General features: G+C 34.2%; 2 protein-coding genes and 4 long non-coding RNA genes across 10 annotated transcripts; 4 read left to right on the forward strand and 2 right to left on the reverse strand.

Moving 5' to 3' along the window:
- Nucleotides 1–7216: 7216 nt before the first annotated feature.
- TM9SF4 (transmembrane 9 superfamily protein member 4) lies at nt 7217–11442 on the reverse strand. Its single transcript, XM_075295180.1, has 10 exons — nt 11289–11442; nt 11091–11127; nt 10525–11035; nt 10190–10467; nt 9921–10124; nt 8151–8340; nt 7869–8096; nt 7632–7815; nt 7436–7574; nt 7217–7380 (listed from the first exon to the last, which is right to left on the reverse strand). The coding sequence occupies exons 1-10, from the start codon at nt 11298–11300 to the stop codon at nt 7280–7282; spliced, it is 1884 nt and encodes a 627-aa protein (XP_075151295.1). The 5' UTR covers nt 11301–11442; the 3' UTR covers nt 7217–7279.
- An 873-nt stretch (nt 11443–12315) lies between these two features.
- LOC142223080 (uncharacterized) lies at nt 12316–13264 on the forward strand. Its single transcript, XR_012718548.1, has 3 exons — nt 12316–12648; nt 12713–12818; nt 12884–13264. It is a non-coding gene; the product is annotated as an uncharacterized LOC142223080 (long non-coding RNA).
- A 5275-nt stretch (nt 13265–18539) lies between these two features.
- LOC142227649 (uncharacterized) lies at nt 18540–19124 on the forward strand. Its single transcript, XR_012719946.1, has 2 exons — nt 18540–18844; nt 18909–19124. It is a non-coding gene; the product is annotated as an uncharacterized LOC142227649 (long non-coding RNA).
- A 1230-nt stretch (nt 19125–20354) lies between these two features.
- Nucleotides 20355–73368, forward strand: cyst (rho guanine nucleotide exchange factor 18 cysts). Of its 3 annotated transcripts, none has more exons than XM_075295184.1 (4): nt 20355–20641; nt 20733–20887; nt 20964–21875; nt 67842–73368. In XM_075295184.1, exons 3-4 carry the CDS (start codon nt 21017–21019, stop codon nt 71378–71380), a joined length of 4398 nt encoding a protein of 1465 aa, XP_075151299.1. In that variant the 5' UTR covers nt 20355–20641; nt 20733–20887; nt 20964–21016; the 3' UTR covers nt 71381–73368. The 3 variants fall into 3 exon arrangements, with proteins under 3 accessions (XP_075151299.1, XP_075151297.1, XP_075151298.1); XM_075295182.1 differs by having other exon boundaries at nt 20356–20641; nt 20961–21875; XM_075295183.1 differs by lacking the exon at nt 20355–20641 and having other exon boundaries at nt 20658–20887; nt 20961–21875.
- Nucleotides 73369–81869: 8501 nt separating this feature from the next.
- Nucleotides 81870–83511, forward strand: LOC142225433 (uncharacterized). 2 transcript variants are annotated; one of them, XR_012719281.1, is made up of 4 exons: nt 81870–81964; nt 82084–82424; nt 82490–82923; nt 82988–83511. It is a non-coding gene; the product is annotated as an uncharacterized LOC142225433 (long non-coding RNA). The 2 variants fall into 2 exon arrangements; XR_012719280.1 differs by having other exon boundaries at nt 81906–82424.
- Nucleotides 83512–92578: 9067 nt separating this feature from the next.
- On the reverse strand, nt 92579–94220 carry LOC142225434 (uncharacterized). Of its 2 annotated transcripts, XR_012719283.1 has the most exons (4): nt 94126–94220; nt 93666–94006; nt 93167–93600; nt 92579–93102 (listed from the first exon to the last, which is right to left on the reverse strand). It is a non-coding gene; the product is annotated as an uncharacterized LOC142225434 (long non-coding RNA). The 2 variants fall into 2 exon arrangements; XR_012719282.1 differs by having other exon boundaries at nt 93666–94183.
- Nucleotides 94221–108941: the final 14721 nt, after the last annotated feature.

Genomic DNA, 108941 nt, shown 5'->3' on the forward strand with positions numbered 1-108941 from the left:
TCAAACATATAAATGTTTGGGCAATACCCAAAAATGTATATGCTTGAAGCAAAATATGTTTGGGAGTATATGTTACAGAAGCGATTTTTTGTGAGGGTGTATAATTTTTATTCACAAAAACCATTGTGTTAAGAACTTTCTTTATAAGTTTTTTAATAAATTACTTTTGCTAAAAGAAAGTTTGCTTTTAATGTATGAAGATTTTCATAATCGTATAGCGGTTTGTTTTTCCATTAATTATTTAATTTCTCTGTATTTTGGAAAGATTTATTTATAAATAGTTAATTCGTCGACATTTTAAAGAGAATTTTAATCAAATTTTATTATCGGGTAATACAGGTATTTTAACCAGGTAGGGGTATACATATATATCTTATGATGGTGTAAAATTGAACTAAAATACAATGCCATAGATGAACTAAAATTTAAGAGAATTTTAAACTAGACAAGCAAAAAAATCTTAAGAGCTAAATCATGGTCATTTTTACTACAGTTTAGTTCATTTTGCAATGAAAAATGGTTCACTGTTTTTTCAGTGCGGTTACAACAGTGTACAATGGTGTTTGTGATTGAGTGTGCTAATTAAGATTTTCCCGGACTTTTTCCATTCCCGGGAAAGCGGGATTTTTTCGAGTTTCCGAGGATCCCGGTCAAAGGAAAACTTACTTCGATGTGGCATATATTTAGATATTTAAATAAATTATAAATAGCCTAAAACTACTGTTATAAGGCGCCATTTTAATATTTAATAAAAACATCCTTGCAATAATTATGAAAATATTTTGAAATTATGCAATTGCAAAATTGGATATATCCCTGCCAACATTTTTTGAATTTGACGGCGCTTCTGAGAATCCCCACCACGTCGAAAACAATCGTATACGACATCGAAAACTCGTCGGATATGCGCCGTCACTATTGAGAAGTTGTACCACGCCAAGTTACTACACCCAAAGAAATTTGTGAGTAGGAACAGCAGAAAGTCTGCAGAAAAAGTGAATGCTGTCCACTGTTTGCTGAAATAGCAAACATTTCCTGCTATTTTTTAGCTCGATTACACTAAAACATGTTTTATTTTGGCTAAAACAACTTGGGAGCTATCCTAACACAATTAACAGAATATTTTATGAATATCTATAGTATTTGACCAAAAATCTGCATATTTATCGAATTGAGGCATAACAGCAAACAAAATGTTTGCTGATCGTATTTAGGAGCTGTAAGTATATTACAGTGCAAAAATATACCAAAAACTACTTTTGGTTCTTAAATATTGTTTAGCTGGGGCACTAATTTTTATTTATTTATGTTACCTCAAGCGCAAGGCCACAATGCCGGGGCGATGTATGTATTTTGTCTCCGGTAAATAACACACTGCACTTCTGGTAAATAATACTTCAATTTGTTTATTTACTATCGTTTCTTTCTTAGCGCCGAAATACAAAAAAACGGTAAATAACTATTCACTTTTATTATTGTCTATACTTTAATTTAATCTTTCACTATTCACTGCCGTCTGCCTCTTGGTGTATTAAAAGAACAACTGTAAGAAGGAAAACTTGGATTAATTGAATGTCCCTTTTGACACTTCAATGTAAAACTTAACGAAATTAGAGTGAGAGGGGCAAACGGCAGAGAGCGAAGCCGATCTGTTCACGTAATACCACTCAATACAATGGGTCCAATGCTTACGTGAACAAATATGCTATGGGGAAAATTTTATAACCTAAAAATGTTATAAATTGTTGTTCATTAGGTCCTAAAGTACAAAAATATAACAGCAGACATCGACTGCTGTTTTTAGCAGACAAAAAAGTATCGCATGAGTGCAATTATTAGGTGCCTTTTTTAATAAATTTAGAACGACGCCAATAAGAGCCCCTTCAAACAATCAGAAAAAGTAAATTTTAAGATAGTTGTATAAGAATCATTGTGGTCAAGTAAAACACGATTGTTGAGATGTTTATTAATTTGATAAAACATTTATAAATTCTTATAAATATAACATTTATACCACTATCACAACTCATTTAACATAATTTTTTCATTAATAATAGAATGATGTTGATTTAAAGTGGCAAGTTACATCCCTGCCAACATTTTTTGAATTTGAAAACAATCATATACGATATCAAAAACTCGTCGGAAAAGCGCCGTCACTATTGAGAAGTTGTACCACGCCAAGTTACTACAAAAAGGTTTCGCATGAGTGCAATTATTAGGTGCCTTTATAGATCAATTTAGAACGACGCCAATAAGAGACCCTCCAAACAATCAGAAAAAGCACATTTTAAGATAGTGGTAAAAGAATCATTGTGGTCGAGTAAAACACGTTTGTTTAGATATTTAATAATTTGATTAATTATTTACAAATTCTTAAAAATATAACATTTATACCACTATCACATCACATTTAACATAATTTTTTGCATTAATGATGAGGTAGTGTTACAAGTAGCGAGTTACATGTTGCAGCGTCTATCAGTCAGTGTTTTTATTCGATGGAGGCAGCGTGTCTGTAAAATATTTGAAAAACAATCACTTTATTCCATTTGGAAAATCAAAAATTGTTCACCAATATACCTTTCACAATTTTAAGCGTAAAATCTATGTTTTCAGAACTTTATTTTCGTTTTTATTTAAATAAAATATAACAAGCTGGTTGCGCTTGGCGTTTCACAAAAAATAAAATGGCTTTTGTAAAAGTAGTGATGGCAAAATACATGTATGAAGTACATTTTGTACTTTATGATATGCTGCCCCCCTTCACAGTAGGATGGTTGTAGTGACATTTACGAGTCTGTGGTAGCGATGAAGATGAAATGGAACTTTGAAATGCTGGCAGGGATGTTGCAGCGTCTATCAGCCGGTGGTTTTATTCTCGATGGAGGTAGCGTGTCTGTAAAATATATGAAAAACAATCACTTTATTCCATTTGGAAAGTCAAAAATTGTTCGCCAACATACCTTTTACAATTTTAAGCGAAATAACTATAATTTCAGCAGCTAGTTGCGCTTGGTGTTTCCAAAGTATAAAATAGCTCTTGTAATAGTGATGGCAAAATACTTTCATGTACATTTCATACTTTTTCATACGCTTCCCCATCACAGTTGACGATTGTTGCAGTGTCACTTACGAGTCGGTGGTAGCGAAGAGGATGAAATGGAACTTTGAAATGCTGGCAGGGATGTTGCAGCGTGTATCAGCCAGTGGTTTTATTCTCGATGGAGGCAGCATTTCTGTAAAATATCTGAAAAACAATCAGCACTTCATTATCGATTTTATTTAAATAAATTATAGGAAGCTAGTTGCGCTTGGTGTTTCACAAAATATAAAATGACTCTTGTAACAATAGTGATGGCAAAATACTTTCATGTATATTTCATACTTTTTCATACGCTTCCCCCATCACAGTTGGCGATTGTTGCAGTGTCGCTTACGAGTCTGTGGTAGCGATGAAGATGAAATGGAACTTTGAAATGCTGACAGGGATATAAGGTAAAATGTCCCATTGTTTATAAATTTTTACTTATCTACCAGCCTATTGGAATGCGGTTTACAGAAATATGACGATAAAAAATTAGAAAGTGCAACCTTCTTTTAACCAATTGGTGGGCCGTTATACCATGGGCTAGAACCCACGACTATATATGTCGGACAAGGCAATTATTACCACTTGGTACCATATTCAAATAGGAGAATGCAATTTCCAAAGTAATTGAAAATTTCATAGTTTATTTTTTAAAATTTCATAGTTTATTTTATCTAAACAAAAATACCAAAAACAATTAAATTATATTATACAATACAATCTTCTCTACTTAGGCTAAATTATACCCCATTCACATGAGACTTACAATTTACTCAAAATGGATTTGAAGTCCCTTATTTACAAAGAGAATGACAGTTGAAAATAGTTAAAGTAGAGTTTGGAAGTGTAATGAGAATTATGATTTACACAATGGTACTAAAATTTTTTTTGTAGTATTTATCCCTCCATTTTATATAAAATGCTGCAAAAAAAACTTCCCAGGAATTCCTGCACTTAATTCCCGGGAAAGCGGGATCCCGAGAACGGGATCCCGGGGAAAAAACCCTAGTGCTAATGCGTTTTGTTATGGTACTAACAAACCCATGTCCAATCCCCGGTCGAAGAGAAATAGTTTTTCAATATTGTAAGAATTATATAACTAAAATATAAAAGTGCAATAGAAAATATTGGTAAGAATAAAAATGAATTTGGTATAATTTTTTTTTTATTTTTTCATTCAAAAGAACTTCTAAAATAAAGCTAAGGATCCGAAAACGAAGTACTTCCGTTCTATGACAAGTCCCAAGTCACAAGTATTGTGCATTTAGAGCATATGATCACCTAATATGGAATCATTTATTTGTAGATAAAGTTTGTAAAATAACCACTTATTGACTCTGGTAACTAAATCTCGAAAATAATGTCTTCACTCGCCGATTACAATGGATCAAAATATGGCGAGTAATGCTGTAAGATGAACAATACTTGACAATAAGATGAACAATATTATAGAAATAGAACATCACAAAAATTGTATAGTTGTCTTTAATGAGATGTTCAAAATAAAATTGGATTAAAAGACCGAGGGTATCTCGTTATTTTCTTATAAGAAACGTAATTTCTTTCGACTTCCGATTCCGAATATCAGCGTGAACTAAACAATTGGTTGTTTAAGGGAGTTGGATTCGTGAAATACTTCATAATATACCTAATAAAGTATTTATTTAATATATACGTGTATGTTCTGGGTTTCACATGAAAGATTTGCGGGGAATAGTTCCCGTAGGGGATGTTCTGCAGGCAACTTTTCATCTCACAGATGGGAGAACTTTGCACGGAAATTTTTTTGGTCGAATCTTTCATATTTGCAAAACGAAGGATTTAAAACCAAAGTTAATCATTTATTTTAATGTCTTCACTCGCCGATTACAATGGATCAAAATATGGCGAGTAATGCTGTAAGATGAACAATACTTGACAATAAGATGAACAATATTATAGAAATAGAACATCACAAAAATTGTATAGTTGTCTTTAATGAGATGTTCAAAATAAAATTGGATTAAAAGACCGAGGGTATCTCGTTATTTTCTTATAAGAAACGTAATTTCTTTCGACTTCCGATCCCGAATATCAGCGTGAACTAAACAATTGGTTGTTTAAGGGAGTTGGATTCGTGAAATACTTCATAATATACCTAATAAAGTATTTATTTAATATATACGTGTATGTTCTGGGTTTCACATGAAAGACTTGCGGGGAATAGTTCCCGTAGGGGATGTTCTGCAGGCAACTTTTCACCTCACAGATGGGAGAACTTTGCACGGAAATTTTTTTGGTCGAATCTTTCATATTTGCAAAACGAAGGATTTAAAACCAAAGTAAATCATTTATTTTTAATCTGTTGCTGCTGATTTTATGGAAGTTCGAATGGCGGTGTAGTAAGATTTTGAAAAAGCGTATTGAAACTTTTGTAATTGCGAAAAATTATGTTATTGTTTGGTAATTATCAACGAATTTTGTATGAATACGATTAGTCTTACATTTTAAATAAAAACAAACTACTTTTTGAAGCAAATAAAATAAATGAAAACAATATTTTTGATCCCAGAATTGCTATAAACGAGTGAGCAACATTACTTACTTCTGCAAAGCGTCGCACGCAAGAGTCAGTCAAGTATAATAAACTGCGTTAAGAGTTCTCGCCGTCGGTAGAAAAATATTTTACTTCACAAAATTATTTGTTTTATTTAGTAAAAAAAGCATAAAATACAAAATATTCGGCAATTTTGAATCTGTAATTCGATGAAAATTAATTAATTAAATTTGTTTAGTGCGAACATAAAGATTATTTCTAACGACGTTAAACGTGTTTGCGCATCGTCTTAAATCTTCAAATTAGTAGCTCGGCTCTGAACTCTTACAAAAGTAAACAAAAGATAATTGGCTTTGAATCCGTGTTTCAGAAAATGAATTTCTTCGTATACCATTAACAAAAAAGAAGCAGGCATTTTGTACTTTTTCCAAAAAAAAAATACTTAGTTTATGAAAGCAATGTAAACAATTTGTTTACTTTTTCTTCTGCAAACCATATGATTTGCAGATTTTCATTTTTCGGCAGGCGAATTCGAAAAATCTTGTTTCACGGGAAACACAAATTTTTGGGGGGAAATCAAAGTGAAAGGTGAAATCTATGTGAAGGGAAATCCAGAACATATCCGAATTATTATGAAATATTATGAAGAACACTCCTAAATGAAAAATCTTCAGAATTACTGTTACATTGCATATTTTTTTCATATATTTTGTATATTTTATTCAGTTGTTAACAGCCAACTGAATTACATTTTGAGAATTATCAAGTATTAATGGGAAGTATTTATTATTGTCATTATATGTTAGTCATTATAACTCACCGCAATGTAATGCAACGTGTAATGACACTTTTAGTACTGGTAATGCAAATTGTAATGAGATGTGGTTACCTAGTTTTTGCTGGGAATATATTAAGGAATGTCTTTGTTTGCCCCAAAGACTGTTCGGTTTTCGAGTTGAAAATCACTATATTTTTGCGATTACTTTTTCTAAAATAATCAAGATTATATATGAAAAATATATTCGTATTAAATCTTGATGATACCACGAGAATTTAAACGCGAAAATCGAACATAGTACCGGCCTTAACTCGGAGTATGTTTGTTAAAAAATAAGAAATCGACATTTCATAAGACACCACCAGCCAATTCTTCCTCTTCATTATTTTTACTTACCATGTTTACTAGAAAATTCTATACGGTGTTTACTAATTCCATGGACTTGTTATTACAAATAAATATATTATTCGGTACATAATAAGAATTATGCTTCATTTTTTCAAGTTTATATCTTAAAATAAAGATTAGAATTTAATATTTTCCTCACATTTGATGAGGTTTGATAAAATTATTCGGTAAATTATACTTAATATAAAAGGTATGTGGAGAGTAGATCTTAATTAAATTAGAATTAATTGGGTAAATTTAATCGATGGACAAGTATAACATGTATTATATTCCAAATATTATGTATGCTTGCTCAGAGGGAAAAAAATAGCGATTGAGTTGTATACTCTAATTATAAATAAACAATAAATTTTGTTAGGATACTTTCCATTTCTAAACAAAAATTAACACAGAAGATGAAAGCTTTTTGGTCGAACAGAGTACATATTATTACGTTGGCGGGTTTAGTAATACATTATGACGTAAATCAATCAATTTTTACAGCACTGTATATTTTACGTATAAAACTATATGCAGCAAAGAAGCCGATTGTTCCTGTTAAAAGCCAAAATGTTAAAACCATTAGACCTAAAAAAAAAAGACAAATTATTTACATGTTTTTTCAGTGATAGATAGGAATTACTTGTATATCCAAAGTACAGAAGTGTTGGAATAAATTCTGTTATCTCAAGTTTCGTAAAAAAATAAAAAATACTGTAGAAAAGGACGTATACGGCAGAACCACCAGAAACTATAAAACTGCGCCACCACCAACGATAATCCTGTAAAGGAACTCACATTATTTCGATAAGAAATCTTATATAAATAAGTGTTCTCACTTCTCCACAGAGTTGGAAATAGGTCATTACAATCGATATTTGGCCACAACTAACCACTAGTATACAGAACACAAGAAAGAGAAAACCAAAGAGATAGTAGAATTGGTTCTGCCATATTGCAGTGAAAACGAAAAACAATTCAATGAAAACTGCGCCAAACGGTAAAATTCCAGCCATTAACGTACTAAAAGTAAAACATATGTCATTATTGTTTCTTAATATAATTCTTTGTCTTACCTAAGGACTGCGTTCATATACCATTGCTGTGTGGGCACTTGTCGTGGTATCATATTCGTTCGTACAGGATGTTGATATGGCTGTTTGCGATAACCAAAGTAATAGCCCAAGTATACCAAAGGGACTGAAATACCAAACCACAAAAGGAGCAATGATATCATTGTTTTAAATGGTACTGCACCACTGGACTCTTTATCCCAAATAAAGAAATTTAAAAAGAAACCAGTTCTGAAAGAATGTGTATTTGATGAATATGAAAAGTATTTTTCAGAAGCTACTTACCCAAAAACCACGCTAGGATAGAGAGTTGCTGTAAGGAAAGCCGACTTCTTCCATTCACGTCCTTTCATGGTTTTATACAAGCGTGCAGCGAAATATCCGGCAATAATACCCATAAAAACGTACATAAAAATGCCGGAAGTCATAAGAGCGCCTCGTGATGATGGCGACAACATTCCAAGCATAGCAAAAACTGAAATAAATGGATCGTAAAAAACTTGAAGTAACCGAAATCCAAGACACTGGTTTGACATTGTATATGTTATCTTGAACCTGCACCATTCGCCTTATTGCACGCTTTAACTTCTTTTTTCCATCGTACCCTTCTTTTATTCCAGTAACTTTGACGAATTGCCTAACTTTTTTTTAAAGCTGTCCCATTAATATTAACTTAGGCTAGATCGAAAAGAGGATTCAAATTGTCCTTTACGTTCTCAAAGTCCACATCCTTATGTGTCCTTTCAGTTATCTAATTGCATTGCCCTCCGGCAATCTCATAAAATGTTAAAGTTTTAATTACTAGATAATTTATTTTAAAAATATTTGAACATTTTATGAATGAGTATCAAAACATCGTTAATATTTTATTTCTACAATATTCGTTCCTATCCAAGGTACACCTGGATTGAAGGACTTTCCTCCTAGGACATGCGTATGTCAATAAAATGTGTAACGATGTCAATTTGTAGGTGATTGTTACTTTGTTAGTAGGTTCACCTACAAGAATACCAGTAATGACAGTTTTCTGGGAGACAAAAATAGATGTTAAGGGTAATTGAAGCATTTCTCCGTTGGTAAATATTTTGAAAAACCAAGAATACTACCAAACGAAACCAACAGTAAAAATATGCCATATTTGGAAATATTCAACCAACTGGGGCAACTGCTGAGAATCAAATAGGTTATGAATGATTACTTTTGGCTCAAGTTACTTTGGCTCAACTGCAGTTTATGGGCCCCTCACCGAATTGCTTAAAATTAATATATGTTGTGTCATTCGGTGAGCTGATTCCAACAAAGTGACCCATACCCAGGGGAAGTCCCCGGGTCTTGAGATATAGCCCTCCAAAGGGTCAATAAAAACTTGATATATCTCTTTTGTTTTTTGTCCAATCTAGAGAAAGTCTTAAAGTAGTAGGGAAAGTGGCCGGCCTTCGGCCGGGGTTTAAGACTTTCTCCTATGGACAGAGTCCAAAGTGGGCTAACGCAAACAAAAGGGGAGAAAATATTTCAGTAATAATACATTTTTTTTTCTACTCAGAATAAAAACTCCATAACTTTGCTAAAAGTGGACTTATAAAGACATGTTGTACATCAATCGAAAGTCCAGAATATAGGCTTTCAATCTATGTGTAAAAAATCGAAGAGTTTTTGGGATAGAACGAAAATAACAAAAAATTAGGGTAAACATTTTCTTTTTTTTATTTATATCTCCGAAACTAAATTAAATATTAAAAAAAGAGATATATCAAGTTTTTATTGACCCTTTGGAGGGCTATATCTCAAGTCCTGGGTACTTCCCCCGGGTATGGGTCACTTTGTTGGAATCAGCTCACCGAATGACACAACATATATTAATTTTAAGTAATACGGTGAGGGGCCCATAAACTGCAGTTGCTCCCTTTTTTTTATTCTGTACAGAAAATTTCGATTCTCATAAGAAATGCATGGTAAAATACCGAATATTTCACAGCGTTTAAAACTACGCTATGAAATTCAAATTAATAAAACTGGACACTGTATTTAATTCAGATATCTGAGCACCATACTTACATATTGTTATTAGTGCCATGAAAAATATTTGTATACCACTGCCAATAACTGCAGAGAACAAACGTGTATTTTTGGGCGGTCGAAACACGTCCCCGTGAACTAGTTTCCATCCAGTTTCCTCCAAAGTATCTTCGATATTGTCATCAGTGTTGTAACGAGCTATGTCTCTTCTTAAAGTACGGATCATTATCATTGTTAAAATGCCTGCAATAGAGAAAATGTATTAGAATGATCAGCGAAACTATACAAAACCCTGGGAAAAGTCTCACCGGAAAGGAAAAATACAACAACTAACGAATTTATAATGCTAAACCAATGTATTTGAACATCTTTCATGCCTAAATATATGTCCCATCTAGAGGCCCAGCTAACTTTAGACTCTTTCCATTCTACTGAATATGTGAAATACAATTGCGTATTTGAGTTCGGGTGCACCAATTGTGGTCGAGCATTATCGGGAAAATTGCAATTATCTCCCTCGAATTTTATATCTTTATAATTAACAGACGCCGTTTCTACTTCAAATCCAACGACTCGATATTTATCTCTGGAAATAGATTAGAACCTTTATAGTTCGAAAGGAAAAAACAACATTTTGACTCACTTCGTATGCATGTGATAGGACAATATGAACTTTAAATGATTATTTATGTATACATTATCTCCATCGACTTGACCCAAACGATAGCCATGTTCATAACTGATTTCATTAGGATTATTGAGGTTTACAATACGTGTAGCTACCGGTAAATTATCAACCAGAAGGTGAACAAAGTACTCGTGCTTTATTCGCTCGACCACCATTGCTGATTGGGGTTGTTCCCAGTTAAGGGGATAATCCTTTTTGTTGCACAATAATTTGCAGTTAACATTTACAGCCATCTGCACATCATAGGGAGTGTTAACAATGCGATCACCCCTAAGAACTTCACCGAGATTCTCCGATTTGTAAATTAGTGTCCCATTTTTAGGCAAACAAAATTGTAGCGAATAGTATTGATAAGGCAGTTGAGTTCTACTACTTGTCATTTTTACAGCTTTCACGTCAATTTTCTGTCCCTTGACGAATTCAACCGGCGCAACTCCGGGAACATAAAAGCAATGAACTTCACACACTAGAAATAAACGTCAATTATGTAAAGATCGAAGGATACAAATTGATTAACTTACCCAACGCCAGCAAGATGCTAAACGTAAGCGTGCAGTACTAGAAACGCAAAATATATCATTATTAGTCATAAGAAACATATAAGAAAAGCACTTTTCAATCCTTTTCCATACCACCACCCACTTCATGCGTGGCACAGTAATATATTTCGATGTCCCACACATACGTATATGTAAAGAGGCGCGCAAAAAATATCTTACCTGCATTTGCATTGTACGCAAATTCTAATAGTAATAGTAGTTCTAATTATTTAAACTAACTGTAATTTAAAAATGCTACAAGCAATTTTCACTTTACGTCCGTCCACAGTTTTTCATAGCTGTCAATTGAAATATTTCAAGCGCTAGTTAGTGGCATGAAAATTGTATCGTAACGGTGAGTACAATATAAGCTATCCCAATAAACACAGGATGAGCGTTTTTCAAATGCAACAACTTTTCAGTTTGAAGGCCGGTATGCACCTCTAGCGAAATTTTCGGTAGCAAATATTTATTTAAGTCTACAACAAAAAAAACAGGGCTGTGTACACAAATTTTAAACCAGATAATCGCTTTTAAAAATTGTTAGGGCCAGTTTCTCAATGTCTTGTTATTATTTATGGTGTCGATAAAACAGCTGATCCCATACAAAAATTTTACTAACCGGAGGTCTATCCACCGGTTAAAATTAATCGGAGGATGAGAAACTGGCCATTAATATATGTTCCAAATATTCCTCAAATAAATTGTTTATTATTTACAGACCTTTTAAAACTTTTACGCACACAATGATTGTAATAAATTAGATGTTTGCTGCCAAAATATGCTTTTGACAACCCTGCTATTTTCATTAGAGGTGCGTACCAGCTTACGAAATTGAACGCTACCGAAAATTTCGTTAGCATAAATAGCAATGCATTTCCGGCCTTAAGGAAATGCATTGCTAGCGAAAGATTTCATTCCCATAAGAAATGCATTGCTATTTATGCTAACGAAATTTTCGGTAGCGTTCAATTTCGTAAGTTGGTACGCACCTCTAATGAAAATAACAGGGTTGTCAAAAGCATATTTTGGCAGCAAACATTTAATTTATTACAATCATTGTGTGCGTAAAAGTTTTAAAAGGTCTGTAAATAATAAACAATTTATTTGAAGGATATTTGGAACATATATTAAAAATTTTTAAAAGCGATTAGCTGGTTTAAAATTTGTGTACACAGCCCTGTTTTTTGGTTGTAGACTTAAATAAATTTTTGCTACCGAAAATTTCGCTAGAGGTGCATACCGGCCTTTAAGGGTAAATATAATTTTCAACATAAATTCAACTTGACTTGAAATAGCTCATCTTCAATACATCTTCAAATTGTTTGCGAATTACTTCCAATTTGCCAAAATGTTGACGAAATCTTTGAAAAGGTGTTGAAAATAATATGAGAAAACTTTGACAAAACACTACCCTAAAATGCAACGAAAAAACCATGTGGTTTTCAATACTTATTTGTGCAACGAAGTTCGTGGTCAATTGCAAGAAATTAAAAAATGGAAAATTTTAGACAAATAACCAAATAGTTTATAAAAATAGGTAAGTGAAAATAATAAATGAAATAAAACTTTAAGGAAGTCACTAAATGTATATCTCTTTGCAGAAAACTAAAATTATGGATTCTACGTTCTTGAAAACATTAAAAAGCTGACCGATGAAAAAATGGTGGACAATTAACTGGAACTGCTTCAAATAGTTTATAATAATTGGTACGTCAATACGAAAACTTAAATCAACACTTTAGAGAAGTCACTAAATTTAAATCTCTTTGCAGAAAACTAAAATCTTTGGATGCTACATTCTTGCAAACATTAAGAAGCTGACCAATGAAAAATGAGTGGCTTATCGACAAGAAAAAGTTTCCAGAAACATTACAAGTACAACCAATTAAAATTGTTAAAAACAACAAATTGTTGAAATCAACAACTTCTGGATGCATCACATTGTCAGTTTAATTCATATGCTATTATCAGTTTAAAATGGATATTTTGTGAATTTCTTCTGGTGGGAATCAATTCTAACACGCGGTCCAGTACGTTCCTAATTTCAAATTGCCCGCATGTTAATAAATTTTAATGCTGTTTTATGACACCAACAGGAAGGAAATCGAATTATCAATGCAAAAGTCTTTACTACTAATGTTTAAGATATTTAAAGTTTTGTTTTTTTTTTTTTTTTGTTCTTATTTGTTGATATGTTTAATAAGATTATTATATATCAATTGGTATTGTAGTGTATTATGTAGTGTAGTGTATTTTTATATAAAGGGTGATTCTTTTGAGGTTAGGATTTTCATGCATTAGTATTTGACAGATCACGTGGGATTTCAGACATGGTGTCAAAGAGAAAGATGCTCAGTATGCTTTGACATTTCATCATGAATAGACTTACGATCTGCCACAACGTCGAATTTTCAGTGAATGGGCCCTAGAAAAGTTGGCAGAAAATCCGCTTTTTTATCGACAAATTTTGTTCAGCGATGAGGCTCATTTCTGGTTGAATGGCTACGTAAATAAGCAAAATTGCCGCATTTGGAGTGAAGAGCAACCAGAAGCCGTTCAAGAACTGCCCATGCATCCCGAAAAATGCACTGTTTGGTGTGGTTTGTACGCTGGTGGAATCATTGGACCGTATTTTTTCAAAGATGCTGTTGGACGCAACGTTACGGTGAATAGCGATCGCTATCGTTCGATGCTAACAAACTTTTTGTTGCCAAAAATGGAAGAACTGAACTTGGTTGACATGTGGTTTCAACAAGATGGCGCTACATGCCACACAGCTCGCGATTTTATGGCCATTTTGAGGGAAAACTTCGGAGAACAATTCATCTCAAGAAATGGACCGGTAAGTTGGCCACCAAGATCATGCGATTTGACGCCTTTAGACTATTTTTTGTGGGGCTACGTCAAGTCTAAAGTCTACAGAAATAAGCCAGCAACTATTCCAGCTTTGGAAGACAACATTTCCGAAGAAATTCGGGCTATTCCGGCCGAAATGCTCGAAAAAGTTGCCCAAAATTGGACTTTCCGAATGGACCACCTAAGACGCAGCCGCGGTCAACATTTAAATGAAATTATCTTCAAAAAGTAAATGTCATGGACCAATCTAACGTTTCAAATAAAGAACCGATGAGATTTTGCAAATTTTAGGCGTTTTTTAAAAAAAAAAAGTTATCAAGCTCTTAACAAATCACCCTTTATTTTATTTTGAAGAAAATGAATAAATTATACAAAATTCATAGAATTTTCGCTTTGACTTTCAATTTGAAGTGGGGATATCATTCATACAAATTTAGGTTGAAAAGTATTTGCAACGATGTTAAATTTGAATTTGACTCGCATCGAAAATTGTTTAACAAATTATTGAGTAGCGATGCATTTCAATTTGAGGATAACACTTGAGATATTATTGCTAATGTGTTGAATTTCACTGTTGAGGGTAATGTCTGTTTTTTGTTGAAGGCCGGTATGCACCTCTAGCGAAATTTTCGGTAGCAAAAATTTATTTAAGTCTACAACAAAAAAACAGGGCTGTGTACACAAAGTTTAAACCAGCTAATAGCTTTTAAAAATTGTTAATATATGTTCCAAATATTCCTCAAATAAATTGTTTATTATTTACAGACCTTTTAAAACTTTTACGCACACAATGATTGTAATAAATTAAATGTTTGCTGCCAAAATATGCTTTTGACAACCCTGTTATTTTCATTAGAGGTGCGTACCAGCTTACGAAATTGAACGCTACCGAAAATTTCGTTAGCATAAATAGCAATGCATTTCTTATGGGAATGAAATTTTTCGCTAGAGGTGCATACCGGCCTTGAGAACGCGATTTTCTCAACAATTTCTCAACTTGAATATTACCCTAATACTTTGAAAAAATGTTTGAAAAATTGTTGAAATTTAGCATTTTTCAAACGTTTGTGTTTATTGGGATTGTTCCTTCCAGACAATAAGATTATCCGTACGACAGTGCTCTACAAAAAAAACTCTGATCTTGGCCACACTATAAGTAGTTTTCGAAGGTATAATCGATAATGCTGCTTGTTAATGGGATCGATAACATATTCATCGATATTTTACTTAAGTGCACCTTATAAGGGCGGATAAATCTTGCGACACAACACGTTGTGGCGACAAATTGGTATAAATTCATGTTAGCCTGTTGCAGGGACGTGTTGGCATAAAATCAAAACAACTTTAGGGATGTTTTCTTTTTGCACTGATATCAACTTTTGTATGAAAATCGTTACACTGGTGTTCTATCCAGAACAACTATCAGTGCAAGTCGCACCAGAGTCACCATTATATGCGATTTTTTAGTTGTCAAAATATGAGTTGGCAACTAAAGTAATACTCGGAAAGAAACACATCTCAAGTGAATGTCACATACAGAGAAGAAGAAGAAACGAACATGGAAAAATGGTAAAAAGTAAATAAACAAATACTAATTTGTTTGGATTTTGAGTTAAGGTGAGTATTAAGTTCGAGTTTAGCCGCTAAATTCGTCGTTTTTCACGATTACTTTCCTCTAATAATCCATTTTAAGGAATACAAACTTTGTGAAAATTTGCTTTGGGCTATTCTATGTATAATTTTATGCCTTTTTTTGCTTACGAAATCTGTATTTCTATAGAAATTTTTTTAATTTTTTATTTCTTAGAAAATTTTATCAAACCAAAACTAACTTGTTGAATGCGCCATTTTTGGTGGGTTAGAAACTTGGATGCCTACATAACACTACCGCCAACATCACACCAAAGGATAATTATAAATTAAAACCAAAATATTCCTGTAAAGTCTTGCGAAATCTAGTGGAACAAGAAACTGCGCATCAATTTAATTAATTTATCTGCTTCATATTGAACTGTTTTATTAAAGTAACCGCGAAAATTTCAACTCGAAAAGCGAACATAGTAATTACCTTAAGGCCGGTACTCTGTTCGGTTTTCGCGTTGAAACTCCATACAAAACCAAAAAATGCGAAAAATTTGCGAAATTTTTTCCATTTGTGATACTTTGTTTTATTCGAGTTGAAAAACTGACGTAAATCGATCAGTCAGTATTTTCATAACATGGCGCCATTTGCAATGTGAATTAAGAAATAATTTATTTATTAAACTGATTTTTGTGAATTTATAATGCAAAAGTGGATCGGATTATTGTTTAAAAATGTAATCTGATCGATTGATAAAACAAAGTATAACATGGAGTTGTATTTCCGTAATAAACTAGCAACCAACATCTAGCCGCTCGCTACTATATTGTAGAACATAAATAATGTAAAAAACATGAAATTTAAACACAAATATTAACAAAATAAAAGCTTTATTTGGTGAATTATATTTTATAATCGTTTCATTTGTACTGGGCATCGGGATAATAAACACAAAACAAAATGTTAACAAAAGGAGCACAGCAATTGATGTTGCAAAACAAGCATTAGCACTTCAACCAACATGTATAGTACCGGGGAAGCAATGAATGGAATCACAAGAATTAATTGCTGTGTTCCAAAAAATAAAATGCAGCATTGTAAAATTAGATTTTTTAAATCCAAAGTATTTGTAAAATTACTTCTGCTTCCGCTTCTTCTTTTTCAATTTAATTATTATGTATGCGTGTGTGTAAATCGAGCCACTAGTTGCCTATGTATATGTAATCATTTCGTGACATTTTACGATGTTGTCAATACATTTCGACGTAATAAACGCGAAAAAGTTCTAAAATTGCTGTTTTTTTCCTTTAAAATATATTGTCAACACTATCATTTTCAACGCGAAACAATGATTGAGGGTAACTTTTTCGCACCAACAAACAGAGTACCGGCTTTAAAATGAGTTTCACGATATATATTAATTACTCATCGCCCATTTTAATCGAAAACAACAAAATACTACATATTTAATGGATATATTTTCACGCTAATCGCATGTTCTTCTTTCAATCGATGACGCTTGTTTTTTGATCAGCTGATACGACAACGACACGTAATTTTTTTTTCTGAATGTTACGACATGTTTACGTTGGGTAATGCGCTTTACAGATTATCAGTTATTCCGGACGGAATGTCGGTGTTTGTAAAGAATTTTACAGTGTGTCGTGCAGTGTGAGGGTAAAACTTGAACGAACACACAACAAATAGGCGAACCCCTGTCGTAGTGATTATCCGACCGTCTAAGGTCCGCTTTACAGTGTGTCGCAAAATCCTTGTTTACGACGATTTCGTGTCTAGTGCGAACGTAGTATAAGTTAAGTCCGAAGGCATACTCGATACTGCTGCATGTTTATGGGATCGATAACACATTTACCGATTATTTAGTCATCGCCGACAAGTCGTATCGATCCGACACATTATAAGATTCTTTACAAACACCGACATTCCGTCCGGAATAACTGATAGTCTGTGATGCGCTTTACAGACTATCAGTTATTCCGGACGACAGTGCTCGTGTCTAAAGGTTGAATTACACACCATGCGTCAATCCGTGCGTTGATGGCAGGGTTGATTTTTTCTGTTGGCGGCATACTATTCGAGCTTTAGATTTCAAAGAGATATTTCAACTCTTCAATCATCGGGCGTATTTAACGCATTGAACGCATGGTATGTAATTTTACCTTAACATATCCCATCCCAATAAACACAGGATGAGCGTTTTTCAAATGGAACACCTCTTCAGTTTGAAGGCCGGTATGCACCTCTAGCGAAATTTTCGGTAGCAAAAATTTATTTAAGTCTACAACAAAAAAACAGGGCTGTGTACACAAATTTTAAACCAGCTAATCGCTTTTAAAAATTTTTAATATATGTTCCAAATATTCCAAAAATAAATTGTTTATTATTTACAGACCTTTTAAAACTTTTACGCACACAATGATTGTAATAAATTAGATGTTTGCTGCCAAAATATGCTTTTGACAACCCTGCTATTTTCATTAGAGGTGCGTACCAGCTTACGAAATTGAACGCTACCGAAAATTTCGTTAGCATAAATAGCAATGCATTTCTTATGGGAATGAAATTTTTCGCTAGAGGTGCATACCGGCCTTGAGGGTAAATATAATTTTCAACATAAATTCAACTTGACTTGAAAAAGCTCATCTTCAATAAATCTTCAAGTTGTTTGCGAATTACAACCAATTTGGCAAAATGTTGACGAAAACTTTGAAAATGTGTTGAAGATGATTGGAGAAAACTTTGACAAAACACTACCCTGAAATGCAACGAAAAAAACCACATGGTTTTCAATACTACTTTGGACAACAAAGTTCGTGGAAGAAATACAAAAATGTGGAAATTTTTTAATAATCAATTGAAATTGCTTATAATAATTGGTAAGTAAAACTAAAACACGAAATGAAAACTTTAAGGAAGTCAAATATTTGGATGCTGATTCTTGGACACATAAGAAGCTGGCCGATGAACAATGGTAGTGGCTTATCGAGAAGAGAAAGTCTACATAAATCAAAGTGCAACCAAAAAAACTTGGTATTTATGCTTTTCCATATCAACAACTACTGGATGATAATTCGCATCACATCGATAGTTTAATTTACATCGCATCATCGGTTTAATTTGCTATTTTGTGAATTGAAATTGCTGGAAATTTATTCCAATTATCTGGTCATCAAGTTCCTGAAAATTGCCAGTATTTTAATAGCAACAATTTTGTTACACCAACGTTCTTGAGGAAATCACGAAGTACGTGGTCAGTTGGAAGAAATACAAATTGGTAAGTCAAAATAAAAAGTGAAATGAAAACATAATGGAAATCACAAAACTCGATTTTTTTGCAGAAAACTAAAATCATTGGATGGTATATTCTTGGAAGATGTTGGCCGATGAAAAACCAATGAAGGAAACAACAAAGAAAAGTTTTCAGAAAACTTACAAAGTGCAACCAATTAAAACAAAGTGCAACAATTCCTATATCAAGAACTTCTGGATGAAAATGTGCATTACATCAATTTACATCCCGTCATCAGGTTGATATTTTGTGATTTCCTCTTGCTGGAATCTATTCTAACACACAAGCCAGCAAGTTCCTCGATAGTAATTATTTCAAATTGCCAGCATATTAATTAAAAGTTATTTGACACCAACATTATGGAGGAAATGGAATTATACATGTAAAAATGTTTAAGATATTTTAAGTTGTATTCATAGTTTTATTTATTAATACGTTTAATAATATAATTACATTTTGATTGGTATTATATTATTATTTTTATATATTATTAATGTTATTTTTCAGATTATTATATTTGTTAACGAAAAAAATCATAAAATTTACAAAATCCCTAGAAATTTAGTATTGACTTTCAGTTAGAACTAGGATTGACTTTCATACAAATTGTGGTGTGAAAGTATTCGCAACAATGCTAATTTTTTATTTTTCTCACGTTGAAAACTGTTTGAGAAATTATTGAGTAGCGATGCATCTCAATTTGAGGATTCCAATTGAGAAATTATTGCTATTGTGTTGAATTTTACTGTTGAGGGTAATGTCTGTTTTTTGTTGAGAACGCGATTTTCTCAACAATTTCTCAACTTGAATATGACCCTAATCCTTTGAAAAAATGTTTGAAAAATTATTGAATTTTAGTATTTTTCAAACGTTTGTGTTTATTGGGATATATTGTGCACATTATCAGTTAAGTCCGAAGTCATAATCGATACTGCTGCATGTTTATGGGATCGATAACATATTTACCGATTATTTAGTCATCGCCGACAAGTCGTATCGATCCGACACACTGTAAGATTCTTTACAAACACCGACATTCCGTCCGGAATAACTGATAATCTGTAAAGCGCATAAAGAGCAATGCTGCTCAAAATTAAATTTCGTATTTTCGGTGTTTTGGTCACAATTTTTGTTCAAATATGAACTTTTAATATATTAATTTATTTATAAATCCTCTGGTGCATCATAAACATTCTAATTTTGTGTAAAAAACTACAAAAAAAGGAAAACGAAATAATATGTAAGCGTGCTCTTATTTTCTTCGTTTATTCTTAATCTTCTGAACTGTCAAACATAGTTTAACACCCATGGCTCATCTATATGTAATCTATTGTCTATGGTTTATTCTTAATCTTCGGAACTGTCATACATCGTTTGACACCGATGGATCATCTATCTATGTTCTATAATCTACTACCTGGCACTACCTGTTATTTATATTGAGGCTTAACAATTTAATCATCCTTGATATACTGTCAAAAAATGTGTGAATGTCACAGTAAAACAACTAACAAAAGAAAACAAAACAAGGAAAAAATATTTTGTTTCAAACCTCGAACATCTTCAGATGTATATTAATTTGTCAGTCCAGCAAACTGAGAAAAATACATAATATACTATTAAAAAATTGTGGTTTCAAGTTAAGTTAGAAATACAAAGTGGAAAATTAGAGCGTCTATGAATTGGCACAGCAATTGATTTTGTCCGTTTTGCTGCATCAGAAAAGAGAATCGCAATGTATACAGAAATTTCTTCAAATTAAAGAAAAAAAATTACGAGGAGGTAAATGCTGGTCATAGATTTTACTGAGTTTGCAAAAATTTTTACCAAATTAATTTTTCTGAACTGCTCTTCTTAACTCATTGATGGAAAGTTGTGGGTGAATGTTGTGCGTGTATACATATCATATACGTGGGTCATTGTTCGTGGTGTTTAATAGTAGTTGTGTTGCTGGATGGAAGCAACAATTGAGACAATTAACGCTATCATAAACTAATTGCAAATACTTTCCATTTTTCTTGCGATTTGGTAAGTTTATCATGTGTGAAGATGTATAATTATCGAACATATTGAAAAAGTAATCAAATATTTCTCATTCTAGCAGATCAATTGGAAAAGAGAAAAGGTATACCAGAAGTTCTTCTTAGCGAGCTTAATATGGACAATAATGTCGAAGAAATTATTAATACAAATGCTGATGATAGTGATAACGACGAAGTTACCGATTTTTTGAATTCTAACTGTCTTCACAATACTGAGATTTTAGCCAACTATAAAAATACAACTCCACTACCCTGTGCTCTTGACACTAGCACTACACTTTCGGGAAATGAAGCTGGCTCTGAAAACGGCCGATCGGAAGTAATTGCAAACAACGTAGTAAGAGCAATCACAGAAGAAAGTGAAAACTACTGTATACCAGTTATAAACACTCCAAATCCTGTAGCTGTTCCTACCTCGAAACCTATTTCTAATATAAATAGCTCTAACAATAATAACGTCAATCCAATAAATTTTTCAAGTTTACGGCAAAACGACAATAACATGATTCCGACTATAAATGTAACACCCCATAGCCCTGCCAATGTATCCAAATACAATAACATTTTTGAAGACACATTGAGTCAATTACAAAATATACGAGAAAGTGTTGTTCAAATGAAAAACTCCTCTTCATCCCATATGAGTGACAATCTTACCAATTATGGGCTTGTTAATTCTACTATTTTAAGTGCGTCTTTGCCTGATCTGTCGGGAGCAAACAATGGTGTGTCAGGAGCAGCGGGCACAGTTCCTTATGGACATATATCATCGCACTTTGTCATATGGTCGCCCCAACAAAATCAATATTTACTGAATGCAGACCGACGTAAATCCTGGACAGGTATTGATGATTTAACAGCTGGTGGCGATTGTACAAACAAAAGTGTCAGTTTGTCAAGCTTGGATAGTGAAGAGCAAGAAACAATAAGAGTTACCGAGCAGAGAAGAAGATCTGCTAGAAATAGTACAGGTGGTAAGTACTGCATTCTAATGCATTTTAGATATATATATTTTTTAATTTTGTGTAGTAAAAGTCCTAAAATTTTCATACGGATAAATTGCCACTCCGTAAACTTCGAGTGCTAGTACAAATTTTCCATTTAGCAAAAAATAACAAGCACTGAAAGATGGCATTTTTTTAATTTTGTGTAGTAAAAGTCCTAAAGTTTTCAAACGGAAAAATTGCCGATTCACCGTATGATGCTAAATGACATACTTCTTTTTTGGGTTACGTATACCACTCCAGACTGAAGTATTTATTCGTGAGATACCGCCCCAAATGCTGGAAAGAGTATACCAGAATTAGAAAATTAGACTAAGCGGTCATTTGCATGAAATAATCTTTAAAAATTAATTTATATGGATTCAATTATAGTTTTCATACATTTGATTTCCTATAGCACTTAAACAATTTTCCTTTAGAAAATGCAATGTATAGTGCCGAATTTAGTCCATTAGTTAAACTATATAACTATATATCCACCAGAATTGCATATGCTTGCGAAAATCACAGAGAAATTTAATAAATTCATCTAAAAGGTTAAACGCAGATTAATTTCATGATTAAAATGGAAGCAAATAAGAGCTGTTTTGTTAAGTTAGATTCTCCAATTACATTACAATATATAAACAGCTTTTATTTAAAAGATAGTATGGTAATTAGAGTGATAAAAAAACCGGGTTTTTTAATGTCGGTTTTTCTTGGTTCTAAAAAACCGCACTATTGGGGGGCGATGTTTTAAAAATGATATAACCAGCATAACCGGTCCAACGGGTTTTTCCCAAAATGAGCAAAAACGTTAAATTTAATATAAATGAAGGGAAAATACTGGGAAATGTACGGGGAAAATGTTTTAATGTAAAAAAAACCTTGGCTGTAGTTGCGGTAACAATACCGTAGATAAACATTCAAATGTTGGATTTTTATTTTTATTTTTTGGTTCCACTTGCATTTTTTAACATTTCTGAAATGTTATATTAAAGACGGTGTTGAAGAGTCTCGGAGTCTCTTGTTGTTTTTCAAAATATTCGCAAACAGACCTCATTTTTATTTTTATTTCAAACATCAATACATAGGAAGCCTAATAAGGCCTATAATACATTTTCATTTTCTACAGAAAGGTACACCAAATTAAGTCGAATAAAAATAACGTAAGAAATGTCATGTTGAACGATTTGCTTATATTTCATGAAACATCTCTGGGTTTTCTTTAGAAAACCAACGTATTTTATTTGACATTTGGACGAATACTATGTTGGAAGTGTTCAGAAACGAGTGGGAACAGCTCAGAAAATACATTTGTGATGTTTTCTTATTTCAGTTTACATTGAATATTAAAAACACCGTTTGTACCGGTCCACCGAAAATGGGATTTTATACAAAACCGACGATCGGTGCAAAACGAAAAACCGGTCTACCGGTATTCACCGACCGGTTTGATCACTCTACGTTCCTATTTATTAGACTTGGATTTCATTGTATCCATATTGAAAGCACCTTTACACTGTTAGAGTAGTTCATTGTAATTTGTTAAATCGGCTTCTTAAGGCTTTGAAAAAATACATTGTTTAAATTCAAAGAAAATGTTCTACTCTTCTGTCGTCAGAAGGCTATTCAACATTCGTGTTTAGAACCATAAAGAATTTAATTTTTGTAAATTGAAATATACAATATCGGACAAAACATTGCAACTATCATACACATCTCAATATTATGTCATAAAAGGAGTGCTACAAACCTATTTATCGTCTGAGGAATAAAAATTCTGGTAATTCTGTGGACACAACCATAATTGTCCAACTTTTTACACCATTTCCGAAAATTTTCATTCTGAAGACTTTGGCACAATATAGAAATGCAAATAATGCCCCTCTAAGGCTTCATAATATAGGATTCAATATGTTTGACGAAAAACTGACATGGATGAATATATATATATATATATATATATATATATATATATATATATATATATATATATATATATATATATATATATATATATATATATATATATATATATATATATATATATATATATATATATATATATATATATATATATATATATATATATATATATATATATATATATATACTGCTGCTTTTATATATATATATATATATATATATATATATATATATATATATATATATATATATATATATATATATATATATATATATATATATATATATATATATATATATATATATATATATATATATATATATATATATATATATATATATATATATATATATATATATATATATATATATATATATATATATATATATATATATATATATATATATATATATATATATATATATATATATATATATATATATATATATATATATATATATATATATATATATATATATATATATATATATATATATATATATATATATATATATATATATATATATATATATATACATATATATATATATATATATATATATATATATATATATATATATATATATATATATATATATAATCCTGGTGATCTCAATTCCAATATCCTTAGGGAATCGACACTAACTGCAAATAAACGTTTACCCCCGCACTTTAGAGCAGAGCTTCCCAACCTAATTTGCTTCGCGCCCCCTCAAAAAAATATATCAATTTCGTTCGCTGGGTATAAGAATTTACTACTGAACAAGAAAAATTTATTCACTGATAACAAAGCATTCGTAAAAATAAACAAAAATCGAACTACAACCAAGTTTCCTCAAATTTAGTAAAATTTCTCATAAAAAACGATAATTCTGGTTTCCTTTATTATAGAAAGCTTATCATACATACGAATAACACTTAGCAAGAAAAGTATTTTAGTTCATTCCAACTAAGAAGTATTCAATCCTTTCAAAACTTAAGGAAACACTTGTTAGAATATAGGAAATTTTCCTATATTTCTTTTATCTACCTGTAATTGATACCTGTCATCGATGTAATCGATATGTTTGCGCGTGGGTTGTTTTTTAGGTGGAATCGCGTTGTTATGGTATACGGAGAGATTGTTAAAAATAATATAATAAATAACAAATAAAATATTTGTTATTTTCAATTAGTGAGAAAATTTGTTTTTTCAAAATTATTGAACATAAATAACAAACAATAAGTCTATCAATGTTCGTGATGGTGTATAAAAAAGAAAATACCAACAGAATAACCACCCCTTCATTCGTTTTCAGTTTGGAATCTTCAATTAACAGGTAACTTTCATACAGTGACGCTAACCTTTGGTGAAAAAATTGGTTTATGATTTGTTATATTTGTAGGTATTGAAATTGTAAAAGGACAAAATCGTTACGCAGCATCTTATTAAAAGTGAAAGGAACAAGAAGAAGAAAAGCAGTTGGTAACATTACATGGAAATTGGAAATAGTGGAATAATAAACTAATATTTCAAGGCCACTCGTTGATTCTTAATAAATATATCTAATATATTAATAAAACATGTATTTTATTGAGGAAAAATTGCCTATATAAATAAATAAAACTGTATTTAAAAACGAAAGTAAGCAGTTCTAATTTTGAAGTAAAAGGTTTACCACACATATGTAAGATTTGTCCAAATGAATGAAAAAAGCTCAATAAAATCATTCCATACATGAATTCAATTCAATTAAATTTTTTCTTTCTGTCCTATAGTGGTACATAAATATAGGAAAATGTTAACTAATATATGGAATGCATTCTACCTAATTTCTACGAAAATCACACTGTTCCAACAAATAAAAATGTCTTTGGCGCTATACGAAGTTCAACTTTCTTCACAATGAGTTCATTTTAACTTAAAGAAGTGGTTACTTTTTTACAGTTTATGCATAAACTGTCTTCTGAATACTTCCGTGCCACAACACACTGCCAAACCCCAATGGTTAGAAAACGAGTGGTTCACTGAATCTATAGAAAAATGGATAGCTCAAAGGGATCAAGCATATAAACGCTGGAAAAGATTTAAGTCTCCTGATGAGTTGAACGACTATTTTTTAAATTTGCCCACTGGTAATAACAGAAATCTCTTGAACACTTCCACGATTCAGTTAAATGCACCAAATTTTCCTGCCGGATCTGATTTCGAATTCTCTTGTATACAACCAAACGATGTCAAATGCAATTGGAATTGACTGCATTCACCCTAAATTTATTAAAATATGTTTACCTGCACTTCTGCCTTACATAACGCATGTCTTCAACAAAATTATAATTACTAGTAACTTTCCAACTTGCTGGAAGCATGCTAAAATTGTACTAATTCCCAAGTCAAAAGGGGTACTGAATATCGTCCGATTTCTATCTATTTGTCAAAAGCGTTTGAACGCATTCTGTATGAACATATGTCACAACACATCGATAGCATAAACTCTTGTTCCAAAACCAAATGGGATTTAGGTCTAAATACAGCTGCACGACTGCATTGATTGATGTTGCAGATAATATTCGATCATCAATTGACGACAGATTGGTCACATGTCGAACTTTATTGGACCACTCTAAAGCATTCGACTGTGTGAACCATGGCTTACTATTTTCCAAGTTGAGATACAATTTCAATTTTTCTATTACTGCGGCCAACTTAATCTTGACATACTTACGGAACCGAATACAGTATGTACTGGTTAACAACATAACATCCAAACCCCTAGAAGCCCAAAGTGGTGTAACTCAAGGTTCAATCTTAGGCCCATTACTGTTTTGTATATATATTAATGATTTTCTGAACTGCCTAAAGTTTTCAAACATTCACCTAACCTATCCTAACCATGGACAAGAGATAATAGACTTCACATTAACCCTAGTAAATCGGAATTCATGATTGTGTCTAAAAGAACAATATAACCATCTATTGAATATTCTGTGAAAATTGGTAGTGAAAACATCAAACACGTTACGAAGTCTAAAAATATGGGTATAATTTTTAATGAAAATTTGACATGGAATGATCATATTTGCTCCACATCTGGGAAAGTTTTTGGGATGTTACGTACATTATATCAAACTCAATACTGCACAACTCAACATATAAGATAACTACTGTCAAAATTATACTTGATGTCGATCCTCTTATATGGTTGTGAAGTTTTTTCCTCCTGGGCCGCTAGAAGCAGATCCCGCCTTGAGTCTGTCTACAATGAGGTTAAGCGATATGTTTATGGCCTTAAACGCTATGAAAGTTGCTCGTCCTTTTCAAGAAAGCTATATGGAGTCGAATTTAAATAACTGATGTACATACGAATTCTCATACTCTTGCATAAAATTATCTATACCAAAACATCTACATACCTTTATGAGAAATTAAGATTCGGAAGGACTAACCGGAGAATCCTCCTAATACCTCAACTTCTAATTTCAGAATAGCCCACATCAAATCACACACTGCAATCAAAAGATTATTATATCATATTGTGTGTGGAACTTCGAACAAATAAAATTGAAAATTGAAATTTTACCTTTTTGCTTTAAACCAGAACCAAACTGGTTCTTGCTAAAACATGTCCCATCTAGAAACTAGTGGTGGAGCAACAACCTTATTCATTCCCATTTTAAATGTATCACAATAGGTAATAATTTTAAATGAAATGAAATAAATGTGCTACTTCTTAAGAGCTTCCGCGATTGCAAGTACCTCCAACTCGTAGGAGAGGTACCTCTCTTCATACGGCTTGGTTCTTCGACTCAATAATTTTATCATTTGAGTCCTTTTTCAGAAGTATAGCACCATATCCAAATTTACTATCATCAGAGTGTACCTCATTAATTTATTTATTTATTAGTATATTATTATACTCTTAAGTACATAACTTTTACAGATTTAATAAAATCATATATCTTTTCTCAAAAGTTGTTTCTTACATACATTGTAATTTGTTTATAGAAAAAAATCATATTTGTCTCATTCTTCACTTCATTAGGCAGTGAATTGAATATTTGTAATCCTTTGTAGAATAATGATTTCTGCATTGCTGCTAATGTTACTTTTGGCAGTCTAAAATTTCCGCCATTGCATAGGTTGTACATTCCCAACGTATCGAACTTGTTCGCTAAGATAATCCGGCGCATATCCATTTTTTATTTTATTTATTAATTTCAGAGTATTTAGGGCCAATCGTTGTTTAATTGATAACCATTGCAATGTATTCAGCATGTCTTGTATCGGTGTTAATCTATGGCATTTTAGAATAGTTCTCATAGCTTTGTTTTGTAATTTCTGAAGTCTTTCTATGCGACTTGTTACAATATGTAAAAATAATTGTAGAACCAAATTCAAAGTGCGGTTTCACCATAGTATTGTATATATTCAAAGGTGTTATAATATTTATATTTTTTCTGATTCTCTTAAAGAATCCAATTTTTTTTGCTAGCATATTCTATGTGCTCATTAAAGTTATAAACAGAAAAAAGTTAAGTGTTTTGGAAACTTCCATCTCTGTTATGAACACATGTTAAATTTTGTTTTGATCTGGCAACTCCTTCATATAGAAACAGGTGTTCAATCCGCAATTTTGTTACAATGGAAAAATTAGAAATGTGTGCTATCATTAAATATTTACATAAAATTTCGTTTTAAGCGAAATAAAATGGATTTTAAGCGTCGTTTCATAACTGTTGATGAGACATGAATCCACCACTATACTCCAGAGACAAAAGAACAAGGAGGAAGTGTCACAAAGAAGGCAAAAACAATTCAATCGGCTGGTAAGGTTATGGCAACGGGTTTTTGGGACTTCAAAGGTATTTTATTGATTGACTATCTGCAAAAGTGTAAAACTATAAATTCAGAGCACTATTGCAACCTTTTGGATCAATTGAATGTACAAATTCGAGAAAAACGGCCTGGGTTACAACACAAAAATATAATTTTTCATCAAGACAACGCACCAGCACACAAGAGTGTTTTAACAATGGCTAAAATCAACGAATTAAAGTATGAGTTGCTTGACTACCCACCTTATTCTCCTGATTTAGCTCCCAGTGACTTTTACTTGTTCCCAAATCCAAAAAATTCCTTGCTGGCAAGGGTTTTACCTCAAAAGAAGATGCAATTACAGTTGTAAACCACTATTTTGAAGACCTTGAGGAAAACTATTTTAATCAAGGGATAGAATTGCTAGGAAAGCGTTGGACTAAGTGTATTGAAGTTTCAGGAGATTATATTTATTTTATTTTTATTGTGTATTTTAATAACCTGCACAACAAGAATTAATTCTTATAATTACAGTACAGGCATTTAGTGTCCAACAATAACATCCTTATATTATTAATTTAAAATTATTAAATTAAAATAAAATAAATTGAACATAAAAAAACAGAAATGAACTTAACTACAACAATTGTTTGTTTGAGTAAAAAAGAAAATAAAAATGACAAATAAAGTGTATAAATAAATTTAAGAAAAACAAATTAAAATATAAATTAAAGTAATAAATTAAATGAGTGAAAAATTAATGAATGAATTAATATAAAAAAAAATAATATATAAAATGAAGATAAATAACAATTATTAAAAAAAAATATAAATGAAACTGATTTTAATTTACTATGTTTATTGTACATTTGAATAATGATCAAATAAACGTTTTTTAAATTGCATTGTGTTGCTTGTCAGTTGAATGTCATGAGGTAATATATTCCAGAGGCGTACTGCATTTATGTATAAATGCCAATCTGAAACATGACTTTGACACCGAATTGGAACAATAATTTTTCCTCTGTTAGACCTAGCAAACCGTATCCTATCATATAAATAAAATGGTTCGAGTGAGTAAATTATCCGATGGAGAAACAACATAAGCCTAAAATCAAACAAACCGTCAATATCCAAACCATAAACATACCTAATTATGTTATTGAATGCCAAATTAAGCTTACGTTTGCATGCAGCATCACAGCTAGCAAAAAGCTCACAACCATACAATAAAACAGGCATCAAGTAACTTTTTGCCAATAGTACCCTTATAGGCAAAGGCGTCAACATCTGTGTAGACCAAAGACTCCTGAGTCTTGCATAAATCTGACCACTAATATAGTTAACGTGATCAGTCCAACTTATTTTTACTTATTTTATTATCATTTATCTTAATCTGGGGATCAATGTTAACCGTTATACTACGCCTATGTATCATCAGAAATTTGGACTTTTCAGGGTTAAGACATAGTCCATTCGCCTTTGCCCAATTGTGGACAATGTCAAGATCATCATTGAGCCTATCAATACATTCATACAAAGTGTCTATAATGCCACTACGATATATCTGCACGTTATCAGCATACATATGTATCTTACTGTCCCTAATAAATCTTGGCAGATCGTTTGTATAAATAGAAAAAAGAATAGGGCCAAGTGTGGATCCCTGAGGAACTCCTTTTCGTCAACGTACAGGCTCAGATATCCCATTACGTGTGTATACAGACTGCGTTCTTTCACTCAGATAGGAATGTAAAAGTCTAACAGAGCTAGGAGAAAAATTAAAAAGGTTGCGTAACTTGAAGCACAGCAATGAATGATCGACAGTGTCAAATGCCTTCGAATGATCCAATAGAACAAGAAAGCTAATCTTACCAAGATCAGTTTCTATTCTATGATCTTCACAGACATCAGCTAGCGCACTAATACAACTATAACCAGGACGAAACCGCGATTGACTTGATGAAAGAAGTGATTTAACCTTCAAGAAATCAGATATCTGTACATGTACTATCTTTTCAAATACCTTCGAAAGAAATGAAAGTAGTGATATGGGACGATATTCAGAGTTGTTCTTTGGGATGGGGATGGCTTTAGCATGTCTCCAAGGCCTCGGGAAGGAACTAGTAGTCAAAATTGTATTAAAAATAAAAGTGACAAATGGTAATAATAGAGGAAGAATAATTCTGACAAACTTAGGATCTAGGCCATCATATCCAATTGAGTTCGACTTAACCTTTGCAAAGGCGAGTAAAACATCAGATTGAGTAATGCATCGAAACTCAAAGCCATCCCCGCTATCAAAGCATGGCAAAGCGTTAGCACCGGTGTAAAAATCAGAGTCCACTGTAGCCAGTGGCAGATCCGTAAAAATTTGACTCAATGAATTGGCATCCAAGTGACCATCCCTCCCGCTAGTTCTGCCAACACCAATATCACGTATTGTCTTCCACTTCTCCTTAGTTCCTAAAGCCGTGTTAAAACAATTAGAGTAATACTCTATCTTAGCACTACTAATCAACGAATTCACGTCTCTCCTAGCCGCTCGAAACTCGTCCCTTAGCGTCTCCATTTTAAAACGCTTCCACCTCGAATAAAGAAGATCCCGTTCAAGAATAGCTTCCTTAATCGCAGTACTAAACCAAGGTCTTGTTCTTGTCGTGGTTCTCCTGACCCTCACCGGAATACATAAATCGTACAAATCCCTTATATTGTCCTGCAAAAATGACACTTGATCGTCTACCCCTTCCAATCGATATATGTTACCCCAGTCGATTTGATCGAAATGACTTTGTAGAACATCATAATTCAACCTACTGTAATCCCTGTATGAAGTTATAAGTTCACTATGCAACATTGGTACATTATAAGTGAGGAAGATTAAGTCATGTTTGGAAAAAGAGGCGATAGGAAGCTGTTCATATAGAAGAACATCTGATATGTCATTGATAAAAAACAAATCCAATAATATTGAAAAATAAAAATATTTTTTGAAAAACTAACTATTCTATTTCATTGATAGGCTAAGAAGTTTCCGAACCGCCCTCGTAGAGTTTCATTAACATTATTTTACGATCTGTATTTTGAAATTCTCTTTTAAAATCTAAAAATATTGCTATTAGTTTTTTGCCTTTTATATTCTTCCATCTATTTACAACGTAATTTACTGTTGTCTCACAAGAAAAATGTTTCCTAAATCCCGATTGAAATTTCGTCAAAATTTGTGTCTCTTCAATATATTTTTTTATTTGTCGTTTCACAACCGTTTCGATTATTTTTTTTTTCAAAAGTCAACATAGTATTTATTGGGCGAAATTCCTCTGATTTCTTTGTGTTTGCAATCTTCTCAATTGGAGTTATCATTGCGACCTTCCAGGTTTCGGGGAATCTTCCACTCATTAGTGATTCGTTAATTATGCTAAGCAATATATGACCAACCGGATTCCAATTATCAATTATCATAACAGGAGTTATGTCTTCAAAGCCAGATTAATTTTTTAGGCTTTTGACGACATTTTCAAGTTTTAGGATGTTTATTGCACGTAATTTGAAAGTATTTTCAGATTGTTGTATATGGTTAAGATATGGAACTTCTTGTATTGATCTTCTTATCTCGCATACACTATCTATAAAATATTTATTAAAATTACTAGCTATTTGATATTGATCACTAATTTCTACGTTATTAAATATCACAGATTGAATCACATTTCGATTTTTTTTTCATTACGAGCAATTTGATTTTTGACCACATGTCTTTTTAGTTTCTGGCTTTGGTTATTTTGCCCCTCTGTGCGTCGAACGAAACGGACGTGTTTTTTTAATAGCGGATAAAATCATCGTAATAAGTACCTACTACGAATTTCAAGTGTGGTGGGATATTAGGCCACCATGCAGAGAAATTCAAAGACATCCACTGGGTTGCTAACTTCAGGGCCCAGTGGACGGGTATTGACTGGAGTTATAAATTTGGGCAATGACCAAGAGTTAGGCCCAATTAGTCGACCTGTAGACGGGTCGACTGGTGGCAACAATTTGACAAGTCGAACCTTTTCCAAGGTAGCGGCATCAAAAGGAGGTAATCCCTCACGAAAGAGATTCAAGGAACGCAGAAATGCCTTGTTTATCCTAAAGAAATTAGGATCAGTCGACCCAAGCACGTTGTCGGCTAAACAAAGCGATTCCTTAAAATGGGCTCAAGGAATTCTTGAGGCTGGAAAAAGGGAACGATCACCGGATGAGCTGCCATCCTCCAAAAGGGATCAACGATCGTTTGCCTCAGTTGCTAAAGACAGCCTTGTGATGGCTATCATAAATAAAGGAGCATTGGACGGTGCTGGTGTTAGCTAAAGTTTATACAGTACACATCGTACAGCAAATAAGTGAAACCAATCAGTTAAACAAATAAATTGGAGATTGTCGTTATTTGGGATGTTTCAGAAAACTTTCGCTGCGTTAAGACGTATTTCTTGATTGCTCCCGCAAATATTTAATATTTCGATCAATATCCAGAATCATTTATATAAAATACAAAAGTATCTTAAAAATTCATCCATCTGTTCGTGTCAGTGTAAAAAAAGCAGTTGGTTACACTGTTAATAAACATTTTAACAAATAAATAAACAATTTACTTTGGGTATAAAGTGTCAAAGAATACAAAAATAAAAGAAAATAAAACAACATGAATACCGAGCAAACAACAACAACATTGAATGTGTTCCCAACGAATGAAATGCGAGAAAGTGATATACAAGGCACACCAACGAAGCCAACATTAACTAAACCTACTCTCTTAGCTGCGCCACAGAGAACAAGAATTATGTTTGAAGAATATGTTAGCGTGCCAAATTCCCCGCGAACATCTCTTTACGACTCACCAACACGTTTGATAAATGTTATTGAAAAAAGATTTGAAAACAACAACAAGAAATACAAAAAAATATGCAGCAGCTTATGTATGAGAGTGAATGCCGTTTTATGTGTGAAATGGATAAGAGACTATGTGGAATGAGAGAACTTATTATTGGTGATGTTAAGAAAGAATTGACAGAATTAAAAAACAGTGTTGCCATCGCTTATAACGAAATTGCCGTTTTGAAAGATAAAATAACAAAACTTGAAATGGAAAATGAAAAGTACTCACAACAAAACTCCCAAATACACTTAATGCACCAAAAGATCTTACAGCAAGAAAATGCCAATGTTGCTTGTGATCTTCGCATTACGGGCATTCCTTCCTATCCTGAAGAGAATTTAGTTTCCATTTTCAACAATATTTGCGGCGTTCTAAACGTTTCAAATATGAATTTAATATCCATTTATAGAGTGAAAAATATAAGAGATAAACGCAATATTTCAGATGCCTCTATCGTTGCTAAGCTTGGTACTCCTTATGAGAACTTTTTTCTTCGTGCAACGGCGAACTGTAAACGGACACAAAAATCTGAATTATGCTTAAACCAGATTGGATTTGACAGCAATAATCCTTTCTATATTAATGAAAATTTGACACCACACAACCACAAAATCCTTCTATCTGCACTGAGGCTGAAAAGATAGAAAAAACTGCACAGTGCTTTTACTATAAGAGGAATTGCTCACATCAAAATATCTGATTCTGATGACCCTAAATCTATATTCACTTTGGAACAACTGAATGACCTCTTTCGTTTTCTTTAGACTCTTTAAAATTTCCAAATTTATAATTTTTAATTTTTCAATTTTTATCTCCATTAAATCACAATTATTTCATCATTATATATCACATTCATACATACAAATATCATTAAATTTACATTTAAATATTTATCAATGCCAAATCAGTCCGAAACAAAGTAAAGTTTTAAGCCAGTATTTTTGTTCAGTATGTAGTCATGATAGATACAAATGATAATAACGTTAATTCCACAATCAGTACGTATAGCATGGTAAGAATTCTATCTAAAACTCATGCGGGATTAAAAATTATACATTTAAATGCCCAGAGCCTATTGAGAAAAATTGATGAATTCCGCTATGTTTTTGTGAATTGTTCTATTGATGTCATTTGTATATCTGAAACATGGTTCACCACGAACTTATCTGACTCTCTCGTTGGTCTGGATGGGTACAAACTATACCGAGCGGATAGGCAAGAACATGCGGGGGGTGTAACAATGTATGTGAGAAGAGGTTTGCGTGTCAAACGTCTTTGCTCATCTAGCTCTGGTAGTACAATGGAATATTTATTTCTGAGTATAGCTAGTGAAAACCACCACATCCTGCTTGGAACAGTATATAGACCGAATAAACGAATTGATATTGACCCACTTTTGGATGACCTAAGACCAATTCCCTTAACCTATGAGGATATTATTATTGCGGGAGATTTTAACTCGAACCTTTTCAGAGAAAGTAGTATGATAAATGAATTCATTTCATTAGGTTTGTTCTCAGTCAATGAAGAAATCCCAACACACTATGGCAATACCTGCGATACATTACTTGATTTATTTCTTGTAACATCCCTTCAAAAATGTAAGCATTATGACCAGCTATCTTGTTCTTCGTTTTCGAGGCATGATTTTATATTCTTAGCGTATGAATTCTCAGCGGCCCACTGCCCACAATCATTCAGTTTTAGGGATTTCAAAAACATCAGTCAAGATGAGCTCCTTATTGATTTTAATAACATGTCATGGGATGTTTTTATACCCTCCACCATAGGATGGGGGGTATATTAACCTTGTCATTCCGTTTGTAACACATCGACAACGACAACACATTCTGGGTCGTGGTGAAATTCTGAGTCGATATGAGCATGTCCGTCCGTCCGCCCGTCTGTTGAAATCACGCTAACTTCCGAACGAAAAAAGCTATCGACTTAAAACTTGGCACCAGTAGTTGTTATTGATGTAGGTCGGATGGTATTGCAAATGGGCCATATCGGTCCACTTTTACGTATAGCCCCCATATAAACGGAACCCCAAATTTGGCTTGCGAGGTCTCTAAGAGAAGCAAATTTCATCCGATCCGGCTGAAATTTGGTACATGGTGTTAGTATATGGTCTCTAACAACCATGCAAAAATTGGTCCACATCGGTCCATAATTATATATAGCCCCCATATAAACCGATCCCCCGATTTGGCTTGCAGAGCCCCTAAGAGAAGCAAATTTCATCCGATTCGGCTGAAATTTGGTACATGGTGTTAGTATATGGTCTCTAACAACCATGCAAAAATTGGTCCATGTCGGTCCTTAATTATATATAGCCCCCATATAAACCGATCACCAGATTTGACCTCCGGAGCACCGTGGAAGAACAAAATTCTTCCCATTCGGTTGAAATTTGGTACTTGATGTTAGTATAGGGTATCCAACAACCATGCAGGAATTGGTTCCTATCAGTCCATAATAATATATAGCTCCCATATAAACCGATACCCAGATTTGACCTCCGGTGCCTTTTGGAGAAGCAAAATTCATCCGATCTGGTTGAAATTTGGTACGTGATGGTAGTATATGATATTTAACAACCATGTGAGTTGAAATTTGTGGATGACAGTCTTTCGTAGAAGTTTCTACGCAATCCATGGTGGAGGGTACATAAGATTCGGCCTGGCCGAACTTACGGCCGTATATACTTGTTTATGCATTGGATAGTGTTGATGAGAAAACAAATCTCCTTGAATACAATCTTGGTATGCTCTTCGATAAACATGTACCTCTAAGGACTCGATATTTGGGACATAGTGAACAACCTTGGTTCAATAATACTATACGGGTTTTGATAGATAAGAGAGACGAGCTGCATAGACGATGGAAACGGTTTAAAACTTCCAGACTGCGAGAGGAGTTTAAATCAGTAAGAAGGGAAGTTGTTAGAGTTATCAGAGAGGCAAAGACTAGGTTTTTTGGGGAGAAGTTCAGAAACGCCCTTAATAGCAAACAGAAATGGCAAGAGATAAGGAAAATTGGTATTGGTAGGACTTATGAGAACGATAAATGTAATCTTGACCCTAATGAGCTTAATTTGCAATTCACTAATAATGATATCATTCTTAACGAAGAGCAATCTGATGAAAATAGTTCTTCATTTAATTGCGAAAGCATGTTTAATTTCACGTGTATCGCCCAATGTGACACACTCCAATCTAATCTTGATGTCAAGTCGAATGTCAAAGGTCTTGATAATGTTGATCCACGATTTGCAAAGTTGTTATTGCCTTCTCTTCTGCCCATTGTGACACATTTTTTTAACCATATACTGACAACATCTACATTTCCTTCCAGCTGGAAGAGGGCTAAGATAATTCTGACACCCAAATCCAATGGCGAGTACAGACCCATATCTATCTTACCGTTTTTCTCAAAAGCTTTTGAGAACATTATGTATAAACAAATTAATGACTATATTTCTATGAACCATTTGTTGACAGATAATCAATCAGGATTTCGATCGGGCCATAGCTGCACTACAGTATTAGTTGACGTTGTTGAGGAACTGAGGCAGAATATTGATAATAATAAGTTTTCTTTCTTAGTGCTTTTGGATCACTCAAAAGCATTTGATTTAGTTTGTCATAGGATTTTACTGAATAAGCTGAAGAAACTTTTTGATAAAACCTCTAGTACCCTTTTATCTTCTTACCTCTTCGGAAGAAGACAAGTTGTACTTTCCGGGGGATCCTACTCGCAGCCACTAGACTTAGCAAGAGGAGTACCACAGGGATCGGTTTTAGGCCCCTTACTCTTCTCTCTATATATTAATGATATAGTTCGGGTACCTAGTGGGTGTGTAATTCATATATATGCTGATGATGTTCAGTTATGTTTCTCGTGTGATGACTCGAACTTTGCATCCTGTATTGAAAACATAAATATGAACCTGCAACGAATACATAGATGGGATGCGTGCAATGGTCTCAAATTAAATCCTTTGAAAACTAAGTGCTTAGTAGTCTCCAGAAACGGGTGCGACATAAACGCTCTACCTCCGATAAAACTAAATGGCTGCATATTGAGTATACTCAACATGTTAGGAATCTAGGTGTTATTTTTGACAATGATCTTTCATGGAATAGACATATAGACAATACTATAGGTACTGTGTATGGAATGCTTCGTTCTTTGTGGCCTGTTCAATTTTTTATTCCTGTGAATGTTCGTCGTGATATTGCCAATGCCTACTTGTTGTCCAGACTGTTGTATTGCTGTGAAGTTGATGTGAAATGTGACTCAAATCATGTGAGGAAATTGCGCACAGTTACCAATGATATTGCAAGATTTGTGTATGGTGTTAACAGGTTTCAGAGTATATCATGTTATGCGAAAGATTTATATGGTATGTCGTTCAATAAGCTACTGGAGTTTAGATGTTTAATCTTTTTACATAAACTTATTCATTACTCTGAGCCAAAATATTTGTTTTTGAACGATTGATCTTTACCCAATCTCCGAGACTACGACGTTTGAAACCTTTTAGATCCCGATATTTGGTTTCAGATCGAAAATTTTTCATAATTGCTATACGATTGTGGAATAATTTACCTTGAAGTCTGCGAACGCAGCACTTATTCCCTCAATTCAAGAGGGAATTACGACGTCACTTTACTTTGATGGATTGATTTAATTATTTATTTTTTTCCTTCTATTTGATTAAATTTTAATTTTGCAACAAATCGTATTTGTGTGTATGTCTGTTTTTATGTTCAACTTTTTTATTCTTTTTTTATTATTTTTACTATTTTTTATTATTTATTTATTATATATTTTTTTAATTTGTTAGCTGTTTAATAGTTTTTAGTGACACACTTTAATAATATTTTATATACAAAAATAATTATAATATATGCATACTTGTGTTTTCTATTAAATTCTTTGTCAACTTTAAAACAAATTAATATTTTCTATCTTTTAAGTATTTTTATATTTTATCAAATAATTATGAAAATTTCAATCATATTGTAGTACAGTCTATATGTTCATACTTGTTGTACTATTATGCCAATAAATAAATAAATGAAATGAAAATGGAATGAAAAGTTTCCCGGCCCAGATCCTCGACACCAAGAGGCTGGTTGGTACCAAGGACGATTTAAGCTAGTCGCATTTGTTTTAAAGCTGCTCTGATACTAATTGGCGAAGTTTGGGAAGGAGCTGCTCTAGAGTTAGTCGAGAAGAAAGACATACCGGCTAGACCTAGAGCACCTGCAAACCCTCCTGACCCTGAATCTATTTTAAATAGGCTGAAACAATGCAATCCAGATCTTCCAACAGCTGATTGGAAGGTTGGCCGTTTGGATGAAGTGGATGGACCAAGACGGCATGCAGTGTTACTATTGAACACTCAGTCTTTGCCACATCTAGCAAAGTCTCAGGGCCGTGTATGTTATGGCTTTCATTATATCCAAATGAAGGTGTATAAAAACGATCAGCTAAAGGATTCAGAAATGGACAGGCCTCTGTCTTAATCAGAAGTAAGCGGATCCTCTTGCGAAGTCGAGGGAGATACCAAAGTTGAAGACATGGATAGATACCGTATGCGTGAGGAGGCTTCTACTGCCTCAGAACTCACCAAAGTTGAACCTATGGTTATTGCGAGAGTCACCGAGATCTCTGAAGAGGACATTCTTGATGACTCGATTGAAGCGGCTGATGGGACGGTTGTTGAAAATCTCGATGGTCCTACGGACCCTCCAGATAAATCTTCATCATTGTAAGGCTGCATGTGCTGCCTTAAAAGTTCTCCTGATGAAAGGGGACATAGACATAGTTCTTATTCAAGAACCATATGTTTATAGAAACAAAATATGTGAATTAAGTACTCCGGGGTTCAAACTATTGCAGTATACTGGTAATGATGTAATTCGAGCCTGTATAATTGCTAAAAACGAGCTTAACTTGTTTCTGCTTCCTTCAATGTGCAATGCAGACACTGTCGTTGCCAGTTTAGAAATGGCCAAATGCAAATATTGGGTATCTTCGGTCTATATGGGACATGATAGGGAGATGCCTCCATGTGCCGTTAAGACCTTAGTTGAGGAGTCACTGAAAACAAAGACGAAACTCATTATGGTATGCGATGCGAATGCGCATCATATTATATTAGGAAGTAGTGATACTAATGCAAGGGGAGAGTCGCTAATAGAGTTTATTTTGCGTACTAATCTGATAGTTTGCAACAAGGGAGATGCCCCAACCTTTGTCAATAAAAACAGGCAAGAGGTTTTGGACATCACCTTGGCCTCGCAAGAACTGAATGAAATGATATCTGAGTGGCAGGTTTTATGTGAACACAGCTTCTCAGATCATCGCTACATCAGTTTCAAATTTGATGTTCATACCACCAAGACCATATTTCCGCCAAATGTTAGGAAAACTGACTGGAATAGGTATAGGGAATCATTCAATATGATGATACCGGAAATACCAGAGACAAATATGAGCACTGTGCAAGTTATCGAACACGCAGTGGAGAGGATTACTAAGGCCTTCAACATTTCTCTGAAAGCTGCATGCCCTAAAGGGAAGCCAAGGGGGAAAAATCGACCACCATGGTGGTCTACGGAGTTAGGTAATTGAGGAAATCGTGCAGGAAGCTCTTTAACAAAGCAAAGTCCACCAGAGCTCCTGTGGATTGGGACGCTTACAAGAAGAATCTGAGAGGATAGAAGCGAGAACTGAGAAAGGCTCAGCATAACTCTTGTAATGATTACTGCAGCAGCATTGAGAATACGTCCGAGGCTTCCAGACTACGGAAGGTGCTAGCATCCACGAGCTCCGCTCCAGGTTTCATTAAAACATCGGAGGGCAATTGGACAACGTCCAGTGAGGAGACGCTGGAGGTACTATTGGACACACATTTTCCCGGAAATCAGACGGTTGAACCATGCACTGGCGATGCCACAGTGGCTCAGCGGTCGTTTCCTATCGAGAAAATTGTATCAGAATCTAGAATAAAATGGGCGTTAAATAGCTTTGGATCATTCAAATCCCCCGGACCTGATGGAATTACTCCGGCGGAGTTACAAGCGGTGGCTGACAGAATTATCCCCTGGTTGTCGGCGATATATATAGGATGTATCAACTTAGCATATGTTCCACTAAAGTGGAGGGAATCAAAAGTCGTTTTCATACCTAATGCTTAGTACTAAGTTCGTTTCTGCGAAAAATTAATATCTTCATCTATCTCCGTAAATAGGGTCTCAAACGCAGGGATGTTAACTTATTTATGCGAAATAATATGCCTGCCTATTTTTTCGTGCGAAAAATCCAGGGTTGTTTAAATATGTGTTTAAAAATGCGCAAAACAAAGATTTCGCATTTATTCCGCGCTAACGTTTTTTATATGGAGTATAACAGTTTTTCGTGCGAAAACGTGATCTTAGTACTAGGCTTAAAGCGGGAAAAGCCTCTCACTCGAATGCGAAGGATTTCCGACCAATCAGCTTATCATCATTCCTACTTAAGACTCTGGAGAGGATGATAGATATTTATCTTAGAACTAGCGTCGATTCAAGTTTGCTCTCGAAACGACAACATGCATACTCGAAGGGCAGGTATACTGAGACCGCATTACATGAACTAGTCAGCTTTATTGAAAGCTCACTATCTGTCAAAGAATACACAATCGTGGCGTTTCTAGACATCGAAGGGGCGTTCAATAACGTCCATCCGAGCTCGATATTAAATGGACTGACAACTCTGAATGTTGATCCAGGTATACTTAGGCTGTTAGACGAACTTCTAAGGAAGAGACGCATTTCAGCCACACTAGGACGAGCAAACATACAAAGGTATGTGAACAGAGGCACTCCTCAAGGAGGAGTTCTATCACCTCTTCTTTGGAATGTTGCTATAAATGACCTTCTGGTTTCCCTAGAAAAAGAAAGGATACAAGTGGTGGCATACGCAGATGATGTGGCGCTAGCAGTCAGGGGAAAATTCCCATCAACAGTTAGAGATATTATACAGAGAGCCCTCCGGATGACTGAGAAATGGGCGAAAGATAATGGTCTTGGAGTAACTCCTGCAAAGACAGAACTAGTCATGTACTGCAAAGATCGCAAAACTCCCACGGTTAGACCCATTTCCTTAGGGGGTATTGAAATTCCCTTTAGGGAGTGTGCAAAATACCTTGGCGTTATTTTGGACAGGAAGCTGAACTTTAAGCTTAGTATTGAAGAAAGGGCGAGGAAAGCAACTGTAGCTTTATACTCGTGCAAAAAGGCAATAGGGAAAAAGTGGGGACTAAAACCAAAAATTGTGCATTGGCTATACACGGCAGTGGTTAGATCTATAATGCTATATGGTGTTGTAGTCTGGTGGTCGGCACTTCACCAGCCGACAAGTTTAGACAAAGTTCAGCGTATGACGTGCTTGTGTATCTCAGGTGCATTCAGCTAGACAGGAACAAACTCCCTTAATGTCATACTGCATCTATTGCCTTTAGACATTTTTGCCAATCAGTCAGCTGCAACAACGGCTGTGCGGTTGCGTGAGCTATCGCTGTGGTCGGAAAAAAGTTACGGTCACAGTTCGGTCCTCAAAATAATGCCAGATGTGCCTAACGTAGTGAATTACACTTTGGTGAGTCCACTTTTCGACAAAAAGTTTGAGACTCTAATTCCCAACAGTGAGGCGTGGTGTACACGGACCCCGGGGAATAAAAGATATATAGATTTCTACACTGATGGCTCCAAATTGGATGGCCAAGTGGGTTTCGGAGTATATTCTAAATATCTGGAACTTCGAATAGCGAAAAGATTACCTGATCACTGTAGTGTTTTTCAGGCTGAAATATTAGCAATAAGAGAAGTGGTGAATTGGCTGAGAAGTAATGCCCCAAGCAATATTGGCATTAATATATACTCAGACAGTCAACCTGCAATAAAATCCTTGGGCTCTGTGTTCCTCAACTCGAAAACGGCCATCGACTGCCGCAAATCTCTCAATGAGATGGCTGAGCAGCACAATATTCACCTAATATGGGTGCCTGGCCATAGGAACATACCGGGGAACTGTGAAGCAGATGAGCTAGCAAGGCTAGGAACTACCTTACATATTCCAGGGGAACTAGAATCTGTTGGTATGCCTCTGGCTACCTGCAAGCTCTTACTGCGTGAGAAGGCTGTCATGATGGCAAATGTTCGATGGGAGAATTGTAAGGGTTGTAATGACACCAAGCAAATATGGCCCCATTTAAACTTAAACCGCACACTAGATATGCTAGTGTTCTCGAGACGCCAGATATCACTCCTGATATCTGCTATAACGGGTCGCTGCCTGATAGGCGATTTTGCAAAAACTATTGGTGCGAAGTATAATGACTATTGTATGAACTGTTATGATGCGGAGGAAAAGGAATCAATAAAACACCTCTTGTGTGAGTGTCCTGCATTTTGTGTAAGGCGTAAGCAAATTTTAGGGGCATATAGCTTCAGATTACTGGCGGACCTGGAAAACGTTATCTTAAGCAGTCTGCTAATGTTTGTGGAGCAATCTGGTTGGTTCAACAGAAGAAAATAATCGAGAAGGTTCAACGGTTAAAACTAGAAGTGCCCATATGTAATAGGTACTTTTAGTTAGTGTGGTATCACAATGGACTGAATAGTCTAAGTGAGCCTGAATCTTAATCGGGCTGCCACTTTAACCTAACCTAACCTAACCTTTGGTTATTTGATCATTTGTGTATTTGAATTTGGCGTTTTTTATGGCTAGAACATAACTATTTCTTATTTCGTGATCTGATATTTTTTCTTTTTGATCAATATTTACTTTTATACGTTTAGAATTTGTTATTACATAATCGATAATATTTTTAGTTGTCCTTGTGATTCTTGTATATTTCTTTACTATTTGCTTCAGACCATTATCTTGTATTGCACTCTGGAGTTTGTTCCTATAAAGCTATAGTTATCTAACATAATTTCATTATTTTCAATGTCTTCAGTCAAATGGGTTTCAGATAATATTAAAAAATCTGGGTATTTATTAATTAATCCTTGAGCGTTGGTATATTTGGTTGTTAATCGTTTAAACCAATTCTCTTTTTCTTAATATTAAGTTTGTTCAGGTACACAGGACAGTTTCTACGGTTATCATCTAGACCAAGATTCAATTTTTTATTCACTCGAATACAGTTGATGCATTTTAGTATATGTTCGTTATTGCATTTAATACATTTAATACAAGTTTCTTGATTCTTGCATTCGTTAGATTTGTGATTAAATCCTTTACATTTAAAACAACGTTTCACATCAGTCCCATCAAACACTCTGCACCTTTTCCATCCAATGTTGACTCTTTGCTCTTTTAGAATTTTCTCATATGTATCACAATCTGTTTTTATTTTAACGTTGTATGTAATTTTATTATTTCTCTTAGTTTAAAAAATATGCAAAATTTCAATTTCCTTCTCAGTTAACATTGTATTTTGTTTTAGCAATTTTGTTTTTATTTCTTCCTTAGTATGTTTAAAAGTTATGTTAGTAATAATCATATGCAATCCTATTGGGTTGACAACCCTAACATCCTATTTTTCTCCCATTTTATTCGCGATCACTGTTTTTATTTTGTTTCGTTCTTCTTCACTTTCACTACTGATTATCACCGTTCCATTGCTTCTATTTTCGACGCTTCTTATTCTTAACTCTACCGGATCAACCATCTTATTTAGAGCTTCTTTTGTTTGGATAACATTTTGTTTTTCTTTTGGTCTTACTATTACTGGCACTTGTTTTGTAATTTCTGGCAACACTGTTTTCAACTTATCAGAATACAGCTGTTTGTTTTGTTTGACGTTTGCTTCTTTTATTGTTTTTCTTATATCTACACCCATTTTCTCATTGTCTTCCCGCACTCTCTCACAAAGCTCTTTGTTGGTATTCTTAACTTCATTTAAACTTTCACGCAGCTTATTTATTTCTATAATGTTATTATCTGGACTTCTTTGCACATTTTCTAACACTCTCATTCTCTCTTCATATCTACTCTCAATTGCTCCTAATAACAGTTTCATTTCCATTTCATTATGTTGAAGTGCCCTCTCAAATTCGTCTTTGTATTCCATCAAATTTTGTTTGTTTTTCTTTACATCAGAATATACTTTTTCTGGCGCCATATCAAGGTTATGCACATAATTGAGACAATCATCACACGTATATCTTATAAAGTTATTTGCATCTAAATGCCGGTACTCCGTTTGTTGGTGCGAAAAAAGTTCCCCTCAATCATTGTTTCGCGTTGAAAAATGATAGTGTTGACAATATATTTTGAAGGAAAAAAATTGCCATTTTGGAACTTTTTCGCGTTTATTTCATCGAAATGTATTGACAACATCGCAAAATGTCACGAAATGATTACATATACATAGGCAACTAGTGGCTCGATTTACACACACACGCATACATAATAATTAAATTGAAAAAGAAGAAGCAGAAGTAATTTTACAAATAACTTTGGATCTAACAAAAATTAATTTTACAATGCTGCATTTTATTTTTTGGAACATAGCAATTAATTCTTGTGATTCCATTCATTGCTACCCCGGTACTATACATGTTCGTTGAAGTGCTCCTTTTGTTAACATTTTGTTTTATGTTTATTATCCCGATGTTCAGTACAAATGAAACGATTGTAAAACATAATTCACCAAATAAAGCTTTTATTTTGTTAACATTTGTGTTTAAATTCCATGTTTTATACATTATTTATGTTCTACAATATAGTAGCGAGCGGCTAGATGTTGGTTGCTAGTTTATTACGGAAATACAACTCCATGGTATACTTTGTTTTATCAATCGATCAGATTACATTTTTAAATAATAATCCGATCCACTTTTGCATTATAAATTCACAAAAATCAGTTTAATAAATAAATTATTTCTTAATTCACATTGCAAATAGCGCCATGTTATGAAAATACTGACTGATCGATTTACGTCAGTTTTTCAAGTCGAAAAAAAACAAAGTATCACATATGTAAAAAATTTCGCTAGTTTTTCGCATTTTTTGGTTTTGTATGGTGTTTCAACGCGAAAACCGAACAGAGTACCGGCCTTAATATTCTCAAATTGGATTGATCCAATCCACAACATTTCAATGTTGGATGAAATCCCTTTTTACAAATTCCTGCACATTTAACACTGGTTTCGCTTACATCTGCTGCATTCGAACATTGCAATCCTTTACAAAATATTGTTTTTAGAAACGAAAATTAATTCTTTTGAATGAAAACTTCACTTTTATCTAAAAGATATAATTCTTAGAATTATGCTTAGTATAGTCCTGTCTATTTTAAGCACTTGGTTATTCGTTTCATTAATTGTTTGTTTAGCACGGTAAGAAAATATGTCTACTACGTTTGACGTTTTCTCACTATAATTAACAGCATTTCAATACCGGTGCACTCACAAGAGCATCTTTCAATTGTTGACACGCAGACAAATCTTCATCAATTATCTTAAATGTTGTATTCTTCGTCAACGGTCTCGCAATAATCGCATAGCCAAGGGATTAACAATAATCGTACAGTCACCAATAAATCTTCGGAAATATGTCGTTAGTCCAAGAAATCGATCTACGGCTTCCGATAAGTCGGTACTGGAAAATTTTTAACAGAAATAATCTTATCCTCATCAGGCCTTATAAAACTATTCTCTATGACATATCCCAAAAAATGCATTGTCGTTATCAATTCTAACTTCTGAACACCTTCTAATTCTGCAAATCTTCTTGCCTTGGCTGGAATAATATCGTTCATGTACACTATAATCGTACCATATTCAACTAAATCTTTTTAACACAGCAGGAGAATTTGTAATGCCAAATGGGACATACAGAAATTAGTATTGCCGATTATGCGTTATAAACGATGTGTACATTCGAGACGATTCCTCCATAGGTACGTGGAAAAACTCCATTCACTAATCCAACGTCTTGGTACTTTGTAACTTGTGAAGTACATCGTGAGTTAAAGGCATTGAGAATAGATCTCGTATTATCTTCTCTTTCAATTTTCGATAGTTGCAGTCGATTTGAAACAAATACCACTGAGGAAGCATATTCTGATCTGCTCGGTACTATGATCCCTTCATCGAACCATTGCCTTACTTGTTTGTCAACGATTTCCTGATCGGCAATCGACATTCTTCTTGCGGGTTGGTAAATTGGTGCATAGTGTTGTAAAATCAATTTCGTCTTCATGAAAAATTATTTTTTTTTGTGTTGTAATCCAGGATGTTTTTCTCGAATTTGTACATTTAATTGATCCAAAAGGTTGCAATAGTACTCTCAATTTATTGTTTTACTTTTTTGCTGATAGTCAATCAATAAAATACCTTTGAAGTCCCAAAAAACTGTTGCCCTAACCTTACCAGCCGATTGAATTGTTTTTGCTTTCTTTGGGCACTTTCTCCAACTTCAGTCCATTGTTTGGATTGTTCTTTTGTCTCTGGAGTATAGTGGTGGATCCATGTCTCATCAACAGTTATGAAACGACGCTTAAAATCCATTTTAATTCGCTTAAAACGATCCAAACAAGCTTCAGAAATGTTCATTCTTATGCGTTTTTGATCGACTGTTAACAAATGCGGCACTCATCTTGCAGAAAGCTTTTTCATCTGTAGTTCTTCATGCAAAATTATATGGACTCGATCATTTGAGATGCCCATGATATTAGCAATATCACGCACTTTTATTCCTCGATCATTTAATACCATATCATGCACTTTGGCTACAATTTATGTTGTTGTTGCTGTTTTTGGACGTCCACTACGTGGTTCATCTGCAATGCTTGTACGACCACGTTTGAATTCAGCAACCCAATTTTTTACTGTTGCATATGAAGGAGCACTTTCACCTAACACATTTCTTGTCCCGATAAATCTTTTTTATGTAAATATTTAATGACAGCACGCATTTCTATGAAGGAGTTGCCAGATCGAAACAAAATTGAACATTGTTATGTGAAAGAGTTGTGTTTTAATTTAAGTCAAATTCACATGTTTTTATACTATGTATGGTAGATTTGTAGGGTTACACATATTAGAATTAAATGTATTTACATAAATAAGGTATGAACGTAATGTGAATGCTTATAAGTATACACTTAACATATACAACATCTCCCTTTGCAACATAAAATTAATACATCTATATTTAATAAATACAGTGTTATGTATATCAAAATTACAAATTGAGTCTATCAGGTTCTTTAACAATTCTGCCACTTCGAGTAATATAATTTTCAACATTTTGTTCCTCAGATAAATTATTTTGTATAGACCTTTCTGTTTCCTGTATATTCGTTGTGTTTTCGTAATTATCAGAATTTATATCATTCTCAATATTAGCATAATTTAAACTACTCTGAGTTGATTTTCTTATATGATCATGACTTCTTCTAAATTTAGAGCCATTTTGATATAATATAATATATGACCTTGGTTCCTTGCAAATTTCTGCAACTTTTCCCGGATACCAATGACTTTGAGGATTCTTTTTGAACATTACCTTGTCACCCTCATGCATTGGTTTTAAGGATTTTGATTTAGCATTATACCTTTCTGTCACTTTCCTCATATTTGACTGTATCTTATCAGTATATTCAGTTTTATTTATCAATTTAGAATCAAAATTGTTGGCAACAGAAGGAATTTTAGTACGCAAAGTTCTAGACATTAACAGTTCAGATGGACTTGGTAAATCACCCTTCGGAGTTGTTCTATAATGCAACAATGCCACATATGGATCAGATTTGCTCTCTACCGATTTCATTGGAAGTTTTTTCATAGTCTGCACCATACGTTCCGCTAGACCATTGGATCTGGGTAAATATGGACTAGATGTCCGAAGATCAATTCCCCAGTCTTGACAAAATGTCCCAAATTCCTTAGAATTAAATGGCGGACCATTATCTGAAATAAAAATTGTAGGAATACCGTGTCTCGCAAATATCGACTTTAATTTAATAATTAAATTGGCACTACTGTAACCAGATGAAAGAATATCTATTTCAACAAATTTCGAAAAGTAATCAACCACAAGTAAATATGTTTTGCTTTGAAACTCAAAAAGATCACACCCTACTTTGTACCAAGGAATATGGATTACATCATGAGGCATTAACTCAGGTCTACTATTAGAGTTTTGATACTTAGCACAAATCTCACAATTCAATGCCAAATCCTCAATATCTTTATAGATGTTAAGCCAGTAAACAAATTGACGAGCAAGATTCTGACATCTTAATATCCCCATGTGACCCTCGTGAATTTTATCTAAAACACCCCGTCTCAAAGTTTTCGGTATCAATATTTGACTATTTTTCAGCAATACATCATCCAAAATCGTTATATCATCCCTAATCTTAAAATAAGGCTTTACATCATCCTCAAGTTTACTACGACAATCAGGCCAACCATTACGTGTGTATCCTGCAATCTTCATAAAAGTGTCATCCTTCTTACTATGCTCCCCAATGGAATAAACATCAACAAAAGGAATTTCCAAATGCGAAGAAATAAAATTGCAGTGAATATTGACCTCGCTATCAATTTCAGATAATGCTTTATCCTCCAAGGGAGCTCTCGACAGTGTATATTGCACGGATAAACTATAACTCTGCAAACACAACATAAAACGCTGTAGTCGTGGTGGAATTCTATATAAAGGCTTATCGAATAGAGTTACCAAAGGCTTGTGATCTGTTTCCACAGTCACATTGGAACCATAAATATACTGATGAAATTTTCTGCATCCAAATAATATAGCAAAAAGCTCCTTCTCAATCTGAGCATAATTTTTTTGAGATTCCGTTAACGAACCTGACGCATACGCTATAGGCTGACCCTCATGCAAAATTGTGGCACCAACAGCAAATCTAGAGGCATCTACCGATAAAATCAATCTTTTACTCTTATCGAAATATGTAAGCACAGGAGCCTCTGTTATTTCCCTTTTCAAATTTCTGAACTCATTCTCATGTACAGCCGACCAATGCCACTGAACATCATTCTTTAACAATTCCCTTAAGTTATGATTCTTCTCCGACAAATTTTTGATAAATGGACCCAAATAATTAACCATGCCTAAAAATCTCTGCATCTCCTTTACATTATGTGGTCTTGGTATATCCAGAACTGCCCTCACTTTCTCATTATCCGGACTCACTCCCGTCCTATCAAAAATATGACCTAAAAATTTTATTTCAGTCCTTAAAAATTTGCACTTAGATTCGTTAAACTTCAAACCTACTTCTCTAGCCCTTTGAAAAACCGCCTCTAATGTTCTGTCATGCTCCTCTATAGTCGATGAATAGATCAAAAAATCATCTATGTATATTATCAAATTGGGAATATCCCCAAATAGTTTCATCATTTCAGCATGAAATATCTCCGGCGCAGCATTAATGCCAAGTGGCAATCTTAAAAACCGATAACGTCCAAAAGGTGTATTGAATGTGCACAATTTAGATGACCCATCATCCAACGGAATCATCCAAAAACCATTTTTAGCATCCAGAGCTGTAAAATACCTAGAACCTACCAACTTTGCCTTACAGTCTTCAATATTTGGAAAAGGATAATGGGGCCTCAAAATGGCCTTATTCAAATGCCTTGGGTCCAAGCAAATCCTCATACTACCATTTGGTTTCGCAACCAACACAATGGAATTCACCCATTCTGTTGGTTCACTCACTGGCATGATGACATTAATTTTCATCATTCTCCCTAATTCTTTTCGTAAACTTTCATATAGCTTAAATGGAATTTTACGAGGTGGTTCAATCACCGGTTCAATATTGTCTCTTATCTTAAAACTGCATTTATTTTGCAAAAGACCAAGGCCATGTAAAACATCAGAATATTTTTCAATAGTTTTATTAATTGAAATGCTATTAATTTCTTTAACTAAATTCATTTTGACTGCCATTTCAATACCTATAATATTTTTACATTCCATATTCACAATAAACAAGTATATACAGCAGTAAATTCGGCCGGGCCGAATTTTAAATACCCACCACCATGAAATAAATATGATAGTTTACTTTGAAAACTCTTCGTCGTAGTGGGTTACTTGATACTATATAGAACTGTAGGGGGTTTGATGACAAATCTTCTCCCAAGGCAGTCAGCTCCCGAAGAAAAACTTAAAGATTCTACCAATTTTGTTTGAGTTTTAGAGAAATTATAAACATATCGTGTATATGATTAAATTACGCCTTGATTTGAAATCTTAAATCTGTAGATTTTTTCCGCCATTATTTAAATAAATACGATGAGTAAAATCTGGAAATTTTACTTTCAGTTTGAAGCAATTTTCACGATCAGTGCGCCTGCTATTTTAGAGAATTTTAGAGTTGAATAAACGAAAATACTTTATAAGAAAAGGAAATTTCGTTTGTCTAAAATTTCATTATAGATTACTAATTTCCAGCAAATCGGATAAAAACTACGGATTTTAGAAGCCCAAGAAATAAAGCCGGGAGATCGGTGTATATGGGGGCTATACCAAAACATGGACCGATAGGTACCATTTGCTACTCACATATTTTTGATCTTAAAATACCTCCAGAATTTCAAACAAATCGGCTAGAAAACATAGTCTCTAGACACCCAAGAAGTAAAAATCGAGAGATCAGTCTATATGGGGGTTATACCAAAAAATTGACCGATATACCTCAATTTCGGCACATTTATTTGTGGTCTAAAAATACCTCTACATTTCGAATTTCAGGCAAATCGGGTAATAAATACAGTTTATAGAAGCTCAAGAATTTCAGGCAAAGCGGATGGTAAATATAGTTTCTAGAAGCCCAAGAAGCAAAATCGGGCGATCGGTCTATATGGGGGCTATACCAAAAAATGGACCGATGGGCACCATTTTCGGCACACCTTTCTATGGTCCCAAAAGAACTCTAGATTTTCAATTTCAGGAAAATCTGATAGAAAATATAGTTTCTAGAAGCCCAAGAAGCAAAATCGGGAGATCAGTCTCTATGGGGCCTATATCAAAACATGGACCGATGAGCACGATTTTCGGCACACCTTTTTATGGTCCTCAAATACCTCTAGATTTCCAATTTCAGGCAAATCGTATTGTAAATATAGTTTCTAGAAGCCCTAGAAGCAAAATCGGGTGATCGGTATATATAGGGGCTATACCAAAACATGGACCGATACGGACCATTTTCGACACACCTCTTTATAGTCCTACAATACCTTTAGATTTCCAATTTCAGGCAAATCGGATGGTAAATATAGTTTCTAGACGCCCAAGAAGCAAAATCGGGAGATCGGTCTATATGGGGGCTATATCAAAACATGAACCGATACGGACCATTTTCGACACACTTCCTTATGGTCCTAAAATACCCCTAGATTTTCAATTTCAGACAAATCGGATAGAAAATACTGTTTCTAGACGCCTAAGAAGCAAAATCGGGAGATCGGTCTATATAGGGGCTATATCAAAACATGGACCGATACGGACCATTTTCGACACACCTCTTTATGGTCCCAAAATACCTCTGGATATAGGCCCAAGACCCCAAATCGGGAGGTCGGTTTATATGGGGACTATATCAAAACGGGGACCGATATAGCCCATCTTCGAACTTGACCTGCCTGCAAACAAAAAACTAATCTGTGCCAAATTTGGGGACGATAGCGCCGTTATTGAAGGCTGTAGCGTGATTACAACAGACAGACAGACAGACAGACAGACGGACAGACGGACATCGTTATATCGTCTTAGAATTTCTCCCTGATCAAGAATATATATACTTTATATAGTCGGAAATCGATATTTCGATGTGTTACAAACGGAATGACAAACTTATTATACCCCCGTCACCATTTTATGGTGGTGGGTATAAAAATGTCGCATTAAAAAGTTCATCTTTATATATAAAATCTAGATCAACTGTTCCCAACACAGGAATCCTCTCACCACTGAACGTAAAAATTCGAACTGATGTTTTCAAAAATGATTTAATTTTCAACAAATCTGCTGTTTTAGCTGACATTATGTTTGCCTGTGCCCCTGTATCAATTTGGCAAATAATTTTTTTATGTTTTATTGTTACCTCCACATTCCATTCAGTTACATTCTTCTTTTTGTCCACCACTCCAATAAACAAATCATCTTCATCATCTTCTTCTTCCTTCGTTTTGATCGGCATACATTTGCTTCACAAATCTTTCTAAAAGTACACATTCTGGCAAAATGATTAACTTTTCCACATTCATAGCACTTCGCACCATCTGATGGACATTTATTTATCCCGATGTATTTGACCACATCTATTGCAGTTACCACTGTTAGACTTTTTGTTGATGTTGGTCTTATAATGATTGTTGCTGTTGTATTTGTTGTTGAATCTGTTGCTTGTATTTGTTTTAATAACAGTTACAACTCCTTCCATTCCGCCATCTTGTTGGAAAATAGATGCATTTTCCTTCGCCATTACCATATTTTTACTGATACTGACAGCTCTTTCCAAACTTATGTTGTCTTCAGTGAGTAATCTCTCCCTGACATGACCCATTTTTGCCGACAATCCACAAATGTAAATGTCCCGAACCAAATCATTTCTCAAGCCCCCAAATTCACAGCTTAAACTTACATTTTTCAATGCTGTCACATATTCATCCACGGACTGTTCTTCTTGTTGCTTGTAGGTGAAAAATTTATACCGCTCCATTACTATATTAATCCGTGGAGTAAAGTACGGACAAAGTTTCATCACCAAATCTGCATACTTGACTGTATCAATATCCATATCAAAGGAATTGAAAACATCTAAGGACTGTGTCCCAAGGTGATGTAACAGTAACGCCACCTTCCTCTGATTGGTTTCGCTTTCCAAGTTTGACGCTCTCAAAAATATTTTAAATTTTGTGTGCCAAGTTTTCCACTCCTTGGCAATATCTGGGGCTTTAAAATTCAATGGCTGAAGTGAAACACTTGACCACTTGCTTCATCACTTTTCGCGTCCGGCATCTTAATCAAAATGTCCTGAATTCCTCTCAACTTTTCAACTTATTATATTTTGCACTTCGGACATCATGTTATGTGAAAGAGTTGTGTTTTAATTTAAGTCAAATTCACGAATGACTCTTTATTCTATTTCATAATATAGTTACAAGTTTTTATACGATGTATGGTAGATTTGTAGGGTTACACATATTAGAATTAAACGTATTTACATAAATAAAGTATGAACGTAATGTGAATGCTTATAAGTATACACTTAACATATACAACAAACATGTGTTCATAACAGAGATGGAAGTTTCCAAAACACTTAGCTTTTTTCTGTTTATACCGCGCTTTTTGTGCTAGGCTAAGAAGTTTCCGAACTGCCCTCGTACAGCAAAATTCTTCTTCTCAATTCCGCAGAAAAATTTTTCTTGTCAACCACGTCAAAATTCTTCTCAATACCACGGCAAAATTCTTCCTTTCAACTAAATGGCTCTTCACAAACACAACAACAGCCCTTCACAATACAGTTCTCAAGCTCTTCACAATTACGGCAACAAAGCCCTTCCCAATAAAGCTATCCTCTTCCAATCATGGCAAACAACTTTTTCAACCTTTAGCAATTTTTCGTTTGTTGATTTTTCTTTATTTTCGGTGCAGCCGTTTCGTCGACACGATTGAAGCAAATAAAAGGATTTAATACAGTTTATTTTATCTCTCACTTTTTTTTTCCTGTGCTCTTCTTTCTTTTTTTTGGTTTCTCTATACACGCAGAGAAGGAATATGATCACCCCATACACGTTGCAAGTGCAACGTGTTTTTTATACGGTGAATATGCTATCTTTTGGATTTACTTGAATTAGGTGGCCACTTTTCTATTTTATATTGAGTATGAATATTTTATTGAAATAAAAGTAAAATCAATAGACATACAATATTTGACAAAAAATTATGCTAAACTGAAAACATACAAAATATTTGTTGTTATAATTCATTAAACACATATTTCAACACTTTTCCTTGTTTAATTAATTAAGGGTAACGGCTTAGTCATCATATCTGCGAGTTGATTTTCAGATGAAATTTGGGATGTGGATAGAAGACCTTCTGAAACCTTTTCTCGTATGAAAACGTGTTTCAATGCAATATGCTTTGTATGAAGTTCTGGGTTCTTTGAGTTGAAACTGGAGGGCATTCTGAGAACTTAAATCTTCAATATTTTCGTTGCATATGACTTCTGCGAAATTTGTATATAATCTTCATTATTTTTAATTCCCATACCAAGAAAATACGTTGCTTCACTAGAAACAATTTTGAACTCTGATTGTAGATTATTGAGGAAAGAGCATGGGTATTCCTTATCAGAAGCGGCAACTAAGTCATCATCAAAATAGAGAGCAAGTATTAGCTTTTTACAATTCTTCTCTCTTATGTAGAGACAACTGTCAGCCGTACTAGTTTTGAATCCCAACTTGATTAGGAAGTTTCCCATTCTTTTATTCCAACACCTCAGGGCTTGCTTTGATCCATAAAGACTTCGTATAAGAAGGCAAACTCTGTTTGTACCATTACTAAAGCCTTCGGGTTGTTGCATATAAGTAGTTTCACTCAACTCTCCGTACAAAAAGGCTGTGGATACATAAAATTGCGACAAATACATACCTGCCGTTGCAGCAATACTTAGAAACGATCGTATGGAAGACATTCTCGCTACAGGACTAAATGTCACCTCATAGTCCTTCTTTTTGCTTGAATCCTTTTATTACAAGCCTTGCTTTGTACTTGCCAACACTTCCATTAGCCTTTGCACCTTTTGGTAGTTTTGTGAGTAGTCATGTCTTGTTTTCCATCAGAGAGTTCATTTAATTTTTCATGGCTAATCCACTCACTTCGATGTTTACTTTCAAGAGCCTGTGCAAATGTTGATGATGTTTCTGCGTTAAAGGGTGATACGGTCAAAATTTGGTCAAGGGAAAACGCGTGTAAATCGGTGAAAGCGTTTATTTAAAAATCAAATTAAATTTCCTTTTTAAATTCAATTAGTATAAAATTCAGGAAAAATATTCAGTTAGGCTTTCGCTTTTCCAAATCCGAATTGCCGGGCCTCACGCTTGACACCTGCCATCAGATTTTGTACAGCCACCTTGTCCACCTTCTTCGCCGCAGAAAGCCAGTTTGCCTTGAACTGCTGCTCGTCCTTAGCAGTTTTTTGGTCTTCTTTAGGTTCCTCTTGACAATAGCCCAGTATTTCTCAATTGGGCGGAGCTCTGGCGTGTTGGGAGAGTTCTTGCTCTTGGGAACCACCTGCACGTTGTTGGCGGCGTACCACTCCATGGCCTTTTTACCGTATAGTAAAAATCGAAAGTTAATTTAAAACTTGGCAACCCTGTTCAGGAGAAAAAGGCTGCCAATGTTTACCAAAATTTATGCCAGTTGCGTTTAATCAAGGCGAACAAAACTTGACAAATTTCGTGCTTAATTTTTTCCGCAATAAAAGTGAATAAAGAAAACTTTAAATGTAGATTCAAGGTGGAGGTTTAGTAGTTTAAAATGTTGTAAAGACTTTACAAAATATTTTTGTTTTGAACTTGAATTTATGGATTCAAAAGTGCGGTTTATATGTGAAAATTGTAACACATACGTATATTTGGCAGGAATAGAACTAGAAATGTTAACGATTGTTAATGAAAATTTTTGCTTATTATTGTTCGTGAGGATGTATACTTTTACGTGCTGTAAAGTTTGTCTGCCCAAACTTGCCCATACTAAAATAAATGTAAGGGTTTTATAGTCAAATGTGGGAAAATCGGGCGATACATATATATGGTAGCTATATCTAAATCTGAACCGAATTTGATGAAATTTTGCACACTTTAAGGGTACTTTAATTCAACCGTCGAACGGAACGGACGTGTTTTTCAATAGCGGATAAACTCATCGTAATAGGTACCTCCTAAGAATTTCAAGTGTGGTGGGATATTAAGCCACCATGCAGCGAAATTCCACGTCATCCACTGGGTTGCTAACTTCAGGGCCCAGTGGACGGGTATCGACTGGAGTTATAAATCTGGGCAATGACCAAGAGTTAGGCCCAATTAGTCGACCTGTAGACGGGTCGACAGGTGGCGACACTTTGACAAGTCGAACTTTTTCTAAGGTAACGACATCAAAAGGAGGTAATCCCTCACGAAAGAGATTCAAGGAACGCAGAAATGCTTTGTTTATCCTAAAGAAGTTAGGATCAGTCGACCCAAGCACGCTGTCGGCTAAACAAAGCGATTCCTTAAAATGGGCTCAAGGAATTCTTGAGACTGGAAAAAGGCAACGATCGCCGGATGAGCTGCCATCCTCCAAAAGGGATCAAAGATCGTTTGCCTCAGTTGCTAAAGACAGCCTTGTGATGGCTATCATTAATAAAGGAGCATTGGACGGTATGGTTCCAAAGCAAAAATGGGGGAAATTGAGAATGCTCTGTCTGTCGTCTACTCACAGGTGCTGGAAAAGTTTCCCGGCCCAGATCCTCGACACCAAGAGGCTGGTTGGTATCAAGGACGATTTAAGCTAGTCGCTTTTGAGGACCAGAGGTCTATAGAATGTTTTAAAACTGCTCTGATACTAATTGGTGAAATTTGGGAAGGAGCTGCTCTAGAGTTAGTCGAGAAGAAAGACATACCGGCTAGACCTAGAGCACATGCGTGGATACCTGCAAACCCTTCTGACCCTGAATCTATTTTAAATAGACTGAAACGATGCAATCCACATCTTCCAACAGCTGATTGGAAGGTTGGCCGTTTGGATGAAGTGGATGGACCAAGACGGCATGCAGTGTTTATATTGAACACTCAGTCTTTGCCACATTTAGCAAAGTCCCAGGGCCGTGTATGTTATGGCTTTCATTATATCCAAATGAAGGTATATAAAAACGATCAGCTAAAGGATTCAGAAATGGACAATCCTCTGTCTGAATCAGAAGTAAGCGGATCCTCTTGCGAAGTCGAGGGAGATACCAAAGTTGAAGACATGGATAGACACCGTATGCGAGAGGAGGTTTCTATTGCCTCACTCACCAAAGTTGAACCTATGGTTATTGCGAGAGTCACCGAGATCTCTGAAGAGAACATTCTTGATGACTCGATTGAAGCGGCTGATGTGACGGTTGTTGAAAATCTCGATGGTCCTACGGATCCTCCAGATAAATCTTCATCATTGTAAGGCTGCATGTGCTGCCTTAAAAGTTCTCCTGATGAAAGGGGACATAGATATAGTTCTTATTCAAGAACCATATGTTTATAGAAACAAAATATGTGGATTAAGTACTCCGGGGTTCAAACTATTGCAGTATCCTGGTAATGATGTAAATCGAGCCTGTATAATTGCTAAAAACGAGCTCAACTTGTTTCTGCTTCCTTCGATGTGCAATACAGACACTGTCGTTGCCAGTTTAGAAATAGCCAAATGCAAATATTGGGTATCTTCGGTCTACATGGGACATGACAGGGAGATGCCTCCATATGCCGTTAAGACCTTAGTGGAGGAGTCACTGAAAACAAAGACGAAACTCATTATGGGATGCGATGCGAATGCACATCATAGTATATGGGGAAGTAGTGATACTAATGCAAGGTGAGTGTCGCTAATAGAGTTTATTTTGCGTACTAATCTGGTAGTTTGCAACAAGGGAGATGCCTCAACCTTTGTCACTAAAAACAGGCAAGAGGTTTTGGACATCACCTTGGCCTCGCAAGAACTGAATGAAATGATATCTGAGCGGCAGGTTTTAAGTGAACACAGCTTCTCAGATCATCGCTACATCAGTTTCAAATTTGATGTTCATATCACCAAGACCATATTTCCGCCAAATGTTAGGAAAGCTGACTGGAATAGGTATAGGGAATCGTTCAATATGATGATACCGGAAATAACAGAGACAAATATGAGAAATGTGCAAGATATCGAACACGCAGTGGAGCGGATTACCAAGGCCTTCAACATCTCTCTGAAAGCTGCATGCCCTAGAGGAAAGCCAAGGGGGAAACATCGACCACCATGGTGGTCTACGGAATTAAGTAATATGAGGAAATCCTGCAGGAAGATCTTTAACAAGGCAAAGTCCACCAGAGCCCCTGAGGACTGGGACGCTTACAAGAAGATTCTGAGAGGATACAAGCGAGAACTGAGAAAGGCTCAGCATAACTCTTGGAATGATTACTGCAGCAGTATTGAGGTTCTAGCATCCACCAACTCCGCTCCAGGTTTCATTAAAACATCGGAGGGCAATTGGACAACGTCCAGTGAGGAGACGCTGGAGGTACTATTGGACACACATTTTCCTGGAAATCAGACGGTTGAACCATGTACTGGCGGTGCCACAGTTGCTCAGCGGTCGTTTCCTGTCGAGGAAATTGTATCGGAAACTCGAATAAGATGGGCGCTAAATAGCTTTGGACCATTCAAATCCCCCGGACCTGATGGAATTACTCCGGCGGAGTTACTAGCTGTAACTGACAAAATTATCCCCTGGTTGTCGGTGATATATAACGGATGTATCAACTTATCATATATCCCAGGAAAGTGGAGGGAAACAAAAGTCGTTTTCATACCTAAAGCGGGAAAAGCCTCTCACTCGAGGGGGAAGGATTTCCGACCAATCAACTTATCCTCATTCCTACTTAAGACTCTGGAGAGGATGATAGGTATCTATCTTAGAAATAGCATCGATTCAAGTTTGTTCTCGAAACGACAGCATGCATACTCGAAGGGCAGGTCTACTGAGACCGCACTACATGAACTAGTCAGCTTTATTGAAAGCTCACTATCTGTCAAAGAATACACAATCGTGGCGTTTCTAGACATCGAAGGGGCGTTCAATAATGTCCATCCGAGCTCGATATTAAATGGACTGACAACTCTGAATGTTGATCCATGTATACTCAGGCTGTTAGACGAACTGGTAATGAAGAGGCGTATTTCAGCCACACTAGGACAAGCAAACATACAAAGGTATGTGAACAGAGGCACTCCCCAAGGAGGAGTTCTATCACCTCTTCTTTGGAATGTTGCTATAAATAGCCTTCTGGTTACTCTAGAAAAAGAAAGGATAAAAGTTGTGGCATACGCAGATGATGTGGCTCTGGCGGTCAGGGGAAATTCCCATCCACAATCAGAGATATTATTCAGCGGGCCCTCCGGATGACTGAGAAATGGGCGAAAGACAATGGTCTTGGGGTAAATCCTGCAAAGACAGAATTAGTCATGTACTGCAAAGATCGCAAAACTCCCACGGTTAGGCCTATTTCCTTAGGGGGTATTGAAATTCCCTTTGGTGATTGTGCAAAATACCTTGGCGTTATTTTGGACAGGAAGCTGAACTTTAAGCTTAATATTGAAGAAAGGGCGAGAAAGGCAACTGTAGCTTTGTACTCGTGCAAAACGGCAATAGGAAAAAAGTGGGGACTAAAACCAAAAATTGTGCATTGGCTATACACGGCAGTGGTTAGACCTATAATGCTATATGGTGTTGTAGTCTGGTGGCCGGCACTTCAGAAACCGACTTGTTTAGATAAAGTTCAGCGTATGGCGTGTTTGTGTATTTCAGGCGCATTCAGCAAGACAGGAACAAATTCCCTTAATGTCATGCTGCATCTATTGCCTTTAGACATTTTGGCCAAACAGTCAGCTGCAACAACGGCTGTGCGGTTGCGCGAGCTATCGCTGTGGTCGGAAAAAGGTTACGGTCACAGTTCTGTCCTCAAAATAATGCCAGATGTGCCTAACGTAGTGGATTACACTTTGGCGAGTCCACTTTTCGACAAAAAGTTTGAGACTCTAATCCCCAACAGTGAGGCGTGGTGCACACAGACCCCGGGGAATAAAGAATATATAGATTTCTACACTGATGGATCCAAATTGGATGGACAAGTGGGGTTCGGAGTATATTCTAATGATCTGGAACTTCGAATAGCGAAAAGATTACCTAATCACTGTAGTGTTTTTCAGGCTGAAATATTAGCAATAAGAGAGGTGGCGAATTGGCTGAGAAGTAATGTTCCAAAAAATGTGGGCATTAATATATACTCAGACAGTCAACCTGCAATAAAATCCTTGGATTCTGTGTTCCTCAACTCGAAAACGGCCATCGACTGCCGCAAATCTCTCAATGAGATGGCTGAGCAGTACAATATTCACCTAATATGGGTGCCTGGCCATAGGAACATACCGGGGAACTGCGAAGCGGATAAGTTGGCAAGGCTAGGGACTACCTTACATATTCCAGGGGAACTAGAATTTGTTGGTATGCTCCTAGCTACCTGCAAGCTCATGCTGCGTGAGAAGGCTGTTATGATGGCAAATGTTCGATGGGAGAATTGTAAGGGTTGTAACGACACCAAGCAAATATGGCCCCATTTCAACTTAAACCGCACACTAGATATGCTAATGTTCTCGAGACGTCAGATATCACTCCTGATATCTGCTATAACGGGTCGCTGCCTGATAGGCGATTTTGCAAAAACTATTGGCGCGAAGTATAATGACTATTGTATGAGCTGTCATGATGCGGAGGAAAAAGAATCAATTAAACACCTCTTGTGTGAGTGTCCTGTATTTTGTGTAAAGCGCAAGCAACTTTTAGGAACATATAGCTTCAGATTACTGGCGGATCTGGAAAACGTTAACTTAAGCAGTCTGCTAATGTTTTTGGAACAATCTGGTTGGTTCAACAAAGAAAAATAATCAAGAAGGTTCAGCGGTTAAAACTAGAAGTGCCCATATGTAATAGGTACTTTTAGTTAATGTGGTATCACAATGGACTGAATAGTCTAAGTGAGCCCGAATCTTAATTGGGCTGCCACTTTAACCTAACCTAACCTAAGGGTACTATAAAAAGTTACTTTGTGTTAAATTTGAAGACAATCGGGTGGTAAATAAGCGCAGTATGGTCTAATTTGTCGAAATCGGGCGATACATATATATGGGTGCTATATGTAACTTTGATCAATTTTTTTCCAAATTCAACCGTGTTTGTCCTTCGACCAAGAAAACATGTTGTACCAAATTTTGTCAAAATCGGTTAATAATTGCCACCGGAATCCTGCGAACAACAAACACAGAGGGACGGAATTAGAGTTAGATACCGAAGAATGTGATTTTGATGGTTAATATTTGTTTAATTTTAATTAATAAAATTAATTTAATAAAATGACAATTGGTTTATACTATTTACATCAAGTTCTGGGGATAAGGCGCTTTCTTAATAAGGAAAATAAGCAAATATAAATTAAACTCCATCTAAGAGTATATTCTATAGTATTCCAAGTGGAATTACAATTTCGACCCCTCTATAGTAACGCACCTGGAATAAGGGGGATTGACTCCCTTTTTGTTGGTAACATTTGATTTTGATAAGATATATCGATATACCATGTTTGGCGATACTAAATTGATTGTAAATAATTTTTGCCGCAAATTTTCAACTTCCGCCCATAGTGCAATCTTACAATCAAATTATCATTTCATTCAAATTTTGTGAGCAAAATGTTTGCAAAATTACTATAGCAACTTGATACTGATTGTGGGTGGAAAGTTCAAGATTTTGGCAAAAATAGAACAATTATTTACACATTTTCTTATTTAAATCAATTATTTAATTAATAGGCGGATAATTTTGAGTCTAGATGAGTCGAGGTATTCGGCGGCATCGTCGACAGGCGGTGGCTTCATTCTCTGTTCCCAAACATATGAACTTGGCAATGGGATTCCACAGGAGTTTCCCCTATCCGTTGTGATTTACAATATGTACGCCAATAACCTTAGCGATGCCATGGTAACTCACTCAACTGTCGACTATGTTGGAATTTATGCGGGTAACAAATTCACTATATTTTCTGGAAACCACACGCTCAAAAAAATCGCTTCTGTAACATATACTCCCAAATACATTTTGCTTCTAGCATATAAATTTTTGGGTATTGGCCAAACATTTATATATTTGATTTCTTCCAGTATAATATGTTTGAAAGCATATTGGTCTAAACAATATAATATGTTTGGATAGTCTAAGTTCCAAACATTATGTATTTTTCCATCCAAATTCAATAATGTTGTCTTCCAAAAAAACTATATGTTATTATGTGAACATATAATATGTTTGGAAACATTTTGAACCCAAAAATATTATATGCTTAGACGAATTTTCTCCCAAAAAAGATTGTGCTCAAAATTTGTTTTCTGCCTAATTGTATATTCCCTTACATTTTTCTCACTTCCACGAGTTTTTTTAGTTCTTAGCACCTTTTTCTGTAATACAGACATTGTAGAAGAAATTATTCAATTTTATATTTTTTTTAAATTTTACCTTTTGTCGGACGGGGATTCGAACAGCGAACCACACAGTTTGTAAGCCAGCACACTATCCACTGGGCTACGTAGCTGTTATGGTCATCAAGAGATAATTATCGTTATAAGTTATATTTAGCATAGTTTGCGGCGCCCACGAGCCGATGCAAACATAACATCCCAGCAAAAAAAGCGTCGCCAAAAAAGTAATGAAAATGTTCTTTTTGGATCTGGAAGTGGTGCAAAATTGACGCAGAAGCGATGAATTTAACATGGGCTTGTCATAGGACGGAAGTCCTCCATTTCAACAGCCGTTGCACTGAATTTGCATTACTTCTTTAGGTGTGATTCGAATTCAATGTTTTGGATGTAAATTAAAAAATTCTGTGATATTTTTTCAAATAAATAATTTTTATAATTTTTAATGGATTCTAACGTTTGTCGGAAACGTTTGAACTCAAATATTTTCAAAAATTCACAATTTTTTCAGATTGGATTTAGCATTTTTTTCGACAAAATTTAAATGATATGTACCATTTTATGAATTCTTACTCTCTTTTTACGATATTTGAAGCAAAAAAAGTTAAAATTACCCATTAAAAGTATGAAAAAACCAAGTTATAAAAAATTGAATTAAAAGAAGTTCCTGGGGAGTTAAAATAAAGGACATCATTGGGAGTGTATCTTCCGGAAGTGCTTTTAAAGTTGTGCCCTTGGAAGAACTTCCAAATTTTTTTGCTGGGATTGTTTAACAACATAACATTGTTAAACATACATTTGTTGGCGACGTGGATCAGTGGTTGGTAGGACCAAGGGTCCTGGGTTCGATCCCTGCTTCGACCGACACCAATTTTTTATTATTTTTTTTTTACATATATTCCAGATACGTTCGGAATATCCCGAAAAGGTGTTCAACATACTACTATATTAAATTTTTACTACGAAACTGTAAAGTGTGTCTTATAAAAGACTTAAAGTCAGAAAAGAACAGTGCTTGATATAAACGAAATGGACTGAGTTCAAATCATATATTATTTTTTATTGCAAAAATAAAAATTTTGTAACAAAAAAAAGTTTTTGTATACAAGTTTGAAATTTTAGAAGAAATTCAAAAACTCTTACAAAAGAAGAACGTGAAGTCGAGTATATATATATAAATATTTTTCCATCGAATCCTAAGGTTAACGATAACCATTCAAAAGCACGTTATATTTATATTCTAAACAGTAATTTTACAACCAGCACATAAATTTATTTTGGTGTGAACAATTGTTTGCTGGCATGTAGCACCATTAATTTAGAAATACAAATAAATATGAATTTGTATTAACGAATAATTTTGTACTTAATTTAATTCTTAAGGCCGGTCATGTTTACCCTTTTACTTTTCTTTAATAATTTATTTTAAAGAAAATAAACTTATTCAATTGTTGCTTTGGATCATTCCCCACCATTTTATTATACAATTTACCGAAAAAAGTTATAATGTTATTCTGGTTTTACCGATTCGAGTTTTGCCGCTACATGTTTTTCAACACTTTATTTTAAAGACGTTTTTACTTGAAACATAACATAATTTCTACTGGAAGTCTTGTTTTTAACGGACCTTTTATAGCATATGAAAAAAGCTAGAAAAGCGAAAAATTAAAATTTGCTTCATAGAGTCAAATACACAAAACCCACATTTAAAAGAGAATTGTGTCTTAAAAGTATCCTTACTTGAATTCTCCGCTTCATTGGCTCGGAATCAATACCAAAATTGTTAAAGTAGAAACACAATCTTTGGAACCCGGCATGCTTTTTTTCAGTGTATAGTGCCCTTTCGTTAGTTTTTATGAAGATCCCTTTAATTACCTTTGTTTGAATATTTTGACTTACTCGTCCTATGTTCCGATTTGTTTGACGAAACAAAAAAAAAATTGTGCCCGTAACGCGAAAATGATAAACAAAACTCATGCTCTTTTTTCAAATGTCTTTTCTCTTGGTTCCGAATGAATTTTCTCTCCGAATACTCATTTTAATATTTATACTTAAGCATATACAATTTTTGGCGAAGTCTTATATCACAACATATATATATGTTTACTCCAAATTTGTAAATTTATACTTGTTTATATCCACACATAGTATTTTTCAAATCTTTAATGAAATTTTCTTTGTGTACACTTTATGTCTCTCTTTCTAAACACATATATGTTTGTAGTCTATTTCTAAATTAATATATGTTTGTATCCAAGCATATTATATTTACAAACATTTTATGTCCCAAACATAATATGTTCTAACATATTAACATATATGTCCCAAACATGTTATGCTAGTTTATGAACATTATATACTTGCACTTAAAAATATTGTGTTTAAAAATTTGAGTTCCAAACATATACGTACTAGTTTTTCAGTCATAGGGAGATCTGGCCAAGACTTCTGTATTATAAAATAATGCCGATTACCGGGCACAGTGCTGAGTTAGCCGCCATTGCATCTGCTGTAACATATGCTCCGGGGCAACTTGGTAGGACACTTATCTATACCGACAGCCTTAGTGCGATAAAGGCCAGTCAATCCAACAAGTCCAAAATTTCGACCACTTAATTTTCCACGCCTCTCAAGCTAACATAACAATGTAGATATCTTCCCACGTCGATATAAGCGGCAAAGAGTACGCGGACGAGATTGCAAAGAGATCCTGAATTTGGATCAAACATCCACTCCACCTTGTTTCCACAAAGTTATAACAACACATTTTTTGTCCAAAAAGGCTTACATTATTTAACACCCGCAATTGGTGCGATTCCAATTTATTTATTAGGTTGATCGATCCTAACTACAACTCCCACCTTAGTAGATCGGAATGCATATATCTCGCTCGTTTTAGGATGAATAAAGCGCTATTCAATACACAACACTATTATGATCGATCATCCTTGATTGATCTTTAAAAGTAATGATCCCGAAAATACGAGAATCCATTAGAATTCATGGAATCTCAAACATCGAAACTTGTTTTTCTTTTTATATACCCAAAAACCGTAATAATTCGTCATTATTTAAAACTTTTTCATGATATTTAACATTTAAACCAATATTGCAAAAATCTGGTGCATTTTAATTATATTTTATAAATTTATTTTATGAAATATAACGTAAGTTAAAATTTCCCTGTGGGTCATGTATTACAAAAGAAGATTTGTATACAAATATTATTGCTTTATCAAAAACTTCTAATTGTTTTTTAAGGTTTGATGCATACTGTAACAGTAATTTCCTTACCAGTAGTGTGATTCTGTATTCAAGGGTTGACAAGAGCAACACAGCATAAACAACAGTAGTCAAAGATTACTTGTAGAATGACCCAATCGTCAATGTTGCCTTCCGCTGAAATCACTCAAAAAGCTCCATTCGAATAAAGCATTTACGTCTAATTTCTTTGCCACTAACAACATCATTTATTGTATCCTTGATCTTATCAAACAAACTAGGTTCTTTAATTTTAATAGAAAATTCTCGAAAAAAACGTCCTTCTGCGAGTCATTTAAGAAAGTAATTGAAACTAGTTATGTTTTCAATTAAAAAATTAATTGAGTTTTACCCCAAACATCAATGAAATTTTTAATTGAATCAATTAAAAAATTAATTCAATTAATTTCGTGATTAAATCAGAAAAAAATGTTGTGTTTAACCCGCCAACACATTAGCTCAGAGTTGCATGTAGGTGTATCGGCAGATTTCCTTAAAAAATGAAGCCGAATTTTGTCGGCAGAGGCGATTACTAAGTTTGTTTACTCGCCAGCGGCTTAACGGTTGAAACTATAGAAATTCCTACACTAAGTAGTGTAGTTTGCGGTGGAAATTTGTCAATGGGCAATACTAGTCATTACATTATCGTTTTTATTCGAGCTTTTTTGGAGAAAGAAAATTAGGGTACTCGAGTGATTGAAAAGAAAACTCCATATACAAATCTATACAAGGTTAACTATACATGTTTCAGGACGGGCTAGTGGATATTTCTGTAGTCTTCAGTATACAGTCGACTCCGCTTTAGCGCAATGCGCTTTACTGAAAAACCTCGGATAACTGAAATCGATCGCATTCCCCAGTTGTTTTTTCTGTCCATTTCATTTAAATTACTCCGCTTTAGTGAAACTCCGCTTAACTGAAAAAATCGGATTACTGAAAAGTTTTTTGTGTTCAAATGAGTTTCGTCACATTAGTATGACTTCGCTTTACTGAAAATGCCACATTCTCGCTATTGAGAGAGAGTACATTTTCTTCTCCGTATTGAGAACGCTTTATTTCAAGTGAAGATGGCACTTTCAAAACAGTTTAAATCACTCTAAATCACAAATAAATGAATTCCAATTTTCCTACACAAACCTGTGACGGAATCAAACACCTTGTTTTTATTATTTTATGTACATAGCATTGGTCATAAGTTCGGTTAACTGAAATTGAGTGGATTTTTTTCCAGTTATACGGAGTCCGCTTTACTGAAACTTTTTCAGTTATCCGAAGTTCGCATTACTGGAAGTTTTTTTCAGTTATCCGTAGTCCGCTTTAGCAAAAACTTCGGATAACTGAAATTAAATGGCTGCATTTTTAACGTTTCAGTAAAGCGGAGTCGACTGTAGATATGGATTGGTGAGCTGACTCAATTTGGGTCTTATCTGCTAACTTCTAATGGAGAAAGCATGCAATAATGATCTTGTTGCAAATGGGATGTGCATCTTCTCCTCATATAACTTTAAACTAATCTTTAATCTTTATATTCAATTTGTTATTGAACTAATGTACCAAGTAATCGAAATGTATTTTTAGAAGTTATTGCTATATTCACCTTCATTGGTGAAGAGTGGCTTTACCGATTCCAAAATATAGCATAAAAATACCATTAAAATGTAAAATTTTTTTTATTATGTATACTTTTAGGTATTTCAACGCATTCTTTAAATGAAGCCGAGTTGGCTAGAGACTTTGAGAGAATCGCTGCTAAAAGAAATTTAGCGACAGAGATAATAAGCCGAATACCATTACAGAAAAGTATATCTACGTCTTCTATTGTAGCTAAAGAAGATATTAAGGCTATTGCTAGGCATTTAACCGACAGCGAAGATGAGAACCAAAGCCTTTTAAGGGCCCATACAAAAATTGAGGTGTATGACAATGTAGAGAAACGGCGCAAGCGCGGTTCGTTATTCTTTCGCAAAAAGAAAGACAAGGCTAAGATGAAATCAATTGGAGGACAGGTGAGCAATTGTGATGTATGCGGCACAGGTATAACCTTAGGTACGCTAAAGGAACATTCGATGGAATGCAAGGGGAAAAAATTTAGTAACACCCTTTCTGGAAAAAAATCAATCGCTGGTAGTGAGAAAGGGGACCAGGGCCAAGATTTCTATGACGGCCCTGATCAAAATACAAATTTTAATGATGACAATGCACCACTAATAAGATCTGAGTTTCTAAATGACGCACCAATAGAAGCTCACGATTTAAAAGCAGATCCTTCGCTAGGAATAGAATTAAAGGAACACGATTCTTGGTCTCCTGGAATACCAAAAGACATTTTGAAATCATTAAAAGATCAACAAATAAAAAGGCAGGAGCATATATATGAATTTATAATGACTGAGAAGCATCATTGTCAAACTCTGTTGGTAATGCAAAAGGTCTTTGTCGAGAGTATGGAGCGCCACTTTTCGTCTGTAAATTGCAATAAAATGTTTCCAAGATTGCAAGAGCTTACCGAGCTGCATTGTGGTTTTTTGAAAAAACTACGACAAAAACAAAAAGAACATTTCGTTGTTGATTCAATATCGGACATCTTACTAGAATTTTTCTCTTTGGATAAAGCTCAACATCTGCGCCTTGCATATGGTGAATTCTGCGCGAATCATCGGTCGGCCCTGGAGCAATTTAAATCATGCATGACTGGAAGAGATCCCACATTTTCTGAATGGTATAAGCATTGCCTAACAAATCCATTGCTTAAAAAGAAAGGCATTCCAGAATGCATTCTATTTGTGACGCAGCGCTTAACAAAGTATCCGTTACTAATTGAACCTTTATTAAAAAGTGCTCGTGATGACAAATTGGAATGTGAAAAATTACAACACGCTTTGGGTTTGGTCAAAGAGCTGTTGGTTGATGTAGATGCTTGCGTTGCAGAAAAAGAATTAAGAGAACGTCAAATTGATATATACAACCGAATTGATACTAAGTCATTTGCTATCTATAAAAACAAACCATTTCGAAAACAAGACGTAGGTGTAGAGTCAAAGCGGCGTTTGAAATTCGAAGGTTTAGCAACATTAATGCAGGGTCGCTCCAAAATGCAACTGGTATTAGTAGTGGTTTTAACAGACTGCTTGTGTTTTCTGAATGAAAACTCTGCTCACAACAAATATATGTTTTTTACACCTGAGCACAAGGCAGGAGTCGTTCCACTCCAAAAGTTATTGATTCGGGAAAAAGCTGGCACCGAATCCCGCGGTATTTACATTATTTCGTCAAATCCTTTATTTCCAGAAATGTATGAGTTAAAAGTTCAAACACCAAAGGACAAAAATGTGTGGATTCAATCCATTAGACAAGCAGTACTAGATTGTCCCTCAACGGATGTTATTGAATCGGACGACTTGACCCATGAGGAGAAGCTTCGAATTGGCGTAAACAAAAGGGAAATAATTGAGAAAATACGACAAAAAGATATAGAGCAAGCTATATTACTTGAAGAGAAAATTCTATTGCAACTAAATTTAATGCAAAAAGATCAAAAATCATTTAACACTGACCAAGATGCCCATAATGCTTGTATTTCTTCCTCTAACATATCGGCTGCTCAGTTTTTGTCCACATACGGTACTTACAAAGACATTTCCATAGGAAATGATTGCGATACTGCAGAATTGTGGAAAAAAGTTTTAAATACGGTACAAGACATTACACATCTTGCCTCCAATGTCTACACAGCTGCCACTGGCCAGCCAGTGTCCAGATCTGTTAGCTCAGTGGGAGAGAAACAGAGCGACACCTACAATTCCCCAATTCTTCCCAAAAGAGCAGAAACATTTGCAGGCTTTGACGAAAAACGAACTAAGAACGCTTACTCAAGTAGGGATATAGCTAAAATGGGAACTTTGAATGCATTAACTCCCCGACTTCAAGAGCTCGAAGAAAAAAAAGATACCAAAAACATTTCTGTAATAAGCGCACTCATGCCCTCTTCCAATACAGAGCCACTTAATGTAGTCCAATGTGAACACGCATCGGTTGCTACCAAAGATAATAACTTAGCGTTTTTGCAAGTCAGACATAACCTCCATACTTTGCTTTGCATTATATCTCAACAAATGACTACTATACATTCACTACAATTACAATTGGCATTGTATCGTGAAAGCCCTCGAGCATCATATACACATAACGATCAGTTAGAAGAATTAAGGAATTTGCAAGATAAGTTACAAGAAGAGAAAACACTTTGGATGCGCCAAAAAGAGCAGCAAGAACAGGACTTGAATGAGAAGAAGAAGGCAATGGACAAGCTGCAAGAACAACTAAATCTACAGCAGGATGACATAAAACAGCAACGTGAACAATTGTATAGAAAAATGGAAGTACTTTCTAGCCAAGGTCTATTGATCTCACCCAACACTCCATTAAATATTTCGAGTCCGCTACTACCTACATCTACTATAAATAACTATGATTTGGACCATGATACACATGATTCGCAAATCTTTGATCTTGCTACTTCCACGAACTCTACCACACACAGTACATCTTCCAGTACCGTAGACAGGCGTAAGGACAAGTGGCGCACTGCATCGACCATATCAAAAAATCCGCCTGTTCACCTTATAAGCGCTACCAACGCCCCCAAAGTCCAGCAAAGTGTGGTTAAACAGAAGCTTCCAATGAAACTTTCTTCCCTTTCATCTAGTTCTTCAACGTCCAGTACTAATTATGGTACATCTACCACAAAAATTGATAAATCTAATAGTTTTACCACACAAAACAATTCATCAACTTCGGGTGGAATAACACAAATCTTTCCGCTAAAATTAGCCGACAAACGTAGCACTACATCACCTTCCACCAATACATCTTCCACAACCACCCCAATTGTACCACAGCATTCCCGCACCGGTAGTTCGCCAGCTATCATACAGCACCCTCAAACTACCTTTAATAATGGTACTTCCCTAACTTCTCCTACTTTAGCAGGCGTCAACCGTGCTGATTCTTCTTCAACATTCACTTACGGCCAGCGTTATTCTATTGGTTCTGCGCCGAATTGCAATACCCCCACATCCAGCAAAACCAGCACTCAGGCAAACCAAACTAAAATTCCTCTTATGTCTTCTTTAACCTCTTCTTCCAATCCCACTGCAACTCCACCTAATGCAACCACACGCAATGCAACTCCGCAAGCAAAACCTGAAGAAGAAGAGATTTATTTTTGACGTAGGTTTTCTAAAGAAGTTGAGATTTAGACTTTAGTATTCAGTTTTACAATTAAATTTACCATTTTATATTAAATAAGTGAATTGTCCTAAATGGATTTTAATTACAATTTTCGGATTACTAGTATTTAACACTTGAAACAGAGGTACCTATGTTATATTTTTTTCTATAGCGAAATTATCCAAACTAATCCATTGCGAGATTAAACTATTATTAGAATATTAGCTTCTCACCTCCCGAAAATACATTTACTGGAAAAACGTCATTGCGTAAATAAGGTTGGTGTAATTGTTAGATTAAAAAATCTAGCATATATTAAAAGACAATGACATAAATTAAAATTTCTTGTATTGCATTCAAAAACTATTTCTGATAGTTGAAGCAATGAGAGCAATACAAGTATCCGTTTGGATTGCATACTTAAATTTAAATGTAATATGCAATGAAAATGCATAATGCTAATCTGCACCAAATGGCTACTCTATATAATATAAAATACAACGGAAGAAAACATTTGCGCTTCTCATAAAACTATTAATTTTTATTTACCCTTTTCAAACGATTGTGATATCACATGTGGTCAACTTCTCTCCTATCAAGAAGTCCTGCACGATTCTATGTTTAGCTCAACACTCTTTTTATAGTCGAGTCTGAACGGCTTCTCACATCGCGTGGTAAACCTTTTAAAGAAGCTTTGAAATAACAAGCATTTCTGAAATGATTTAGCCCAGCGCTTGATAATTTTTAGGTGTTAGGCCGAAACTAGGATTGTCTTCAAATTAGGCTCTAGATAATACTATATAAACCCTCCTAACTGGAAAAATACGACTCACGTCAATGGAGATTGAGACAACGATATGTCTACCATATAATATTGCCTCTGCAAAAGTCAAAAACAATTCATGCGATGAATTGATCCCTTGACGTTCAAGTTAGTATATTAAAGCAGTGAAATAGATCTAATAATATCAGTCAGACAGCATTCTTCGATAGGGGAGCAATTCTCAACTATGGTGTTCGAGATTTTAGCCTTTCGAAGGTGATTTAAAAAAAGAACCATTTAATAGCATTATTAGTATTAATTTCTATATTCCAACATGTGATATTCTTTTTTAATACATATATCACAGTAATTACTACATTTAATAAAAATTATCTATATTTTAAAGAGGGCAAGAGATGTTGAACAACCCTCCTCGACAATAACAATGCCGCCGTAAGTTATTCGCAATCTTCTTCGCAATGCTCTTGTTTCCTTGACGACCATTATTAAAAATCTGGTTTGTATCCTTCTGTGCGGCACATCCGCGCCTGACTGTCTCCAGAATTTGTCAATTTTGTAGATACAATGTTTAAATAGTTTTTAGGCACACAGTTGAGTATTTGCAATCTACTATATACTCAGAGCTCCTCAGTCTCATAACCACACATCACTTGGAGAAGTATAGTAAATGTTAAAACATGAATTTGAGGCTATACAATAAACATGTCATATCAATTCTGTCATGCCATGGCTTGGTATTCACTTATTTAAAACATAAATGGTAATTATAACAATATTATTTGTGGAAAACTGAGTTTATTATTTAAAAAAAGCTCACAAGTACTATAGTATGTATTAAATACATTAAAAGAATTCAATGATTTTTAATTCTAATCTAAGAAATTAAAGCACCAAAACTTTTTAACAGCTGCAATTATGACATATAAAGTTTATTTGAATTTATTTAATTTAGTAATATGAATATCTTTTTAATATTTTATCTTCTTTGAGCATGCAAAGCGCATAGTGTTTTAGAAATAATGTAATCATATACTAACTGATGATGAAATTAAGCAATGATTCAATATCTAGTACTAACATTACATTTGGTTTTGTAGTACATACCACAATATAAGAAGAATGTACCTTGATTTTACATCAATTATCAAATAAATGTATGTGTAACATGTTAAAAATGTATGTGATTGTATATTTAACATTCCATTATATAAAAAACAAGCCTATTAAAACCCTACTAAAAAATTATAATTAACATATATATCTGCATTCCAAATTACATGTTTATGTATGTATTGTGTAAATTATGCATTACACACTAATTTATGTGTCTTTTGAACCTTAATTATTTCAAATAAAATCACAAATATATTCATCTTGCTGAAAATTTTCAAATACAAGCATTTTATTTACTGTTACTCCCATTAGCGTAGCTAGACAATACTCCTAGACAACCCCCCTAGCTGAAAATTAATGGACTGAAGTTACAGACTTCAGCTTAACTAGACAACTAGACAATATACAATAAAGCAATATAAATAAACCAAAAAAATTGGAGTTGTTATAAAGGCACAACTTTAAAAGCACTTCCAGAAATTTCTTCACAAAGAAGTATGAGTTATTAATTATTTTAACTACACAGGAAGTTTTTAACAGAATTTTTATAACTCGTTTTTTATTTTTATTGGGTATTTTTTGTTTCAAATATGATAAAGAAGTAAGAATTAATAAAATAATAAAATACAAATTCCATTCTAAAAAAAATTGCGAATTTTTGAAAATATTTTCGGTCAAACGTTTCCATTTACCATTATTTATTTGGGAAAAGGTTAGGTTAGGTAAGGTGGCAGCCCGATGTATCAGGCTCACTTAGACTATTCAGCACATTGTGATACCACATTGGTGAACTTCTCTCTTATCACTGAGTGCTGCCCGATTCCATGTTAAGCTCAATGACAAGGGACCTCCTTTTTATAGCCGAGTCCGAACGGCGTTCCACATTCCAGTGAAACCACTTAGAGAAGCTTTGAAACCCTCAGAAATGTCACCAGCATTACTGAGGTGGGATAATCCACCGCTGAAAAACTTTTTGGTGTTCGGTCGTAGCAGGAATCGAACCCACGACCTTGTGTATGCAAGGCGGGCATTCTAACCATTGCACCACGGTGGCTCCCTATTTGGGAAAATATCACAAAATTTTTTAATTCACACTAAATTCGGATCACAACTTAAGAAGTGATGCACATCAGTGCAACAGTTGTTGAAATAGTGGGCATCCGTCCTATGACCACTTCCGAACACAAAAAGAACAGTTTCTCTACTTTTTTGGCGATTCTTTTTTTGCAGCGTTATTAAGATATTCATTTACGAAAGAATAGTTTTAATATCAATTACTATTTTTTTAATTAAATCGACTAAAACTCTGACTAAACAAAATAATAAAGGTGCTTTAGTTATTAAACTAAACATACATTTAGGAACTTAAATCATAAGTTCAACCACAGTTTTATAATATCAGACTTCAAACAGTCACTTATGATAACTGCTACCATGAAAATCTTTAGCGGAAGTTTGTGCGGTTGTATTTACTTGTTTAATATTATATAAAAGTAATTGAAAATCGTAAATAGGTTTTCAAATTCTGGGGGGCTAAAATTTTTCTGGGGGGTCTCAGCCCCCTCCCCAGAGGCCTTCCTACGCTTGTGGTTACTCCTCCCAATTATCGCGGAGTATGTAATGGTTTATATTTTTATGAAATTCACAAATTTTTAAGGAAGTATGTTGAGAAAATTCCCATTTATTTCCCAAATATTACAAAAAGAGCAAAATCGACATTTTTTTAATACTCGTAAATGTGTTGAAAGGTTTAATTTATTTTATGGAAGAATAAACGATGATAGAAAAGATTAAGATAGTTTTTGACTGCTGCTATCAAAAACAATGGAAGATGAAGATGGGAAAATGGCAGCAGAGGGTATCAAACCATTGACGGCGTTCGATGCAAACGTGTCGTTTATGATTTTTTGTTCCACAAATTAAACTAAGAATAAAAAGAAATTTATATCAGGGAATGACGTAGAACAATCGGTCAAAAGTTTCTCATTATTATTTACACAAAATTTAACATCATTTGTGAGTTTTTAACAAAAAATATTGCAAATTAAAAATGAACGAACGTGTATGTATCGAACACCGTAAATACAACTTTTGGTATGACGTCGCCCATTTTCCAATCTTCCTTTTCTATTGTTTTTGGCTGCTATTGTCTTTGGTTTGCATCAAAAACAATAGAAAAGGAAGATTGGAAAATGGGCGACGTCATACCAAAAGTTGTATTTACGGTGTTCGATACATACACGTTCGTTCATTTTTAATTTGCAATATTTTTTGTTAAAAACTCACAAATGATGTTAAATTTTGTGTAAATAATAATGAGAAACTTTTGACCGATTGTTCTACGTCATTCCCTGATATAAATTTCTTTTTATTCTTAGTTTAATTTGTGGAACAAAAAATCATAAACGACACGTTTGCATCGAACGCCGTCAATGGTTTGATACCCTCTGCTGCCATTTTCCCATCTTCATCTTCCATTGTTTTTGGTTTGCATATTCATATTGCATCAAACATGTAGAAGATCGATGTCATTGAACAAAAATTCAAAAATGGTTGCAACAGCAAGGCATATGAAAAAAGCGATACTAATTAGAGGTCTACATCGAATAACTTTTCACTACATGTATGCAATTCGCTATCGAATATAGTACATACACAGTCTTTCTCTCAGAGCGCAAGTAGTGAAGTGAAGAGAACACTTGCTTGTCAAATACCACCAAGTACTTATCCGAAACAATATGTGTTCCGAAAAAAAGGAACAATAAAAAATCAGGTACTTGAGAAAAAGTACAACATGGATTCTCTTCACTTCACATGGTACCACAAATATTTCTCAGTTATGTGCGAAGCAAAACTTTCCATTATTATTAATCATAGATATGTATGTACGTCACATATTTCATATATTTATGTATGTCACACACCTTAACGTTTGCCGTTCTTTATAACAAACCGTAAACATATATTGTGGAGAGTAACTGTTCTTTTGTATTTCTGAAACTGCACGTGGTACATGGAGTACTCTATGAAGTTTTGTTCTCGCAACATACTCGACGTGATCACTCTGAGTACACTTCAATAAGAGAGAAAGAGGAATATATGTTTTTTTTTTTTTTTTTCCTTTTGTGTAGTTCCGTCATGAGACGGTTTCTTCTTGGCCCATCATATGATGTAGAACGCCATGGCCAGGAATATATGTTTGTTGGCATAGTGTTTAAATATAACCATAGCGATAGGCGGTAGGCGAAACATTTTTGCCGCAACGGCAAATACAATAAGCTTGACGGCGAATAATTCCCTTTTTCACGTTTCCTAGCGTTTTTGTTGTCAATACAGCATGCTTTGACAATATTACACTATGAAGTTGAATAAAAACATACAATGGCTTGTTATTTGTTGAGTTATATCAAGAAAAAATAATCTACACGTGGCCAGGCAACAGCAATTCCTAGTGGTGAGTTAAAAAAATTGATAAGCGATGGCAACACTATACCAGTTTTCGCCAAGGAGTTAGAATAAGTTTTAATTTAGCGACACGCCGCGTCATGGTATTCCGTCGCGGATTTTGGGCTTCCCATAAGAAATACACGTAAATAAGTGTTCGTCTACCGCCTATCGCTATGGTTATATTTACACACATAGACAATAGATGTTATATAGATAGGCCATGGGTGTCAAACTAAGTTTGACAGTTCCGAACAAAGATAATAAAAGAGGAAGATGGGAGATTGGCTTGCGTCATACCAAATGTTGCATTTACCAGATTAGTTTAATACATGTTTGTAATCTTTTAGTTGTTTTTCGTTTTTATTTTTTAAATGAAAAATGTAATTTTCTTAATGAAACAATGTTAAATTTTAGGCAACAACAACAAAAATTACATTTTCCCCTTTATGGAAATTTATTTCGTGCTCTTAATTTCTTTTTATTTGCATTTTAATGCTATGTCAATACTTGTCGTATATGCGTTTGGTTCGAGTATTAAACTAATGTGGTAAATGGTTTGATGTGCTCAGTAGCCAATCTCCCATCTTCCTCTTTTATTATCTTTGGTTCCGAAGATTAAGAATAAACGAGAAAAATAAGAGCACGCTTACAAACTCTTTCGTTTTCCATTTTGTAGTTTGCCAATTTTACACAAAATTAGAAGGTTTATGATGCACCAGAGGATTTATAAATAAATTAATATATTAAAAGTTCATATTTGAACAAAAAATTGTGACCAAAACCACGAAAATACGAAATTTAATTTTGAGCAGCATTGCTCTTTACGAACAACACAAAAGCAAATACACGAAAATTAATATTTGGGACTGACTCTTTACGAAAAAATCAAAACGAAATGTCAGCAAATTAATTGTTGGAACTGACACATTTTTTTTAAAGAGACACATGGCCTATCTATCTGATCGTTACAATTTGACATTTTAAATTAACGTAAACTAATTTAAATAAACTTAAATCTAGAAATATCAAATTCGTAACACTACCTCCCACTTAAGCCTGTTCGTCTCGAACAGGCACAGAACCCGTTCCGTAAGGAGCCAAACGTTCCAGGTGAACAACTTTCATCGTTGAACTTGGGCTGTCATCCTTCTGAATGCGATATACCACATCATTGATCTTCTTGATGACTTTAAATAGGCCTTCACATAATCCTTTCTATCGTTGCGGGTTGAATAGCAGAACCAGTTGTTCTTCTTTGAAGCCCTCAGTGTTTGCTGCACGATAATATCTCACCTCCATCCTGTTGCTGACCATTTTTATTTTGTTGCGCACTGATTCGTGAACTTCACCAAATGTGTTTGGTATACTGTTTTCTTCCATTGCGAGCTTATTAGGTCGCCGAATATCAAATCTCCAGGTAACTTCAATTCCGTTCCGAATAGAATCTTGACCGGTGTTCGTGAATTAGAATCATGTATAGCAAATCTATAGGACAGCAAAAACTTTGGTATATGCTCATCCCAGTCCCCTTGGCGTGGATAACGACCTTTCGAAGATATTCTTCCAGAATGTGATTAAACCTTTCTACCATGCCATCAGACTGTGGATGTAATGACGTAGTCCTTGTTTTCTTGATACCAAGGGAGTCACACATCTCTTTGAATATGGCCGATTCAAAATTTCTTATTTGGTCTGAGTGTATCCCGGATGGCACACCGTAGCGAGATATCCAGGGGCCAAGTCACTGCAGTCGAAATCGAGTACTTCGTCATCGTAATGTAGTTTACGCTGATCACCGCAGTCGTTATCGAATTGTTTCTACTCGAAGTTGAACACGATAGGTAGCATGCTATCGAAAACGAAGTATGTAGTGATTTTTGAGCGGAAAAAAGAAACAAGAAGTTGGTGAAAATGCAACTTTTATTCTATTTTGGCAAAATACATTTAAGAAAATATAATTTTAGTTGCATTTAGGGAAACTGATCATAGAAAGGAATGCTCAGCAGCCGCTTCAAAAAAAACTTAGTTTTTCAAAAACATATTTAAAAGCTTCTTTTGACAGACGAAAACCTCTTTTAAATCTACGGATGTTAAAATAGAATCACTTACTCTACTTCAGGCAATGCTAAAGGACTGCTTTTATCACGAATATTTTTCCTGATCAAGAACAATATAAATTTCTCAGAAATAACATATTTTGATCGCAAAAATTTATTTTGAAATTCTCTTTCGCTTCCAATTTCTCATTACCATATGTTTACAGCAATGTAAAAAAAAGTAGTAGACAAAATAAATTACGATCGAATGCGGTGATCAAAAAATCTACAGCGAGCTAAATGTTTCTCTATACGAAACAGAACTCGATGACGAATGCGGTGATTGGCCCCAAAGATTATAGATTTGAGGAAGATGGGAGATTGGCTTGCGTCATACCAAATGTTGCATTTACCAGATTAGTTTAATACATGTTTGTAATCTTTTAGTTGTTTTTCGTTTTTATTTTTTAAATGAAAAATGTAATTTTCTTAATGAAACAATGTTAAATTTTGGTCAACAAAAAAAATACATTTTCCTCTTTATGGAAATTTATTTCGTGCTCTTAATTTCTTTTTATTTGCATTTTAATGCTATGTCAATACTTGTCGTATACGCGTTTGGTTCGAGTATTAAACTAATGTGGTAAATGGTTTGATGTGCTCAGTAGCCAATCTCCCATCTTCCTCTTCTATAATCTTTGATTGGCCCCAGTTCTTGTCGACTACATCCACTATCGCCTTCGCCTCTCGGTTTGAAATGGCATAAACTTCAGGCCACTTGCTGAAGTAGTCCATGGCCACAAGGACATATGGGTTTCCAGAATCACTTACGGGGAAAGGGACAACAACGTCCAATGTTATTCTCTCAAATTGTCACGATTCAGTTCTCTGTACCCAAGAAACGTCTCCTCTACCCCGCGACACTTGATGTTTGCTACGTGCAGATGAGAAACATCGGACGTATGAATTATTTGTGCCAGTGTATCCAAAACCACAGAAAATACAGCGGACACTGGGATTTATCCGAGCAAGGGTGATCATGTTATGTGAGAATTGATGGTAAATACTCACTGGTCCCCCCTGGTTTATTAAACTAACATGTATTAATAAATACCGGGTTTTTATTAAACCCAATACCGTTTTGGTATTGTTTCGTAATACCGCACTGTTTATACATCAATACCTTTATGGTATAAATATTAATACCGCATAGGTATTATTTTCAATACCATATTGGTATTTTCATAATACCATATGGTACTTTCATGCTTTGCGTATCGCTTGTACCGTTCGGTATTGATATTGTTCCGAATGTGATATTTCTAGATTTAAGTTTATTTAAATTAGTTTCCATTAATTTAAATTTCAAATTGAAACGATAAAATTACCTCATAACTTGTTAGAGTCATTTTCCAATACTTTCCTAAACATCTTTTGTGTTCTTAGATTTCCAATCGTTCATTGTAAAAGTAACGCCTTTTGTTTTACTTAATTGTAGTAATATGACCATAATCACTTATGTTATGCCTGCACGACATATACCAGATAGTACACTGAAAAAAGCATACTCGGTTCCAAAGATTTTGTCTTTACTTTAAAAAATTTGGTATTGATTCCGAGCCAAAGAAGCGGAGAATACAAGTAAGGATACTTTTAAGACACAATTCTCTTTTAAATTTAGGTTTTGTGTACTTGCTTCTAGGAAGCAAATTTTAATTTTTCGCTTTCTCAGCTTTTTTTCTTCATATGCTATCAAAGTCCTTTAAAAACGAGTTAAAGGCAACTTTATTTTCCAAATTAGGACTCGACTTCCAGTAGAAATTATGCTATGTTTGAAGTAAAAAACTTCTTTAAAATAAAGTTTTGAAAAACATGTCCTATATTTGAACGATTTTTTGCTTTGTAGTCAAGATGCAAAAAGGCAACAAATTTAAAGACAATTTCATTAAATTTAAAGAATTTTTCTAAATTATTAAAGTCAAGTTGACCTTAGCCTATAAATTTTTTCTTTCATGTTAAGATACCCATTTTTAAGTCAAATCACTTAATTATAAGGACAATACGACTTCATTGAAAAGTTTATCGACTTTTGGACAAGGAAAATAACTTTGTTTTAGAGAAATGCGTCTTCTATGCTAAGCAAAATTTGTATTCGTATTTTAAAGACATGAAATCTTTGACATCACGACAATATTTTTTTCAGTGTAGAATGCACTAGATTATCAGCCAAGATAATGAGCATAAACCTAAAAGTATGTAGCCAAGACAATGAACATAAGCCGATAAATATGTGCGTACCAGATAGTAGTAGATTAATCTAGAAGGTTGTAGGCCAATTAGCGAGAACATCGTCATATATCGGTATATAAACCATAGACCTTATAATACATAGATGAGCCATGGGTGTCAAACTATGTTTGACAGTTCCGAAGATTAAGAATAAACGAGAAAAATAAGAGCACGCTTACAATCTCTTTCGTTTTCCTTTTTGTAGTTTGCGAATTGTACACAAAATTAGAACGTTTATGATGCAACAGAGGATTTATAAATAAATTAATATATTAAAAGTTCATATTTGAACAAAAAATTGTGACCAAAATCGCGAAAATACGAAATTTAACTTTGAGCAGCATTGCTCTTTACGAACAACACAAAAGCAAATGCACGAAAATTAATGTTTGGGACTGACTCTTTACGAAAAAATCAAAACGAAATGGCAGAAAATTAATTTTTGAAACTGACACATTTTTTTAAAGAGAATAGTGGATCATCTATGTATTAAAAGGTCTATGATATAAACCATAGACAATAGATTCATATAGATGTCCCACTCTTCTCTTTAAAAAAAATGTGTCAGTTCCAAAAATTAATTTTCTGACATTTCGTTTTGTTTTTTTTCGTTAAGAGAGATTCTTTTGTATTCGTTGTCCATTCACAATTAATTTTTTATGAGGAGTTTTTTATTACAGAACACCCTGTTGTGTTGAAAAGAGTACCAAAAATCTCTCAATTCTCTTGATTTTCTTCGTTTATTCTTAATCTTCGGAACTGTCAAACTTAGTTTGACACCCATGGGACATCTATATGAATCTATTGTCTATGATATAAACCACTAGCGGAGAGAGCTGTCAAATCAGTGGTAAGCTAAACCCAATAAACACAGGATGAGCGTTTTTCAAATGCAACAACTTTTCAGTTTGAGGGTAACTATAATTATCAACATAAATTCAACTTGACTTGAAACAGCTCATATTCAATACATCTTCAAATTGTTTGCGAATTACTTCCAATTTGCCAAAATGTTGACGAAATCTTTGAAAAGGGGTTGAAGATAATATGAGAAAACTTTGACAAAACACTACCCTAAAATGCAACGAAAAAACCATGTGGTTTTCAATACTTGTTTGTGCAACGAAGTTCGTGGTCAATTGAAAGAAATAAAAAACATTTTAGACAAAAAACTGAATTTACTCCAAATAGTTTCTAATAATACGTAAGTGAAAATAAAAAAATGATATGAAACTTTAAGGAAGACACTAAATTATATCTCTTTGCCGAAAACTAAAATTATGGATTCTACGTTCTTTAAAACATTAAAAAGCTGACCGATGAAAAAATGTTGGACAAGTAACTGGAACTGCTTCAAATAGTTTATAATAATTGGTAAGTCAATATGAAAAATTAAATCAACACTTTAGAGAAGTCACTAAATTTAAATCTCATTGCAGAAAACTAAAATATTTGGATGCTGCATTCTTGGAAACATTAAGAGGTTGACCAATGAAAAATGAAAAATGATGGTGGCTAATCGAAAAGAGAAAGTTTCCATAAATCAAAGTACAATGAATTAAACTTGGTATTTATGCTTTTCCATATCAACTACTGGGTGATAATTCGCATCACGCCTATAGTTTAATTTACATCGCATCATCGGTTTAATTTGATATTTTGTGAATTGAAATTGCTGGAAATTTATTCTAACTCTCTAGTCATCAAGTTCCTTGCTAATTTCCCGAATTTTAATGAGTTTTACAAGAATTTTGTGACACCAACGTTCTTGAGGAATTTTGTGGGTTTCAATACATTTTGTGCCACGAAGTACGTGGTCAGTTATTTTTATTGACATAAAACTGAAATTAATCCAAAACGGTAATTATAATTGGTAAGTCAAAATAAAAAGTGCAATGAAAACGTAATGGAAATCACAAAACTCGATTGTTTTGCAGAAAACTAAAATCATTGGATATTATATTCTTGGAAGATGTTGACCGGTGAAAAAATGATGAAGGAAACAACAAAGAAAAGATTCCAGAAAACTTGCAAAGTGCAACCAATTAAAACAAAGTGCAACAGTTCCTAAATCAAGAACTTCTGGATGAAAATGTGCATTACATCAATTTACATTCCGTCATCAGTTTGATATTTTGTGAATTCCTCTTGATGAAATCTATTCTAACACGCAGGCCAGCAAGTTCCTCGATAGTAATTATTTGAAATTGTCAGCATATTAATTAATAATTAATTAATTAATAGTTATGTGACACCAACATTATGGGGGAAATTATACATGAAAAATGTTTAAGTTATTTAAAGTTGTATTGATAGTTTTAGTTATTAATACCTTTAATAAGATAATTATGTTTTGATTGGTATTATAACATATTATTATTTTTTATATTGTTAATGTTATTTTTAATATTATTATATTTTTAACGAAAAAAATTAATAAAATGTACAAAATCACTAGAAATTTAGTGTTGACTTTCAGTAAGAACTGGGATTGACTTTCATGCAAATTGTGGTTAGAAAATATTCGCAGCAATATTAGTTTTTAATTTGTCTCACATTGAAAACTGTTTGAGAAATTATTGAGTAGCAATGCATTTCAATTTGAGGATTACAATTGAGAGATTATTGCTATTGTGTTGAATTTTACTGTTGAGGGTAATGTCTGTTTTTTGTTGAGAACGCGATTTTCTCAACAATTTCTCAACTTGAATATTACCCTAATCCTTTGAAAAAATGTTTGAAAAATTATTGCATTTTAGTATTTTTCAAACGTTTGTGTTTATTGGGAAGTTTATACAGTACACACCGTAGAGCAAATAAGTGAAACCTATCAGTTAAGCAAATAAATTGTAGATTGTCGTTATTGGAAAAGAACTGGGTTTTATTAACAGGTTATTAAGCACGCCTCAATATAAAAACGTAACAATTGGTGTCAATGAAGTTTAATCAGCTTCGAGTGGAATACTTGAAGAAGGAATTGTGCAAAATGAAGCAGCCGACTACAGGAAATAAGGCTCAATTACAAAAGCGACTACTGATATTGATATCGAAACACATGAGTTTGATTATAAGGAAGATCTTGATGAATCAGTTGTAGCCAGCGCCTCGGAAATTCCATTTGCAGCTTCTAATGTTGTTGATTATACATCGATGGTCAATATTTTGAGCAAAATGATGGAAGAAAACTCTCTAAAAATGCAAGAGAATTCTAGAAAAATGATGGAAGAAAACTCTAGAAAAATTATGGAAGAAAATTCTTTAAAAATTGAAGCGAATTCTAGAAAATTGGAAGAAAAATTTGACGAAAATTCAAAAAAAATGGATGTAAATTCTAGAATTCTCAATGAGAAACTTCAAGAAATTTCTGAAAGCATGGAGAAACGTGTGGACCAGATTGAAAACCAAATTGGCGAATTGGATAAGAAAATTCTTTCTGTGTACGAGAAAATTATGGTTCACGATGATAAGTTTCTACACATCGAGAAAAAAATGTCAGAGCTGGAAATTAAAGGTTGTCCAGTGCGCGTTATCGAGGGCTCAAAAACAAACCTCCTGTTTTCGATGGCTCAATTTCATTTGATGTATTCAAATTCCAATTGGAAATGGTTGCTTCTAAAAATTTGTGGAACGACATGTTTTTAATCTTTTAGTTATTTTTCGTTCTTATTTTTTAAATGAAAAATTTAATTTTCTTAATGAAACAATGTTAAATTTTGGACAACAACAAAAAAAATACATTTACCCCTTTATGGAAATTTATTTCGTGCACTTAATTTATTTTTATTTGCATTTTAATGCTATGTCAATACTTGTCGTATACGCGTTTGGTTCGAGTATTAAACTAATCTGGTAATTGATTCGATCTCCTCAGTAGCTAATTTCCTATCTTCCTACAATCTATAATCTTTGGTAAATGCAACATTTGGTATGACGCAAGCCAATTTCCTATCTTCCTCAAGTTTATAATCTTTGATCAAACCAACATACCTGCGTGAAGATAGCGACGTCGCTAACTTTCGATAACAGGGTTATCGAAAAAATAACAGGGTGACACAGAGACGACAAAAACTGAATTAATATGAGACGGACAGACAGACATTTAATGAAATTTATGTACTTCCGTGCTTAAAAACAACGATTTTTACACAGAATATGGTAGATAACATCTTTACCTACAATTTAATGTGCCACATGTGCCTGTTCAATGTTATTTAGCTTGGTTATTACTGGGTACTGGTGGTCAGGACACTATTTCCCATGTGGAGTCCAGGAATGGACTTCGTACACAAAAATGACAACGGAACTTGGTAGAGGGCATCAATACCTATAATTTGGTATACCACATGTATCTGGGAAACGCCGAGTGTAGAACAAAATTTTCCAGAAACTGTTGGACGCACTGGTGGTCAGGACAGTATTTCCAGCGCTGAGGCCAGGAATGGACTTCGTACACAAAACTGACAACGGAACTTGGTAGAGGACATCAATACCTACAATTTGGTATACCACATGTATCTGGGAAACGCCGAGTGTAGAACAAAATTTTCCAGAAACTGTTGGACGCACTGGTGGTCAGGACAGTATTTCCAGCGCTGAGGCCAGGAATGGACTTCGTCCACAAAACTGACCAAGGAACTTGGTAGAGGACATCAATACCTACAATTTGGTATACCACATGTATCTGGGAAACGCCGAGTGTAGAACAAAATTTTCCAGAAACTGTTGGACGCACTGGTGGTCAGGACAGTATTTCCAGCGCTGAGGCCAGGAATGGACTTCGTACACAAAACTGACCAAGGAACTTGGTAGAGGACATCAATACCTACAATTTGGTATACCACATGTATCTGGGAAACGCCGAGTGTAGAACAAAATTTTCCAGAAACTGTTGGACGCACTGGTGGTCAGGACAGTATTTCCAGCGCTGAGGCCAGGAATGGACTTCGTACACAAAACTGACCAAGGAACTTGATAGAGGACATCAATACCTATAATTTGGTATACCACATGTATCTGGGAAACGCCGAGTGTAGAACAAAATTTTCCAGAAACTGTTGGACGCACTGGTGGTCAGGACAGTATTTCCAGCGCTGAGGCCAGGAATGGACTTCGTACACAAAACTGACCAAGGAACTTGATAGAGGACATCAATACCTACAATTTGGTATACCACATGTATCTGGGAAACGCCGAGTGTAGAACAAAATTTTCCAGAAACTGTTGGACGCACTGGTGGTCAGGACAGTATTTCCAGCGCTGAGGCCAGGAATGGACTTCGTACACAAAAGTGGCAACGGATATTGATAGAGGGCATCAATACCTACAATTTGGTATACCACATGTATCTGGGAAACGCCGAGTGTGGAACAAAATTTTCCAGAAACTGTTGGACGCACTGGTGGTCAGGACAGTATTTCCAGCGCTGAGGCCAGGAATGGACTTCGTACACAAAAGTGACAACGGATATTGATAGAGGGCATCAATACCTACAATTTGGTATACCACATGTATCTGGGAAACGCCGAGTGTAGAACAAAATTTTCCAGAAACTGTTGGACGCACTGGTGGTCATGACAGTATTTCCAGCACTGAGGCCAGGAATGGACTTCGTACACAAAAGTGACAACGGAGCTGGATAGAGGACATTATTCCCCACAATTTGGTGTACCACATGTATCTGGGAAACGCCGAGTGTAGAATAAAATTTTCCAGAAACTGTTGGACGCACTGGTGGTCAGGACACTATTTCAAACGTTAAAGCCAAAAATAAACATTAAACACGAAAAGAAAAACATAACTTAAAATGGGATTTAATAACTTAAATTCTTTCATATGTACAAAGATCATTTATTACATATTTACAATTAATATCATGTTTTTTCTTTTCAATAATTATTGTTATGACATGTCGATCGTGCAAAGGGTGCATATTTAAAGCACGTGTTTCGTAAGTTATCTTGGTAACTCTGCTAAAAGTGTTATAACACATAACAAAATGGCGGACTGGTGTATAACAGATTCCATGGCATATGTGTGTAAGGTAGTTGCACTTAAAGAGCTCATTACACATATTTTTGTTTTCATTAAAAATGTAGATTATTAATTGCACATAAAATAATAAATTGATTTATGGGTAGAATAAACTACATTCATTAAAAATGTAGATTATTAATCACACATAAAATAAATAAATTGATTTATAGGAAGAATAAAATACTTCCTGCGAAAATTGAACAAAATTGTACTTCACATTTTGAGATTTGGACAAAGCGTTGTTAAAACTAGGAAAATTTATTGCCTTGGTGTACTTTATAACTACAACTCAAGAAATTGTACTCTCTCATAGAAGAAAAACTGAACCAAATGTAAAGGAAAAACTATTAGCGCCAAATCATTACCATTTTTACCATACAGTAATTCTTTTTGACAACTTTTGGGAACCGTACTAAAAAATTCTTTTGCTTTAGTTCATATTGAACTTATATGTACGGTCATTGAACTTTATATCCACGTTTGGTTCATAAAATGTTTGATACATACTTAAAACAAGTAAAAAATCATTGGGCTGTTTAAAATTTCCAAAACACAATAAAATTAACTACAAACAAATAATTTCTTTGCACTACAAATAAGTTAAAAATAAGTTGTTTTGCTGAGACAACTTAAATTTACAAATAAAAAAATTATTAACAATGTGAACGTAGTATGATTCTACGTTCACATTGTGATTGAAATCTTTCGTTTTCGAGAATTTTGCCTTTCAATACAAAAGTGAGATATCAAATTATATAAACATTTATATCTAGTGTGAACATAGTACAGTAGTACGTCCTCATTGCAATTTTACTTTTTCGAGATTTGCAAATAGCATTTTCATATTAATACTATGTTCACATTATATGTCTACTTACAATGGATTTCAGTTGAAATATCTACGGATTTCAGTAGTTTTGCAATTGGATTTCAACAAAATCCACTGCACTGTCATGCACAATTGGTGATCACATCAGATGTAAAGTACAATGCCTATGTATCAATTGCATTTTGTTCGTATTTTGCCAAAAATAAAAACTTCATTATGTGATCACCAATTGTGCATGACAGTGCAGTGGATCATGAAGTTTTTATTTTTGGCAAAATACGAACAAAATGCAATTGATACATAGGCATTGTACTTTACATCTGATGTGATCACCAATTGTGCATGACAGTGCAGTGGATTTTGTTGAAAGGCAAAATTCTCGAAAACGAAAGATTTCAATCACAATGTGAACGTAGAATCATACTACGTTCACATTGTTAATAATTTTTTTATTTGTAAATTTAAGTTGTCTCAGCAAAACAACTTATTTTTAACTTATTTGTAGTGCAAAGAAATTATTTGTTTGTAGTTAATTTTATTGTGTTTTGGAAATTTTAAACAGCCCAATGATTTTTTACTTGTTTTAAGTATGTATCAAACATTTTATGAACCAAACGTGGATATAAAGTTCAATGACCGTACATATAAGTTCAATATGAACTAAAGCAAAAGAATTTTTTAGTACGGTTCCCAAAAGTTGTCAAAAAGAATTACTGTATGGTAAAAATGGTAATGATTTGGCGCTAATAGTTTTTCCTTTACATTTGGTTCAGTTTTTCTTCTATGAGAGAGTACAATTTCTTGAGTTGTAGTTATAAAGTACACCAAGGCAATAAATTTTCCTAGTTTTAACAACGCTTTGTCCAAATCTCAAAATGTGAAGTACAATTTTGTTCAATTTTCGCAGGAAGTATTTTATTCTTCCTATAAATCAATTTATTTATTTTATGTGTGATTAATAATCTACATTTTTAATGAATGTAGTTTATTCTACCCATAAATCAATTTATTATTTTATGTGCAATTAATAATCTACATTTTTAATGAAAACAAAAATATGTGTAATGAGCTCTTTAAGTGCAACTACCTTACACACATATGCCATGGAATCTGTTATACACCAGTCCGCCATTTTGTTATGTGTTATAACACTTTTAGCAGAGTTACCAAGATAACTTACGAAACACGTGCTTTAAATATGCACCCTTTGCACGATCGACATGTCATAACAATAATTATTGAAAAGAAAAAACATGATATTAATTGTAAATATGTAATAAATGATCTTTGTACATATGAAAGAATTTAAGTTATTAAATCCCATTTTAAGTTATGTTTTTCTTTTCGTGTTTAATGTTTATTTTTGGCTTTAACGTTTGAAATAGTGTCCTGACCACCAGTGCGTCCAACAGTTTCTGGAAAATTTTATTCTACACTCGGCGTTTCCCAGATACATGTGGTACACCAAATTGTGGGGAATAATGTCCTCTATCCAGCTCCGTTGTCACTTTTGTGTACGAAGTCCATTCCTGGCCTCAGTGCTGGAAATACTGTCATGACCACCAGTGCGTCCAACAGTTTCTGGAAAATTTTGTTCTACACTCGGCGTTTCCCAGATACATGTGGTATACCAAATTGTAGGTATTGATGCCCTCTATCAATATCCGTTGTCACTTTTGTGTACGAAGTCCATTCCTGGCCTCAGCGCTGGAAATACTGTCCTGACCACCAGTGCGTCCAACAGTTTCTGGAAAATTTTGTTCCACACTCGGCGTTTCCCAGATACATGTGGTATACCAAATTGTAGGTATTGATGCCCTCTATCAATATCCGTTGCCACTTTTGTGTACGAAGTCCATTCCTGGCCTCAGCGCTGGAAATACTGTCCTGACCACCAGTGCGTCCAACAGTTTCTGGAAAATTTTGTTCTACACTCGGCGTTTCCCAGATACATGTGGTATACCAAATTGTAGGTATTGATGTCCTCTATCAAGTTCCTTGGTCAGTTTTGTGTACGAAGTCCATTCCTGGCCTCAGCGCTGGAAATACTGTCCTGACCACCAGTGCGTCCAACAGTTTCTGGAAAATTTTGTTCTACACTCGGCGTTTCCCAGATACATGTGGTATACCAAATTATAGGTATTGATGTCCTCTATCAAGTTCCTTGGTCAGTTTTGTGTACGAAGTCCATTCCTGGCCTCAGCGCTGGAAATACTGTCCTGACCACCAGTGCGTCCAACAGTTTCTGGAAAATTTTGTTCTACACTCGGCGTTTCCCAGATACATGTGGTATACCAAATTGTAGGTATTGATGTCCTCTACCAAGTTCCTTGGTCAGTTTTGTGTACGAAGTCCATTCCTGGCCTCAGCGCTGGAAATACTGTCCTGACCACCAGTGCGTCCAACAGTTTCTGGAAAATTTTGTTCTACACTCGGCGTTTCCCAGATACATGTGGTATACCAAATTGTAGGTATTGATGTCCTCTACCAAGTTCCTTGGTCAGTTTTGTGGACGAAGTCCATTCCTGGCCTCAGCGCTGGAAATACTGTCCTGACCACCAGTGCGTCCAACAGTTTCTGGAAAATTTTGTTCTACACTCGGCGTTTCCCAGATACATGTGGTATACCAAATTGTAGGTATTGATGTCCTCTACCAAGTTCCGTTGTCAGTTTTGTGTACGAAGTCCATTCCTGGCCTCAGCGCTGGAAATACTGTCCTGACCACCAGTGCGTCCAACAGTTTCTGGAAAATTTTGTTCTACACTCGGCGTTTCCCAGATACATGTGGTATACCAAATTATAGGTATTGATGCCCTCTACCAAGTTCCGTTGTCATTTTTGTGTACGAAGTCCATTCCTGGACTCCACATGGGAAATAGTGTCCTGACCACCAGTACCCAGTAATAACCAAGCTAAATAACATTGAACAGGCACATGTGGCACATTAAATTGTAGGTAAAGATGTTATCTACCATATTCTGTGTAAAAATCGTTGTTTTTAAGCACGGAAGTACATAAATTTCATTAAATGTCTGTCTGTCCGTCTCATATTAATTCAGTTTTTGTCGTCTCTGTGTCACCCTGTTATTTTTTCGATAACCCTGTTATCGAAAGTTAGCGACGTCGCTATCTTCACGCAGGTATGTTGGTTTGATCAAAGATTATAAACTTGAGGAAGATAGGAAATTGGCTTGCGTCATACCAAATGTTGCATTTACCAAAGATTATAGATTGTAGGAAGATAGGAAATTAGCTACTGAGGAGATCGAATCAATTACCAGATTAGTTTAATACTCGAACCAAACGCGTATACGACAAGTATTGACATAGCATTAAAATGCAAATAAAAATAAATTAAGTGCACGAAATAAATTTCCATAAAGGGGTAAATGTATTTTTTTTGTTGTTGTCCAAAATTTAACATTGTTTCATTAAGAAAATTAAATTTTTCATTTAAAAAATAAGAACGAAAAATAACTAAAAGATTAAAAACATGTCGTTCCACAAATTTTTAGAAGCAACCATTTCCAATTGGAATTTGAATACATCAAATGAAATTGAGCCATCGAAAACAGGAGGTTTGTTTTTGAGCCCTCGATAACGCGCACTGGACAACCTTTAATTTCCAGCTCTGACATTTTTTTCTCGATGTGTAGAAACTTATCATCGTGAACCATAATTTTCTCGTACACAGAAAGAATTTTCTTATCCAATTCGCCAATTTGGTTTTCAATCTGGTCCACACGTTTCTCCATGCTTTCAGAAATTTCTTGAAGTTTCTCATTGAGAATTCTAGAATTTACATCCATTTTTTTTGAATTTTCGTCAAATTTTTCTTCCAATTTTCTAGAATTCGCTTCAATTTTTAAAGAATTTTCTTCCATAATTTTTCTAGAGTTTTCTTCCATCATTTTTCTAGAATTCTCTTGCATTTTTAGAGAGTTTTCTTCCATCATTTTGCTCAAAATATTGACCATCGATGTATAATCAACAACATTAGAAGCTGCAAATGGAATTTCCGAGGCGCTGGCTACAACTGATTCATCAAGATCTTCCTTATAATCAAACTCATGTGTTTCGATATCAATATCAGTAGTCGCTTTTGTAATTGAGCCTTATTTCCTGTAGTCGGCTGCTTCATTTTGCACAATTCCTTCTTCAAGTATTCCACTCGAAGCTGATTAAACTTCATTGACACCAATTGTTACGTTTTTATATTGAGGCGTGCTTAATAACCTGTTAATAAAACCCAGTTCTTTTCCAATAACGACAATCTACAATTTATTTGCTTAACTGATAGGTTTCACTTATTTGCTCTACGGTGTGTACTGTATAAACTTCCCAATAAACACAAACGTTTGAAAAATACTAAAATGCAATAATTTTTCAAACATTTTTTCAAAGGATTAGGGTAATATTCAAGTTGAGAAATTGTTGAGAAAATCGCGTTCTCAACAAAAAACAGACATTACCCTCAACAGTAAAATTCAACACAATAGCAATAATCTCTCAATTGTAATCCTCAAATTGAAATGCATTGCTACTCAATAATTTCTCAAACAGTTTTCAATGTGAGACAAATTAAAAACTAATATTGCTGCGAATATTTTCTAACCACAATTTGCATGAAAGTCAATCCCAGTTCTTACTGAAAGTCAACACTAAATTTCTAGTGATTTTGTACATTTTATTAATTTTTTTCGTTAAAAATATAATAATATTAAAAATAACATTAACAATATAAAAAATAATAATATGTTATAATACCAATCAAAACATAATTATCTTATTAAAGGTATTAATAACTAAAACTATCAATACAACTTTAAATAACTTAAACATTTTTCATGTATAATTTCCCCCATAATGTTGGTGTCACATAACTATTAATTAATTAATTATTAATTAATATGCTGACAATTTCAAATAATTACTATCGAGGAACTTGCTGGCCTGCGTGTTAGAATAGATTTCATCAAGAGGAATTCACAAAATATCAAACTGATGACGGAATGTAAATTGATGTAATGCACATTTTCATCCAGAAGTTCTTGATTTAGGAACTGTTGCACTTTGTTTTAATTGGTTGCACTTTGCAAGTTTTCTGGAATCTTTTCTTTGTTGTTTCCTTCATCATTTTTTCACCGGTCAACATCTTCCAAGAATATAATATCCAATGATTTTAGTTTTCTGCAAAACAATCGAGTTTTGTGATTTCCATTACGTTTTCATTGCACTTTTTATTTTGACTTACCAATTATAATTACCGTTTTGGATTAATTTCAGTTTTATGTCAATAAAAATAACTGACCACGTACTTCGTGGCACAAAATGTATTGAAACCCACAAAATTCCTCAAGAACGTTGGTGTCACAAAATTCTTGTAAAACTCATTAAAATTCGGGAAATTAGCAAGGAACTTGATGACTAGAGAGTTAGAATAAATTTCCAGCAATTTCAATTCACAAAATATCAAATTAAACCGATGATGCGATGTAAATTAAACTATAGGCGTGATGCGAATTATCACCCAGTAGTTGATATGGAAAAGCATAAATACCAAGTTTAATTCATTGTACTTTGATTTATGGAAACTTTCTCTTTTCGATTAGCCACCATCATTTTTCATTTTTCATTGGTCAACCTCTTAATGTTTCCAAGAATGCAGCATCCAAATATTTTAGTTTTCTGCAATGAGATTTAAATTTAGTGACTTCTCTAAAGTGTTGATTTAATTTTTCATATTGACTTACCAATTATTATAAACTATTTGAAGCAGTTCCAGTTACTTGTCCAACATTTTTTCATCGGTCAGCTTTTTAATGTTTTAAAGAACGTAGAATCCATAATTTTAGTTTTCGGCAAAGAGATATAATTTAGTGTCTTCCTTAAAGTTTCATATCATTTTTTTATTTTCACTTACGTATTATTAGAAACTATTTGGAGTAAATTCAGTTTTTTGTCTAAAATGTTTTTTATTTCTTTCAATTGACCACGAACTTCGTTGCACAAACAAGTATTGAAAACCACATGGTTTTTTCGTTGCATTTTAGGGTAGTGTTTTGTCAAAGTTTTCTCATATTATCTTCAACCCCTTTTCAAAGATTTCGTCAACATTTTGGCAAATTGGAAGTAATTCGCAAACAATTTGAAGATGTATTGAATATGAGCTGTTTCAAGTCAAGTTGAATTTATGTTGATAATTATAGTTACCCTCAAACTGAAAAGTTGTTGCATTTGAAAAACGCTCATCCTGTGTTTATTGGGTTTAGCTTACCACTGATTTGACAGCTCTCTCCGCTAGTGGTTTATATCATAGACAATAGATTCATATAGATGTCCCATGGGTGTCAAACTAAGTTTGACAGTTCCGAAGATTAAGAATAAACGAAGAAAATCAAGAGAATTGAGAGATTTTTGGTACTCTTTTCAACACAACAGGGTGTTCTGTAATAAAAAACTCCTCATAAAAAATTAATTGTGAATGGACAACGAATACAAAAGAATCTCTCTTAACGAAAAAAAACAAAACGAAATGTCAGAAAATTAATTTTTGGAACTGACACATTTTTTTTAAAGAGAAGAGTGGGACATCTATATGAATCTATTGTCTATGGTTTATATCATAGACCTTTTAATACATAGATGATCCACTATTCTCTTTAAAAAAATGTGTCAGTTTCAAAAATTAATTTTCTGCCATTTCGTTTTGATTTTTTCGTAAAGAGTCAGTCCCAAACATTAATTTTCGTGCATTTGCTTTTGTGTTGTTCGTAAAGAGCAATGCTGCTCAAAGTTAAATTTCGTATTTTCGCGATTTTGGTCACAATTTTTTGTTCAAATATGAACTTTTAATATATTAATTTATTTATAAATCCTCTGTTGCATCATAAACGTTCTAATTTTGTGTACAATTCGCAAACTACAAAAAGGAAAACGAAAGAGATTGTAAGCGTGCTCTTATTTTTCTCGTTTATTCTTAATCTTCGGAACTGTCAAACATAGTTTGACACCCATGGCTCATCTATGTATTATAAGGTCTATGGTTTATATACCGATATATGACGATGTTCTCGCTAATTGGCCTACAACCTTCTAGATTAATCTACTACTATCTGGTACGCACATATTTATCGGCTTATGTTCATTGTCTTGGCTACATACTTTTAGGTTTATGCTCATTATCTTGGCTGATAATCTAGTGCATTCTACACTGAAAAAAATATTGTCGTGATGTCAAAGATTTCATGTCTTTAAAATACGAATACAAATTTTGCTTAGCATAGAAGACGCATTTCTCTAAAACAAAGTTATTTTCCTTGTCCAAAAGTCGATAAACTTTTCAATGAAGTCGTATTGTCCTTATAATTAAGTGATTTGACTTAAAAATGGGTATCTTAACATGAAAGAAAAAATTTATAGGCTAAGGTCAACTTGACTTTAATAATTTAGAAAAATTCTTTAAATTTAATGAAATTGTCTTTAAATTTGTTGCCTTTTTGCATCTTGACTACAAAGCAAAAAATCGTTCAAATATAGGACATGTTTTTCAAAACTTTATTTTAAAGAAGTTTTTTACTTCAAACATAGCATAATTTCTACTGGAAGTCGAGTCCTAATTTGGAAAATAAAGTTGCCGTTAACTCGTTTTTAAAGGACTTTGATAGCATATGAAGAAAAAAAGCTGAGAAAGCGAAAAATTAAAATTTGCTTCCTAGAAGCAAGTACACAAAACCTAAATTTAAAAGAGAATTGTGTCTTAAAAGTATCCTTACTTGTATTCTCCGCTTCTTTGGCTCGGAATCAATACCAAATTTTTTAAAGTAAAGACAAAATCTTTGGAACCGAGTATGCTTTTTTCAGTGTACTATCTGGTATATGTCGTGCAGGCATAACATAAGTGATTATGGTCATATTACTACAATTAAGTAAAACAAAAGGCGTTACTTTTACAATGAACGATTGGAAAACTAAGAACACAAAAGATGTTTAGGAAAGTATTGGAAAATGACTCTAACAAGTTATGAGGTAATTTTATCGTTTCAATTTGAAATTTAAATTAATGGAAACTAATTTAAATAAACTTAAATCTAGAAATATCACATTCGGAACAATATCAATACCGAACGGTACAAGCGATACGCAAAGCATGAAAGTACCATATGGTATTATGAAAATACCAATATGGTATTGAAAATAATACCTATGCGGTATTAATATTTATACCATAAAGGTATTGATGTATAAACAGTGCGGTATTACGAAACAATACCAAAACGGTATTGGGTTTAATAAAAACCCGGTATTTATTAATACATGTTAGTTTAATAAACCAGGGGGGACCAGTGAGTATTTACCATCAATTCTCACATAACATGATCACCCTTGCTCGGATAAATCCCAGTGTCCGCTGTATTTTCTGTGGTTTTGGATACACTGGCACAAATAATTCATACGTCCGATGTTTCTCATCTGCACGTAGCAAACATCAAGTGTCGCGGGGTAGAGGAGACGTTTCTTGGGTACAGAGAACTGAATCGTGACAATTTGAGAGAATAACATTGGACGTTGCTGTCCCTTTCCCCGTAAGTGATTCTGGAAACCCATATGTCCTTGTGGCCATGGACTACTTCAGCAAGTGGCCTGAAGTTTATGCCATTTCAAACCGAGAGGCGAAGGCGATAGTGGATGTAGTCGACAAGAACTGGGGCCAATCAAAGATTATAGAAGAGGAAGATGGGAGATTGGCTACTGAGCACATCAAACCATTTACCACATTAGTTTAATACTCGAACCAAACGCGTATACGACAAGTATTGACATAGCATTAAAATGCAAATAAAAAGAAATTAAGAGCACGAAATAAATTTCCATAAAGAGGAAAATGTATTTTTTTTTGTTGACCAAAATTTAACATTGTTTCATTAAGAAAATTACATTTTTCATTTAAAAAATAAAAACGAAAAACAACTAAAAGATTACAAACATGTATTAAACTAATCTGGTAAATGCAACATTTGGTATGACGCAAGCCAATCTCCCATCTTCCTCAAATCTATAATCTTTGCATCCAACAACACGTAATGCGCTTTACAGATTATCAGTTATTCCGGACGACAGTGCTCGTGTCGAACATATCCCATATATTATGCACATTATAAGTTAAGTCCGAAGGCATAATCGATACTGCTGCATGTTTATGGGATCGATAACACATTTACCGATTATTTAGTCATCGCCGACAAGTCGTATCTATCCGACACACTGTAAGATTCTTTACAAACACCGACATTCCGTCCGGAATAACTGATAGTCTGTAAAGCGCATAACAAGAAACAATCGAAGTAAACAAGCAGCGTTGCCAATTTAGCTACTTTCCCGCTAGATTTGGTTTTTTTTTGTAGACGTTTAGCGGGAAAAAAATGCATTTAGCTTTTAGCTTTTTTTCTGGCTTTTTTTTATGACCCTTTTAGCTATTTTTGGCTTTTTTTATTTTCGACATGTTTCTATTGAAATATGGATAAACGGCGTTTTTATCTAAGCCTTGCTGTCAGAATAAGGTTTTCCGCATATTTCAAAACTCAATTGAAACATTAATAATGATTCCAGCCATTATGCGGGCATTTTTGCAGCAAATACACCTTGTTGTAAAGTTTTTTCCTCATATTCATAAAGCTTTAAATCTACCATTACCATACAGATTCTTTAGATAAACTGTCAGTAAATTATTAGGAATATTAGCATTTGACTCGTTTATGATTTTTAATTTAAAATAGTAGATGAGAATTACTTTGTACACTGAAAAAATATTGTCGAGAGGCGAAAGATTTCATGTCCTTAAAATACGAACGCGAATTTTGGTTATAATAGCATTTGTGAATTACTCTTATATAAACTGTTTTCCTTGTCCAAAAGCCGATAAAGTTGTTTTGTCCTTATAGTTAAGTGATTCAACTTAAAAATGAGTATCTTTACATGAAAGAAGGCTAGGGTCAATTCTAAAAAATTCTTAAAGTTAATGAAATAGTTTTTAAATTTTTGGAGTTTTTGTACCTTGACCGCAAACCAAAAAAGCGTTCAAAAATAGAAGATGTTTTTCAACACCTTATTTCATTTCATTCATGACTGATTCAAAGCTGAAAAAACGAATAAATTCAAATTTGACTCGGAATCAATACCAAAATCAATAGTGTACAAAATCTTTGGAAGCGGACATGCTTGTTTTCTTGTAAGAAATAATTAAGGAAACAAAGTTTTGAATGTGGTTATATTTTTGTAACATCAAAAAAAAATACAATAAAAAAATCGTATTGATAGGATAAAAACATTATTAAACGCTCGATAAAAACAAATCTTCTATTTATTAATGGAATGGGTTAACATTTACGAAAATTGGACAACAAAAGGTTTGTTTGGGTAATTTTCCAATAAAAGTTATTCTGTATAAACTTGCAAGACAGTAAAAATGGGCTTTATTCTCTTGGATAAAATTAGGAGAAGTGTACACGTTCACGAATTTATCATTAATTCAGCGGTTTTAAACCAATTAAAACGAAATATATTCAGGTCTGTTCCCAATTTCACAAAATTTTCCGATTTATAATTGCTTGTTCCGGAAATCGCGCGAAAGCGTATGGAATTGAAAATCGCAAAATTTCAATTCCAAACTGTGTCATAGCTGTTAAAGAAAAAACAGCAAATTATCTTGAAAAAGAAAACAATAAATGAATCTGTAAATTACAACGAATGGCTTTGAATGCAATTGCCTATTTCGAAATACATCGACGCCTCAAAATAATCGAAAATTAGCCAAATTTCTAAATAATTATGGCGCCATGCTACTCAGTGTTGCATTGAGTTTCATTCTCACCGGTTTCTAAATAAAGGCCGGTACTATGTTCATTCTTGCGAAAAAATTTTATAGAAACCATTATTTCGCACATAGAAAGCGGTGTTCATTTAGGTAACTTGGAGCGCTATTTTACAGGGAGCGATATTGAATTAAGTTGGTGGTTGCTGTTTGTTATTACAAAATTAACATTTTATTTTCCTTGGGCAATTGATCTGCTGCTCCTTTGATCCTTTGTATAGTTTCGGAACAAAAATATAATCCGTGTTTGTGTTATAAACCCACACAAATAGTTTTAATAAATAAATTATTTCTTAATTCACATTGCAAATGGCGCCATGCTATAAACGTCAGTTTTTCAACTCGAAAAAAAACAAAGTACCACAAATGGAAAAAAATTCGCTAGTTTTTCGCATTTTTTGATTTTGTATGGAGGTTCAACGCGAAAACCGAACAGAGTACCGGCCTTTAACTGCTTCTTTCACTGAGTCAATCACGGAATTTGATTCATCTTGCTCGGCCTCCACTCTGCGTACCTTGTGAATTTGAGGTCGTGCCAACAATCTCGCAGTTTCTTGTGCAAGTGCAAATGTTGCTGTTTCTGCGAATTTAGCCTTTTGTGACGCATATGTTGCACATTTTATATCAGGGTCTCTAATTCCATTCACAAAGGTCTCGATCTTGATGCGGTCCACAAGTGGATGACTTTCTCCTGGATATGTCAAAAGCACCAACCGCTCAACCTCTATTGCAAAGTCTTGTAGAGTCTCATTTGACTTCTGGACTCTTCCTCTTAATTCCATCCTGAAGATGTCTTGCTTATGTTCTCCGCCGTACTTACGTTGAAGTGCCGCTATTACTTCATTATAATTATTTCTAGAGGCAGCGGGAATGCTTTGTATCACATCAGCGGCATTGCCCTTTAATGCCAATAGAAGTTCAATTGCTTTGTCATTGTCGTTCCACAAATTTCTACCATTTCGAATTGGAATTTGAAGACATCAAATGAGTTTAGCCATCGAAAACAGGAGGTTTGGTTTTCGAGCCCTCGATAACGCGCACTGGTCCACCTTTAATTTCCAGCTCTGACATTTTTCTTTCAATGTGTAGAAACTTCTCATCATGAACCATAATTTTCTCATCCACAGAAATAATCTTCTTATCCAGCTCCCTAATTTGGCTTTCGATATGGTCCACACGTTTTTCCATGCCTTCAGCAATTTGTTGAATAGTCTCATTTAGAATTCTAGAATTTTCGTATGGACGAAAATTAGAATTCTAGAATTTTCGTCCATATTTTCGTCGAATTTTTCTTCCAATTTTCTAGAATTCTCTTGCATTTTTAGAGAATTGTCTTCCATCATTTTTCTAGAATTCTCTTGCATTTTTAGAGAATTTTCTTCCATCATTTTGCTCAAAATATTGACCATCGATGTGTAATCAACAACATTAAAATCTACAAATGGAGTTTCCAAGGCGCTGGCTACTACTGATTCGTCAAGATCTTCCTTATAATCGAACACATGTGTTTCGATATCAATACTGCGCCGCTCGAACTCTTCCAGAAGTCGCTTCCAGAAGTCGCTTGAGCCTTGTTTCCTGTAGTCGGCTGCTCCATTTTGCTCAATTCCTTCTTCAAGTCTTCTACTCGAAGCTGATTAAACTTCATTATAGATTTTTTTTCCGTTATTTCACTTCCGACACCAATTGTTACGTTTTCATATTGAGGCGTATTTAATTACCCGATAATTAAAACACAGTTCTTTTCAAATAAAGACAATCTACAATTTATTTGTTTAACTGATTGGTTTCACTTATTTGCTCTACGTGTCTACTGTATAAACTTTAGCTTACGACTGACTTGACTGCTCTCTCCGCTAGGGGTTTATATACCGAGATATGACGATTTCGAATGTTCTCACTAATTGGCCTACAACCTTCGAGATTAAGCTACTACCTTGTAGATGTCGCACCGCGACATTGCACATATTTATCGACTTATGTTCATTGTCTCTGCTATCTAGAACTTTCTATGGGGCGTTATTGTACAGGTGATATGGCACACATACCTTTAGGCTTATTCTTATCTTGGCTAGTGCATTCTACCATCTGTGCAGGCATAAGGGATTATGGTCATATTACCGATAATTATAACAGTAAAACAAAAGGCGTTACTTTTACAATGAACGATTGGAAAACTAAGAACACAAAAGATGTTTAGGAAAGTACTAGAAACTAAAGAAATGACTCTTACAAGTTATGACGTAATTTTATCGTTACAATTTGAAATTTAAATTAACGGAAACTAATTTAAATAAACTTAAATCTAGAAATATCAAATTCGTAACAATAGGATAGAGGCGGGTATTCATGTATTATGTCACGTAGATGGCATATAACTATTTCTACGGGAAATATAAATGCACTGACCTGTATGATGGCATGATGGTCCGCGGAACCGGTGGACTTGGTAGTGGCATCACAGTTGACCTTAGGTTGATATTGTTACGAATTTGATAATTATAGATTTAAGTTTATTTAAATTAGTTTCCGTTAATTTAAAATTTCAAATTGTAACGATAAAATTTCGTTATCACTTGTTGGAATCATCTATTCATTTTCTGGTACTTTCCTAAATTTCTTTTATGTTCTTTTGTTTGCTCATTTTCATATCGAAATGTTAGTTCTTACTCTCTCATAGTATAACAACCCCTTTGCTTTGTTATTTTGCATTCTCATTTCATCTCATTGTCTATTGTCATTAGGTCTGTTTTCTTTTTGCACTGGATAGAACTTTTGTATGGCAATCGTTGCACTGGTGTTCTATCCAGTGCAACTATCAGTGCAAGTCGCACCAGAGTCACCATTATATGCGAATTTTGTAGTTGTCAAAATATGAATTGGCAACTAACTAAAATACTGGGGAGGAACACATCTCAAGTGAATGTCACATACTGAAAAGAAGAAGAAACAAAAGCAAATGTAAATAAACAAAACAGAAGTATTTGTTTAAATTTTGTTTCACTGCAACAAAAACAGGAATATGTATCGAATTATGTAGAAATATCTAGTGGCCCAACTTTAAATGTAGCGTCTCTAACAACTTCCAATAAAGGAACTCTCACGGAAGTGACGATTTCATTTGGACATTTCGTCAAAGGCCTTCTCTGTATTTCGTGAGACTCACAATAATTATGGAGTTCGAAAAAATTTAACCGCGCCTTACATTTTTACAAAAACACCTTAAATGGCATGAGAATCAGTGAAATGTGTTTTATTTTCCTACAAATCAAAGTTTAAATTGCATGGCTCGGGTGGTGGAAGTTTAGTACGAAGGTCCAAAGAAAAGTCTTAATCCAAGAAATAAAAACAGTTCCTTCAATAATGGTGGGGGTAATATTATGGTCTGGGGGTCGTTTTTTGGACATGTTATGGCTCCGATTTATAGAGTATAGAGGGCACTATGCTTTTGGAAATCTTCAAAAACAGTTTGTCCCATGTAATATTACCATAACAATCACGGGAAATACCGTCTACATGGATTATTCAGTGCGATCATGATCTCCAGCACTCGTATAGTGTGCTAAAACAACTTATTTCTAATGAAAAAGTGTGTGTACTTGTACTCTATGTTTCGAATTCAGGCCAATGTCGTTCCTATGTTTAATAAAAAAATAATGTATTATACCCTTCATTGTGGACCAAATTCATTGATACCATCTCAAGTTTGTTGCGAGCTATATAAAGGTTGATTCTCATATGCATGAATTTGAATCTGCACCGATTTAGACAAAATTGTATACACTTCAACAAAATCTATGTACTTAATATTTGAATCTAACTTTATGGGACGAAACATAATTTTAGTCAAAAAAAAAAAAATAATAATAATAATAAGAAAATCTGAAGTCTGGCGGGGCAGACTATAATATACACAACTTTGTATTTAGATCCATGTTGCTATTTACCTCACTCGATTTGGACAATGTATATTGTAATACTTCTATAAAGAGTGTGACGCAGGGTATACATTTTTAGGCAATTTCGCAAAATTGAATTTATAATCGGTCGAAAGATTTATATTAGAAGTTTTTTAAGAATCAGTGACCATCAGCACGAAATAACATTATATGAAAATTTACTATAGAAATACATTTTCAATAAATATGCTAAATTTTGAGAAAATTTTCTATAGAAATAAAATTTTGACAAATTTTTCTATAGAAAAACAAGTAAGGAAAGTCTATAGTCGGACAGGGCCGACTATATTATACCCTGCACCACTTTGTGATCTACATTTTCGACACCATCTGAATTCCTTCAAATTTTTTGAGTGGTATATATAAAGATTTATGTTCCCATATACATGCATTTAAATCTGAACCGACAATATATTTAAGACCAAAATTCTATTGACTTAAAATTTATGTCGGCTAATGCCCTGGGGTGGAACACAATGTTAGTAAAAAACAAGTAAGTAAAGTCTAAAGTCGGGCTGGGCCGACTATATTATACCCTTCACCACTATGTATACCAACATTTGTGTTACCACCTTAACTACTTCAAATTTGCTGGGAGCTATGCAAAGGTTTGCATTTCCAGATACAAATACTTATAATGAAGAGAATATTTGTACAAAAACACTAGAATTAAAATCGGCTATCACCATGGGATGAAACACAATGTTAGTAAAAAATATGGGAAATATGAAGCGAGAGAAATTTTAATGCAAGTGTACAAAAGGACATTTATGATTTATCAGGCGATACATATGTATACCAAATATAGGAAAATTTTAGTAATATTTGCAATTTTTGCTACTCACCAGTGGCGATTTTAAAAGGATATTGGTAGATCTCGCCAAGATATGTGGTCAAGTGTGGGTTGTAACATATTATTTGGTCAAGTCGAGCGACTTGGAGCCTTATTTAAAAATCAACTGTTCTGTGGAAATTCTGGCACTACAGGATATGACTAAGATATGAGGAAATCATCACAGAGTTTTGTCTAAAGTGTGGGAATTTTGGTCATATTTGTAATAACTGGAAACACGAATATATGGGGGTTTTATCTAAATCTGAACCAAATCAGATCAAACTTAACACACTTAAATATCTAAAATATTAAAGATTTTAACCAAATTTAACACACATAACGACACCTAAATCTGAATCGATTTCAATCAAATTTACCAAGCATTGCTAAAATGTTAATTCTACTCTCTGTGCAAAACTTCACGAAAATCGGTAGTAAACTTTGGCCTCTGTTGTCATATGAGTCTAAATCGGACGAAAGATATATATGGGTGCTATATCTAAATTTGAACCGATTTCAATCAAATTTTGCACTCGTGACTATATGGCCAAGCGTTATGTTTGAGCAAAATTTCAACCAAATCAGGGTAAAACTCAGGCTGAATCCATATAAGTGCATATCGGACGAAAGATATATATGGAAGCTATATCTAAATCTGAACCGATTTCAATAAAATTTGGCACATTTGACTATACTACCAATTGTACTCCTAGTGCAAAATTTCTACCAAATTTGGGTTAAAATCTGGCTTCTAGGGCCGTATAAGTGGACGAAAGATATATATGGGAGCTATATCTAAATCTGAACCTATTTCTTCCAAAATCAATAGGGTTCTATTCTGACCCAAAACACATACTTGTGCCAAATTTGAAGTCGATTGGGCTTAAATTGCGACCTAGACTTTGATTACAAAAATGTGTTCACGGACAGACGGACATGGCTATATCGACTCAGGAGCCCACCCTAAGCATTTTTGCCAAAGACACCATGTGTCTATCTCGTCTCCTTCTGGGTGTTGCAAACATATGCACTAACTTATTGTTACGCTTTTATATTTAGGCGTTTTTAATTACCCGACAATTAAAACACAGTTCTTTTAAATAACGACAATCTACAATTTATTTACTATGACTTCACACTTTACAATTCGTTCACACTGATGTTATTCGTTTGACGCTTTAATTAAGACTGACTCGTTAGCAGCATGCGAGCGCTTTTATATATGACGGTGTGGCAATACGAGAACATTCTGGTAGCACTACAATATTCCGGCAACGCCAGAACATTCTTAGACAATGCTAGAAGGATCCACGACCATTAAGATGTTCATCTGGTGGCTGCCAAACACATACACACTCACATAGATATATGCTCGCATTACTACAACAACAACAATAATGACAATAGACAATGAGATGAAATGAGAATGCAGAATAACAAAGCAAAGGGGTTGCTATTCTATGAGAGTAAGAACTAACATTTCGGTAAGCAAACAAAAGAACATAAACGAAATTCAGGAAAATACTAGAAAATGAATAGATGATTCCAACAAGTGATAGCGAAATTTTATCGTTACAATTTGAAATTTTAAATTAACGGAAACTAATTTAAATAAACTTATGTCTATAATTATCAAATTCGTAACATTATAATACCCTGTTCAACAGTGTGGCGCAGGGTATAAAAATTTTATAAATTGTTGTTCATTAGGCCGTGAAGTACAAAAATATAACAGCAGACATCTACTGCTGTTTTTAGCAGACTTTTTCTATGAGTATACTGGAAGTCGAGTCTGAATTTGGAAAATAAAGTTGTTAACTCGTTTTAAAGGATTTTAATAGCATATGGAGAACAAAAGCTGAAAAAATGAAAACTTAAAATTCGCTTCCTAGAAAGAAGTACATAAAACCGAAATTTAAAAAAAAATGTGTCTTAAAAATATCCTTACTAGTATTCTCCGCTTCTTTGGCTCGGATTTAAAAAAAAAGGAAAAAAAGGAAAGGGAAAAAGTAAATTTTTAAAGTAAAGACAAAATCTTTGTAACAGGACATGCCTTTTTTGAGTGTATACTGCTTAATTTTCATAAATAAGGAAATTCGGTTCATCTCCCAAACCTATACCAATGATACCCTTGCTTATGTTTACTAATTCGCATGGGGTGGTTTAGGGTATGATATAGTCGGCCCCGCCCAATACCGATATGGACCAATTTTTGTATGGTTGTTAGAAACCACATACTAACACCACGTACCAAATTTCAACCGGATCGGATGAATTTTGCCCCTCCAAGAGTCTCCGAAGGTCAAATCTGGGGATCGGTTTATATGGGGGCTATACGTAAAGTAATGCGATATGGCCCTTTTCCAATAAGATACGACCTATATCAATAACAACTTCTTGTGCCAAGTTTCAAGTCGATAGCTTGTTTCGAACGGAAGTTGGCGTGATTTCAACAGACGGACCGACCATCATCGGGTCGTATTTTTTCCAAAATGAGGCCTGTCAGGCAGTTACTGTGAATGGTGTTCGCTATCGTAAGATGATAACGAACTTTGTATGGCCCGAATTTGCCACACAGCTAACGAAACAATGGCTCTTTTGCGCAACAAATTTAATGTCCGTGTTATCTCACGTAATGGCAATGTCAATTGACCGCCAAGATCATGTGATTTGACACCGTTGGAATTTTTCTTTGTAGTTATTTGAAAGAAAAGGTGTACGTCGATAAGCCAGCAACAATTCAATAGCTAAGGGACGAGATAATTCGGCACATTAACGGCATAGAACCTCAATTATGCCCCAGCGTCATCGAAAATTTGGACCATCGGATGGAGGTGTGCCACCGAGGTCGCGGCGTCTATTTGGCCTATAGTTTGTTCCATACATAATTGAGTAATACGAATATATCATAATAAAATAAAATTACAATAATGTCCTAAATAGTTTGTGTTTTATTCAAAATCAACATCGGCCCTTGAAAATTTAACCACCCTATTCTTTATGGGGTCTTAGAGCAATTTTTCGATCTGTTAAAAACGGAATGACGAACTTAAAAAACCACCATCTTATGGTGGAGGGTATAAAAATAGCATTTGGAATAGTATATAATAATAAAATTGCCTTCTTCATCATTATTTAGAAAATATTCACCAAGACAGTATGATTTTGGTTTGGATTTTGCGGTAAAATTTAAAATTTTCATGAATTTTTTAGATATTTACGCTTCATTTGTGTATAATTTTTCTATTCTTTAGTTAACCCTCTAATGCCCAATCCCGCCTTTAGGCGGGCTTCAATAAATAAGGAAGCTTTTAGTAAAACACACCTTAACACAATAAAAATGGGTAAAATAAAAAGAAAACAGTTGGAACTGTTCAAGAGGCTTTGCAGCATATACTGAATTTTACCTATAAAATTTTCTTGTTTAGTTTTCTTGCTTTTGTGTCGTTAACATTAAATATTTATTCAGATGGCCAAAAAATTGGGGCATTAGAGGGTTAATTATACAAACATAATCCAAAAATGAATAAAGTTAAGTTAATTTGCTGAAGAAATAATAATTCCGATAACTAAAATAAACCTAATTTTTTTAATGGTTACATTTTCTTAATAAATTTTAAAATAATAAAAACTTTTGTCTTACACTTTTCGACATTTTTTATTTTCACGGCGAAAGCTTAGGGAAATCTTGAAAATAAAAAATGTAAAAACAAGTGTAATGAAACTTAGTTTTTATTGATGGAACCATGAACGCCTAAATGTTTTTTAACATATTTAAAAATTTTGAAAGAAAATCTTCACTCCAGCGCCTCTAAAATGGGATTTCGTGATAAAGACTCCTTGTTCCAACAAGCAAACACCTCAAACACACGGCCTGGGATGTGAAAATATGGCTCCTTCACAACACTAAATATCTCAAAACGCAACCACAAAGCCCAGGTAGCAACCCCATTGAAAACTAGGATCTCATTTGGAACCGTGGATCGGACAAAACCAAATTTCATCTTGGACAGCCCTTAAAAAAGTGTTACAAGAAGAATGGGGCAAAATCTCTCAAGAAACGTGTCGATGCCAAGACGACTGGAAGCCATTTGCGCTAACAAAGGGTACTATTCCAAATACTAAGTGGACCAAAATAATGTCTCATACAATGTGATTACTGATACGACGAATACTTTTGTGAGCTTTTTTTTGTAGTTTTTTGATTTAATGATTAAAAATAATACAATAAAATTAATTTCACGATTTTTGTTTACGTTTTGCTGTTATGTATATCCATGGAAACATTTTAATAAAACTTTTTCATATAAATGTTAAGCGGTTTGCGATTTCAAGGTATAAAAAAGAATATTTTTGTGAGTCACTGTATATGTTTTGTTTTTGTTTTTTGTATGACTTGTTTTATGGTCTAAAACAGCAAGAAATCCCTTTCTCAACTAAATATACAAATAAACTTGCGATATTTGTTTGTGGCTGGTGGTGGTGATGTTTTTCTCTGCCTACAATTATTGGTATTTCGTTCCAAAGAAAAACTTATAAACCAAGGTGGCTATTAAACCCAAGACAAAAGGCATCAGCCATGACTTCATTACGATTCCTCGTTCTTTTGCTCAGTATTCCATGTGTGTTCGGATTTTTCTGGAACATTTGTACGCTCTTCAGCAACTAGTTAACCGATTTTGTATTGTAGCATCATTTCACGGGCATATGAACTGTGACCAACTTCTTCGAAATTTTCTGTAGCATCTTTACCAGCTTGTTCGATCAAGACTTCTTCACCACCAGGATGCTCATTGAGAAAAGGGGTCACGTCATACACGTTGTTGTGGATTATGAACCATTTCTTTTCTTTTGTAATATTTTTGGCAACTTCGGCGTGGGTAAATTATTTTACATTTTGCGATGACATGGTGTTTAATTAAATAATTTGTGGTATTAAGTTGAATTATATTTCCTGTATATTCTCTCCCTCTTGCCGAAGTCTGTAATTCTACGTTAACTAGGCTTTTGTGATTTTGATGCAATTGGCATATCCATTTCTATACCACACATGCTTGTGGTATTAGCCACTTGAGCAAATTCCCATATTTCCACGCGTTTGGTTGATAAACATGACGCACTGAATCTGTTTCCACGCACGTAGCTGTTGCCAGCAGTCATTTGTTTTTGAAAGGCAAGCAGCAAATCCTTTACAATTAATAATCACTCTTTCGTTTTTGGTACACTTATTTCTATAAATTGATTATTAAATGTATACCCCCTACTTTTATTTGTAAACAATAACTTTGATTTTGACATTTGACGACCAAGTGTTGCCAATCAAAATCGAAAATTGAACTGGTTAGACGTTTTGCGTTTTCTTTTT

The sequence above is a fragment of the Haematobia irritans genome, chromosome 2, assembly GCF_050003625.1.
Source record: "Haematobia irritans isolate KBUSLIRL chromosome 2, ASM5000362v1, whole genome shotgun sequence".
Taxonomy (NCBI): domain Eukaryota; kingdom Metazoa; phylum Arthropoda; class Insecta; order Diptera; family Muscidae; genus Haematobia; species Haematobia irritans.

Coding starts and splice junctions, on each gene's coding strand:
- TM9SF4 (XM_075295180.1), bottom strand. Junction 10,125..10,189: donor TGTTGTATTTTTCCTTTCCG/GTGAGACTTTTC, acceptor TCTCTATTGCAG/GCATTTTAACAATGATAATG. Junction 7,381..7,435: donor TCTGTACTTTGGATATACAA/GTAATTCCTATC, acceptor TTTTTTTTTTAG/GTCTAATGGTTTTAACATTT.
- cyst (XM_075295184.1), top strand. CDS start 21,017: ATGGACAATAATGTCGAAGAAATTATTAATACAAATGCTGATGATAGT. Junction 21,876..67,841: donor TGCTAGAAATAGTACAGGTG/GTAAGTACTGCA, acceptor GTATACTTTTAG/GTATTTCAACGCATTCTTTA.